At 37.0% G+C, this 119638-nt stretch overlaps 1 protein-coding gene across 1 annotated transcript; it reads right to left on the bottom strand.

Annotated features, from left to right (window-relative positions):
* Positions 1 to 32106: 32106 nt before the first annotated feature.
* SLC26A7 (solute carrier family 26 member 7) lies at positions 32107 to 97594 on the bottom strand. The gene is made up of 18 exons (XM_056484300.1): positions 97340 to 97594; positions 84779 to 84889; positions 81048 to 81220; positions 73359 to 73523; positions 65703 to 65855; positions 64566 to 64648; positions 63330 to 63477; positions 61280 to 61393; positions 57972 to 58049; positions 56412 to 56507; positions 49438 to 49544; positions 47300 to 47366; positions 43479 to 43616; positions 41608 to 41656; positions 38851 to 38951; positions 36595 to 36649; positions 36402 to 36505; positions 32107 to 34381 (listed from the first exon to the last, which is right to left on the bottom strand). Exons 1-18 carry the CDS (start codon positions 97530 to 97532, stop codon positions 34346 to 34348), a joined length of 1971 nt encoding a protein of 656 aa, XP_056340275.1. The 5' UTR covers positions 97533 to 97594; the 3' UTR covers positions 32107 to 34345.
* Between the last annotated feature and the right edge of the window lie 22044 nt (positions 97595 to 119638).

The following is a 119638-nucleotide window of genomic DNA, read 5'->3' on the forward strand; positions in this document are numbered from 1 at the left end:
TTCCACACAACCCCAAGATCACCAAAACCAGAACTCCTTGGATCTGAAAGTCCACAGAGTGCTCATTTGCTCAGATTTGGAGAGATTTTGAATAGTGCAGGTCATATTGACAGAAGCTGTGACTATCTGGACAACAGAGGATTGAGAAGGTTTTAAAGGGAACAGCCCTATATAAAGAAAGGTAACATTTCAGAAACACCTTATTTCTGCTGGAAGTCAAGCACATTTCCTCCACGCTCATCTCCAGTGAGAAATACCTTGGAATTTTTCCCCCTGAAACGCTAACTAGTCTGCTATAAGAAAAAGCCCAGTTGACTTTGAAGTGGTAAGTATGCTTAAATTTGCTGCAGGCTTCAGTACCCCTGAGGGTCCTACGGCCTGCAAATTATTTTTATTCATTTAAAATGAAATAGAAATTAAAAAAAAAAAATCAATACAGCTGAAAAAAAAGACACTGGAGAGTTTTGTAACCCCCTCACTCTCCCTGCGGTGTTTCCTCTTCAACCTAATGGGATCTCCCTTATCTTGTCTTCTGGAGAAAATTCTGCTTTCATTCAAAGCAAAGAAGAACTTGACACATGGTCTGGAAAAGGCAAAAAATATTGCTGCCATAACTGTGTCTGTTGTGAATTAGAACTGTTGGTGTGATTGTTTGCATATTCTGCCAGCAGTGTATATGGAGAAAAGCTCCAATGAAAGTGCTGTCACAGAACAACTTATTACTGCACCACAGGGTATGACTGCAGCAAAGATGCTGTGTTCCACCAGCCCCAGGAGCACTGCAGTGGAGACCATGAGCTTGTCACACAAGAGGAGTGTTTAGCTGGAAGCCTGTGCTGATATCTGTGCATCCACATCTTCCATTCTGCTACTTATATTTTAGCCCTGCTGAGGCTACTGAAGATGCATCTGCCACACTTCTGTCAGACACCCAGTTACTCTGCAAGAGTAGCACAGGCTGACTGACCCATGGGAGCATAGATTCAGTGTTTGGAGGCAATTTTCCTTGCAGTTTGTGGAAACAGGAAGCTCAAGGAACAGTATCATCCAGCCAAGCTGCATCAACAGACAAAATACTGTAACCCTGTTCAGCCTATGGTTACCTGTGTGCTATCCAGCTAAATATTCCCCAAAATATTGAAATACTTCTGGGAAATCCTTATCACCACATATTTAGTTTAGTTCCTACAAACCCTTCTTAATCTTCATACATTTCCCCCACATTTCAAGTGTATTAGCTCCTGTGGCAATGAGATGTCATTGGCATGGGAGAGCTCAGTTCATAATAACCCTTATTTAGGTGGAATTAAAGAGTCCATTTATAAAATAAAAAGTAATTTATACTATGGTTTGTCAAATAAGGAAAGTGTTTATGGGCCAGGTTTGGATCTGGTGGTGTGGGTGGGAATTCTGCTACTGCCTTGAGTTGTATCCAGTATGGTCCTTATGCTGCACACCATATGTCTTGCTAACCACCACACAATCCCTCACCCCAAACTGCTACCTCCTCTACTTTTTTGGAAGAATATCTACAAAGACAGATTCATGCAAAGTACCTTCATTGTTTATAAAGAAGACTAAAAGCATAATTATTTTTAGGAGTTCCTCAGGGATAGGGAAATCTAGACTCCAGACAGAGATGCCAGATGATCTAGTCATTGATTTCAGAAAAGATTTCTGCAGGTACTGCACTCTCTTCTGTTTCATGTCTCTGCGCCCGCCTCTCACTGACTCCTGGCTGCCATTTTAAAGAACAGTATGGAAATTATTTCAGACATGCAGAAGATGGGGTGTGATTCAGTTCGAGATCTCAGTGGGCTGCAGGGATGAAACTGGCGATTGTGAAGAGTCTTCCTACACATTTTCCATATATTTTTCATGTCATCCCACAAAACGAGTGAAAATAGAAGAGTCCATTTTACCAAAGCTGTGAGAAGAAGAGTATGGAAACCAGAAAGGTGAGTAAAATATTTCACATAAGCCATTCCAGAAAAACCAGGAAGCAGTTATCTTCCACACACAGTATTTCTTAAAACCTCTGCAACTAATACAATGCCTTCATCATGTATTGTGTGCAGTGTGCTCAGGATAGAGAAATAGTTCAGAAAGAACAAGATAACTCCCTAAGAAAGTGCAAGAAGTCTAAAAGTGGAATCAATAGCCAATGGTAATTTTGAAAACTGGATTTGGGCTTGTGTGAACAAGCAAATCAATATTACTGGAATTTTAAACAAAGTACTTTCAGAGGAGATTTGAAGTGAGCAAGGGAGGGAGTTGCCCCATGTACTGTAATTAGAAAAGACTTGGACAAAATAAAGCTGATATATTGATTTAAAAGGTAATTTTCTCATGAGACCCTTTTACACTACACTATTTTGGTTATTAAGGAACTTCTGATGATCCTGTACTGATAGAAATAATATCTTAAACAGACAGATGGAAGTGTGTGAAGAAAGGCATCAGGGTGACCATGTGAAAAGAACTTTATTCTGCAATGCTCTCAGACGGAAAGCACTGCCCAAAGCACACTGACATCTTAAAGCCTCTCTGAGCTAATTTCCAGCATCCTACTGGGACATCTATGATGGGGAACTCTGCATATGAAGGCAACCAAGGATCTTATGGAGGGATCATATTAAATCTCTAGAAGCAGCATGTGTTTGTCAAGATCCAGCTTTGTGGTTGCAAAGGGTGCTAAATTTTAGAAATTCAGTGCTAACTAGGGAAGGCTACAAGAAGTTTTAATGTCTTACATCAACTTTCGCCTGAACTCTATTCAGCTCTGCCTGACTCTGTGCAATATGGGACATATTGATATGTGTCAGTTCTGTCTGGAGGGATGTACCAAAAATATATCAATCTTGGTACATGATGAGACTGAATTGAATATTAAATTGTTATTCTACATAGGCAACACATTGCCTAGATTGACTCACACATACAAAAAGAAATGTCTGACTTAATTTCTGTGCTTTTTATGTCATTTTTGTGCATTTCTGCAATTTTAAGAAGAATCTGGTCTACTTTCACAGATGAAATTTGTTTCTTGTGAAAGAGGAACAGTGACATCCTGTGGCTCAGCTATAGTAAAAACATATATTTTATCACTGCCCTTTCTTGGATGTATTTTCTCTTTTTCTATATAACTTAGCAAGAATAGAATCTAAATTTTGGCTGTGAAAAAAAAGAAGGGAATAGATAGCACTTTACTTGAGTAATAATCTTTCTGTATATGTGGGAGTACAGGCATGAAGAAATAGAAGATATTTAATAAATGTGACATTTTAGCTTCATGTTAATCAAAATAAAGTTATTTTAAATTATAATAGTAATAAAAGAAAATAACTTAGAAAAATATTTAAAAATAGGTATGAGAAGTGGCTTTTGAAAAACAAAGTCCCATCAGGCCTAGTATTTAAGCCTTTCTTTCATAACCTTTTGGTCTTTGGAAATACTTTGAGAATCACTGTCACCAGAATGCATTTGAAGGAATAGACTTTATTCAGAATATGATGACATGTCTCCAGGTTAAGCTGAGAGCACCAGCAGATGTAATAACTAAGCAAAGCACGTTTTGCTTAGCATATACTATGCTATTTTGGTCATTATGGAACTTCTGATGATCCTATACTGATAGAAAAAGCATTTTTAGGCAGAGCTTTAACATTTTCGGGTAACATACGGAAAATTATACTAACAGAACTTTACAAAGGCCTTGCCATAGTAGCATTGTAATTTTCTGTAGGAGAAAAGAACTTCAGAACTCCTTCCCTTTGGCATAAACTTAGTGTCATATACTGGTGATATCCTGAAGAACTTAAGACTCTATTTTCTTATCAGATGTATGAATCACAAAGATTGTTTCTGCTGTCATCTTCACATCAGGTTCTTCCCAATATATTTTGCTCTATTTGCACATTTATCAGTTGTGAGGTTGTCCCTTACCTAAAATTAATTTGCTTTAAGATTGTCAGAGACAGTCAGTGGAGCTGTTGCATTACAGCTCTCTAGTTTCTGCTCTTGACTGTGTCAGCAACACAAAGAGCAAACGTTCTCCTGTCCTGAGTCCTCAGACACAAATGGCCAAGTGGATGGGTGACAGTGATGAAGAATGAAGTTGGAATAGACAACATACCTATTCAAACAGAAAGGCTGAAATGTGTTTTCTTGAGCATAAGTGATTTTCTCCAGGGCTTCAATTTCATGACTTTTTTTCCCCTTCAATGCAAGCAACCTCCAAAGGCAGGAATGTGTTTATAGGCAAGAGGACACCTTAATATGATGCTGATGTTGTGTATGACATAGATTTTCATGATGGAAGACAAGAATGCCAAGCCTTAAGCTGTAAAGAAAGCATTGTTGACAATACATTATTTCCTATCTTTCTTATCATTCAAAAGGTATGCACTCAGGCACTATTTTTTAAATATAAAGGAAAAAAAAGTAAATCCCCACATACAGCACAGAAATTGTTCACTGTAATTGCTAATTTCAGAGACAAAAGAATACACCATCTAACATTTGCATGTATTTCATTATGTTTGACTGGCATATGGTGATCCATAAGCTTGCTGCTAATATAGAGCCTGTGTTTTTTAATTAAATTGGTGGTCTTAAAAAAGGTACCTAGTCTCCTGAGTAAGGTATAATCTTTTCAATTTTGAATATTGCATGGTCTCACACCAGCACTGCAGTAGTCCTAAAATTGCTTCAGCCTCTAGAAGTTGCTTCAGAATAATTTTTAAATATAGGCTTGTAAAATTGTAGTAAAGGACAAAGCAAAACTATAAGCAGGGATTTCCCCAAAGAAAAATGAAACAAAGAACAGCGCAGGCTATAATTCAAATTGTCAATTAGATTTGACTCAGAGGAGTTTGAAAATTAAGTTTTTAATTTCTATATATTCCTTCCACTAATCTCTTTGTGAACTTTAGACTGTCAGCTGAGAAACAAAGAGAGAAAAACTAGACTCTTTTGAACCAGAGATTTAACAACTCCCCCAGGTCACAGTGCTCATTATAAAGGGAATGAAGTGCTGGTTCTTGGGCAACAGAGCAAACATCTGCATCCTGAAACAAGCCAGGTGCTCTAAATCAGGGCAAAACCAAGGCAGCCCAAGCAGCAAAATCTGAGCATGTCCTCTGTCTCTCCAGCCTGCCTGAGTCCCTGCTATGATTGTGTCTGCAGCTGCAGCGACCTCCCAACCGAATAAGCACACCTGGAAACACTGATGGGCAGCAGCTGTCTGGCACCCACAGCGAAATTCCCAGCAGGCATCAGGTGTTTGCCTGACTTTTCCTAGGGGAGCTGGATGCATGTGCACTGTGCGAGCTTTAAAATGTCATTGTTAGTTTGTGTGTCAGTGAATAACATTTAGGTCTTGAATTGAAATGACAAGGGAAAGAAACATTCTGCAAGAGGTTCTGCTATTGGCAAAAATACTCACTGCATTTTTATTGTGAATTTCCTTTCTGTAAATCTTTCAAGCGTCCCTCCTTGTGAACAATAAAATTTTAACATACAAACAGCTGAAAACTGCACACACCTATAAGCAATGCATCATCTCCTTTATATTTCCTTTCCCAGACAGTGCTTCACCAAAGTACAGAATTGATTTTCATGCATTTCTTCAAATATTTCTGAATAACAGCAGTTTACATGAACTGCTTATCTGCTCTGTTCTTCCCAGTCTGCCTTTGCTCATCCAAACCATACAGTACCTGCTTCCTGACTCCTAAAATGAAGAGAAGCTTTCAAGAGAATCACTATAGGAGATGCCTATTTACACAGGGGTTTGTTTACCTATACACTTTTTAATATCAGCTGTGCATGTGTAGGAGTATTCACATCCCTGCAGATATCCCCATGAACAAAAGCTTTCACACTTGAATGTTTGCAAGCCAAAGGCAGAGCAAATGCCACCAAAGGCTGCTTTTATGAATGGGGATCATGTGGTTTTATTTTACTCCAAAGGTTTATGCATCTGGGAGCTATGTTGCATTGCTTGAATGGTACATTTTTGCTTTGATATGATTTCATTCTCAGCTTGGTCCAGGAGTCATGTATTAAACACTTGCTTTCCTTCATTGGGTGAAAAAAAGCATTGGTTTTGCTCATGCAATACTGTGTCCCAGTCCATAAATGCACAACAGGCATTTTATAACTTCTAAAAAATCACCTTTTGGGTAAATGATATGAAAGAAAGAACATTCCCCATGTGTCTGGGTTGTCCCAGGCATGTCCTCTTTTTACCTCCATAATGAATGTTAGGATGTAGGAAGCCAAAAGCAAGCAGAACTCCTGCACTGTGTACATGTGTCATTTGCCTGGTTCCCCGGTAGTTTACAGACTGTGCAGATGACAGTGCAAACACAGTGTGCACTGGATCCATCTGACTGACAGTGTGTGCACAGCTGCACAGCACATGCAGAGGCTGGGATGCACTTCCAGTTCATATGTAGGCCACCTGGGTGGTTCATGCATACATACTTCTGGCCAGGAAACCCTTGTCACAAATACAGCAGTCCTAATCTAATCCAGGAGCAGATCTGGAAATAAGTGCCAATCACCACAATTCTTTTGCTTCCTCCCTTAGGCATGTCTTTGGCATGGCAGGATCAGAGATGAACTCGTATGATTATCTGTTTTGTAACATTGCTATTCGAGATGTTTCCCACCTTTCCCAATTTTAATTCATTATGACTTCTAAATTTATTAGCTCTATATTATATCTTAAAGGTGCCTATATGAAAGGAAATATTTAATGTATTTATTTTCTAGAGATTGTATTTGGCATTCCCAAACTCCATGTTCCTAACCATCTGAGAGACAGCAGCAGCCAGAAATCTAATTCTTTTACACAGGCAGACATGGTTCTACTCCTGCATCCAGAGCCCAGGATTAGTCACGAAGAACCAGTTAAGTACAGCATCTCCAGCAGAGTTTAGTTGTGTGCTGGCAAAGCCACTCTGAAACCCTTTGCCACACTGAAAGCCTCCTGTAAATGATTTGGCTTGTCTTTGACCATTTCACTGGATTATTTGATATAAACACTAAGCATTTGTTGCTTGCTGTTACAGTCATCTCCAATTAGTCATCCACAAATTAGTGGTCAAAGTAAACTAATGCTTTGTTGGTCTTTTCCTCTGGTTTTGTGTTCACTGATGAGAAGAACCTGTTTGTTATGGATGGATGAGGTTTTCTCAGAATTTCTGCTTTTTCTCAGGATGTCTACAGAATTGGATTGTGGTTTAATGTGACCTCAGTTCTGGATTTCTGTCCTGTAAAAGAGGTTTAGATTTGATTTAACCTTTGCCTACATTTGCACATGACTTTTGGATGAGAGTTTTTTTTTACATGGCATTTAACACCAGATTATAAAGACATCTTTCAGCCTTAGAGTCATCTAAGCAAATATATTCGGCAGAATTACATTATTCATCAGCCTTTCCAGGAAGTAAGTACCATAAAGTGTGTGGCACTGGACCTAAATTTATATCAGCTGCTCATGTTACAAATTTAATTTAAAAAAAAACTGTATATGCACATGCATAGAAACATGCAATGTTTTTCAAGAAAAATCATGCAGTTTGATGCAGCTTAATGAGCACTAAAACAGATGATATTACAGTAACATTGCTACAACTCATCCTACAAACTTAAAAGCATTGAAAAGCTAGAGCTACCAAGGCAACCTTGACTGTGATCCTAATCTCCTTAAAGTCACCTGGCTGTATTGCAATAGACTATCTGATCACTGTCTGTAAGTGAAAGGTCTGTCCTACAGACACGTGAGGTTTTCTCAGAGATGGTACATTGTGCTCTCAGCATGTGCAGCAATGGTAGGAAGTCAAGGGATAAAAGTCAAGATGTTTTCTTTCTTCTCTTGGCAGCTGAGATTTGGAAGCTTTGGTAATGTTATTTCAGAGTCAAGGGTAGATTCAAGAGCTCCAACTCACTGGATTTTCATCACTGCTAAGGCATATTGATCAACAACATGGATGTTTTCTGGAGAAGGTGGATCTCGTATGGCAGGAGGTAGGATACTTTAATGACTCTGATAGTGCTGCTGGTAAAAACATAAACAGTAAGTGTTGATAAAAGATCAGAATGATTTTATTTAAATTATCCACTCTATTTAATGTATTTTGTGCCTGAATAGCAAAGATTATTATCAGTAACACCAAGTTTTATAAGTCCTCACGAAGTTCAGCAAGGGCAGGTTCACAGTGTTGCGTCTGGGAAGGAACAACCCCATGCACTACTGTATTCTGGGAGCAGCCCTGCTAGAAATCAGTGTTGTGAAAGGGATCTGGGGCCCCAGAGGACACCAAGTTGAACATGAGGCAATAATGTGCCCTTGTGGCTAAAATGACACACGGTAGCCTGGGCTACCATTACCAACAGGTCAAGGGAGGTGATCCAGCATCTCTACTAAACAGTGGTGAAGCCACGCTTGGGAGTGCTGGTTCTGGGCTCCTCAGTAAAGCAGAGACATGGACATTCTGGAGAGAGTGCAACAAAGGGCCAAGAAGATGATTAAGCATCTGGAGCATCTCTCCTATGAGGGAAGATTGAGAGAGCTGGAACTGTTTACACAAAAGAGAAGGCTCAAGGGGGACTTTATCAATGGCTATAGGATCCTTTCAGCAGTGCCCAATGACAGGACCAATAGCAAAGGCACAAAGTGAAGCACAGGATGTTCCCTCTGAATGGCAGGAAACACTCTTTTACTGTCAGGATGACCAAGCACTAACACAGGTTGCCCAGAGAGGCTGTGAAGTCTCCCTCTTGGGAGACATCCAAAAGTTATCTAGATACAGTCCTGGACAACTGGCTCTGGGTGGCCCTGCTTGAATGGGGTGAACTGAACCACATGGCCTCCAGAGGTCCTGCCACCTTCAGCCAATCTGTGAATCTGTGATTTTGAAAAGAGATGAAAACTTTGCCGTTTTTAGTCTTCTGCCATCCATTTTAATCAAGTGGGGCTGTTGATACGAGCTGTAACCTCAGGAAGGGATGCATCGCTGGAGAACAATTTTAAGAAAGCTCAGGTCTCCACTCCCTGCAGCTCACAACCCAGCAGCTAGTCAGGCACACTCAAGGAGCACTGCAGTGTTTTCCTCACAGCTGTTTCTAGCCCTCGCGCTGCTGGCATTTCTGCTTGCTCAGAGGAAAGAGCAGCACTTCAGCGCTGTGAGCATGATGAGAGTAACCCGAGGGAATGGGACCCCAGCATAAAGAACATGCTGTTTCACTTAGACACTTTTTCAGGAAAATGAAAAAAAAACTTAAAACAACATGTATGCCATTGAAGCAGTTTCCTTTGGATTAAAAACAGAACATTAGACACATATTTAATCAGTTTTGTTGTCCCTGGGGGTGTTAATATTTGGCACTCTCCCCCTTTCAATTAAGAGCTGGTTCTCCAGTTCTTAAATAAAACTAGTCAGGAAATTTTCACAAATGCTTTCTCATATAAAGTGCATTTTCTGCAAACCTGAACTTTACTGCAAGGAAACAATAATATTTCTTGAAGTTTCTGAATCTTCACTGGGCAACACTGACTCCAAGAAAAACATTTTGGCTGGTTAAAACAGTTCAGACCAGATCAGTTAAGCCTTACCTCATGGTCACGAAAGTCAAAGAAATGTCTCATGGCAGTTTATTTCAGAAAATACATGCTCCAGGTTTTTTGTGAAAGCCTCCTTGTCTGAGTAACACCAAAGACATTCCTGAAGCTGAAACATCAGGTCCAGTTGAACTGGGTACCCCAAACCACAGAGTAAAAATAGGGATGCTACATTTGAACTAAAGTTCCTGTGAAGAATCAAAGACCCTCTGAGTCCTGAACTCAGAACGTTCAAGTAAATAAATCAAAATTAAACAATTTTATTTGAAAATGTTAAGAAATTTAATTTCAGTCAAAGGAATTGAAAGCATCTACTGAAATGCATTTTAACTAGTTCTGTAAAAATATTGATATTCATTGGTTTTGCCCTTAAAATACAAAGACAAGTGATGTCTTGGGGTTGTTGTTCTACCTTTCTGTGCGAAACAAGATGTAACAGAAACCTGGAATGATCCAGAAAGTCACCTCCCAGTTTGCTAAAGTTTAAGGTAAGAATGAGTCAACATCTCTTTCAGTTTGTTCTCCTTAATATCCCAGAGCACAGCATTTTATCCAGTGTCCACACAGTGAGTGAACTCAGTAATATATGTGACTAAAGTAAAACTTATGTGAACACAAGTCTCCCAAAAATGCATTCAGTTTTGTTAAGCAGTATTTAGGCAGTGTAGGGTTTTTTGGTATTGTGTTGCAGTGGTTTCTTGCCATTGCTGCTCAGGGCCTGTTTCATGTTTTCTTCTGACTTCATCTGGCCAGAGTTTCCAGGCATAACTCTTGCTGTGGACATATCTGTTCGATTAGAGATTACTTAAACATCCACCTTTTCACTTGAATAAACACACTGTGCTTCCAGTCTGTAACTTCTCTAGTTCTCAGATAATTTCATTTACTCTTTTTCCTAATTTTCCAGAACCTGTTTTTTCTAATTGCTCAACATCTTGTTTAAATAGCTGACTGCAGTCCCATGTGTCATGTTCCCATACTAGTCTTAAAATGCACACACAGGAGAAAAGTAACTCCTGATTTCTACTTACCACTGACCTGGTTGTACACCTGGGGATGTCATAAGTCATCTGACCTCAATATCATGCAGTAAACTGTCATGAACTTTAATGAGTTTCCATATCCCTTGTCTTGTGATCCCTGCCTTATAGCTGCAGTTGCTTTCCAATACTTTCTAACCTTACTAAGGCACTCAAACTTTATTTTATTGAGTACTACAATTCTCCCTTGACAAATTTACCACACAGGAATAAATTTAATATATTCTATGATCCAAAAAGCAATCTGAACTTTGACTTTTTCCTTCATAAAATATACAACACTCTTGAGAAAAGGATTTTTATGAAGAAGTGCTGATATGTCCATACTTTCATCCCTTTCCTTCCCCCCATTTTTTTTTGACAGAACAACACAAAAACAAAACACATAGAATACATTCAGATTAAATGGCAGTGGACATAAGTTTTCAAATTCTTCATTTTTTTCCCTTTTTTCCCCCTCTTTTTCATGCTTTCTTCCCAAGTCAAATCCCCCCTTCTGTTGTTTTTTTTTTTTTTTTTTTTTTTTTTTTTTTTGCTTTGGTCTTTTTGGTTTTTTTTTTTTTTTTTAGTTTTTTGGTTTGGTTTGGTTTGGTTTTGGTTTTGTTGTTTTTGTTAGTTTTTTAAAATTTTTTCATTTCTAGAAACTTATGTAATCTGCAGCTAGGGTCAATTCTGAAAGAAGTGGAAGAAGCAAAAAAGTCTGGAATGATTTTCCATAGGAAAAGTAGAACCTGTGTTCTACTTTCCACTTTAATGAAAGAATAAAAAGGAGTACAAAATATATAGGACCACACCAAGAGACAGACTTAAGAAGAAAAAATCTGTAAACTCAGAACTAGTCAGGCCAAAGAAACTTGTACATATCTTCTCAGAAATCACTGCACTGCAGTCAGTGAAGCTAAAGGAGTGGGATACACTGGGGTGCTGGTGTGGTCTTGCAGACTGAGGTGGGAGCAGAAGAGAGCACTGTGAATTCTGTCCAGATGGAGACAAACATGTCAGTGTCCAGAGGGGCTCAAAGACAGCAAGAGGACTTTCCCTGAACTAACCCTTGAAGAATAAATACCAGTGGCTGGACTTGCAGAGTGGCTTTCTGGGAGGGGACCTGAATCAGACAACCCCTAATTGCACCTCAGTGACCCCCAGAGCAATCTTCACTTAAGTTACTGACAGCAGAACTCTTTCCATGCACTTGCCCACCTGCTTCCAAACCTTGTTCCTTAAAGCCTGGGCTCTAGCAAACCACCATGAAAATTCCCATAGATTTCAGTAAATACAAAATTTCACCCATTGTGCATTTGTGCTGTACCACCATTTATAAAAATTCTAGGAGCGCACTCAGTAACAGATGAAAAGAATTCAGTCCCCTTCTATTGTCCTTTGTTCTGCATCTGGCAGGGATCAAAACCAGCAGCAGAGTCTCACTAGTTAGGGGGAGAACCAAACAGTGTGTGACAAAATATACACATGCAAGGCAGTGTTCTTGCATACCTCCTTTTCAGCTGAGGCAACTTGAAGTTGATAGACAGCTAAGAGTGACTCCTTAGCTTTTAGTAACCAAAGTGTTTGAAAGGCAGGCAAATAAGAGGTGATGTTCCCAAATTTTTCCATGCCATGTACACACAAGGACCTATCCCTCTTCATCTAGTGTCATCAGGAAGTGGCTCTCCAGAATTTATTAGACCAGATCTCTTGTACATCAGCTGGGAATCAAGCTTCTTTTGTTTGCACTTTTGAATTTTAAAGGAGGAGCATACTGTTTATATGTTGACTTTGTGTGTATCTGCATCTGTGTGTAAATCTATGTAGAAAAGCTTAGTGTAAAGCTTTGAATAATCATTAGAATATTAGGCAATAGAAGCAAAAAATCTACCCACTTTCTTCGCTTCACTGAAAGAAAAGTATGACAAGGAGCAAAACCCAAAGCAATACTCAACCCCAATTTTTGGATGCTGGCTCTGAACTGTCAGTGGCCATTACATCAGATAAGCCATGAGCCTAAGCCAAAATCTAAAGCATTATAAGGCCAGGAAGGTAAAAAGAATCAGGGCCAGTGCAAGCTTTAAAAGTCAGCAAAGAATTTTAAAGCCATATGCTGCTTAACAGGCACCAGGGTAGAGGGAACGTGAGACTGGAGAAATATGATCTGCAGATCAAGTCCTAGTAACAATTCTGGCAGCAGCAACATTCAAAACCATCTGCAGCCAGTTTAGCAAACAATCTGGAACACCACCAGGAACAAATTAAAATAGTCAATCCTGGAAGTCATGAAAGTCTGTATGAACAAGAGCCTGAGCAAATGAAATGGTGTTTTCATGAGAATATCTTGCAATATTCTCAAAAAACATCAAACGATTTTTTTTTGCCCTCTCTTTCATGTGAAGACAAAAAGCTGAAAGGAGAGTCATATGGGTAGGCAGAAAGAAAAATGTTTCAGCACTGGAGCTCCAAAGCAATCAAAATGCCACAGATTTCATTGGCAGCAGTATTAATACAAGTCAGGAAGAGTCCTCCTGTACACTGCAGGGCCTCAGACCCGGATATTCCACTACACTTTGCAGCACATGTTGAGTGCAGGAGCTGGGAAGCAAATGTGCTGAGAAATCCCACGGAGAGGGGTGTGGGTGAGAAAACTGGCTAGCATATGTCGTGCTCCAACATGCAGCAATTGAACTCTCACTACATGGATCTCATTGTGCAGCACCTCCCCCAGCAAGTGAAAAAAACCAGTGCATGTGTGTAAGAGGTTAGGAGTTTAGGATGCAGTGCCAGCAGGAAACGGAAAAGCGGAGACAAGTAGAAAAACAGGCAGTTGTGGAAAATGCAAGGAAACACAACGCCATTAATGCTATCCAGCAAGCATCATGAATTGTCTGGGGTGAAGAGCAAGACAGAAGGTGCTTTCACAAAGGCTCCAACACTCAACACAGCACAGCCAGGACCTCTGTTGTGGACTAGATCTCTTTGGGGGCAACTTGTGTCTGCTAAGCTTCACTGCAGGAATGAGAGGCATCCATCGCTCCTGCTGCTCTAGTGCCATGCCCCACTCTGCTCCGGCAGAGAGAGCAAAGGCCTTCCCACCTACTAACCCAGCTCACCCTCCTCCCTAACCTGGGAGAGACAGGAAGGCTTTCAGTTGTGAGTTTGTCTGGATTTTTTTGAATCAAAAGGAAAGCTGAATTTAATCCAAATCCCTGGCACTTCAGATTCTCGCTAGTTGAGCTGAATACCAGGAGCTATTGGAGAGCTCTTTTCACAGAGCAGTTTGACCCACCAGCACAGATGGAGATGCAGAACATATGATCTGGCCCAGGTTCTTGTTCAGATTCTGCAGGGTGTGAACAGGCGAGCTTCATGCAGTGTCTATTAAAAGGAACATTAGCATGGTATTAGCTTGTTTTTGAGCAGCCAGGAGGACAACATGAGAACAAAAAATTAACTTCACTTTAATCCTGCTGTGACTCTTGTTTTAGTCACTCTACTCTTAGCTTTTTTACTCCAGAATTAATAGATATTAAGGCAGAATTGTGTCCACTTTAATTGCAAGTCCTATTTTCTTTGGCTTTGACAGGCAAGGTGAGACTGAACCCTTGGTCCCACTCCTGGGGAGGGTTATGTTCAGGGGTTGCTGGCATAATAACAGAGCTGTGATGGAGCTGGCTCATTCCCAAGCCCTGCTGCTCCTTTACTTTGCCCAGGAGAAGGGTGGTTAAGCTCACAGCAAGTCAGGGCTGATCTCACACCAGGTGATTGTCTCATTGCCATTCTGATTATTTTCAATCCAGCCCTAAACCTACAGTCAGAGCAAAATAAAATAAGAGTAAAATGAACTAAAATAAAATATAAAATTATAATAAAAATGAAATTAAATTAAATGAATGAAAAAATAAAAATGAAATAAAATAAAATAAAATAAAATAAAATAAAATAAAATAAAATAAAATAAAATAAAATAAAATAAAATAATTATTTATATATAAGAAAACATTTTATGACAGTCTGGGGCAGAGAAGGGGAAGCCAAGCAGGCACCTATAAAAAACCATTGTAATTTTTGTATCGCGGCTTTACTTAGTGCAGCGGATGGCAGGCACACTCCGGACTGGTGAAGCTCACAATAAAAAACCACAGAGAGCGTCCCCTGGCTTTTTAATTGTCCTTTCTAAATCACCCACGGTATGGCTTTGGGAATTAAGTGTTTTAGCGGCTGACTCGCCCGGATGGTTTTGATGGCGGTTTTATTTCCACACGAAGGGCGCGGCGGGCCCGCGCTGTGGGGCCGGGCGGAGCGGGCCCGGCTCCCGGCGGCTCTGGGAAGGGCCCGTGCCCCACAGCGGGCAGCCGGGCCGGGGGAGCCCGGGAGCCCAGGGAGCCCGTCCCGGTACCCTCGCACACAGCCCTGGCCGTGAGAGGAGCCGAGCAGGGCCGGTGCCCGCGGCATTCCGGGGCTGGCAGCTGCCCGAGCCCCCGGGCAGGAGCGGCGCTGCTGAGGGAGAGCCCGCGGAGCCGGCAGCGGGAGCTCGTCCCGGCCGCTCCTCGGGGCCCGAACACCGACGTGGCCAATCCTGCCGAGCCAGGCGGCAAGAACAGCTGTAAAAAGAGAAGGCAAGTTCCACTGACATTCTCATCTGTGTCCCAGATTTCATTTCATGACCAAACTTCGATCCATCCCTGTACCCCACGGTAGCAAAGCTGCCAACAACACAAGCCCTTGCCAGCTGGGGTTGATACCAGAGTAGAACCAGAGAGCGAGATGTGTGCCAAGAAAATGCCTCGTAAAGCCAAAATCCCTGTCCTTGCCCTCCCCTCCTTACAGCAGAAACAAGAGGGATGCAATATTCGGGCATTGGGGTCACCAGAGATGGGAACCTAAATTGCATAATCTGCCTTACATCATGTATGATCAATAGGAAACCCCAGATTCTCCTTCAGGCCACCAGAACAGTCATTGTAATGTCTCAATTTGCCAGAAAAGACCTGCCTTTTTGTCACCTCTTAAGGGAATATAAGCACTGAGTTTAGCAGCAATGCTTCATTAGGTAGACACAGCACAAATCCCAGACCTATCATGCACCCTATTTTGCAAATTTTTTTTTTCCAAACTTAAAAATGCTTAATTCATTCTACACCTGTTTTTCTTTGAAAGTACAGGGGACTTGAAGCCAACCAAATAAACTTATGAAAATAGAGATGAGTGTAATTTCTCATGTTTTCTGTAAGGCTCTCAATTCAGCATAATATGCAACAGGCCACAGGGGAAAAATATTTTTCCACAGCTTCTAAATCCCCAGTAAATTAATTAAGTAGAAATAAAAATAAAAATGCTTAATTACTTTTACCCAATGTTATTGTGTCATCATTAGGGCAGAAAGGCCCAGAACTTTTGAAAGCTAATAAACCACAACATTTAGAGCAGATCCCATGATTTGTGAGATATAACAAGTTCTCAGGAGCAAGACATAAAATGAAATGGAAGAAAAAATGAATTTTATTGAATAAGATATCTTGCCTACAGCCTTCAGCACAAAATGGCCGACATAAAAGAAACTTGGGTTTTCTCCCTTCTTTTTAAAGAATGGTATTTTCATATACTTTTTTCATATGTTGAGAAAGGATGAACGAACTGTGGATGTTTTTAAAGAGCAAATGGATGACCAGGTAGGATTAGGCAGGGCTATACCTCAAGAAGAGATTAGAAGGGAGATATCCTCCACCTCTTAAGATACACACAGAATTCATCATTGATCTTAAAGAGATAATTGAGATTTTCATAGCCACAGGAGAGGGGAAATAGAAGTCCCAGTAGGTAATTTGTGGACAAATGAAGTCAATGCCCAAAAACACAAGCAGGTGATGGCAGCAGGAGTGTTAACAGAAACTTTTCATGGATCTTGGGTGAAATTCTGAGGCTGACTGTAAAAAAATAAGTATTCTTTATTCTTTATTATACTTTATTAGTGAAATAGTTTTATTTACCGGAAAAAAAATTGAAATAATTTAAAACTACTGTAATTGAGTACTTATAAGCCCATTGATTAAGAAACAGACTAATAATAGTATTTCAAATGGAAAATTTGGTGGAAATACCTATTATTTTCTTATTTCAAAATTGTACTAGTTTTCTGGCCCCCAGAAGGGGCAACTATGACTTGAACTTGTCCAGAGGTCTGCTATTGAAAAAGTACATTAAACCACTGTTTCTCTTGTGTACTGGCATCCATCAGTCAAGATCATTGCTTCACCATCCATCACCTGGTAAAAGAAATAATTCTGTGATTGTAATAGCATGTGACCGATATCTTCTGCTTTGAAGATAAATCTCATTTCAGTAAACATCTTGTCTGCCACCAGCAAGAGACTCTTACTGTATGAAAATGTGCTGTTTCTTTCAGGTTACCTCTTAATTAAAAGTTTATGGCTCGTCTGTTAAAAGTATGGTCAGGAAGGTGGTTGCATATGTAAAGCTAAAGCTAACTAGGTCTGTGGTAGAAATGGAAGGAAGACAGAAAAGCTGCTTCCCAGGTCCTTGGCTCCAGATGCTGCCTCCCAATTATCCTCACACTCCCATTCCCAAGAATGATTCTTCACACAGGCTATCTAAAAGGGCTTCTGATAGCTTCTGACCTGTGCCTATATCTTCCAGCCAGATACATCTTAAAAAGTGGATTTTCCACCCTAGCCTAACTTTATTTCAATCAGAATTAAAGAAAATTTTAAACAATGAAACTAATATTTCAGAAAAAAATATTTTGCAATTAATATGGAGTACTTTGTATAATGCTGTAATTGTTTTTAATGGAAAGTAGAGATGGTTTGGAATGAAGAAGTCGTTCTAGAATAAGCAACATGCTTATCAGTGTTTCTATGGATTCTTGAAATAATATTTTCAAGAAAGTTCCATTTAATTGTTTTTTCTCACATGCTCTAAAAGATTCCACTGGCAAGAGAGAAGTCCCAGCCCTTGACCAGAGTGAAACTCTGTCCAGCACAAAAATCAGTGGCAAAAAAATATATTGGCTTGGATGGGGTAAGCAGTAATCTGGAACAACTGGAATTTTCATTACTGTAGTCATTTTCCTTGTAAATACTTCTCAGGTTAATACCATAGTCTTGCTGTTTTCTTAAAAAGTCTGTTTTGTTTTAAAATGTTCCCCATAATATTGTAGAGTAGAAATATTTTAAATGGGAGTAGACTCAGTTAAGAACTAATTTTTTCCCCCATAGTTCTTCCTTTCTTGGCAGGAAATCAAATAAAGATCACAAAAAAAAAGAGGATTAGCACCATGAAATTGAAATATTTTATACAAATGGAGGTGTAGAGAGAAGCTGTGGTTCTGAAAATTTACAGGAAGCGAAAAGCTGTGTATCAAGTATCTGCACTGACCTTCCAGATAGTGAACTGGGGGTGATTCATCTTTCCATTAGACAATTCACATGATATATGTCCAATTACTTTCAAGATACAAATGGATATAAAGTTAAGGGTGCTCTACAAGATTTCAAGACAGTTTTAATTGATTTCAGTGGGAATTGCATTTATGCATCTAAGGGGAGAATTCAGCTGCTCATATTTAAAATGTAGAATCTCAACATCCTAAAAAAATGTTGCAAGAATCCGAAAAAATTGTTTCATTTTTTTCTCAAGAGAGATAAGAATGCTGCAGCTTACATGATGTACAGAAAAATCATTTGAAAAAACGGATATTCACATTAACCAGGATGTGATTTTTAAGTGCAGTGATGCAATTCAGATAAGAGGCCTGAATCTCAGATCAGAAAGAATTTCCTGAGTTTATGCTAAATTCCTTTCAAACTTCTAGAAGAAATAAAAAAGCACACTTGGGAGAACTAAGGGTTAAAGACTGCTGCTTATTTATATTTTTTTCTTTGGAGCAGTTTGGTAGGCTGATTTGTCATGCCCTCGTGCCCCTCAACAAGGAATGACCTGCTTATGTGGTAATGACCCTTTAGAGGGTGATTTCAGCCAGCTCAGAGTATTGTGGTGTCCACCAGTCCAGTAGTTAATTCAGTTTGGGATTGGGGAACCTGTGCCTCCTTCAGTCCCAGATACTCTCTTCACCTTTTCCTCAGTATGAGGAAGGGAGAAGCAGCAGCAGGGGTTTACAAAGCCACGTGTTTTCTTTGGCAGGATGGCTGCAGGTCGTGCGCAGAAGTGTGAGTGTAGGGGAGTGCTCAGCACTGAACTGTGCAAGAGCCAGCAAGATTAGCACTTCTTGGAATGTGCATTTGTGCATTTTATCCTCTGCAGATGACAAATCAATGGGCACCAGGATAGGAACTAATAGTTATTGTTTTCTACTCCTATAAGTTTCTCATTGTAATATACAATTAGTAGAATTGCTCGTTCCTGTCAGTATGGTTGGTGTCTGATGGGCATTAACTGAAACAAGTGCACCATGTTTAATTTCTGACTTGTGAAGCAGCTGTATTTCATGCTGTATTTTCTTGTAAGAAAATCCAGATAATATTTTAGAAGGAAATAGTACATTTCACCCTCTTGCATTTAGTCACTTGACTCTCTTTAGCTCACTTGTGTCTCACAAAATCTCCTTTGGGTAGTGGTAGCAGAGCTAAAAGCTCAAAGATTTATGACTTCAATTGTTTAGCTCGCTGGCAATAATGCATCATGATAGAAGCAATTGTTGGAACAGGCAGCTATGATACCATTCTTTTATGAAAAACTGTCGTTGGAGATAAGGAAGGCAAAAGAAGTCTCTTGTGAATATTATTATCCTCTGGAATTATCCCAAAAAGATTTGCAGTTTCTCTATAGACTGTGGCTAGAGTTCATTGATCCACAGACTATCATCCTGAATAGAGATTAAAAACAGATGGCCATAGATCTCAGCTTGGCTACAAATCTCAAAAGAAATGAGAGGGAGTACAGTGGTGACTGACCACAAATGAAAGCACTGAAAGGATTCTTATTTTTTTCCTTTAATTCCCTATTTCATTCCTCTGTAGTTTTATACAAAGTCTGTTGTACTTAAAACTCAAATAATATCAACACAGAGAAGGTATGCAAAGTATACTGAAGTAGATCAAAATTATATAAAGTATCCTAAAAGTACACTACAAAGTCTTTTATGTGGGGCCTTTGTTAGGTTATTGTGCTGGAGCAGTGCATTGTCAGTGAAAAGGGTCTTTGTATAAACTGACTTGAACTGATGGTAATCCATTTGCTTTAGTGGCTCAGGTCAAGTGAAGAGTAGGTATAAATTCTGTGCCCTCATGAAAGTGATAAATATACTCTACCAGTTAACACAATACAGATAGTGAACCCCCAAATATTTTAACTGTCAGATCCAAATCCTTGCTTTTATTTAACAGATGCACGTATACAGATTTGTTAATATAATAAGAAATATTAGTCTTCATGCAACCTCATAGACCGAGATTTCCCAACGTCTACTTTCACAGATTTTAATTTTTATTATTGCACAGTGCCATTGAAATTTTTCAGTAATAATTTCTCTTTTTTTATCCTTTTAATTAAATTAACAGAGAGATGAAATTCAGATATTTCTCATTAAATAAAAACTTCAGAAATCTTTAGTGCATGCTGATTGAAACAATCTATTTTGGCAATCTATCTAGTTATCGTAGTCTAATCACAATAAGATCAGTCTAGAAAAATAAAAATCATTCTATTTCAAATTGTAAAAATTCTTGAGATTCCAGTTATAATTCCAGGTATTTTGTTTGGACTTTATGTTATATTAAAATCTCCTTTACTTATAGCATGATATTCAGTGCATTTGAATAGGATAGTAAATGAAACCAATAAAATAATAATTCAATTTTTTTTTTTTTTACTTTTTTCACGGCACATTTCCTCAAAATCAATAGGTCAGGTATTTTGAGAATAACGAAAATGCAATTTTCCCAGGAAGCTCTTTCATAAAATTGTTTTCTGTTTCTCTCAGTTAGCAAGTCACAAGTGTGGTTAGTCAGTGAAATACCCATAGAGTTCATTATTCAGTTTTAGTTCTTCTAGTTATTCAGTTTAGTGGCTTTTTAAGACATTTTCAAATGCAAGTTAAGTGCAAAGAGTTTTCAGCAGACATCTCCCTAAATACCAGTAAATTACTGGAATAAATAATAATAGCCTTGTTTACATAATCAATGTTATTGTTATAAGTATCATGTATAAATAGAGCATTGTTTCTGTTCTTAGATTAAGAGCATTTTTATTTTGACTTCATTCCTGGTAATAGAGTTCAAGCACGGCTATGCATTCTTCAAAACCACTATCAAAGAAGTAGAGAAGCTTTACAGGTCTGTTGTTCAAGTGTTAGCAAAAATGATGTGCAAAATACTGACCAAAACTCACCTTTTTTCAATATTGACAGCCCATGAAATGCATGGATTAATTAATTGAGTTGCTGTTTATCATTAATGCATAATGAAAACAAAAAACCTCAACTCAGTTTAAGTTCAGCAGGAAAGTATTAAAAGGGTGTCAGCAATTCACAATCTGCCTGCGTTAGCATTTCCTGGAGTGGATAACAGCTCGGAAACACAGCACACAGAAGTTTTGGTCAAGACAGCTCCATCCTCTGAATTAAAATCTGTATCTTGTAAGCAGCTAAAACACTGAATGCAACTCAGACTGAGCTGTTGGAAGGATGTTAAGGGTTTTCAGTTGGATAGCCACTGAGGCTTTTATCTCCCATAAATTAAAATTGCTTTTCCCTGGTAAATTATAATTTCATTTACATCATTGTTATTCTCTATTTACATCAAGTTAAATTGGCTACATTCTATCAAGATATTTTCCCCAGTGAAAAACTGTTTTGCAAATAACATGAAATTGTGCTAAAATAATTTCAAGATGTTCATCCTTTTAATTAATAGTACAAAAATTCAAATAAAAACTAAATATGTTTGTTGTTACCAGTGGACAAAAAGCATATCACTTTCATGTTTCAGGTATCAAATCAGTATAACTGGCAGAATAAGGGGCTTTTTAAATCAAAAGTTTATTTTCCCTGCTCAATCCGTTCTCAAATAACAAAAATAAAGCCTTTTTCCCAGAACAAAATATAATAATTAATTTGTTCGACATACTTACCTTCTCTTTAACCAGTTCTGGTTTGGGATGCTGTTGGGTACTATCAGAATTCCCCTTTGAGGCAAGGCAGGGAATATCTCAGCACATCAAATTTTCTTAAGGTTCCATCCATAAATTCAGCTCTTTTTTGATTTTTTTTTTTTAATGGCAGATAAACTGATCTCAGGGATGCTCTGCCTTTTTTGCCATGGTAAGACCTACTTCCCCTCAAATCTCAGTTTGGAGAGGACAACACTGTTTCCTTTATTCTGGATGTGAACTCCACAAAAAAATTGCAATAAAAATTATGACAATTTCAGAAAACATTACCTCTGATAGTAGTATTCCTTATTTTCTCTTCTTTGTGATTGAATTCTGATGTAAGTTAGACTAACTAAACTTTTTAAGGACCCTAGCAGAGAAAAACTCAAATGGCTATATCAGTTTTTAAACTATAATCCAATATATATACTATAAAAGGAGGCCAAGAGACTGCCTGTTTCTAGAATACTGTATATGTGTATGTGTGGATTTCTACTTAGATGACAATAAACAGGTTCCTCAAAAACAGAGATAAGTGCTTGTATATTGAGGAAATAGAAATGTTTTGAAGGAATGTATAAAGAAATTTACTGGTATGGTTCAAACTTTTGTAAATTTGTACAAAGAATGCTAAACTGGATGTAGTAATCCTACAGCAAAATTAATTCCCTTTTCATCCTCATGAACTAACGTAGGTCTACAAGTCTGTGACTGTAAGCAAGAGCTCACCTACACTGGATGAAAAGAGTGAAAAATGGGAATGGATAATGCATTGATTTTTCTGTTGACGAAAAAGTTCAGACCTTCAACACGAAATGCTAGACAGTTTAGAGTTCAGCTACGCAGTTTTGAACTCTGTGGAGGAGCTGGACAAAAATGAAAGTCTTTCATTAAAGCAAATGTCAGCCAAGTTTGCAATGCCTCTTTGATTAGCAAAAGTGGCTTTGCATGTTATGCCTTAGAGTGCTTCCTTAAGGTCCCATTTCCCTAATTTTCTAAATGTGGCCTTATTAACTCCTCATGTACTGACTTCTTGTCTCTGGTGCAATAATGAGCACTCTTGCTCCCTGTGTTGGTTACCAGCTGCAAAACACATTCATGATTCTCAACTGCCAAAGCAAATTCTTTGTTATTCATTCTCCTTTCTTATAACTTTTTGTTTTCCATTTGATACAATAGCATAAAGGAAAAATTAAAAAACCAACAAAGAAATGAAAAAAAACCCAAACATGATCCCTTACCAGCATAGTAAGTAGTGCTGTTTTCTTAGTAAGTTTTTTTTCCCTTTTGTATTTCCATGCTCAGGCAGAACAGCTCATGAAATTTGCATGGAGATCTCATGTGGGAGTCTGAATGGTCTCCCAAGGCTCCAGACCTTTCTGATCAAGTGTCTGGCTCAGAATACCATTGGTACAGTGGTTAAGAATTATTTTGAACAAAAAAAACCTCTCTGCAATAGCCCAGACTCAAATCCTGAAGTGTTTATTATGTGAACAGTGAATGTGAACAATGAATCAAAATATCCTGCTGTTAAAATGACTGCTGTATCACCATAGTTTTGAAGATAGCCACTATTTTTCTGTAATTTACAATGTCTTACATGCTGCAATGCCCAGCAACTGTTCAGCAAAGAGCAGCAAGGAAAGTTAACTAACAGTTCCTGTCTCCAGAAATCAGATGATATTATGGATTACACTGTTGTATAAAGAGGGAAACAAAGAAGCCACATTAATTTTAGTTTTGTTGAATAGCCATCATACTGAAGGCTCAAAGAAAAAGGAAAGCCGTATGAAAACAAGTGGGAACATTGAAAAGGAATAATTAGTCACAAGATCAGAATGGAGAAAACTACAAAAGTTGTGTATTTGTGTGTGTTGTAAATAATATTATAGACTGCAAATCCGAGGATGGAATGAGATGTATTCAGAATATCTGCCTTTCTTCAGAATAGAGACATAGATGCTTAGATTAAAAAAAAAAAATGCAAAAAAATTGACAGTAGAATCAGTCTTCCTAGCAGTAAGTCATAGCTACATGTATCTTCTATGGGAATGACACAGTGGGAAATGTAAACTATCTAAACAGAGCTACCATTTCATTCTGTGGAATGCCCAGGGAGCCGGGTAGCCTTTACTTCACTCACTGACAGGTCTTTGAATTTAAACATCAGTTGGACATGCAAGTCCATTTTAAGCACCATAGTAGCTGGTTAGAACATGTCTTGTTACCCCTAACCAGTTGTGTGACCAACTTGAAGGAGAATGTTCCCTGCAGAGTCCATTGGCAGAACTAGTGTAAAATAATCCACTGAAATCTCTGTGTGCAGATGTAGGACTGGCCAGGGATAGTTGAATTCATTCTTTCTGGGACTGGGACAAATGCTGGCAAAATAGAGAGAGGTTTGAAGCAACTTTTTTTGCTTTTGCTGTGTTTTTGTAGGAGGCAGTCTAGATGTGGACTGACATGCAATAATCATGGAATTAATCCTTTTTGAACAAATGCGAAAAATGAAATAAAATAATGAGAATGAGATAATTAAAAAATTAGAAAGTAATCCACAAGGATCTTAGGGGATAGCACTTTCAATAATAGAACATTTGTTTGAAGTCTTTTAGCAAATCCTCTTTCCCCTTCTTTTGGCTTTACATCTATTTTGAGTCACAACATGGCTGGTTTACCCTTCTACCCTTCTACTGTCACTGTTTTTATCTGGAAGTGTTTTTCATCGGATAGGAGTGTCCTGTACAACAGGGAAGGAAAACATTTTTGCTCGTTCAAAACAAATCCAAAGGCTTCACTGTGGAATGAGAAAGGGTCTGATGACATTTTCTAGCAGCTAGCAAATCATGCTGTCATGCATAGGGAAAAAGCCACTAAAATATCCCCAGCTAAAATATCGCAAAATTATGTAGAGCTCAATCCTAGGGAGCCATCTGCCATGTGAAAGCTCCACTGATTTCTAAAGGCGTTCATTGCAGGCAAGTTTGCAGAACTGGACGCATAATTTGTCCCTTTTAGAAACCAGAACTGTTGGGAAGAAATCCTTGTCAAAACCACGAGTGGCAGAGGATGAAAAAGTCTGTACAATTGGGTGAAAAATCCCCACCAGAGCTTGTGTGCTGGTTGAAAATGCACCCCAGCTACAGGTAAGAAATGAGCTACTCATGAAAGGTCTGATCCTGCCGTGTATGTGCATGGAAATCTGACTGCTGTCAGGGACTTTTCTGTTCTGAAAGTGTTCAGATAAGGTTCATCCTCTGTAATTGCCTTTTTCTGTATTATTGGCCCATTAAAAACTCAAGATAAATAGTACCAACCAATAGAGACGAATTTTTGTACGCTACATATACATGAAGAGATGTGTGTATGTGTAAGTGTATAGTGTTTTAGTATTGATTTCTATTTTGTTGAGAAATAACTATTGGAAACGGTTTAGTGGGTCCTGCCTTGAGACAGGAAGACAGAGAAGCAGTTTCTCAGGACCTTCTCCCAGCTCTGTTTCTGGAAGCACTGAACCTCAAAGTGGAGGAAACAATCTGCAGAGAGGCAGAAGGAGATGTGTTTTGCAAATTGCAGCCTGATGAGCTCTTCAACAACATTAAACACCCACAGAGCATTTCTTTAACACAAATACTAAATGAAAAATCTCTTATGGCAGTAGTGAAAGTTTTGATATATATCTATAAAATAGATAAAATTCCATTAATTTCCAACTTGGGACAGACGTTATATTTGAATTTACAGACATGCCAAATGGTAATTTTGGCTTCCAATCCTTGAGATGTGGCTGATCTATTATGGGTGATAACAGCATATGCTACTTTCTGAGTCAATTTGTATTATGTCATGAGAAGTAACAGAGCTAGTAATGGAAGGCATTTTTGCATTAGCTAAAATAGCAAATGAGGTCCATAACAGAAAATAGGTGGGTTTCAGAAGATTCAATATTTGAGATGGTTGTCAAATTCAGTACTGAGTAAATAATTCAACAAAAGCAAATTCCACTTGAAAAATGAACATGGCATGTAGCTTGTACAGATTTTTTTTTTTTTTCTTTCATGATTTGTAAGAGTTACATGTCTTGACAACTTCCTTTAGCTAGTTGTGCCTGGAAGAATTGATGGAGACATCTGGCTTTTGTGTGGGTCTGTGTCCGAACTTTCATGTCCTGAGGAGGTAAGTGGCTGCTTGAGATGCTGTGGAGTGGGGTGAACAGTCGAGAAGTGGGAGCATCTGAGTGCAGTGTGATGGAGCAGATGTTTCATCCCGGCACTCCACAGCTGCCTCAAGGCTTTGTCTGGTGCCAGCCCTTTCCTAAATGAGTTTTCATAATGAATTTATCTGTTAATTGACACATAAAAATCTATGTTAATATAACATTAAGGAGCTATCTTATATTTGCAAATGCCAGGAAATTGAAGGGAAAAAAAAATAGCTTAAGCTTGACTGTGACCAAGACTTACCTGCTGTGTTCCATGAGGGAAAAATCACTGGTGCAGAAACACTTTACATACTGCAGTTAAACATCAACTGGTTTTTTTTTTTGGTCCTTTTTGACAACTGTGTGGGCAGAGGAAATACCTCCAACACATAGTAAAAGGTTTTGGCAGTTTCTCGTTACTTTAGGTATTAGAACACTGTATTTGTTTTTACCTAGTGTCCAGACTTGTGGCTCTGGTGGCACCAGAGTTGTCCACAGCTGACCAGACCAAGCAGAGATGCTTCTCATTGATATTTCCAGTGTGTCCATTGTGTTGACAGCAGAGAGCTACATATTGCTAGTTCTCATTTCGTGCGTAAGCTAGGACAGCACCTTTTACAGTAGCTCAGGTTTTGCCATATGAGTTGAGAAATCCAGAAAGAAGTTCCTTCTCAGGCTGATAAAATTCACATCTACTATTTTACCTTCAGGGTAATAACCTTGCTACTGCTGGGTGAGAGTACCTTACCACAAAACTATGCCAAAAAGAATTTAAGCCTTAACTGGGCTGCCTGGTAAAAGGAGACATCGTATTTTAGTGCCTGGGGAAGTCATAGGAGTAAGGAACTTCTGGCTACCATTCCCTCTTCCTGGGACTATGTGTGTATTTAATGTTAAGCCATCATTACGAAGACCAGACCCCAGGAACTTAGATGCCAAGTTCATGCTGTCTGCTGTCTTTGCCCTTGTCACCAGTGAATGTTGCTGCCCTCTTTTCTATGCAGCCAGATAATGTCCACAGGAAGGAGAAATCATAGAAATGTTAAGGTACCTTCCTGAGGTAAGTCCAGACTTGGGCACAATAGACTTTGGTGATCTGGAAACACTTGGTTCAGGTTCTCAGACCACCACTTGGTGCACACAGCCCAGGCAGGCAGGATGATGCCATTCTAAGCTGAGGGCCATGTTGATAAAGACAGATTCAGCAGCTGGCCAAAGCCACATGGACATCTCTCTCCTGATAAATTGTGCAGTAGTGTCTCTGCTTACGCTAAGGCTTGGTTGCCCGGTGCTCAGTGGGTCACAGTGATCCTCTGTAGTGCCTGCACATCTCTGGGGCACTGCACCTCAGTGCAGCTCTGAAGAGCACTAAGGGTACTGGAGACTCTACTGCACCACCTGGTTTGGCCTTTCCCTGCACAGACAGAGTGGAGGCAACTCGCCAAGGCACAGGGTACAGGATACTCCATAAAACTCTGCCAGTATTGCCCATAGATAACTATTGATTAACCCTAATGGACTGGTTATTCTAAAACTGTTTTCCTAACTTGGAATTAATATTTTTAACTGAAAGTGTTTCCTCTTTAACGTTTTCTTTTTGTTTGATACATCTAGTCCTGTGCTAAATTTTCTTTGATGCATGACATGAATGAAGCTGCTACTACCTCAGGTGGATCCTGGTGAAGTATCTGAATGGTGAAAGTGATGGAGAAATGATTGATGTGCTTTGAGCACAGTGTTTGCAAGGGTTGCCCATAACATGAAGGTGGCAATACTTGGGATGCACCTGTTTGTCCTTATGGCCCACCTGTCTCTGTGAGGCTGAAAAGAGGTAGATGTGAGCTTTGTAATATGCATACTTCATAGTTATATGAATGAAATACATATAAATGCTGCATTTTTTCTGAAAAAGATGTCTGACTCCAGAAAAAAACCCAAACTCTTACTGATACAAAGTACTTGAAATGCTGCTAAAACCACATTAACAGGATCAATCGCACTGTGAGGAAATTATCCTTGTGTGAGGCAAACTGCAGTTTGGAAGAAAATTGCCTTGTCTAGTGATCAAGGGCCTGCCAGTAGGAATTGGTTCAAATTTTTGTGGTCTGCCTCCCTTTCATCCAGCACCTCCATGCAGCCTGACATCCCAGCTGCACCTTTGCTCTTCAACTTTTTCATTCATGCACAATATCACTTGTTTGCTTGTCTCCTGTATAGGCTCTTCCCATATCCTACTGTCCTACTAACCCTACAGGGTTAGGGTTAGAGTTAGGGTTAGGGTAGGGGTTAGGGTTCGGGTTAGGGTCACGGTTAGGATTATGGTTAGGGGTTAGGGAACATAAAACAGTATGTCTAAATTAGTGATATATTTTGTGGGATTTAAGTGAATGTACATCTTAATTCAGCATTGTAGAGTTTTCACAAATTCCTAAGATTTTGCTGTGTTTTTAAACTGCAGCAGTATCACAATCAAAGCACAATGGGAATGAGAAACATTTATCATCAAGTCAGTCAGAGTAACAACATGAGCTGCTCTCTTGGTTCTTCTTAAATATTAACCACCTGAATGTATCCAGCACAAAAAATATCTTTATTGAAAAACACATGAGAAAAAGATTAACCAAGCATCCATTTCTCTCCTTTTGCATGCCATGCTCTCCAGAACTGCTGTGGAACCAGAGGATACCCAGGATGGAAGGAATTGCACTTCAAGTTACCTTTCAAGTTCCTGGTGAGAGCTGATCTTGGGCTTCTACATGCCCATTCTGGGAATAAAAATAATGATATTTTCTCAGTATGTCACTCCAAAGCGATATAACTTAGAGGTTTCCTTGCTATTGTGTGAGTGGAATTGGAAAGGATAGCTCTTAAAAATACCCTGTGTCATTAAAGTTAACGTTAAGAACATTTAGCTGTCTAGCATCTAGGAGATTATGGCACTGTGCATTGTTTATACTTTTTCATACCACTGTGAAATCCAAAAAATGTAGCAGTTGCATTCATTTTGGTAGAAGCAAATGCGTTCATAAATTACCAGGCTTGAAAAATTAAGCTGAAACTTACAAGGCCAAATTTTTAAAGATATGTCAATCCATTTTTCATTAATGTCATTACAGTTATTGGGAGATGGTGGGAAGGTTTGCCCATCATTTCCTCTCTACTGGGATAAGCCACAGACTGTATACAGGCAGTGCCAATTGGATATGAGGTGCGCCATCTGTAGATGCAAATGACAATTTAAAAAAGACATATTCAAATGACTGTGCATGCAGAGAGGCAATATTGGAGAAATTGGACCAAGATTTCTGTACTTCTTACAGAGGTAAAAATGTCTGTTATATGCCATGCTCCTGTAAGAGCTGTGAGGAAATAAAACTTCTGAATGTAAGGCAATTTCTCTTATTTCATTGCTAAGATTTAATAATTTTGAGGTTGAAGAAGACATCTCATAACAAAGTGGCTAGTACAGAATGTAAAAAAAAAAAAGAAATAATGAGGGTATTTTCCTCCTCCTACATCCAATTGTCTCATATTCCAGTTTATTTCAGTATAAATTTAGTCTTGCATATGCTAATACACAGAATTGTAAAAAGAAAGAAATATCTAAATGCATTATAAAACATATGGAAACATACAGATTATGTGATCTTTAGTGAAATCTATCTTAATGATGAAGGCACCATTTAGCATGCACTCTGGAACTGCACTCCTTCATTTATTTATGAGTTCCTGTAGACAAAGAAAGTATCTTCCAAAAATAGGAATACCATATTTTCAAGGCATACTGTGTATTTTATTTTTGAAACTAGTAAATGTCAAACAGTATTCATACACAGTATTGACACATTAATGTTTTCATTCAACAGTGAAGATACCTTTCCTTGTTACATTATATATTTATGACACACAGAGCTGTCAAATAAATTATGTCAAAGCAGCTACAGCCAGACCTTGTGACACTTGAATCAGAGAATCAGAGCAAATAACCTTTAAAATGAAAGACATATGACAAGAATTAGAAACATTTAATTTGCATAAATATAATGTTAACAGTCTTTTCCTTATTACATATTTTATGCCTAGTTTTCAATTGCCATTATACTCATTCTTTGACATCAGTTTGCTCTCTCCTTTTTCCCTCATTGCTTGCTTTGTTTTGGAACACCTGAAACAAATTCTATAAGAAACACATGATCAGATCACCATTTTAATATACTCTGGTTAGCAAATCTTACATATTGAGAAAAATCTTTACTCACATGATATTCTATTTAAAATGTAGAATAAGTTCCTAAAAATGGCTAAAAATTCCTAAACACATCATAAGTAAATATATCATTTCTGATAGCTTTGGATCATCTCTGCAAAAAACTATTTTGTATTAAAGTTATGCTATGAAGCGCAGAATACACCAAACGTGCTAAAGTGAAGCACTGATTTGCAAAAGCTTGGTGACTCATACATACTGAATTTTGCAAGATAAAATCTGAGCATCTAAGCATACATACAGGAATCAAAGTGAATGGTTAGATTTTCAGAATTGCTTACTAAGAGTAGTAAATTCGTTAGTTTCATTACTTGAAACCCGTTTGTAAATGAGAGACTTCCTCGAGCCTCTGCTGCCAGGTGCAGTCTCTCTGTAGTGCCTGTCACTGAGGATAGACGGAACACCACAGTTTGCTCTTATTGCTAACACTACATAAGCTCACAGATGTAACCACAGTTAATAAAACTTTGCATTATTCTGGAAAGTCCCTAGGTATGTTCAAGTAAATAAGGCTGAAGGTACAAAAGTCTGCCTCAGCAGGGCACAAATAACTAAAGCCATTTTTGTTCCTGACTGTGATTCACCTCCATTGGGATAGTGTGGCCAGGCCTGCACAGCTCTTTGCTCCAGGATGAGTTTGGCTCCATTAGTGCTTCTGGATCAGAAGAATAATTATGGTTTATTTTAATTTTGATGTTATTTTTTAATAACGACAGTTGGACTAGATGATCACTGTTGGTTTCTTTCAAATGTTTCTCTATTTAATTCCATTCCAGTGAAACTAATTGTGATGTTGTGGGTCGGGCTTCCATATATTTACATAATAATTCTTTGAGAGCCAGAGGAAAGCCAGTGGACAGTCTATATGAAAAAGCATTGAGGGAAGTGTTGAAATTGATAGCAGGAATTGCCTCCAAAACTTAATCCAGAAGGTTTAGGGTGTTTCCTTAAATCTTCACCAAAGAATTAAGCAGTTGTTTGTTGGCTGACTCTGTGAGTGGCACAAGCACTCCATCACCACAGATTTGCAGAGAGCAGCTCAGGGAGGATGTGAAGCAACTCCCATCCCCCAGCAGAGCAGCCAGGGATCTGGCAGTCCATGAGGGCTGGTGGCAATGGCATCCTGGCCATTTGAAGACAGGCAATGCACAGTCACATGTTTTAGTAAAACATCAGTAGCTCAGAAGCATGGTGGGTGGAGAAATGGAAACCTCATCAGTAGGTTTGTGATTTGCAATTTGCACTTCCAAGTCAATGGTAAAAAATAAATGACCCTCCCTCCCTCACAGCCCATAGTTCTATAGAGCAGTTCTGGTTTGACAGAGCTTAAATTCAGTACAGGTATTTTAGAAGAAATTGAAAGGTCAACTATCTTCACATATCCTTTAAATACTATTCTGCTGAGAAACACCTATCCTAAGTGATGCCTCTTGCCAGACAGGGAATATAATTAACAATGCTTACTTTCAGAAATTGGAAGTTATTTAGACTAACTATATATAGCAAATAGATTACAGAAATATAATCCCAAAGCCTAGTGCTCAGAGGTTGGAGCTAATAGGAAATAAATGTTTATCCCTTAGCCAGCCATTTAACTGGGCAAAAATTATTCCTATTGAAAGCGGTAAAAATTAGAAGCTATTTTGATAAGCACTACAAAATTGATTATTTAATGCAGAAGGTTTCTTAAAAGGCTAATACTACAAGGAATTTTAAAATTATATGTGTTGTTCCATTTACAAGATCATTCAGAATAAATGTGTAAGTCTCCTGAAAAGTGAAAGATGTTATCTTTGCTAAAGACCCTATTTTTAACAACTTCATTAATCAACTAATCTATAAATTTTCAGAAAAAAAACATTTAGCCAACAAAGAACAAATGCTGAACCTAGTAGAAAAGATACCATTTATTCGTTTATTCAGTTTGCAGTTAAGTAGAAATCTCCATTCAGCTGTGACACAAAATTGATGCCTCTACAATTAAAGTACATTGTAAATAGTTTCTAAAGTGTTAATAAATTACTAAAACTGTTTCAGGAAATTATTAATCAAATATTATAGCCTGTTACTGAGTCCAGTGATGTAATGAGCCATTTGCAATCGACTACAGCATCTGAAATTAATGTGCTTGGGACAATATACAGAATTTATTTCTCCTGCATATAATGAGTTTCTCACAGTTACTTATCAACCTTTTGCATAGTAATTACCAAAGCAATCTCAGAAGTACTTGTACAAAACATTTCTAGTCCTCTGTGGAACAAAGTAGGGAATAACTACAAGAGTCACTCATAATTGAAAGGGCAAAAAACCCCATAGCTCTCTCCCATTATCGTACTAGTGTGGAGTGACCAGGACTTGAGGAAGAGCTTATCAATGTCTTAACTATGTAGGGATGCAAAAGTCATTCCTTGAGCCACCTCATCTGCAGGCAGCAGCTTTGGGCTGGCAGAGCAAGGAAGGTCCAGACAAGCATACAGATGTAAGTGCTGCTGAAAACAGAATGCTTAGAACTATATTTTGGCTATTTGTTTCAGCTGCACAAAGCATCCTTTATACTACTCTGTAGTATAAGATTGCCATTATGGCTGTGCTATATTCATTTACCTTTAGCTTCCATAGATCTTTTAAGTTGATGAAAAAAACCAAAACCCCCTTTTGTTGACTCCTTTTTGCTCAACTGACATTTTAGTGATGGTGTTCACATAAGGGAACAAAGGCAAGAGGAGAGAAATAATACATAGAATCACAGAATGGCCTAGGTTTGAAGGCTCCCTAAAGATCATCTGATTCCAACACCCTGCCATGTGCAGAGACAACTTCCACTAGAACAAGTTGCTAAAACCTCACCTTGAACACTTCCAGAGTCAGGGCATCCATAACTTCTGTGGTCAGTCTGTTCCAGTGCCTCAGCGTTGTCACAATAAAGAATTTTTCTCCTAAGACCTAGTCTAAACCTACTCTCTCTCAGTTTGAAGCCATTCCCCCTTGTCCTATCACTATCACTCTTGAAAATAGTCTCTCTCCATGTTTCTTGTAGGCTCCCTTCAGATACTTGAAGGCCCGAATACACGGCCATATAACATGATACTGGTGTGATAGTATAATCTAATACAATTGCTGACAACCCATAAATACAAACCAAATACTTAACCTGTGAATTCCTCCATCTACTTTGTGTGCTCACACACAGTATACTGCACATCAAGATTGTGGCTGAAATGTGGCACAAACCTTATGTGTCACTGCAATCACCTGTCAGCTGCCTCAGCTGAAGATTTCAACACCAAACAAATTACAGCTCAAACTGGTACTGCAAACTGGAAAAAATGTGTCAGAGAAAAGAATAAGTTTTGGGAAAATATTACAAGTTTTTCCTCTTTAGTTTGAGCTAAAGAATACCTGTGACTTTGAAAATGTAACAAACCATTATAGCACAATACAACTAACAGAGTTAATTCAGAGGCAATTCAGTGTTTGTAGTCAACATGCATCTGCCTTCTCTGCATTTACTTGTAAGTTCTCCCATGGATCTAGGCAGCCATTAAAAAACCAAGTACAAAAAGTGGAAACATATGATAGCTGTGATATGATGCTGTTACTGCAAATGATTGTCTTGAACAGAGGAATGAGTAGGTAAAACTATTAGAAAAAGTATGCATTGATATATGCCTTCCTGCAGATACTGTATCAATTATACTCTTTTAAGAATTCATAATGTCTCTATTTCATATACAAAACTACAGATGCATATTACAACTAATGTTACAATAGAAGATACCTAAAAGAATACACCTAACTGGTAAACACTGTACCTCGTGTCTGCTTTCTAATAATTTGTATCTAAATGTATATAAAAATATTTTATAAAACCACCATAGAACAATTGCATAAAAATTCTCTGAGTGATTGCAGCTGAAAGATTTTCTCTCTGAAAGGCAGATCTGTCGTTACTGAATGTACTAAAATATATATGGTGTATACAAAAGATCATCTATGAGATCCACTGGAGAAAAAAGTGAAGGAGAGGCCATGATGTAGGTCATTTTGAATATCAGCAGATGAAACTCGCTATGCTCAATGGGTGGGCATCACACTTCACTCTGTTCACTGAACTTGCTGTAATTCTAAATTGAGAGAAACAGAAAAAAAAGTATTATAATGCTTTCCTAGAATATAATGTAAAATTGGGAGATGAAGAAGTGCTAGCTTGAAAATGCCACAAAATGCTTGAAAATGTTTTTTATTATAAAAAATTATTTCAAAAAATTATGATTAAGATTAACTGCATAAAGTAATAGGCAAGTATCAATTTATAAACATAAAAATGAGAATGACACAACATTTTCATTGGAGCATGTAAATAAGAACATCTTTGCATTTCTGAACAGTAGCAGAGATGAAAATGAACCACAAAGCCCTCCTACCTCTACCTTTCTGACAGTGGAAGACTATTTCCTGCTAAATGGAGAAGCTGAAATGTAAATCAGAACAAATCACTTTCTGTCAGTCTCCAAGTCCTTTCTTGTACTTTTTTCCATCCTATTCTGCCTATTCTGTCATGTTAACACACAAAAGTCCTACTGACCTCAGCACCTTAAAAAGGCACAGGAGGAGTACATAGACTGGTAGCTACAGTGTGGTGCTGCTATTGCAGTCACCCTGCCTTTTCACTTCTGTCTACCTTACCTTCAGGTGTTCAACACAATGGGCACAAAAATCCCTGAAGCACATACTGTGAATACTCTGAAGAAGCATTGGCAGTTTATATACACTGTTCAGAATTACATTTAAAATTTGAGGCTGCATGCAAGTCTTCCAGACTAAACTGCTAAGCCACTATGCAGAGGTTTGATTTGCCTAACAGCTCTGGTAGAAACCAGCAATAAGTTCCTTAAAAAGTGGACTTTGAGTTAACTACCCCTTTTCATTATGAACATTTGTCCTGGTCTATCCATGTCCTACTTCCATAAAATGGGAATGCTAGTACATAACTATCTTACAAGAATGTTAGGAAAGTTAATAATGTCAATAAAAAATGCAGACATTTTATAACACAACCATCATTCTAATTCATCTAATCAGACCCAGACAAAATACACAATCACCAACCCCATTATTTTTGCCCTGCAGTTACTATTTCAACAATTTTTTGTAGGGCAGCATAATGAAAAATGTTGAAAAGTGCTGAAGAGAACATGTTTTTCTGGTCAATTCAGTAGACCAACTGTGCCAACTCACCTTAATCTGGATAAATCAATGGAATGTGGTTTTGTCCATAGGCAAGTCTGATTTAATTAGTAAAATATAAAGTGAAGAAAAAAAGACAAACTACCAAACCACAGACCATGATGAGTTTAATGTCTCTTGGAAAAGGCTCTGAGCCAAGCTCCAGCCATGTTTGAATCGTAAATAAAACCATGGGTAAGCACTGTGCTTTTAATGCACGCTCACTTACACTACCATGACAGTGGAAAAGGATCACATAGTTCAAGAGGATTTACAGTCCAGGTTTACAATCTTTTTAAAAAGGAGTGCAAAAATCATTGAGCAAGTAAATAGATGCCCAAGCCTCCCTTCTCCCTCTAGCTCTCTCTTCCACCTTGTGCAATTCCCATCTTTCTACCAGTGAGCCAACAGAGCGTGGTACAGTGCAGGGCAGAGACAAGATTTCTAACTCAAAGCAAGCTGGGCATCCAGAACAGTTTCTGTCAGACCATAGTGCTGTGGTGTATGAAGCAACTTCAAGCACCCCGGGCTGAGAAACAGGAGTGTAGTTTCAGTAATGCAGAACTGGGTGTGAGTTAATTTGCCTCACTGAGAGGCGTGTTAGGTGTTTCTAGATGACACAAATCTTTCCAGTGGAGAATGAGCCCAGATTAAAGCACCACAACTCAGCGCCTCTGGATCTGCCATAGAAGATTGAGAAGTTGATGTGAAAGGAAACATAGTGATGGGAAGAGAGCTAGCAGTAAAAAAAATGGAAAACTGCATTCCTCAGGCAGAGGACAAGTTTTAGATTACAGACAGATAAAAGATTTCTACATAAAAGATTCACTGGGTAAATAAGACTTTCCCAGATTTTAACAAATTTCTATGAGCATCCAAGAAGCCCTCCAGGTTTCACCTACTGCTTATAAACCTTACCCTGTGAATCTGAATGGCATCAATTGCTGAAGAAATAGATTCAAAAAATACAGGATTTTCAGAGTCAAGATTTCCACCATACTGCATTGCTTTTATCAAGGAAGCTGCAATAAAACAAACACATGAGCACTGAAAAGGTAGTGAGGATATATAAATCATCATGTTAAAATTTTTAGTGTAAGCTGATACTTGCCTTTGCAGTGTGCTAGCACCACATCGATGTATCTGCTTTTACAGTCCATGTAAATCTATGTTTGAAAACAAGAAATTAAAAAAAAGCTGTTTTAAATACCAACAGAGAAGTGCTGCTGCAGCAGCTGTACTGCCAGCAGCCACCAGAGCGAGCCCTTCTATAATGCAAACACCACCAAGCCACATTTATTTCCTGCCACTTCTTCACAATGCTCTACAGCTCTGCTGAGAATTAAAACTGAATTTGGGTAATAATTTTGAAATTTCTGACCGTAATTTTTAGGGGTATCATTTCCAGTTCTCTTTTTTCAGTGTGTTTTCCCATGTCCTCACCATAAGCTTACTACCAGTACACACAGACAGGAATCAGACCTGGGAAACTGAGACTTTTTTCAAAAAAGCACCATAACTATCATGCTGCATTCAACAGAAAGCTGTTCTTTATTCTTTCCTTGAAAGTCTCCAACTCCCCAAAGACAAAATATTAATAAGAGAGAGAAACAAACAAACAAACAAAACCCCAACCAACCAGCCAACCAACCAAAAAAAAAAAGTGAAAATAACTCTAAAACCAGAGTAGGGCATTTTTCTGCCAAATGGGGAATATCCAAAACAGGTACTGGTTCAAAAAAATGTTTAAAGAATACATGTAAAGTAGAAAAATTCTGACAGAAGAGATTCAGTGAGAACATCGTCAGAATATTCTATTTTTAAAGTAAAGCAAAAATCTTACTCAGTTCAAAAATCCACCATCTCTGACATCAATGAAGATATTTTGGGAAGGAGTGTAACAACAAGGACATGTTGAGTGTGGTCCTCTTGGTAAGAGGAGGAGTAACTTGGTTTTGGACCAACTGTTTATCCAGAATCTGTACTACCAACCTGTGGACTTCACAGTCCATGCTAGACTTACCTCTCACAAATTTGTCAAACACTTATTTGACATAATTTTCAATTTGGAGGTCTCTAAGACGTTTTGAAAATCAATTTTTAAAAATTAATGTTGTATTGAATGCCCTGTCTTTCAAAGGGATAGCTGATAAAGAGTCATTCCCACTAACCTTTTTTTTCCTGTTTTCTTTTTCATTACATCCCTACCTATATATGTAGTTTTAACTTAAAATCTTTTAAGGCAACACTTACTTCACTGTCCAATCACTGCAGTAAATTGAGAAAATGGTTAGGGCAAGAAGAGGCTTGGGCTGAGACTCAAGTGCAAATTGTCTACCTTACTCAGAAAAAAATGCAGATGAAACCTTCTATACCCAATTAGCTCTCTACTCACTACATAACTTTTGAACTCCAGATCTGATAGAAATGTAAGAAACAGTTTTGGAACATAATTTTTTATCCACCATATGGAACTCCTTATAGATTCATAGAATTGTTTGGGTTGGAAAAGACCTTTAACTTGGCATTGCCAAGTCCACCACTAACCCATGTCTTTCCAGGCACTCTGTCCCAGCCTGTGGCACTGCCTGGGGTTGGTGTGACCCAGGTGCAGGACCCAGCACTTTGCCTTGCTGAACCTCACACAAGTGGCCTTGGGCCATTGATCCAGCCTGTCCAGACCCCTCTGCAGAGCTTCCTGCCCTCCAGCAGATCAACACTCCCACCCAATCTGGTCTCATCTGCAAACTGACTGAGGGTACACTCGATCCCCTTGTCCAAATCATCAGCAAAGATACTGCACAGGACCGGCCCCAAGGGAACACCAGTTGTGGCCAGCCACTGGGTTTAGTTCATTCACCACAGTAACCAGTGACTGCTGGGTTTGGTCATCTGGGAGCATCTTGGAACTCCTGCAATGCCTGAATCCAGTCTACAAGATATGTTGCCCACAGGAGAAAGAATGGAGATCATGTTTTGACCTCTGGCTTAGCAGACAGTAGGATATACAGATTAAACCACAGAATTAAAGCTGAAATTTTGAAGCGGCAAATTTACACATCTCTACAACTCATATGGCAGGGTTAAAAATGACCTAAACAAACTTTAAAAAAAAAAAAAGTTCCAAAACTCCTCTTCATTACATATAGATATGTACATTTTTACTGTTATCCTAAATATTTAGAAATCTTTTTAATGTAATTTTATATATAAACATGGTACAATTTAATACCAAATCTGTGTTCATCTTTTCTATGTGTGAAATGTTTATCCACTGATATAGGGGGATAGGCCAACTTGTAGTTGGCCCCAGTAACTCATATGTATAATTATAGCATATACAGAATGTTTCCAATGTCACAAATACCTGAAGAAGCACTGAGACTCCAGTGTAGTCAAAGAAATTCAGTCCACTGCAGTCTAATATCAAAAGTCGTCGCTCACTGTGACATGACTGCACCAACTCGCCTACATATTTGATAAATGAAAAGCTTTAATTAAAAGGAGAACACTCAAGAAATAGATATAAAACCGATGATAGCTCAATAAAATAAGCCCAAACTATCACAATAAAATTTTTATTATTATGTGCTGGGATATAAGGGAAGCAAATGCCATATTTTAGAAGAACAAAGAAAGAACCTTTAGGGCAATGGAAAGAAGTGATGACAGACAGAACATATTAATGGAGACATTTTAAGCAGCAATAGTGGCTCAAGAATTAAGCAACTGTTTCTTCAAATTTGAATTTTTTATTGAGTCATCTTGGCTACTTTGGAAGATTTTTCATGAGATACACAGAAAATATATCTATTTTTTCTTTTAAGTTCTGATATGACACTGATTTCCATAGTCCCTAAACACCTGCCTATGGCTTAACTTAATATTCATCCATAAGGAAGAAATATATGTAAAGTAGAGTATTTAATTTTCCTAAGGTTTTACTCTGCTGGTTTTTGCTTGGTTAATTTTTTTATACACAATGACATATTGATGCTGGAGAAGAAAATTGTGTTGGTAAGATTTGCAAAGTTCTTATTCTTTAACCTCAGGCCATCTTGTGTTTAATCTAAACATACTCTGTTCTAAATGCGTCCTGAACTAGCACATAGATAAATGATTCCTGGCTTTCATAAAGGAAAAACTAGAAAATAATGCAAATTTTATTTACATTGTTCTGTGAACAAATGTTTGTTATCATAATGTATGCAACTGAAAAAAAAAGAAAAATATGAAGGAAAGCATTTCTGTTTGTAAAGATGAATTAAGCTAAATGGCTTTGACAAAGCAGAGATGAAAATTTTAAACTATTGACAGGACTTGGAATTTCCCTATGATGTGCATTTATAATGGTGGTAATTCTCTTCTGACAGTAGTCTGAGAGCCAAAGACTTTTGGACTTGCATATCCAGACATTTACTGTTTTTTTACTGTCCAACATACATGAATAGATACTAGAAACAAAAATACTGAATTTTAAAGGTAACCTCCTGGAAATTAACTGTGATAGAAAAAGAAAGCGTTCTTGTGATTTCCGAGGCTCAGTGCTGCATCCTGAATTGCAGGTAGAGGCTGCCTGGCCTCTAAATGGGGGGACAGGTAAAGACCTGCACCCTCTTTGGATCAGGGGCACGAGCAAGAGCAGCTGTTTCATTTGGTGCTGATACAGACACTATTCCCCAAATGGGGAAAGGAAAGATTCTGACAAAGACATACATTTCCATGCTTTCCTGGACAACTGCCATAAGGCTTAAGGACTGTGTCCTCCTGCACCTCTCCTTGAAAATTTAAGCTTGGCATTTTGCTTTTCTATTTAAAGGGATTTTTCTTCTTTCCGTGTTCGTTGTTTTAAAGAAGAAAAGAAGAAAAACCCCATGAAGAATCACCACAGACTGGTTGGTACAAGTAACTGCAGCATTTAAGTCCTCAAGGCAGGACTTAAGTTTTCAGAGATGAGGTCTTGTGCTTTCTGTCACTTTGGTAATATGAGAAACCAGTTCATCTTCAGATGACTGAAATATGTACTAGTAAGATCTTCTCAAACATAGTATTTTACAATATAGTCAATAAAATACAATATAATCTTCAATAACCATTTTCATAGGTTACTATGCTACAGCAAAGCACTCTGTCACCTCCAAGGTAACTAAACACTGTAGTACCTTAAAAATGTCCTGAGTCTAGTTAACAAGCACAAACATTCAGACAACAGCCTCCAAATCAGATTTTCTACTGCGGCCTTAATGCCTATAAGTGTTTTAAATAAACACTGTTTTAATTCTATCCACAATGAAGTCATCTGTATAAAGTATCCACTGCAAAAGGTTGCTGCAGTTCTCCCATGGGAATGTACGTGCTCTGGTTTGATTTAAGTGTTACAAAATGTGGAAAGAGTGGAGTTTCCAGCTTAATCCTTAATTGAAAGAAAACCTCTAGGGTACCTTATTATATGTTGTATTGATATAATGCATAATATTGGTGGTTATCACATCACTAACAATTCAGTTTACATTTTCTGAGATTTTCTCCTCTGTGGCTTTAAAGATCACAAAGATTTAGCATGGTTCTAATCTTACTTTTACTTTTTCATACTAGTATTCAACTCTGTGCATGCAAAAAAGCCCAAGACCAGATCTTAGCAAAACAGTCTCTTCAGCCTAGTCTGAAGATCAGTCCAGGCAACAATACGGGAAGTGTTTCCCCCACTATGTTTCTGTCTCTTTACACACACTCATTCCAGTGCAATAAGCAGGGACACAGAATCAGAGAATGGTTTGGTTTGGAAGGGACCTTAAATCATCTTGGTTCCAAACCCTGTGTGATGGGCAATGAGACTTCCACTAGAACCTTTTATTCCTGTAGAGAAGGCATTTTAAAGGGATTCCCTGCTTGTGAAAATTTCAAAAGTCAGTCAAAAACAGAATGAAAAACAGGACTTATTAGGCCAAGGTTAACGTAGTTTAACACTTTTTAGCACTCATGGTTCATTGAATGTTTGGTCTAACTGAAAATATTTATTTCCACAAAACTTGTATGCACCTAGAAATATATAAAAAAATGTGGAGCTATTTTGCACATGTACATCAATCTTGGTTTTAACACCTTTTGCAGATAATAAACTCACCATGGCAACTTCCATTGGAAAATGAACTGAGCAATGTGTTCTGCTCACACTGAAATAAAAGCAAAGAATGATTAACACACCAAGGAAAACCAGTCCATTGCACAGTAATGAGAGAAAAATCAGTGCAATACATAAGAATTCTCTTACTCAGGATCAAAGTTAGCTCATTTCCTCCAAAATCCTATGCAACAGGCTATTGGATATATGATATATAATATTTTCTGGTATAACTTTAGAAGAATACTGAGATACATACTCAAACTGATATTTTGCATTTCTTTTTACCTGTCTCAAACTCTGTCAAGTTTGGGTTCACTAGAAAGCGTATTTTTATGTACATATCTATATGCATATTATATAGCATTTTTTTTAGGAAGTGGGGAGTGGCTAAGAAGTAGTCAAAAGATGGGAAAGATATTCTTGACAAGAAAAATTCTTGGCAGTGATTTTATAATATTAACTTTTGATTAATTTTCTACTTGCTTCAATCTCATCTGCTATACAAATATTAAGAACATTTTTGACATGTAAATTTATTAAAGAATTACATTTATCTGGATAATTTTTAATAGTTATTTCAATATGTAAGCTCTCACTAGAAACATGAGTTAAAACCAGAATCAGAGCACAAACAAAATTGAAACTGCATTTTTTTTCAAACCCATTATGTGCTACAGAAAGACATATTATTCTTTTTCATTAGAAAAAAAAATTTAAGAAAGAGCACAGTATTTCAGGCAGCTGTACTGCTGAGTACCTTACAGAAGACACAAAGGATAAAATCTCCTTTATAACTAAAGTATAAATTAACTTATTAAATTAACTTATTATATTGACTCAAATTAATTCTATCCAAATCCTAAGTAATTTCTTTCTGTTTGGAAGCTTTTTATCATACTAATCCAAATCAGCTAGCCTAGCAAAACCGGGGAAAAAAAGCAGCACATTTTCTGAGCTGAATTTCCACCCATCTGAGTGCATATGGGTAGCACAACTCTTTGTCAAGGGACTGCAGAGGTGGTAGGCACATGTTGCTGTATTAACAACCCATCTAAGACACAGCTGGGATTTTCTCAGCACAAGTTGCCATACTGGATGAAATTGTCTACAGTAAGCCTTGTATGATATTGAAATGTCTTCATGGTACTGGTAGAAAAATGATAATTTATCTTTTCCCTTTTAGGAAGTTTGGCAGGAAGTTTCAGTAGTTATGTGCAGATGAACCTGGAAAATACTGTACTTACAGGGGTATTCTCCAAAAACGTGATATACCTAATTCATGTACTGTTTATTTTTCTAATACAATCAATGAGAAAGAGGAAAAAGAAACAAAAATGTAGAGAAAAATAGTAGCCAGTTTCTTCCTAATTATCCCAAAATTATTTATAGTTAGAAATGAAGTGTCCATCTCTCATGGACATATCTCCAGAAAAACAAAACAAAACAAAACAAAACAAAACAAAAAAAAAAAAAAAAAAAAACCAAAAAAAAAAAAAAAAAAACCAAAAACCCAACAACAAATCACATTTTATTCAAACATATTTGTAGTTACTCATTCTCTTTCTAAAATCCCAACCTTATATCAGTGGGGTTATGTAAATTCTAGAAATTATGGAGTTTTTTGTCAGTGCTTTAATGTCTCTTAAAGGATCACATGCAGAAAAAAAAGAGATATTATTTTCAGGTAATAATACCAAACTAGTCGATATTGAATCTGATTAGGATTAGCTTTATTCTAAATTATTAATTTCTAATATTACTTTTTTATACCTGTTTCAGCATGTGGTTGCATTCTCTAAGAAATGCAAGGAAAGCAAACACAGTTTCCAACCCAGTCCCGATGATTACTAGAATTGTGAAGCACATCCCACCTTGTTTACAGTATCACCTACCTGGCTGCTCATGCCATCCTTCTGGATTATCTTTAACAGGTCAGAGTGAAATTTTCTGGCATTCAAAAAGACTAATGGGCTGTTGACCGAAACTATTTTTACCTGTTTTAGTGATTCCTGGGGAATGAAATAAAGATAATGCTGAAAAGTTCATCTTGGATTTGGAGAAAAAACCCCAGACCCATTTCTTTAAAAAACCTGAAAATACCTGTAAATTAACCTAGAGGAGCTTTGGATTGTGAGAGTGATTTAACAGATAATTCTGTTGATCAGCCTTCACACATAACTGAAGTAAGAATGGAAACACACATAATATATGATGAAAATTTCCTATAATATTATTTAGCATGAAAAAAAGCACACATACTATGAGGCATAATACTAAGAGCTATTAGCTAACAATTATAATAGCACTATTTCAGTTGGTATGATCCCCAAATATAGGCAAGATAACACTTGCAGACAAGGAATATATTTTATTAGACAAACACATCTTGAAAAAAGTACACCAGGATTTAGGGCAGACACTCACTGCAGGTGGTTTGGGGAAAGCTGGCAATCTTCATCTTGGTCATCTGAAGATGACCTTAGTACAGAGATAGTTCTACATGAAAATACTAAGTGGATCCAGATCAACCTTGAGCAGCACATATAAAGTTTTACTAGCACATTTCTACAACCAATACAATAGTGTACATGAGAAATCTTTGTCACTCTTGAGTCTGTCTCTGCACTTCACTACAAGCTACAACCAGCTTACCAGTGCCTTCAGTCAGACTGTATGGCTTAAAACATAAATGTTACACAGCAGAAAAATTTTGGAAGGACACCAGATAATGTTCAGAAACCTCCAGGTACAAGTGGGAGGCATTTTGCAGAAAACAAGTGCTATTTCTCTCAATCTCAAGGTGTATTTGTAAAACACCATCAAAAGCCAGTAAGAAAGTTAATATTTATATATAAATACGTTGGACAGCAGTGAGACATGCTTAAAGACTGGTTTTGTAGGAGGTAGAATTATGTTAATTCTACTGAACTCCCAATTTTTCCACAGGTTGTGTGACAATGGAAGTCGAAGTCAAGCATTTGAAATCAAAAATCAGAATCAAGCAAGAGAATATAGGTCAAAAAAGACTCTCTAACAAAATTCATGTAACAAGGTCACAGACAAACACAAGTATCTGTAACTGACACAGACCATTTTTTAAGTAGTTAAAAATTGTTTGGGATTGCATTGAAGATATGCAGTTTTCCCAAAAGACTTTCAAGCAAAATAGGAATGGAAATCTTCACCACAACCCACATAATCCATCTCTTTATTGCAGACTACTGTTCAGACTTCTGGGAATGAGATGATCTCTCAGACACCACCACAGTGACCATGAAATAAAGGAAACATTTCAAACATCCCAAGCCGAGGCAAAGAACACCAGACTATGTGCAGGGACTTAGTGCAATTTACTGATGAATGTGATTGCAGTAAATACCATACCACCACCATGTCACAGTCAGACAAGTGGCAAAGCTCAACTGGCAGTTAAAATGTCTCAGTTTGTATGGAATAGAACTCTAAAATGATGGCTAAGCAGAAGATGGTATATGCTTGAATGGAGAAATGATCTGACATCCCACAGATTCCCACAAAAATGGTGCTGTACACAGCCTGGCGTGGAGACACTTCAGTGCCAATGGCAAAGTAGAAGATAAAAACTAAGAAAAGAAGGAAGACTGATGTGCAAAGATCAAATCTTCCATAAGTATAAAGTATAAAACTTGAAAGGCTCAAGTCATGAGGCCAGATCAAACAGATGGCAGACTTAGGTATACATTTTGTCCAGAATGGACAAAGTCAACTCTGCCTAAATTTGACCAGCCAGTTATTCCTGGCTCTGGTTTGATTCTTTGTTAACAAGAACTGTTCAGGGGAAAATGAACTTCCTCTTTGCTGTGTCCTTGCTAGGAAAGCAGGAAATGTCTCTCACGTGTCTGTCCCTGCCACCACTTAGGGGGCCCCGGGCGATTGCCCTGCACCCTCTGCTCGGGTACGAGCTCAGTGCCAGTGAACGCCTCGGATGAAATGTGTTTCACATAAGCTCCTAAATACCCTTTGATTTTTTCCACATTAAAGTGTCTTTTCTCTTATTGATGAAATAACCCCTATAAATCCACAGACCTTAATGGCAGGGTAGATCATTAAGCTTGCATATTTTCATGTTTAAAAGTCCTGTTGTTTATGTATAATCTGTTATTTACCAGGGAAGCTTGGAGCAGTCTAACATTCATACATTAAAAATTACCCTAAATGCCTGCTGCAACTCAGTGACTCTAAATTCAATTAAAGGCATATTTTTCTTCTTTGTTTTGTGTAATAAGCTCTTGAGCAATTTGCTTCTTTAACATAATGTTATTTTCCCCACTGTCTGCAGACACTAGTTTGTCATGACTGGGTTACTGGCATTAATCTTACTGAATTAAGGGGGAAAAAAGCAGGGGAGCAGTAAACCTAAAAAAAAAAAAAAAAAAAGAAAAAAGTGTAGGCATTTGTACAAAAGTGCTTCATGAATCGATTTGAAAAATAGCAGGCAAGTCAAATTTTGATTACTCATCTCTGAAAAAGTTATTCCAACATTTTTATTAAGAATGAAAAGTGATATAATAATTGATGGCTGGTCCAGCCTCAACAACAGTGTTTTTAATTCACATTTCAGAGTCCTCCCCATTCTTATGTACCTTTCACATTCCAATGTTTCTCAGCATGCCAAAACAGTAAATGCCCTTGAGCTCTTAGAAGTTCAGATTTTTAGCCCAAGATAGTTCTGATGGAAGACACTTGCCAGGAATAATAAATTCTTTAAAGAAGATCTGCTTAATGGTGAAGCAGTAACTGCTGAGTGTGTAGTTTACTGATACATAAGACCCTCTATCAGCACTAGGAAAGGAAAAAGGACACAGGAGAAACTTCTACAGGAGAGGGCAGGATGTACCAGTGATGGGGCTCTGTGCTGAAAGGACACATGGTTCTACTTCTCTCTTGGCTGCTGACCTACCATTTCATCTTGGAGGAGGGAGTTCACCTCTCTGGGTCATTACCCTTCTCTTCTTACCATAGACTTGAACAAAAAGCTTTGACAATAATTGCTATGAAAATAACCAAAAGAATCTGACTGGTTGGTTTAAGTCTGTAAGAAGCCAAATTTTAAAGGCACATTCTTTGGGAGAGATTCTTCCATTCATTTCTCACATGCATAGGGTGATGAGATTCATGAAACTGTCTGTGACAATTTTGTGGTGCTCTTTGCCCAGGCTCGTGGTGTCCTCTGGGACAATCTGACCACGAGGGGTTGGTGATAGAAATGTTTTCATGATGAAAATGTTTTCATGAGGATGATGAAAACACCGAAGGACTTTCAGGAAAAGTCATAATAATACAGAGACTGCTATTGTCTGCTCAGATGGCCCTTACCTTTCTGGCAAGATACTTCCTTAAATTTAGGAATTAAGAAACTTTGAGAAAGAGCAATTCATAACTAAAAATTACAGATAAACTAAGACAGATAAATCTAAAAGGACTTGCCTAACTTCACTTTTCAGACAAGCAGCAGAACCATGAAAGTATTCCAGTTTCTGATGGACAACTAGTTTTGTTATAATTATATTATCCTGGCTTTAGATTTCAAGTGGTCATATCATAAAAGCATTGCCTTGACTCCCCGATTACAATCTGGTAACTAACTAGAGAAAAGACACAAATCTGAATTAGTGAAACACACACACAAACAAAGTTAAAAAAAATAACTTACACAATTATCTTCTGCTTTGTATTTATATTCCACCTCTTTCATATTTTTCAAATTCAGTGTCTTTGCTCTGTAATCAATATATAGAGAAAAATCTGTACAGCAAATCATTAGTAGTCTTGAGCAGAAACAAAAAAAACACACATCTTAAACTACAGCATAGCAGTTTAAAGGTCTGACAATGCAATCTGTGAGTATTTTTGTGATTACACACCTTATCTTTTTTGATAATCATCCTCTTAAAGGGTAAAAAGCTCATTTTAGAATTATGAGATCAGTTTGGAAATATGAATAATTAAATTATCTTATAAAGAAAATCTTCATTTTCATTTGCTGGTCAGAGAACTACTTTCAAGTCAAGGTAGCTCATATATAATTGATAGCTTCAAAAATAAAGAAGTTTAATTACTGCAAAATCGTATTGTAAGGAAAAGGGAAACAAATATGTAGAATAGCTGTGGTCATGAAAACAAAGATATTTTATTTGTCATTGAAATTGACCCATCTTTATATGATGAAGCAGAATGTTGCACTCTAGCTGTCAAAATGGGAGACTTATTCGAAAGGGTCAGTATTGCTATGCTCTGTACACAATGAAAAGGGAAGTTTGCCTTGGAAAGGGAGCACAGCATTGGATCTTCTGATTCAACATGGCATTTATAGGAACACATTTAACTGCAGAAGACTGTGGAACTATCTATCCTCTGAGACAGATGCATCAGTATACAAGGAGTATTTGCAGGTATTGGGGCCGCATAAATGAGCCTTGCAAACATCAGCTGTTCTCTCATCTTTGCATAAATGAAGCTGTAGCTGCTGCTGGTTTTTATACATTCTGATACATAGCATGTAGCACACCCAGTACTCTGGCATCTGAACAGAAACTTTACAATAAATAATCTATGGTATTTTCTTTGCTTCACTTCTGCTAACACTTTTGCTCATGACTGCATGGCTTACTACGTGTTAACCCCATCTGTGCCATACCAGTTGTAAGGCTGCTACCTCGTTCAGTGCCTTTAGATGGTATGGACAGTCATGTGCAGCTTCACTGAAGAACACTGGGAGGAGTCTTATTTACATTACTAAATCCAGGTTCAGACTGAGGAATCCACTAGATAAGGCTCCTTTTTGTTAGATATCCACCCCTTTCTGCTGTTGGAGAACCTCTAACATCCAGCCTCAGGAAAAAAACAACATGAAAACTTACCTTTTGCTTTACTACCAGAATTTAGCAGAATTTTAGTTTGCTGAATAGCACAATGTTATCACAAAAGCACTGGTTGATTCAAGCAGAAGCTATCTGCCATAATTTTTAACTGCCTTGAAATTTTGAACTGTTTCCTTGCTGTTTCTCCTACATATTCTATGAGAATAGAGCTGTGCACAAATGTCTAACACCATTAACTTTAACAAGCATTTAATCGAGCTGTCTATATTGTGCTTAATTTCAGTGGGATTCAATGTTCATGCAAACAACTGCATGCAAGCAGCAAGTCATTTCCAGGACTTGTGAGCTGTGAATTAATTCTGTAGCACAAATCAATCATGAGCCTCAGCTATATTTCCCTTTACTCATGATGCAAAGTAGCAAGTGTAATATATTTAAAAAAAAAAAAAAAACTACTTCTGATTGTTCTAGCCTATTTGTCCTGACTTTTCGAAGTCATACACAGAACTTACACTTTTTGTTAGACTTTAGAATACTTGTACAGTTATGTTTCATTAACCTATGTTCAACTTAGTGCCTAGGAGTTCATAAAGGCTTTTAATTACTACAGCTTGCCAGACATACCTTTTCCTTAAGGAGCAAATAAATATCTAATGGAAAAAAATATTATTAATCTTCCTGTTGGCTTTATGCTACCTTCACATAATGAATCCTACAGATGTGTAATAATAAGAAAAATCACAAAATAATGCCATTTTATAAAATGCTTTAGAGATTCCTTAGTCCACGGTAAATGGACAGATGTGACTTTTCTTTTTGAATTGTCTTATCTTGCAATTTTCTGCAACTGAAAAACTGAAGTTTAGTTGTTAAATTTAGTATCCCATATGTCTATGTTGACTGTGAAGCAATATGCAGAACGAATACATAATGAAGTGCTCATAGAACATTTCAATTAATTGTTTCTTACCTGGGAAAGCGGAAAATGACGATTACTATAGTGCAGACAACGCCATACAGCAGTCCCACATTAGCAGCAAAGCATATTGTAAACACATAGGTACTAACCCATATGCTCTTTAAGGAGGGGAGCAAAAAGAAGTGGTTAGTTTCAAATTTTATAGCAATGTGCACTTTATGAATCTATAGAAATAAAGGTTTTTAAAACCAAGGTAGTTTCTCAGATTTGAACATTTGGATTTTTGAACTAGCAAATTCTAAAGACTGAATTAGCAATTAAAGTAATGCCTCCCCATGGGACACAACTCATCCCAGTGCTCACAGAGGTTCCTTCCAGGGTTACTTAAAATAGCATTTGTACTTGTGCTAACAGCTTAAGTCAGAATAAACTCAGTTGTTTTGGAAAACTTGTATTTTATTTTTCACATTGCAAATTCTTGTCATCTTCTTCACTGCATAGATTTTAAATCCTCCTTTCCTTTCACATAATGAGGGGCCCTAATGAGGTCACATACAGAGAGCTTTTCTTCCACTAATCATATAAGTGGGAATTATAATTTGCAAGGAGGCTGATTAAAAGTGGTGTTTATCAGAGTACAGTACAGACAAAACCAACCCTATAACAAATAAAAATTACTGGGGAATTAATTCCTTCCAATTCCAAATACTTCCTCAACTTTCAATATTTGATTATTAAAACTTTGGATTCATTTGAAATACAAATTTAAAAAATACTCAGAAGCATATCTGAAACTAAAGCCACTTTATAAAGAAATTTAAAAAATCTTTTAAAAACTTTCACATTTCAATTTTTCCTTAATTATTTTCTTGCCAGAAGCAATCACTTTTCTTTCCATGCTACAATGATGTGTACAGCTAAGAGACATGCAGATTTTACAAACAAAATAAAAGTACAAATTACTCGATTTCTTGTAAGAACCTAATTGTTATAATAAAGCACATCTTTCTTTCCTTGGGGAAGCTTTAAGCAAAGACTGCAATCTCATCTCTATATAAAAGGTGTTAAAAGAAATGGGAAGTATTTTCACTTCTCTGGATATATTGATCCCCACAGGTGCCCATTTCAAGAATTACAGTGCTGCTTGTTCATATTTGCAGAGTAACAGATCACATTACTATGGCACAATCAGTATTGAGATTATCCTTTCTGATACTTTCACTTAACTCACAAAAGGCAGAGACAATAGGATACTTTCAGCCCAACCACGGAATTTTGCTTGAGCAGATTTCAGAACTGTTATTTTATGAATTATAAAATGCAAGTCATACCATACTAACTTGTGCTTCACAGAGAACAGAATGTTACTGTGACACTGTCAAGAAACCTTTTGCTCCCTCATCTTCAAGATTCCTAACTACAGCAAAAGACTTTTCAGTTTCTTCAACGGGAGGGCTGCTAGGTAAGGAGGTAGTTCTTCCTGTGAAACTGTCCTTAATCACTAGTTGTATTTTAACATGACATCTTATATGAATTGTTATTTAATATATTTGCAAAGACCACTTTTATGAGCACCAGCTATTGATTAATGGAAAAGAAAGTAACATTAATATTTATAAATCCAATATACATTTATAAAGAAACTCACCTGGACACATCCATTGCTAGCCAAAAGGCTAACAGAACTATTAAAAACCTGAAAATCAGTGGGATCAAGAATTAGGCTATCTAAATAAGGCTGAGCCCTGACAACACCTGAATCCACTCCAGTGCAATCCAGTTCAGCTGCAGACCTGAACCTCATCACTTCTAAATCACTGTTGCAGACCTGCAAAATTCTTATGTCTCAGAAGAAAACAGAAAGCATAAAAATGCAATACAAAGTCTGCACAGAAGAATGCCAAAGATGTTTAACTACTGCTGACTACTGAGAAAGCTAGTCAAGTGCCTCTCCAGCAGCCTGGTATCTTACATCTTAATTGTAATCAGACACCATCATTGTTGTAGAGGCTGAGCCAAAATAATCATACTCTCATTTCAATCACTCTTTCAGTGCTTTTTATTGGCCTGGAATCAGTTCTTCTTTAATTAGGGTAGCATCAAACTTGGAGAAAGGTGTTGATCTGATAGATTTTTTTTTTTTTTTTTTTTAATTCATGGGTTATTTCAAAGTTCAACAAAGAAGTCATAAAAATATCAAAGTTTTTCTTGGCAGCGTACTTCAATATGGTTATTGCATACTCCAGGACAGATAGAATCTAATCACTCTTCAAATCTTAGCAATAGTGTGTTATAGACACATATTAATGTGAAAAATCTAAACAAAATCCACCTTTAAAGTACAACATGTTCTAGTTTAAAGAAAAATTCTAAAGGTGGAGAAAAGAAACAAGCAGAAGAAATAGATTTATGTCAACTCCTGTATATCAGAAAGTATCAGAAGCACTGAGAGGTACAGTGACTGTGTATAGCAGTTGCCTCTGTCAATTTTCCCTCTTTCCATTTCATAGGGTCTAATCATCCACCGTTGAGGACTGTCTGAAATTGGCACTTCCAGGAAAAAATCATATAAATAAGTTGCAGAATACTTTCTGAACCTAGGGCTAAACAATGCAGTGCTAAGGTGTGGTGATAATAAATATTTCTGTACCAGTTTGAAATCAGATTATGTATTTGCCTGTTTCATTGTGTCAGTACACAATGGATGATGATCAGCTGTTGCCTGAAAGGGTAGGGTTCCTCACATGTAACTATCTGCAACACAGCTGTCTAGTTCCTTACCACAATTGATGGATTTGGTTATCAGAATGAAGAAAATTTAGGATGCAGTTAATCTAACTCCTACCTGGTTATGCTGTTGCTTAATGGAGGAAGAGATGGACATGACTTAACTGACCAGTTCTGTGTATTCTGTGATGTGAGGTGTGATGAGTTGCTCAAATTGAGGCCCTCCAGCATATAGCCAAAAAGAAGAATTCCATTAAAGTTCTGCTCATTCAGGAACTGTCTCAGCAGAAGGTGCTGGAGTCCTGGAGGAGGCTTTGGCTCTAAGGACTCAGTGCATGGCCATGCTGTCACATCCTCCTGCAGACAAATGACCAATGTGTGCATCCATCCTCAGCACACTCATCATCAAAACTTGGCATTCAAGTGAAGTCCACCACAGGCATAGAGCAGGAACTGCCTAATGCACTAAGGGACATGGTTTAGGGGTAGATTTGGCAGTGTTGGGTTAACAGTTGGACTAGGTGGTTTTTAAAGGTCTTTTCCAACCTAAATGATCCTATAATAATAAAATGGTATGGTAGTTCTTTGATATAATTTTTCACAGCTATTCCATACACAATAGTTGAGATAGTATTTGTTTGCAAACAGCCCTGGAAACAGAGGGACTGATAGAAATAATTCTCTTTAAAAATAATTTATATGGTAATCATGCTTTCAATGGATTAAACATTTACAAATTCCTTCCCACCCCACTGAGACCAACTACAGCACAAGTAATGTAAATCACACTGGCATATTCACTAATGCAGGAAAAATAGAAAATCTCTCTAGGATGCCATAAGATAGAGTCATTGATGTAAAATTATTCTCACAAAAGAGATGGTTTCCTACTTTGTGGAAAATTGTTTATATAGCAGAGTCCTGAGAGCTCTCAGAGCCCTCTCGTGAATCAGGACCTGTGTGTGATGAACAAATTTGAAAGGCCATCTTCCTCCTGAGTATATCTGAAGAAGTTCTAAAAATCCCCAAGAAAATGCACTAATGAGCTCCAAATTTCACAGAAGACTCTTTCTAGGCCTTCTCCTCTAAATATTTTGACAAAATAGATTGACAAGGTGTTGGATGTGCATCTCAGACATTCACAATGGCAAGATATGGGAGGATACTTGTCAAAAATGAGATCCTCATTCTTGGATTTACTTTAATTGCTGAATTAGTAGCATTCCTTATGTCTTTAATATTAATATATGTGAATAGAATTACAATTCATGCATCTATAACTGCCTCTCATCACAACACCATGTTGGGACTGTATAATTTTTGCCATAAATTCTTGCTATTCTTCCTGCTTTAAAAGTTAGACATGCAACCTAGCTTTGTCTCAGCTGTCATCATTTTCTGGTCAAGACATATATGCAAGTTTAAAACATTTTTTTCTCTTTAAATGCCAGAATATTTCATTGCTGAATTTATCAAATCCTTGCTATATTATTAACTCATGAAAATGATCTTTATTCTGTTATAATTTTTCATTTAGAACATCACCTTCTGAAATATTTTCCCCCATCTTTGGTTACTTTCAAGTCCAACAGTTAACAGCAAAGAGAACATTTTTCTTCAGCAGTCCATTGCCAGGCAGTAGTTTTTTCTACTTAATAGGCAGCTTGTCTGTGATTCTGGGCCTTAAAAATCAAGAGTTCACAAGAACTTCACTGGCCTTTTTAGTAATACTAGGAAAGTATCACTAGTATCACCAGCACTGTCAAGCTGGAGAATGAAAACAGCAAGTTAATCAAGTTGGCCTGCATAAGAAATTAGGCTTACAAAAAGGACAAGAAAATCATCTTTTCATCTGAGGACTTGAGAAGTGAGATATATTTACAGACAAGGCCAGATTAGCTTCCTGACTGTTCTCAGAAAAAGCAGAAAAATAGATCAAGACAAATCACTCTCAGTTAATAATACAATACATAAAGTGGAATAGGCAATTATTAATCTGAGATTGCTGAAGTCATCCAGTCAAGTTGTAGGGATTGACAGAAGACCTTAACTGAAGCATGAGACATTTGAAGTTCATATGGGTGCTATGAATGGCAGGAAAGAGACCTCTGGAATAAGGACAGTGGAGTAGCAGCTGAGAAGCAATCAAATGTGATTTGAGAGGCAGGATGTAAATCTTAAAGAAAAAGCCACCCATGGCTGAAAGAAGAGATTTCATAGAAACACAGAATATACCCTAATGGAGGGAACCAGTGAATTTCCTCAACTCCAACCCCTGAACAATATCTTACCTTCTATATTTAAAAGGATTATGTTTATAGAGATCTAACCAACAAATAAATATTATTCATCCCACTTGTGTTTAATGAGATGTTTAAAGAAGTGTGAAGGAACAAGGTAACAAACTCGGTAATATTCCATTTCCATGCACTATCATTTTCTAGACCTGTAACCAAAAAAAACCTGACTTCAATGCTACATGACACACACCCTTCAAAGAATCAGTTCCAGAAAGGACAACTGCTAATTATTTCCAAATGTTTTGTTAGGGTTTCTATCATCAAAACACTTTGGATAACCTGGGTGATGGAATGATTCATTTCCAGTGTTCTGTCAATTACTGGGGTGATTCCTTTCAGGCCAAAATAACACCAGTGTAGTTACACAAATCATTGGAATTGGTGGGGCTCCTCAGAGCAGGCAGCAATGCAAGATCAATGTTTACAGCCCTACTTTAAACTATGGTATTTAAGGCAAGATGATTTATCCTGCCAAGCCAAGGACTGATGGTAAAACTACTTGAAGATAAATCATTGCTCAAGAATATTTAGTCAAAAAGATGAACCCAGCAAACTCCCCCGTTCTATGACCTCTCTTAGAAATGATGACAGATGTCAGAGATGTAATAACTAACTACTCACACAACCTTTTCTGCCAAAACCAGAAAAGCAAAAATCAATCAGGTTAGACTATCTGTGAAGACGTGTCAAATCTAGTCAGATTCCAGAATATGCTGCTGGAAAATGTAACTACTTATTATCTCAGTGAACTGAAGGAGAAGATATATCTCTATCCCATAACTACCAATGGTTTTAAGTCCCAAAAATAATTCTTGATCCACATCATCCATCATTTCTGTTACTGGCAATATGGGTTAAGCTGAAGATCAAATACAAAACAAGAGATACAAAATATTTTCAGAATTTTACTGTTTGAGGAAGAAAAGATTTAAGGAAAGATAGAGCTTTTCTTTTGGATAATTCAAAAGAAATTAAAAAAAAAAAGTTTTCTGAACCTCTAGTTTTCTGCAACTATGTGTGAAAAATCTCACAGTCAAACTTGATATTGTTTACTTAGCTCTGTTTCCCATACTAAAATCACACTCTATTAAAAAAAAGTTTTATTTTGTCTAGAATAAACATTACCTGACCATTACTGCTGTAGAATACTAAGTCACTGGTGGATTAAAAAAAGTCCAATATTAACTCAAATTACCTGTATTTCCCACCACAGAAAAGGACTATGTGGCCAAAATACCTTTCTGAATATTGTTAACTCGAACATACAGGATGTCAGCATGCATGCATTTATGTAAATGCATAGAAATTCTGATTCCACTAATTGGCCATTACACCCAAAATCTCCCACAGGAGAGAAATCCAGGGGTCTTCTTACACCTGGATTCATCTTTACCATTTGCTAGGAATTCTGTGCAAATTCTGTCAGGATATTTAGAATTTGCATTAAACTAGATTTTCATACTATGTCTCTTTTCACCTATCTACTTTTTCTGATGTATTCCTCCTCATAGTGCAGAATCTTTCACTATGTTCAAACCATAGATACTCTGCAAAATCTCAAAGAGTCAATACAATTTATCTACAGCATCCCTCAATATATATATTTTTGCATCACTGTTGTTTCCAGTTGACCTATGAGGTCATTCCCTATTTCCAGAGGATGATGATACCAAAATCTCTTCAATAATGCTACAGTAGCAGAAGCATGTTAAACAGATAGAAAAGACATAAATATTAGACACATATTTGCTCATATTAGCTTGATCTGTCTGTATACACATCTCTAGCATTAGGTTTGATTCTTTATAATTTGTTAAAATGCTATTTTTTAATACAACTGATAATTCAGGTGCTATTATTCTGAACTGATATTGCACAAAAAGTACTGCTAATAATATCTTGCATTTATTTCTTTTAGGGCCACAGAACTATTAAAGTAGTTAACAGATATTTGCCAAATGGTGTCAGGAAAACCTCCTTAGATTTAGTTTTACTTACCCAATCTATTTTATCCACATTCCAATATTTTTTTAAGTCACGGAACTGCATTAGCATCCCCTTCAAGCCCACAACAATAATGCTTGCTAACACACACTGCAGAGACATAAACACAAAGGCCATTTGCAGAGTTGTTAGTGAAAACAAATACTGTTTCTTTAATTTAGCAGTCAATACCATAATTAAATTATAAAAAAACCTGGTAGGTGTTTAGAAAATGGGATAAGCACAGGTATCCTTGTGACAGATGCTAATAGCAACAACCCCTATCCCCTTTTCTTTTGTGAAGGTAATCTACAGGCTACCTAATTGTGAGAAAAATGGCAGAAACCTCAGGACTAGCAAAGACTCTTCCATGCACCACCAGACCAAATACATCCTGCCACAGTCTGAAGGACTCAAAAGAAAATCATCACTCAAATTCTATCCAGTGAAGAATTATAACTCCCCTTCCTCTTTCCCTTCCCCTAGAGAAGGCCTCTAGGGTAAAAGTCCATTAATTTTGAAGCAAAAACATTTATTTTTTTTGTTCTTTGACTCAGGAAGGAGGAGGAGATGGATGAAGAAATCATCTAGAGCCAAAAAGAATGGAGTACAAACCGGTAGACTTACAGTGCATAGACAGGCTGAAAAACATATTAGAAGAGAAATAAATTACCAAGAAAGCAAAAACCAAAAAGTTTTTTTAAAATATGGGGGGGAAAGCCTATAGGAAACTGGTCAAAATTTACCCATAATCCATATAAAAACAAATTAAAGTAGGGAAGAAGTATAGCATAAAAACCAGGACATATTGTGCACCCTTCTTCAAGTGTCCTTACTTTGCATGTATACTATAAAAGGATCTGTGTTTGAAAAGTGAGAACTTTCATGACACCATGTAAACAATAGCACAAAGCAATTTTAAAACATAGTTGAGTTAAAACTTCATGCACATACATGACAGAATTGTGGATAATTTTGGAGCTGTATTTAGCAGCTTTGACATGCCTCTAGTTAAAATTAGCTATTAATTTGTAATACCAAAAGCTAGATACAGCTTATGTGAAAAGATGCCACACTGCTTTGAGGAGTCTTAGCATAGATGCATTCTATGACAGAGATATAAGTTTACTTGATAATCTTTCTGTAATTAAGCTTATATCACTATCTAAAATAATTTGTTTCAAATTTATTTGAAAAGCAAAGTTATATATCATATGCATATCTGAAGAAATATCATTAATCTTCATTAATTTCTACCACACTATATCAATTTACAAATCCACAGCAACCTGGGTGTATATTTTCCATAAGCTGCATGCAAAAAGTAAGTAGAAGAGAAATTCACTTCTGTATGCTTACATGATACCCTGTATATGTAGCTATATATTACTAAAATCTATGTCATATGCTGTCAACTCTCTATTTTATGATTTCAAAATTTTTCATGCCCGTGCTGTTTTTTCAGCCACTGAAATTAAATAGAGCTGTTTTAGAGATTGCACTGTCTTTCCCTGAAAGAAATTGTCATTAGAAAATGTTTGACATCTTAATCTTTACAAAGGATAAGTACCATACCATAGGAAGCCAGTACAACAGAGGTCCAATTGTGTAGATCACCACTAGAATTACTACACAAGAGATAAGGCAAGCCACCTGAAACAATAAATAGGAATTGCAGATCATTCAGTCTAACAACAAAGAAACAACAAAATAAATTGTGAAAAGGATAAACTATAAAATACTTTAGACAAAGTCAAAAATTAGATGTTGAAGGTGTTAGCTATTAATGTATCTGTGGATCATATGGATATAATTTCAATTTTAATCTCTGATTATTACTTTTAACTACAGTGATAACATAGTGAGAGATCTCAACATCTGTGCTTGACCCTGCTGCCAGCACACTGACACACATCAGAGCATCACTTACACACTTGGGTCTTAAATGGAACATGTGTGTGCAATATCTCATCCCAGAAGTTCTCAGCACCCACTGTCATTCTGCAACTTATTTATAGCCATGTTGTACTAAATAACAGACCTGTCATAACACTAAGCAAGAATTATGTATTCTATCATTTTTTCCACAAGAGAAGTCTTCTAACTTCTTTTGTTGGGATTTACACTAAAAGAAAACTACTGTTAAACCAGAAACCACTAACAATTTCATGTTAATATCAGTATTTATTTAAGAAAATGCAGGTACCATTTAAAAATATAGTAAAGAGTAATGCAAGCAATATAAAGTATATAATAATTAATTAATTAATTAATTTATAATAAAATATAACGTAATATAAATGCAGAAAAATAAATGGTCTAATAATTATATATTTCTTCCCAGTATTTATTGTATTAATCTGATGGAAAACTACAGTAAAATTTTATTGTCCTATTGTGCTCTGAGTGCTCACTGACTACTTCTGCTCTTATAAATACACAGTTCAGATTCACAGAAGGTTTTTGATGATAAGTAGACAGATGCTCACTTTATTTTTATATTGATAATATGTTTCTTTACTAAAATAATTAGGTTTCATTTTAAGAGACAAGTTGTTAAAAACAAAACCAGACAAGTTGTTAAAACACTAGAAAATTAAAGTCATGGTGTATTTAAAAATACCCTCAAGAAGGATAGACAGAGTGTTTACATAAAAAGGGACAGAAAATCTGCTGGTAAAGTCACAAGGAACTTTTCCCTCTTTCTGCCTTCATGAAGAAAAATAAAAAAGTGTTGATTCTATTTGAAGGACACTTTTAGTCCATGATAGAGTTCCTCACTTCTGTTTTCTCCATAGAAAATATATCACTGAGGAGCAAGTGACAAAACTGCAATCCAGGTATAGCCAATTAAGGGGAAAAAGGCTGCTCTGTGCCCCTGAAAGGCTCTTTGGATTTCTTTCATGCCCTATGCCAAACTGACTTCCCTCTGTGTTAAAGAGAGGCTTCTTTGTGCCTATGACCTGACCAATATTTATAAGTGATTATCTTCTCATCTCCTCATTCTGCCTGGACAGACACAAAGGAGAGCACTAAGCTGATGTGTTGCTTTCCAGGAAGGCAGGGGAGAGATTGTTATGGATATTAAAATACTCTCATAGTGCTAACTCATAGCCCTACTCTTAAATTTTAGACACAGGCACTGCTATACTGTGAAACCAATGATAAACCAAGCAGATTTCAAATTATAGTGGTTTCTTTTTCCATTTCATGTATTGAATAACCTTTTATGAGGGTCTTTCCCTATATATACCAGAACCAACATGCTCAAATACCCCATATGCCTTCAGGTTATAGGTGTGCAGGTTTCCTCAAATCTTCAGTGTAACAGCCAGTACAACTGTAAATTGTTAATAGATTACAGAAAAGAATGTCTGTGAGGATGACAGCACATTGTATGACATCAAATACAACTAAAATATATGAAATAACTAATAGTTAAATGGTAGCTAAAATATTTGCATATAAATACTTTTCAAGATTATTCTTTGTTAGATTATTCCTTATGATTGAGTTCAGAATACTCTGCAGGCTAATTAGCAAGTATTTAACATGTAGAGTATTGAAGGAAAGCCCTGTATAATTCCTTAACCTTGTGGCATCTGCATGAGAAATAATTGCAAGGCATGGTTGAGGAGAAACACTACCTATGGATTGTATTTAGTCTTGTACCTCATGAACCTTTTCCTTGCAGCTAATTTCCCGTACACAGGCAAGAGAAACAGCTATAAAATGAAAATAGAATCATTGAATTATAGGACTGTTAAGGTTAGAAGAAAGCTTTATGGTCATCAAATCCAACTGTCAGCCCAGCACCACCAAACCATGTCCTCAAGTGCCATATTCACACAATTTTTGAAAACTTCCCGGGATGGTGGCTCTGCCATTACTCTGGGCAGTCTGTTCAAATGCTTTACAACCCTTACTGTGAAAAAAAAATAAAAAAAAAAATCCTGATATCTGATCTTAACCTTCCCTGGATCAGCTTGTTAGTGTTTCCTGTTATCCTGTCACTTGTTACCTGGGAGAAGAGCAAAGAACTCCAAAGGATGTGACAATGACATGGCAGGGTGCTACTGAAGGGCACTTGAGTTTGAGAGGAAGAGGCAATACTGGGGGATGCCCCAGGTGTTTGCCACCTCTCTTGACAACAAGCACAATTTGGACAGATGACAGGCTACAGGGTCACAGTTGTCATTCTCAGCAATTACAGTCCCTTCTTTCCTGAGCTGCTGTAATAACAGCTTGTGGGTCTAGTTTCCTGCAGTAGGAAATAGCAACAAACGTCCTCAAAAATCTAAATGTCATCTCTGTGGGCTCAGTGTACCCTGAGGGATAGGACAAGTACACCATGTCACAAGGCAGGAGCTGGGAGATTGTGGTTTAACACACAGCTCTAAAGATTACTTTCATTTTATTTTGGAAATCAGATAGAAGATAAATTAAATCAGAAAAATGAAATGTGATTTTTTTTTTTCCCCTAAAACTTCAGTTTAGACTGTACCATTAAATCCATTAAACACCATTAGAGGGCACTTTCGTTACAATGCTGACAATTCACATAAGCTGAAAGGGCTTTTATGTAGTTTCCTGCAGTCTGAAAACACAGCTCCTAACTTCTGTGCTGCCACAGACTTTACACTTCATATTGAATGAAAGAGGTAAAAAAAAAAAAAAAATCATAAATGGAACCATTATCTTTCCTAGGAAGTCATCACTGATCAGATGTAATTTCATGCAGATTGTTAAAAATTACAGGGCAGAGTCATTCCCAGGATAGAAGAAAAGGGAGACAAGGGAAATCCAACGGATAAATTAGTACAAATTGCAGTGAGCAGTACCACAGCTTTAAATCTCTGACATACTTCACTCTAAGCCCTTACCTGTGTTTTGGCACCTGTGCTGTATAACAGTGCCGTCCTTCCCATGGCTGCAGCACTTGGGATGCAAAAGAAAAATGATGGAATCACGTTGCTGAGGCCATGAGCCAAAAATTCCTGCAAAGTTGTCAAATAGAAGATGTTTTTTCCTATTGTTCTGTCATTTCAATGTGTCTTGCCAACAAAGGAGTCCCCTATGTAAATATTAGCAATGATAAAGGATGGACACATTTTTGAGGGGAAAAAATCCCCCAGGTACATGACAGAGGGTTTCCCAACAGTATAGATCTTCTCACCACTCAGAACTAGTTTGAATGATAGAGCTGTTGAACCAGATTCATCAAAAGTAGGATGGACATTCTGTTCACAGAATAAATGCTATTGTAAATTGTTCAACAAAGATATTTACATCCCCATGTCTGCTTTTAACTGGCCAGAGCCCCAAGTCCTGGTGTCTGGAAACTGTCCAATCATTTCTGGTTAATGGCTCAGTGGAAAAAGACAGCCACTGATTTCTCTTCCTTTAGAGCATGTTTTAGTGAAGGTGAAGTGTGGTAGCCATACTATATTCATGCTGCCTTTCATCACAAATGTATTTGGTGCTTGTTCACAGTCAAAATGCAGACATGTCTGAACAAAGATTTGTAGAAGTGGAGAAGCCACCTTGTATGTGCAGCCTAAGAAGGAGGAAAATGGTAGATGTAGGAAAATGGTGCTGTATCCAGCCAGTAAACCAGCACACAAGTTTGTCTTCACAGCACAGAACAGCACCCCCTTAAAATTTACCCCTTACAGCCTCACACACCGCCATGCCAAGCACTGTGCCTGGCCCCTGAAGGCAGTACAGCCACACCACCTCACTGCTCTCCTCCCACAGAGACTTTGCTCTTTTGCTCCCTTATTTAATGCAGACATACACAGAGTTTCCAAGACTTCAGTAATGAAGCTGGGTAAGCTATAAGACTTCCAAAGGTGCAGAAAGACACACAGGTTGCTGTGTTCCATGGAGTGCCTTGAGACAAAGCAGCATGTCACCCTGGAGTCTGGCCTGCACTGAGCTCAAAGCATTCTCCCTCTGCTCCACAGAAACATGGCTCTGAAGCATCAATAGAAATTCATGGCCCAGTGTAATCCAACTGATAAACATTTTAGAGACCTGAACAGACAAGACTGTCCCCACTGTGTTTTCCAATGACATAAGGGTTGTGAAGGACAGGACCTGGTGTAGCAAGACCAACCTGTCTAGATAGGGTGTTCAAAAAGACCTCCAGCTGCAAAACAACTGTTCTTCATTCAAACCTGTGTCATTTATCCCAAGCCACATAACATAAAGGTGGAGGCAACATTTACAGCCCACAGTACTAGTGCCAGTTATCTGAAATTGAGCCTTTCTTACCACAGTGCTTAAATTAGCATCTCCATGGATTTCCAGCTGGCTTGGAGTTACCCCCCCACCATGACAAGCAATGTGGTAGTGTAGAGATGGCCCACTGTTATTTAAGCATGTCTCCTGCAAAGTGAAACTCGGAACAGAAAGCTCCTATGGCTGTAAATTTGGCAGCACTCTCTGAACTCATCCAGCTTCTTAGACACAAATAAACCATTATTTCAGATAAGACTTCTACTTTGCATAAGTATGAGTAATTTCTTAGTATAACATGAGATAAGTCCTGGGGCTATAAGTACTTTCTTTTGTTTTAGAAGTGCTTTGTTTCATTAATTGGTGGCTGATTTAACATCATAGCTTGTCTATAAGAGCTCAGCTGCCAAAGGAGAAGCTATCTCATCTTAAAGCATAATACCCAAATGCTGCACTGAATGTAGCATTACAAGATTATCCTGAAGGATGAACTTCCCCAAAAGGAGCAGTTCAATCAATGAAGGCATTCTGCAGAGATAATTTGGACAAAATTTGTGAGTTACTGTAAACACTAGAAGGTGTCAAGATGCTACATGGAACATAACTTTTCCTCCTGGGCATTCCTCTGCAATACTTTCCCCAAATGGTGAGGTGATTTCAAGGCTCAGTGACACTAAGGAGAGAGAGCTTTACCTGGTTGTCATCCACATTGTATTTAAACTTTTTAGCAGAGCCTTGAGCAAGGGCTAGTGAGGCAACATAACCAACCAGTGCCACTCCAAAAGCTTCAGTGACTACTTCAGGCAGGACATTCATGGGTGGTGCTTTTGGTGATGGCAACCTATAAAAAATAAAGACAGTCATTTTTGCAAAACTTGATATATAATCACTACATACCTACAATTTATGTGAATACCAGAGAAACAATCTCTGCAGGAACAGCTAATTTTTGTATTACTTGTAAGGTGACTTCATTTCAATATTTTAAATTAATACTATTTCAGTCTGCTGGGAACAGCAGAAGAGAATTTGTAGAAGATGAAAGAGTTTCAGATCGAGTATGCAACTTGAAAACTTCAATTTGAGAAATTATAAAGAAATGTTGATGAATTAACACTTAGCTCTGTTTTGGTCTCAGATTCATAGCATGCTCTAAATACTTAAAAACCATATTCTTTCTCAAAATGTCCCTTATTTTATTTCTTTCAGTGCAAGCTGCCACACGTGTTCATGCTGTCTTGGACTTGTACTTTGTGGAATTTAGGGAAACCCTGCTATATCCAAGCAGGAAATTACACAACAGCTGCGCTCTTCCATACCAACCTGTAGAGTTTGAACATTTTGTCTGACAACTAATCTAATTTCTCTTTCTAGCTAATTATATAGATTTTTTTTTTTTTTTGCCTTCTTTTCAAGGTCATGGAGGAAAGTGTATCATTAACTATAGTAAAAATGTTCTTTTCTAGATTAAGCATAATTAAATCTTTCACATTTTCTAAGAAATCACATTTTCTAAAATTACTGTGTGGGTGGAGAGGAATGAAGTGTAGCAATCTACAAATCTTATCTCACTGGAAATCCCTTCTGCTACAATAACCCAAGGCAACTCTCAAAAAACCAGGTTGCAATAATCTTGTACAGAGTGTCCTGCCCTCCTGTCATACATCATCAAGTACTTAGTACCTACTTTTTATTCCACAAAGCAAGAACTAGCTATGAAAATGTACAAGAATGCATTTCTGTGATGATATCTATGCACATATAACTTGTTAACATGGGATTGAATTGTGAGAGAGTATCTGAGGAGACAGGAAACAAACAAAATAGATTTTTTCCATTTTGTATTTCAGGAACTGCTTTGACCTTTTCAGAGACTGTTCTCAGAAATAAAAATATTTAAAAGCCACAAGTTAATAAAACCCACATTACCCTTTAGGAATATTTCCCACAACTTCTATCCTGTAGACATATTCCATATCAGCACAGTAGCAAGCAATGGATGTAGCAATTATCTATTGATTCAAAGAGAAAAAGATGTTATTATTTCTGTTGTTTCTGACATGGTCCCTATTATTGCCATACCTAAGCACATAAGCACGTGGCACTTTTCATGCATTTATCCTTAGATCCATACAGTAAATCATCAGTCATCAGGAAAGTTATGATATTTTTTTTTTCAGATGTGGAAAAGAGTCAAAAGAAACTAAGATTTGGACACAATAATGCCATAATAAAGTGAGACTAAAGTGCAGTTTGTACTTTAGGTTCAAACTCTTTTCAGGTATTTCAAATGAGATGAACACACAAATCCCAATAGAACAGACTTCCAGTCTACAATCCTTAGTTTGCTGGTACATTTTATCCAGTATTTTTAAAATACTGGACCAGGACCACACTACCTCCTTTTCCCAGCATTTTGCCCTTGTAAATATTTTCTTTCCAGTAACAGAAGAGCAATTCAATAATATACCCTGAAAACCAGCTGTCCTTCTTACTTCTTATTTTCTTTTAGAGGTCCAGAGAAAAACAGAAACTTTCTGATGCTGATCTGCTGCTGATCATTTGACTACAGCTTAATCCTTAAGGCAGGGTTTGTAATGCAATTGCTAATTTCAACTTAGTCTATACTATGTTAAAGGAAAACTGTTAGTAAAATGACAGAAAGCAATAGCATAACTATTTAACTTCGTCATAGATAAATAACAAGAAACATCTAAGGCACAACTACCCAGCACAAGAGTTGCCTGGAGTTACAATGTGCCAGTTACTTTTTTATTTTCTTTTCCAAACTTCTTAGACTTTGACTAGGCTTTGTGTCCTTGTGATTATGTAAAAAGTAGCAAACATATGAAAAATATTATACAAATTGGGAGCTTATGTAATTTCTTTCTTAATTATCAAGCCAAACTATTTCCTGTTCTTACAATTAACTTACAGCCATGAAGCTGTCTGTTTAATAAGTGGCAGGTGTGGGTGTGGGTAACTATAGACAGGACAGTAAACTTCAGCAGATTGAGCCACTGAAAGCTTTGTAAGAAAAAGCCTGATACACAATTTTGTACTTACCAAAAGTAGATCGATGGGAAGGACAACTTTAATGTTTCTGTGAAATTTCTCATTCAGTTCTTTTACTAGAACAAGTACCACAATGCTCAGCAAGGAGAGAAGTAATGCCTCCAACTGAACTGTCCTGATATTCTCAAACACATAGGCATAAATCTACAGTGAACAGCAAATAACAATCACAGATCAAAAAGTATATTCTGGGTCACATGCCATGGCACCTTCTCACAACTTCAGACAAATAATGAGAGCTGAATCAATACTGCAGGAGCTGAGTCATTGGACAAGTTTTTGTCCTGTATTTTAGATTTTACAAGGAAGAAAATCACCAATCCTATGGAGTTTTGAAAACTCACAAAAATTTGCAGTGACTATTTTTATATATTAATTTACAAATTTCTATTGGTAGAAGCAGGCTAAAAAATTCCAATTAATGTGATATGTTTCCTTTTCTTATTCAGTCTCATTAAGCTCAGTGTGATAAATGAGTGTTGCATAAAAATGCTGAGAAAAGTTTCTTGCACAAAGGTTTATTTGTAGTGCCACAGCATATAAAGTCCACCAACACTAGTAGTAAAAGTTATTTCTGAGGAAAAAAAAAATTAAAATACAGAAAAGAGGGGGAAAGAGAAGGAGAGGAAAAAGAAACAGGAAAGAAAAATGCAGTAGAGGCTGGATGGGAAGAGTTACAACAAGAATATTCCAAGATGAGCATCCTCTTCAGGGCATCCTCTGCAATCTGTGGGTCATTTTCCCAGAGTAAAGTTTTTCCAGAGTAATTTCAGGAGGGCATCCCCAGTCTCCCCGTTGGCTGCTCTTGCCCCTGACCCAGTGCTCCATGCAGCATGGTCTGCCCAGGTCCAGCTGCTGCACACACTAAAGAGTTGCCAAGCTTGCATACATATGTTGCTGGTTATTTAAATAACTTAAGTTATCTGCTTAGCCCTGTTTGTTTCCTTTTCTGCTGACTGCAGGGTTGAGAGGGAAAGAGGACACCAGGCAAGAGCTATGGAGCTGTGAATGGGAATACTTCAGCTTTTCAGCAGTTAGTATGTGCTGCAATAACCTGGAAAACAGGTTAGAAAAATGTAGTTCAGTCTGTGATGAACAAAGGAAATATGGTGAGGAATTATGAGGAGCAGGAATAGATGACCAACAGTGAGGAGCAACAGGGGTCTTTGATGATAAATACAAGGTTATAAGTAACAGACTCAGAAGAATTCAGTTGCCTTTGCACAGATGACACAGTGACCTGTAATTTTTGCTCTACGCTGAATTTGTTCAGCAAATAAGGCATAAATCAGTATGGTACTAGATTAACAGAAAGTAATGAAAAAAAAAAAAAGTGTACTGAAACAGTTAGAAGGGTGAATAAAGTTAGAGAGAACATCTATCCTGGTAAATAAAGAAATCAGGAGATCTTATCACAACTTATTTTCAGGCCTCATGAAGAAAAGCAAGTCTGTTGCCTGAAAGAAAAGCCAGACATAAAAATGGATACAATACACATCCTTACTAAAGCTGTAAGGGAAAAAAAAATAAGATAGGCTTAGTCCCTTGAGTTTTCTGCATTTAAATTCTATTGTGGACCCTGAAATATAAACCATGGAGAGAACAGAAGTTAAGATTAGGATCATCACAAGTAACTTTTTTTTTAAAATCCAGCATAAAGGATAATAAAATCAAGCAAGTGAAGCTTGAAATAATAATAGTAACATTAAAAAAAAGAAGTGTTTTCTCTGGCAGTGACTAAGACCACTAAAATAAATCAAAAGTGAGACTTGTAGTTTTATCAAAATAAAGAATAATAATTTTCTGCTCCAGAGAACTTATTCTCAAGTACAGATATAATGCTAACAAGTTTTGACAGTTTGGAGGTTAAATTTATATTAATTTATATTAATTTTATATTAATTTATATTTGGAGGTTATATTCATATTGTTCAGGTAAATGTACTAGAAAAATTATCTTAGGAAAGAACTCTGTTCCAGCAGAAAGGTAATCAATGTGAGGCTAAAATTTATTTCTACTGTTCTGATTCTGTCACTCATTGAAGGGGGATGCTCATATTGAAGAATGAGTAAATCAAAATAACTTCTTGATTTTTTTTCTCTCTGAGAATACTTTTATAATCTAGAAAGAGAAAAAAACCCAACCTAAACATAGTTCAGAAAAGTAAAACTCCTCATAAAGAGGAAATTTAGCCCTTGGAGTTTTGATTAAGGATGCACAATATAACCCAGCACAAACATTTCTCAGAAACCCAGAAAATATTTTAAAATCAACTTGTTAGGTAATATGATCTAGATATGTATGTCTGAAATCTGAAGAAATGGCAATTAAACCACAGTCTTTAACCACATATTGGCCCACTGTAATCAGAAAATATGTGGACTGTATCTTAAGTGACTTGGGACTAGATCTGTACCCATAATTTTCCAAGAATGCAATTTCAAGAGGGCACAGGACTTGGCTCAGTGCCCAAACAGAAGCTGTGACTAATTAAGACAAAAGGAGGCAATCTGGAGAGCTGTGCCCACAAACTCACCAAAGACTGAGCTAGATCTAAGGTGAAGTGGCAAGAAAAGGGAAAAAATGGGTTGATTCCTACTTGCTGAAGTCAGAGAGATGGGATTTGTTCTGAAATGAATTCTGGCTATTAAAGTGTCAGTGTTAGCTATCTCTGTTCAGGGCATCAAATCTAACTTTCCTAGACAAAGTGAGACAAAGGACTGAGTGAATAAGTAAAACTTAAGTGAAGAAATATACACAAGCTTCAACAATTTTTGTCTTTCAAACTGAGTAATAAAGACATTTTTATTTAATTTTAAAAATACATAGCTAAATCTTGTAAACCTTTGCCATAGGTTTTTCAGACTTTGCAAGAAAATCTTTGTATGAACTGCCTAGTACATCTTTTGGTGTTTCTTTGAAGTTGTACCTTTCTGTATGTAGTATACATCAGCCAATAAATGAAAAATATTGGGATTACCAACATTTTGTAGCTCATTCAATATCAGTAGCCCAAACAACCCTATTCCCAAAGTGTCTGTAGTTCACTAAAGCAATTCTGGCAGTAATATGTTAATATTAAATTAATTACTGCATTAGACTAAAGAGCTTCCACTGACTAGTTGGTTCCTGGGTAATCATTTTCTGAAAATGTAAAAACACTCAATTCATGGTCTGACCAGTGAAACAAGGAGACCCTTTCACAAGAAAGAACAGGCATGTGGCTCTTAACAGGAATGTGATTAACATACAGCATAGACATCTCTTTAAACTGTACATTTTACATGGTATCCTGTCCAGTCAGTTTCTGTACTCATCAAGGTCAAACCATAAATCCTAAATCTAAATACATAAAGGTCAAGCTTGCAATAGCATTGGCATCTGATTCAAAAGAAGTATTTACAATTGTTTTAATCTAAAATGTAAAGTTCAGCATTTCACATGTTTAGATGATGCACTTACAGATATTATTTGGAAATGAGGCAGCAGAATTTAGCTTGATACTGCAGTGTACAAAGCAATCTTTGTCATTATATAATTCAAAATATTTTTAAAATCAGCATTAATATATAAATTGAGCTGTTTGCCTCTTGTGGTTTTAGTTTCATTGCTAGTTTTCTGTAAAGATTCTTAATAGAACCTATGTGACAATATTATGAGCAACCTGGACTTTTTGGTAATCAATGCAAATTTGGACCTAAGTGAAACAAGTAATATTTGAGCTTTGCACAAATATATATACAGACAGTGAATGTGTGTTTTCTCATGGGAAATCATCAGTTTTGAGGTGATATTGAACATTGTAATGGTTTATATTCTAGAAAGGGTGTGTATTTCGATGTATTAATAAAATGCTCTGAGTTCTTTTTTTCTTAATGTCTACATGAAACCCCAAAAAATTAGCTCTAAAATGTGTATAGAGGCTGAAGAAAACAAAGGAATTAAAGGAACATGTTATTTAACACAATACATTTTAAGAATGGACAACTTAATTTCATTTTCAAAAATATTTCATTCTGATGTTTGTAAAATGTGTCACACTGGAGGGAAAATGTACAGAGAAATACTGTAAGCTGTATAGGTAACTGGAAAAAAAGGAGTGAAAAGAAAGAACTGATAGCAGAACATGAAGGTTTGGGGTTTTTTTCAGAATTGCAGCAAAACCACACAAGGATTTTGTAACAGACTTGCAACACAGCCACAAAAGACCCCATTTTGCAAGGCAAGTTTCTTTCATAGAGGTTCATTTTGCAGTGTTGTATTTTCTCAGAAGCATGTGGAAAGAGAAATATATCTATACACAAATAAGGGGCAAATACAAGTATGTTCTTCCTTTTTCAGATGCTGAGTAAAACTTGAAAATCTTGTTTTCCCTTGCCAAGTTAGATCTCACATGCATTATTCCCTCACTGCTTTTCTTCTTCACCTTCACTTTTCCATTTACAAAATACCAGCTGATGCTGCATTGTGCAGCTCAACTGATAAGTGACAAACTATGTACAGGGAAAACAAAATTTAATAAGTTACATAACCTATGTGTAAACACAAAAAAACCCCATAGGCTCAAGGCCAGTGTACTAGATTTGTTCTCCATATGCAAAGTTCCTTTCTATGTATTTAACCATGATCTCACATGCTATAAAGAATTCATTTCACTGGCTTGCTATACTTGCAACTCTCCTATCACACTTTATTAAACATTCTTATTCTTGCTTTGCCAACCCAAAGGCTGCCTGAGGCAAAGCAATTGGTTTTGTGAGTGGGAGGTGTTTTGGAGTGGACAAAGAAAAGAAAATGTAACCAAAAGTACCAGTCTTTGGATTTTGAGAATTTGAAGTAAAGAACATGTCCAGAGAGACATGCCAAAGTTGCATTTCTTTGGCATGTCTACATGTCTCTCTAGATACATGTGCAAATTACCTTGTATCTAATTAATATAATTTTCACATAAAACTACAACCACAGAAGAAAATTATTGTTAAAGTCTAGCTCTGGTGCTTTTGACTGAGATACTGGAGATTCTTAAGGTAATTCATAAGTCTGAACATACACCAGAAATATTTTAAAATACTTATATAAAAAAATTTCCCCTTTTTTATTATTCTTTCAAGTTGCACAGAGTAGATTTTTTTTGTCATTTATTTTCACACAATTTACAGAGCAATTCAGAACCTTAAAAAAAATCAGGAAAATTTTTCTCTGGAATATGTTCAAAGGGGTTTGATTTCAAAAGGGAAGAAAAAGGCAAAGAACTTGTTTCAAATGCATTAAAAATACAAGGGATAAGGGAATAGATTTCTTTCAGAGCATTTGAATGACTCATTTATGATATCATCAGCACACCAAGGTGGAAATACTTCTTCATATCACTGCTGTTCTTTATTATGGCTCATAATGTATATTTTGATTATGCCTTGGCTGCAGTACTTAGCACCAGTCATCTCTACAAGATGACAATATTCCTATATGTAAGTATAGTTTCCATGGAAACACCGTGAAAAAGAGGCCATTCACATTTTATATTAAGAACCATTTATGAAAAGGTTTTTAAATAATGAAAAAAATTAGGAACAATTTTTAATACTCTAAAAAGCCAACTGACCACTCATAAAAATAGCTGTGACACTTTTAGGGATCTACAAGATAAATGGATAAATTATTTGTGTTTACAACATGCTCCTAATTTTCATTAATAAATTGGTCCTTTAAAAAACTTAACCAGTTAATTATCCATTAGAAAAGCTATCAAATTTATAAAATACTATGAAAAAAAACATTCTAAAAAGCAACATCTTCTAATCAAGATTTCACATCAACAAATTTTCCAAATGAAAGGAAAAAATAAAGCACATAGTAGGGGCACAAAAACATAGTCAGTGCTTTTAAAAATTTTTTCCTAATTTAGTGACTGACTAGATGAAGTCTCAGTATCAGTGCAATGTGAATATCACCTCAGCAAGTAGATACAGTTTTATTATGAGCAAAATATCATTTTGACAGGTACTGTTGTAACACTCATAATGCCAAGAGATTATGCTCACAGCACTGAAACTCAGGCTTGCTGCAATAAGTAACCATCAAGAATATGCTTGTGACTTTTGTGTAATAAGATTATACAGCTTTGCTCTTTAAGATTTCAGTCAAAAATATGTCCTTTCCAAGGGCTGTGACTGTACCAGGTGCTTTCACATGATACAGGTGGGAAAACACAGTAGCAGCAATACCCACTGTGGGCCAAGGTGGGGAACAAAGGGTGATCAGTCATCCCTGGCAGCCCTGGGACATTCCCTGCCTGAGCTGGAGCCCGACTAGAACAGCACCATTGTCACCGAAGTTTTGGAAACAGTTTCCAAATGTTTTGGAAACTCCTGTAGCTGCCAACCTGGGTTATGGCCAGGGTGGAAACCAACTGATGATTGAAGCAAATCTGCTTGTGTCCCTTACACAAGAGTCCTAAGTGAGGCTTTCTGAGCCCTTGGGGCCACAGTGGGCAGTGCCAGCACCTCCCTCTGGGGTGTGGGACACCTCTCAGAGCTCATGAGCCCTTAAGTGTGTGATTCTCAAAAGGCCATCACTTAGGGTGAAGCCTGGGCTGATGCACACACACACAAACTCCTCGGGGTGCAGCCCCTGCCTGCTGAGAAACACTCAGGCATCTGCCATGAGTACATCCCTGATGCCAAGGGGAGTTTTTGATAAGCACCTTTACACTCACAGACAGACATGTATACATCTGTGCCTGTGTGCATGTGAAATTATTATGTGTGAATGTTGCTATCATGAAACTGTAATTGAATAACTGCTATGCTTATTAAAAAATCCCATTTAATAACTTCATAAATGTTAAATTACTTAATGATTAAATTCTGTTAAACCATTTTGCACACCTTATTTTTTGTATCCATATCCTTTGCACCCTAATCCCTTTTCATCCTCAGTCTCCATGTAATCCATTCCAAATTGATACTACAATTTTCCTATGAATGCTTCATCCTTGGAGTGAGTGAACCTTGCCACTGAACTCTGTTAAAGTCACAATTTCCTAAGTTCATATTAAGCTCATACCTGTTTTTTGCCAATACTTCTGATGGTGATGCTTTAAGAAGCCTAACCACTCATTTGCAACAAAACTGCATGAAATGCTTTTTATAAAAATTACCTTAAAGCTGTCCACTTGCTGTGTTTATTACAAAGTAGTAGCATGTCATAAAATAATAAATAACATATCTAGAGTAATTTTTGCATAGTCAATGCACAAATCATGGGTCATTTTCCTTTTACCACAATGATGGTCAGATTCATTCAGCAGCATATGAAGAAAATATGCTTAAATTTATATTTTTATTCCTTCTACTTGCTGACCAAGAGAGAAACTACCCTCCCTGTATGAGTGTATGATGACTCAGGATAATAAATGGAATTATTGATGCCCTAACAAACATATTTTAAATGAATTATTGTACCCATTCCTGCTAGTTCTCTATCAGGTTTTCCAAATCTCTTCTTACAGTTAAAGCAGGATGAAGATTCATCTTTAATTCTTTCACACACGTGCATAACAAATTCCATACTCCTACAAAGAGACAAATAGTGCATATAATAAAATGTTAGCTAATGAAGTAACCCATCTCTTTCACTGAACTCACATGAAAAAATGCCAGTGGTCCTGACATATATGGCACTTTCATTCCCAGCAGATACTTCACTTGTGAAGTCACAACGTGTGTAGCTGCTCCTGTTGTCATCGCGCTTATCACGGGCTCTGTCAGCAGGAAAGTGGCACTGCCCAGCTGCAGCATAAACATCACTACCTGGAAGGCAAACACAGGAGGATCAGCAGTTACTACATCATACAATATGTTAAAATGAAATGCAGCTTCTTGGTGATAGGACAATGTGTCAGAGTCCTTTTAATAATTTATAAGGTAAGTGAGCTAAAGATACAAAGCAAAAATCCTTTGGAAGACAAATATAGTTGAGAATGGAACCCACTGAAGTTCTGTGGGTTTACCTGCACTATTTTACTCACCAGTTTACCAGACTCTAACACTGGTTTAGTAACAAAAGCAGACTCAGAGAAACTCTAAATATTCTCTCCTGCTCAAATAGATGAGCACAATAAACACCATAAAAAACATCAACTCAATTCTGCAACAAGAAGTATAGCAACTCAAAAAGTGAGGCTACTTCTGTTACTTTTTCCTGTTCACTGCTATCCAGCCTAAATGGGCCAAGAGCCATATCTTGGTCCAGCTTTCTGGTTGCCATAATGTCACTATCAGGATTCCCAACATTAGTCATTTCAACAGACACCAAATTTGTGAGGTGCTCTAGAGACTCTTGTGGTGAGACCTCTAATCCAGGAATTTAAACTACAGCAGGAACTACAACTGTTGGAGGTATTGATGTGTTCAACTGTTTGCTGCCCTTCTCCTGGACTTGGAACATTCTTTCTCTCCAAAGTATGAGATTTGGCAACTCTTAATTCTTTGAACAAAGTTGTTACGTGACTACAGCTGCTACTGTGGTTTACATAACACTTAAAGCTTTTCTGAACCACATTAAGTTGCACTGACATTATCTCCCCTCAGAATGAGTTTTGCAGTTTCTTACCTCAATGGTCTTTTGCATTTGCTGTTCTTCTGCCTGAAAAGTTACATGCTCTTGGTGCAGAGTTATTTGTCATAATGCTTTCTAAGAGGTTCATTTTGTGCTTACCATACTAAATACCATCATTTTGGGATATATTCAGTCTCCCTTACCTTTTTTTTCTTTTCTTTTTTTTTGTTTTCCTGAAGCTAAAACTGTAATTTTCAGATGTTATCGTTCTTTATGCCTAAACACCATTCATGTTCTCACCAAAAAGCTCACTTGTATGCAGTGAACTTTGGGCATAGTACCACAAAAGAAACAAAAATATCAAAATAAGTAGGTTTTAATTTACCATAAAACCTCTAGTGAGCAATATCCTCTTCCATTTGAGAGAATAAATCTGAGATTTTTTTTTCTACTTCCCACTAATAGCATGTAAATTGCTCTTTACTATGAGCAATTGGAACATTGATTGCCATTCAAGATTGGACTCCAATAATGATAATTACTATATACCCTCAGTGAGTAGTAATTTAGTTATTCAGGCCTAAAACTGATAATTACTAATTTCAGATAGTTTGTTTAGCTGTTTGTTCTGACAGTGTGCTAATATATTTTAAACATTGTTCACGGTAGCAAAGTTCAAGAAGAATTAAATTCTTCCTTCCCTAGTGAATTTTTGTTTGTTTTCTAAGATTGGTTTCTATTGTCTGAATATGAAATTTCTAACTGTGTAATAGCTTAGTTTCCAGGAAATTTGATATTTATTTAGCCATGGAATCAAAACCACAGAGACAATTCTGTGTACTATATAATATCACAGAGAAATATTAGTTACTATTAGCATTTCAGAGAAAGTTGTTATTGTGAGTTACAGCAAAATGATTGCTGAGCTTAGAAACTTCAGCACCACTCTCAGATCTAATTTTTGGATTTTACTTTTTTTTTTTTTTAATCTTCAGCATTTTAAGAGGATGCTTCACAGGTACTAGCTAAAACACATTTCAAACACAGTTTTTGTTGCTTGCATGTAACTGTAGGCTATGTAAAATACATGCAAACCATGAGTATGGTTTCAATTAGACAATTCCTGTAGCCACTCAGTTAAACAAGCAACAGCCTGCACTTGCTCCCCTCTCCTTACTGCAGAAGGTAGCTCAGGACTTCATGAGTATTTCCTACTCTTCATTCACATGATATTTAAATAAATTTGATGTGCACCCATATGTCTTCCATGGAGAAGATCTGAAAATGAAGCAACCAGAACAGGAAACATTCTGGGTGGAGGGTGTAAATTTCAGCATAAACTGGTATGAGAAGCTCATGTTGTCCTTGCAACATGAGTAATGTACAGAAACTGCTTGGATCATGAGGAGGAAAAAAAGTTTTGAAACAAGCCTCCCCAAATCTAGTTGCATGAGAGTTTTCTTGACAGATAAAATTATTAGCATTCACACAGGCCCAGACTGACTTTACAATTCTCCCTCCATGCTGGGCTACAGCCATTTAAGCTTGGCTGCCACTGCATTTTGAATAAACACCATTTGAAATTTAGCTAAGGCTGACACCACTCCATTGCATTAGATTGCATTATGTCATAAAATCTTTCACCCAGTAACACTGAACAAACTGTAGAAAGTTCAATATTCTTAAAGAAATGTCTAACAATCTGCTTTATCTTGGCTGCTGGTTGTGATGCTCATTTTTTCAGGTCTTCCACTATATTTTCTGGTATATTTTATGATTTTTTTTCATTCCTGATGCAGACAAAGTACAGAGAAAAGTGACAGTAAAGTTCTAGAACAGAAAAAAAATTTTTTTTTTCTTTTTATTATTTGTCATAATATTGAGATTTTCTTGAACTGTAAAAGAAACTTTTCACATATTTTAGAACTGTATCCATAATTTTTAAGTTTTAAGAATTTAGTACCTAGAGGATAAAAGCAGCTTTCAAGGAAAGAATATACACAGTATAAAAATAGTGTGAAAGGCACTTGTCTATTGTTTATTTGTGTGGCATTTTCAGTACATAATACCATGTAAAAAGGCTCATTAAGAAGTAACTTTCTTGAGATGAATTTTACTTTTTCCAGGTATACATTCTTGAATAAATTTGTGTAAATGAAATTGAGGCCTTTCAGAGAAAATAATATAAGATAAAGTGAGGGAAAACAGCAGCCTTGAGTTAATGCACAATAAAGGAGAAAAGATCATGGAAACAAGGTATAGCATGAAGTGATTAGACAAAAGTGATGGAAGATGTGATTTAAAAAAAAAAATAGAAAAAAAAAAGTAAATTTCAAATTGGAAAAAAAGACAATACAAAGGGAACCTTTTCTTGCAGCTGTCTTTACTGCTCCATAATTTTACTGTGACAAATACAAGAGAATGGGAATTCAGCCAGGAGAAAAAAAATGAGCAATTGCAAAAAGCAAAGCCCTTTATGTTCATTAATTCAGAACCTTTGGTTCTTGTCCACTTTCAATACTTCCTTCCCATGACAACATGCTCACTTTATTATTATTATTAAAATTCCATTCAACATGTAGTTAATTTAACTTCATGGCCAGTAAAATTTTTTATCACTTAACAGCTCTTTGGAAATCACTAATGTCAAACTTTCTGTCCCCGGAAATCGAAAGACTGATATCGTGTTACCTGCTGCACAGATTCAGCTTTGGAGAAAGAATTTTAAACCCCTCATAACCCCACTGTACTGGAGGGGTTTTCACTATTACAGGCAAGGTCTGATCATCTGCAGCATGGGCTGGGTCAGTGAGGGCAGACATGGGGAACATCCCTTGGAGGGAGACAGTGAGGACTGTGAGCCTCTCATTTAGCATCATTAGCTCTCATTTCATCAGTTATCTCAAAATCTAGGGCTGCAAAAGGGAAGGCATCTATTGGCCCTCTGGAGACAGCAGTCAGACACTGCTCAGCACTGAGTTGCCAGTTTAAAACTCTCCATGCTCTGTTTCAATAGGCATCCAAGTGGAAGATCCCTGGCTTTTGGTCTTCTGAGCTGCAGCTCTCACATTCATCCTGGGTGTCTTGAGAGGGTCTGGTGGCTTCTGATGGTGTGCAGAGTGAACCTTCCCCATTCCAGGACCTGAAAATGTCTTTTTTGTGGTCTTTCTGTACTAACACATAGCATGCTCTACCATAATTGTGGGACCCAGAACTCCCATCCAGCCTACTTGTAGTTTCCAAAATACAGAATATGAGCCTGCAATAAGGTATTTCCACTATAAAAGGAAAATGAACTTTATTTCCTGATTATCACTGTGTAATAGGCTCATGTTTTTACCTCATGCAGAGCTATGTGTAACAGAATAGTACAGCATCATTTTTCCCTTAGGGTAATAGAGATTTGGACAAGAATATTGCCTTACAAAAACAGCCTTCTTATTCAAATGTGCTCCTTTTTCATTAAGCAAATTGATAATAGACTCTGTAAATTTGTTTGCCTGAAAACTAGAAACATTTTTATTTCCAACACTATATATCAGCAACTAATTACATGTTAGATTTTAAAATACAGTAGATGAAAAACTTACTAATAAAAATGTTACAAGACTGGAATGCAACAAGCAGCTATTTCTCCTTTACAGGAGAGTAGCCCAACTGAAGTCTAGAACATGGTGGCCTTAAGAGAACTAAGGTTTTTTTCCCTAGGGTATTTTTTTCCTCAGTTTGATCTACAAGGAACTTTCCTCTATTTATTCAGCAAATCTTAATCTTGAATTTCGATATAGTATGCTGGGATTGTTTTAGAGACTTATATTTATGCAAGCATTCTTTCACATATAATATATTAATAGGGGAAAAAAATCCTACTCAAAAGCTCTTTTGAGGATTTTTTTTGTGTTATAAAGGCAGCATCCAATTCTAATTACAAAATTACTTCATAGGTGTCTCTTATGTTGCATCATTTTCTCTCCCCATCAATACCTCTGAGGTATTTAATATCAGGGGAAAATTCTATTAATTTGATTTGTTTTCCATGCCCTGTTTATCTTTATAGAGAAGCAGCTACACAAACATTAAAAAAAATCTTTATTATGCCTTCCATTCTGCTTTTAAAAATGAAATAATGAATGCATTATATTAAATGGTTTTGGTAATTACAGTTTCTATTTTATATTTATTTATTTTCTATTTTAATAGTATTTTATCTTCATCAGAACACCTTTTAAGATAAATATCTTTCCTCTTTTATGAACACTTCCTCAAACATTAAATTTCAAAAGTAGTTTAGAACTCTGAAATTTATTTCTTTGAGAAAAATTTAAGCAGATAAGCACCAAATTTCAATTGTTATAAACTCTACCTCTCCTTATGTTATGTTCAGAAAACAGTTCTAATTTATTTCATGTCTAGATGGTACTGAAATTCACAGAGCCTGCTCAAAGTTTGCCTCATACACAAATGCACAGTTGTGGTCTGCACTAAATACAAACTAGGCAACAGCAGTTCATCTCAAAAATATCTCCCCCCCACCTTCCCTCCATTACTCACTATTTTATATGTTTTCCCTTTTATTTTAACATTATTTGCCAATTAGAATACTTAGCCAGGCTACTGGAAAAATAGCATCAAATTACTTTTTAGGCCAAGGGTGCTCAGCCCTTTACCTACTCTTCCCAAGAAGGAAACCACTGTTCTGGCAAGGACTTTTCATCCTTCATCTGGAGGCTGCCCAAGGTATGGATAAGTCACAGCATCTGTTGATTTTGTGCAATTAGTGTTTGATTAGAGAACTGCATTTTGACTGTTTTTCAGAAAAATAAAAGTCTTCTAGATAACATAACCCAGGTCTGCTCCCTTCCCAGGGAAGTACCATCCCAAATACCAACTACATGGAAGATACAACTCCTTTTTGTATTTCAGGATGTCTTCAGTGAAAAGCTGTTGCCTCAGAATGCATCACACAATTCTCCTTGTCTCAGAACATACATTAACTCCAGGCTGGTAGTTAATTTTTAATCTAATCTGATAAATAGAAGATGACTGACTTAGCTCTCCATTAAGAGCAAGATGTGCCCTGTCACCTTATCTGGGGTTTGCAGCACCTGTTAGTCAGGAGACTGGAATCTTGATGAGAACCACAGATCCCCACCCACACTGAACAGCACTGGGAAGATGGCAGAGTTTAATCTCAGCCTTGATCAGGACTTTCACCTGCATACCACAGTATTAGTAGCTTCAAGGCACTTCTTTAGGAGATAACTTTACTCTGGTCTCCAGCCATTAAACTCACATAAAGGACTAGTGGGAGCAGAAGCACCAGCTGTGTTAGTAAGGTTCCTATACAATGACATTATTGACCTGGGAGAGGAGCCCATGCACGGGCACAGCTCCCTGCCAGACCTGCTCTGCAGATGCAGAGAGGATTCACCAGTTCTCATTCCAGTCAGGATTAAACAGGACATAGGCTGAGATAAATCTGCCAATGCATTGAAGGCATTTGAAAAAGCAGAACTTTTCAGGATGAAAGAATAAGTGAGAGGTCTAGAGGACTCACACACCTAATAGGATTCTGCAGCCACCAAGCAAAAGAATTTCTGCATTGGATTTTGAAGTTACATCAAATGAATGCAGGTACCAACTTCCCACATGAGGTATTTTGGCCTCTCTGGGGATGATGTAGGAGATTTCCAAGCTGTGAGCACAGAACTCCTGCATGAAGAGCTCCATTCATGCTCTGCTGTTGCAAGCAGCCTGCATTAGATGCAGTGCTGTGCTGTACGTGCATTGGGACAGCACATGCAGGCACAGCCAGGCACAACCTGCATCAGCTCTGCTTTCTTGTGCTGTCTGGAGGCTGTCCCTCATGCTCCTACCCCAGGTCATAATCCAATAAAAGAATCCTCATCATAAACCAGTGAAAGAATAATAAAAATGAAACAAAAATAGCAATGCTCCTTGATATTTCCTGCTGACTAGCATAAGTATATGCCCTGGTTCCTGCCAAGCATGTGGGATAATGCAGATCCCATTCTGGGCTCCTTTGCTCATCCTCTGCACAGGAGAGGGATCCAAAGCACCAAGTGGAGGGGTCTGGATTTCTTTCAGGAGCCCAGGTATCTTGGAGGTGTTGCAATGTCTCATGCTGGAACATTACTTCTATTTGAATATTTACAAGGAAAGAGGGAAGCCTTTATTGAAGATCTAAGCAACTGGCAATGGATAAAGAAACTTGGCCCTTTTAGCCAGAATAAGAAAAAAGAAGAGATTTAAAAGACCTCTGATCATTTAAATAAACTTTAGAGAATCATTTGAAGACATCTGTTTTACTATTTCACTTTAATGATGGGTGTGTGAACTCAAAAGAGAATTTAAAGTTTTCCCTACTGTTTTTAATCAGTGGATATTGTATAGTCTTGTTTTCCAAGCCAAGGGCAACAGAAAGCCTCAGGAATATGTCAGTGCTTACCAGGAGCTGATTCATATTTGTCTCTGAAGGAGAAGGAAAGGGACACCAACTGTGAGTATTATAGTAGAGCTGACTGAATGTGGTTTTGCTTCATATTGTAAAACACTGGGAGCATGTATACAGATAATTACTACATCTCAGCAAAGGAGTAGCAAATTCTTAAAGCACATTAATTGCATCATTTATGACCACTGTAGCAGATGTTTTCATCAGTTTTTCTCAGAGAAGAATAAAAAGTATTACAAATGTTGTAGCTGTCACAAAGGCAGTACATCAGTAGCATAGAGAAAATGGGATCACCACCAACCTGAATGATTCCTCCTAGAAAGGAAACTGCTGCTGCAACTCCAATCCTCTGCATTTCAAATTCTGACAAACCCAAAATTCCTGAATTATTGTTTGCAGTGAAATTAGCTCTGACTGAAGGAACAAGACGCTCAACTGCATTGGCAGATATTAAGGAAGTTAAAGCAAAAGTTCCTGTAAAAAAAGCCACACATTAATCACCAATAATTGGATATCTGTCTGTACTCATCACTCATGGTCTCTTTTTCAAAACAGCCATTATGAGTAAAAGTGCCATTTTGTACATTCCTGTCAACAGAAGAACAATTTTTAAGGCAATTTTTCTATGTGACTCACAATTCTTCCCATAAAATACCATTTATACAGGCAAATTAAATGTAAATCTTTTTTTTTTCAGCACATTCATTAAGACAGGTTTACAAAAGAGATTCAAATACAACAATTTACAATGATTTCAAGTTATCAGAAATGCTTTTAACTCACCCTGGATGCGATCAAGCAGCTATTTGTCTGAGAATCCCAAGTGTTCACCATTCAGATTTCCAGGGCAATTAATTCACACTATATGTATAGTACCTAGCCCATTAAATACTACCCAGCACTCTAATAAATGGAGGCAAATTATGAGAAAAACATGTATTTGCTGAGAGAGGTAAAGCACATTTAATGACACAAAGATAAATGAGGATGACAATTCAACACTGAAAGAAGCAAACATGCAGAGCTATTAGAGCATAAGAATATCTTGCTCTGCCAGAGCAGTGCCCCATCTCACCCAGCACTCTGCCTCCAGCTGTGGCAGCCAGAGGGTTTCCCAGGGAAAGCACACAAGCCTGGCCAGTTTCTGTGGGCCATTGCCCACTGCCAGCATCCATAGCTGCTGTGTTAGAGAAGTCCTTCCTTAGCTGCCTTTTGTGATTTTGTGTGTGGACTAGCATTCATGGATTTGTCAGAGGTTTGTCTGAACCTGCTTGTAATTTCTCCTTCCAAAACGTCCTCTGAGAGCAGGTTGTGGAAGTTCAGCATCTGCTGTACTGTTTTCTTTATTCTGTACTTTAAAACTCTTTTAAAGCCATTTCTCTCTGAACTTGCCTTTTTTTCTACTGCTGCAGGACCTGGTGAACACAGTCCTGTCCTCAGAGCAAAGCTCACAGCATGAACTCCTCAGGAACCACCAGGGATACCACCAGCCTGAAAAAGGACCATGAGGTCCAGCCTTTTGCTTCATATCTTTCAACCTGCTAATGATTAATAAAAGGACTTTTCTTCTATCACAAGGACAGTTCTGGTGTGGAACCTTATCAGCAGCTGTTTGACCATTCTGATATCTTATATTCAAAGTATATCCCTTCTCCATGCACTTGTTGACATTCATACAGTAGCCTAGAAGGTAATGAAGTAGGATTTTCCTTTACAGAAGTCACATTAACTCCTCTCCAACAGGGTCTAATTATACTTTTTTTTTCTTCTCCCGCATCCCTGGAAGTGTTCAAGTCCAGGTTGGATGGAACTCTGAGCAACTTGACCTAGTGGAAGGTGTCCCTGACCATGGCAGAGGGGCTGGAACTAGAAGATCTTTAAGGTTCCTTCCAAACCTGGCCATTGTATGGCTGTAAGATGTTCACATGAAATTAAATTTGAATACAGTTTACCTGAAATTCTATCTTAAATCAGAGACTTGCATGTGCTATTTATGGCAGATAAAGCTGTCTCAGAGGACGGCTCAAAATCAATTATGTTAATAGAAGTCAAGAAAAAGGTGTATGTGTTTGTTGCTCAGGTGACAGATCTTTTGAACTAGATCAGCTATCTCAAATAAGAGGCATTTCAAATAAATTAAAGTTAACAGCACAGAGCCATTGATGGATTTTCCATTTGATATTAACATGACTGCCTTCACTAACAAAGGACACTTTTACAACCTGTGTACATATGGAGAGCATCACAGACCTTACAGAAAATTCTGGTAAGTGAAGAGATTGTCTCCAATGTCCATAAGGAATTATGGAACATTTGAGGCAGGTAGTACAGCTCCTACATTCTCAGCTACACACCAGGATGCCTTAACTGGGGCTGGGGAAAGAAGTGCATGAGATCTTCCTTCTGAAAAGATCAACAATGTATGTCACTCAAATTTATTAACTTTAAAAAATCCATATGTGAAATAAAACTTTTGTTGACTTTTTTTTTTTTTTTTTTTTGGGTTGAGATTAAATTTTGAAATAGAATCATGAATGGAGAGTTTCCACACCAAGGACCATGCAGAATCTGCAGACATGAACAACAAGTCATTCCCTGAATGGTATTCCCTCTCAAGGATAAAACATCAGCTTGTACTTACCTATTTTACCATCTGTTTTCATTACTAGTACTTATGTCAGTCAGATGCTTACTCATCTTTCCTACATATGATGGATTCTTGTCTTCTTAGTAATCTTATGCCAACAAACTTCTGACAATACACTTCTAAATTTTTTAGTTTTGAAGCAGCTTTTTAATATAGGCTAAATTTTTAATCTATCTGTATTCAAGAGTAAGATTTATTTTCCAGATTCTAAATTTCCACCTTTATTTGGAATGCTTCCCTTTTAACATGAGTTGAGTACAGTCCCTTACTCATTTTACATTAGGACATTAACACATCCACAGATCTGTTTTGGACATCAAAAGGCTCAAATACTTTCTGCACATCGAGGGAAAACAAACTTTCAGCTTTCCTTTTCTCTAAGACAATTTATAGCTGTTCAGAATTTTATTTTTTTATAATGTGAATATTTTTGATCAAAAGGGCACTCAAAATGTGTTGCTAACTTCTTAGTAGAACATTGCATACACTGAGAGTTCATTTTAAGTGCAATTACCCAGAACATCTTTTCTCCTTTCAGGAGATTTTCTCCTCTTCCAGGAAGAGATATCTCCTCCCAGTTTAAATGTTCTGACAGCTACAGGGGCTGCATCCCTTTACCCAGCCATGCTGTGTGATGCTATTCATCCTTCCTGCAAACTTCAGGGACCATCAAGTGCCCACTTCTGCACAGCAAAGAACTTGTGGTTCAATGTGATGAGCATTATTTCCAGCTGCCCTCTGTAATTTTATTTCTTTGGGCTCACAAGCAGAGCATTCATCAACCTTTTAGGAGCACAAAGCCATTCAATTCTTCAGCTACTGAGGGTAAACAAGTAACTCATAACTACCAGAGTAGCCAGGCAGCATCTTCCACTATCTACCCAACTTCTCTGCAAGGACAAGAGTCCTTGTACACAATAGCAGGTGTTGGGTTCAGAAGGTCGTTTTTGTTTTTCTTTTCCCAAGAAATGAAGGATTTGCATTTTAGACAGGTGAGAATTAAAGTGTTTTTTCTATGGTTTAAGAGGCAGTCAGACCTTTTTCATTTCCATTTACGTACATCTTGTTGGCAGAGCCCTTTACTAAACTCTTAGCCTGAAGCAGATTTCTAAAGCAGAGTTAAAATACAAAAGCTCTTACTAACTTACATTTACAAAGGAAGTGTCAGTGCAATATTTAATTATAATGGCAGGAGTAATTCCAATATATTCTTAATGAGGCTCTTTAAAGTATTTAAACTGACAAAAAAATAGTTGTAAAGAGTAGCACAAAAACATCTTATTTCTGTTTAATCATAAATAATTTTCCTTCTATTGACCTTTAAACAAGAATAAATTTCAGTACCTGGTTCCTTATTTTTGAAAATGACTTTATCAGACACTTACCTGTTGCAACATGACGTCCCATTCCAAATATGGCATAAATAATGACAGGGAAGAAAGATCCATATAACCCAAAAACTGGATGGACTGAAGACAGAACAGCAAAGGCCAGCCCTATAGAAAGTTAAAGAGAGTTGCTTCACTGTATGAAGTTCTATTTGCTTTGTTGTTTTCTATTTTTATGAGAAAATGTCTACAATTTTATTAAGAGCAGGGAAAATCTCACCTTCATTTATTAAAAGCTAGAGTGTGAGTGAACTACTGTACAAGAAGGATCAGAAATAACTGTGGAAGGTTTTTCATTTCATCATCAAAATGCTCATATCCTTCCATGTTTCCAAGCTGTCTCCACCAGTGGTTCCAAGCCCCTTTTAATAGCCAGGGCTCTCAGGAGGAGGCAGCATTGTTTCACCACACCCTCACAAACAGGATTTGAGACTGCCAGGTCTCCAGGCAGTGGGATGGGTATTTCCTACAAATAATTCAAAACCTGTAATTTTGGTTTGGATGGAGCCCATTCAGTCTGCTTCCTTCTAATTTCTTGAACAAAAAAAATATTCCAGAGTACATCCTCTTTAGGTGCCTGGGGTTTTTAAGCCTTTAGATATTAACATTTCTTTCATCATGTAAAGCTGTCAGTTCAGAAACAGAAAGTATTTGACTTTCATGTTGAGGTGGAGAACTGAATTGGTTCAGGTTTGAATTTATAGACTTACTAATTGCCCTCATTGCTTAGCTATAGAGCACAGCATCCCTCCTTTCCTTAGAAAGTCTTGGACAGGAACTCATCTTTCAGATGAAATTCAGATGAAAGAATTTCAGAGAAATTCTTGCAAAGAAAATCCTCCAAGAAAATGAAACCCGTAGGATTAATTGTTCTCTCCGAGCTTTCCTAACTGCTCCAGAAATCATTCTTTACCTGAAATGTTGTTGTTATGGGGCTTTGATAATATGGACAGTGCCAAAGAGTGTGTTTATGGGCTTTCAGAAGCAATTCTGAATATTTTTATTCAAAATATCCTTCTTAAATTTCTATTTAAGTCTGTGACAAAGTGCACATTGGAGGGGGGAGAAGCAAGAAAATGCAAAAAGATCAGAAGTGTAAAGTTCTCAGTGAAGCAATTAATATGTTCTTAGAAAACCTCACAGTGAAGATTTTGCTGAGATGAATCCTACATTTTTATCCACATTGTGTTCAGCAAAGTAGCACTATCAACTATGACTTGGAGAATAGATATTTTAAAATGTGTTTAAACTTCTTTTAAACAGGATTTGGTTGTTCTTCAGCCTTATAATTAGTGCATTTACTGATTCTACTGTAATTTCCACATTTTTCTCCTAGCACAGCATTACCATAAACCAGAAAGCTCTTTGCAACTTCCATATTCACATGGTCAATAGAAGTAAAAGAAGATTCTGACCCAAGAGCAACACAAAAGGGTGTGCCTGATGAGAATAAAAACAGCACAGGAAAGAACTACATGAACTATCCAGATAAAATTGAGCATGGAGGAAGGGGTGGAAATAGACAATAGGAGAAGGAAGTTTTTAAAGCTTGTTTAACACTGGAAAGCTCCTCCATTATAACCATTTAATGAAAAAAAAAAAAAACAAAAACAAAAGGAAATAAAAAATTTGGAATTAATTTACTAGTTGAATACTACTCACACAGATATTCCAGCCTTGCAACAAAGCTTTATGCTAGGCTAATTTATTTTACTCTCCAAAAATTAAAGGAATCAGAAAAATAGGTATAATTTCAGTCTCATTTTAATTATAATAACATATTGAAATGAATTGACCTGTCTGTGTGGACAAGGGAAATACAAACTTCAGTACTGAAAGCTGAGCCAGATATGTACTTTAGAAGGTTTTTGGGAAGAACCTGTTAATCCTGGTTATAAATCCACATGATCTACTGCTAGATATCACTTGTTTACAGGAAGATAATCTGAACTTAAATTCAGCCCTTGTTTTTCTCCATTTCATGCCTAGACTTTTCACATTATTTTGTATTAAGTTTCTGAAAGCAGTGTGCCATTTTTTTAATGGTGAGGTCATGGCAACCAGGACAGAGCTAAAATTACCTGTGACTTGAGTCCTGGCTCTGTTTGTTAGGTTTTTTACTCCCATTACTAAATTATGTCACTTACTGAAGTGTGTGAGAACAGAGAAGCATTATAAAATAGAATCAGTAAAGACTTCAGGTTTTCTGATTAGGCATAAAAGGTTCTAAAGGTTCAAATACTTTTTAAGATGTAATAATCAGTAGCATATTAAGCTTATTTCATTAATTTTCATATTAAACTTCACTGCAGTGAATTCTGTTTGCTCAAGAACTTTCCTGTCAAAGGACAGCAAACACTTTTTTTTTTTTTTTTTTCCATTCTAAGGAATAATACTTAGAAGAAATAGATCATAAAGTAAGAATCTCACATAATCATCACTGGTAATATAGAGAAGCCCCCATGGCAGTGACATTAATATTTTCATATAAGAATATAAATTCCATGAAAAGAAGTGCAAACAAATATTGAACAGTAAGTTCGGAGAGAGTACATTAATATTGTTTGTTTTAACTACCTCCTTATCACAAGATAACATTGTGGAACACACTTTCACTGGAAACCATGAGCTGTGACTAGCACCAGGAGTTTAACAACCCTCTGGCACACCATGCTGAAAAGCAAGAGATGTTCAGCACTGGTGCTCAGTGTCAAATGCAAGTAAGTGCAAAATAACAAAGAAAGAAAAAGATAGAGAAACAAGGCCATCTCCTACCACAGGAGAAAAATCTCAGTTTAAGTTGGAAGCTTCTGCTAATCAGATTAGTGCCAAAACTACTGCAATAAAAAAATATTTTCCATAGGAAGAGCTATGAATCACCAGGGTACAGTCAACTGGTTAACAATTTTCTGCATCTGGAAACATGCTCGTGATACATACATCTGTTCTGAGGAAAACTCCTCCATGTCTTTTGGAAATACGAGGTGCAAACCAGAAATTAATTGAAGAAGCAGGAAAAATCTTAAGCCTATAATTAGTTTAAGGAGTATAATTTAGTATTTACTGTAAAAAACTATATATTTTTAAAGTTTTTCTTATAGAGGGTAGATTCAAATAACTTGTAATAGTAACCTTTCAATCTTAAGTGTGACTATACCAAGATGGTCAGACCCCAGGTTTATTGAACCCTAAATGACACTAATTCATCTTATCCCAGTCAAACATGCTATCTGCAGTTGTGGTCACTCTCTGATGCTTCAGAAAAATACAATTTCTCCATTTGTTCACAAAGCTATATTATGTAATAAGAAAGGTATTTTCTGAGGATGCCCTAAAATGTAGAATTGACACATTGACACAAGTCTCCTATCAATACTTCTTGGAGAACTAACAAATCAGATAACCAATGACTCATATCCCAGGCTTTAATTTCTATCTCCAAGATAGCTAAATGCTAAAGAAAAAAAACAATATTATTTTTTCCACCACAGGAAAAAAAATTAATATTATATTTTATAACAGTTTTTCTACACAAACCTACAGTTCTGGAGGGTTCTTTGACAACAGCTTCATAAAAGCTCTTTACACAAAATTTTCCTTTGGAAATAATATCATTAACCTCCAAAAACTGGGAAGCTCAGTGTCAGCTCCCTCAATGCACATTTACCTCATGCTTGCAAGACCTCTGGCCCCATTTGCTGGGGCTGCACAAGTGGGTTGTTCCTCCTTTCTTGCTATTTTAATGACAAAGTACCAAGAGCTTAAAATCATTCCTTGGTTCTTTTGCCATTCACAGCCTGAGGCAAATGAAGAATGTAAAAACAAAATGGAATGACAGATCCTCAAAAATGAATCTTTCAGAGACCACACAATGTTGGTTTGGCAGCCCCCCTCTTTTTTGAAGGGTCCTTCAGTGCATTCCTTCCCCTGTCTCCTTCAGCCTGGTGAGAGTCAAGCACCTCAGCTCTGTTGGCCATAGTACCTGAATTCACAGTATTTATTTCAATGATTCTGAAATCAGCTCTTCCAATGTACAAACTGTTCTATTCTACCACTTTACAGATCTCCAGATACTGGCATTTGTATCTCAATGTTCAAAAGGAAAATATGCAAGCATTATGGTACAAGAAACAAGTGGATGGCATGACCTGCTTATGGTTTGACTATTCAAGACAGCTTGACACTTCTATATGTAGTAGGGTTTAGACACATACAAAATAGAACATTAAAAAAAATCTAGTGTTTTCCTTTATTTTAATAGAGCTCCTAAAAAAAAAAAAAAAAAGCTATCATTCTTGACAGACAATCTGAGATGAAACATTAAGACCCCTTTAGGATGTTTGACACAATGTCTGAACACCACAAAGATTTTATAAACTGCTTCACGGTGAGTTCCATGGGATATTATCCACTAGTCAGCCATAATACCTGAAGAATTTGGTCACCTTCAGAATTGAAGCATTTTGAAAGTGCATTACAGGTAAATTTCTCTGCATTTCAGTAAGAGTAAACAGAGAATGATGCTTTCAGAAGTTTCTGGCAAGAAGGCAACCCTGAGGTAATCTTTTGAGAAGCATCAATGCTGTAGAGAAACAAAAACCTGTAATGAGTGATTATGGGCCTTAATCCAAATGAGCTGGATTTTCTGAAATCCTTGAAAAGGCCATTTTGGCAAATTAGTGGCCAAGGATCTGAACACTAGCAGTTTTGTGATGTGGAGGATTATACGTGGTGTCATTTCTTGCTGGAAGAATCAACATTTCCTGGGTTTCCCAGTCTCTGTCCATGGTGCTCAGGCACCCCAAGGCACAGGGATCCACACAGCCCATCTGCTCACACAGTGCACATACCTGAGTGCACCTGGACAGGAGCCCCAGGGGAGTCAGGGGTCATCCAGAAGCTGAATCCACATTTCTAGCAGTCTGTTAGACAAGTCTGTATTAGCACATGTGCAACTTGGAAGAATTTTTGTAGACATTAGAAAAAAAAATATTGCATGCACAGCAGCCTAAGTGTTTTGCTCCTCCACTGGAAAGTTGTAAAGTGTGAAACATTGTCCCACATTTACTCACTAACATGTTAAATTTCATATTCAGCTTACATCATTATTCTTTGAATGGAAGAACTATAACAGAGTTCAACTGGACACTCTCTTCCACAAATCATGAACTACATGGATTCTCCAACACATCCTGTAGGAGTTTTCTGGCTCTGTTTCCAAATGTGCCTATTCAATTTCATCTACACATGTTATTTGTAAGCCAGATGTATATTTACAAGGCAGCTTTACCCCTTAATAAAATTATTAGCTCCATTTAGTCAGCTCAGAGTATATTTATGTCTACATTTATGATCAGAGCATGAAATAAACCCCTGGTAACTATCACCCTTGAGAAGACACAGCTGGGGTTCCTCCATGAAAAGCTGAGAAAAAAAAAAATTATATAAGTTTTTGGCATCATGCCTTCCAAAACACTGGGCACCAGTTCTGGAATGCAGGAAAGCAGTATAGTTAATTTTTTTTAAATGTCAGAGTCTCCAGCCAGTGTTAAGGAATTAGTTGTTCAGCAATAAATCCAGCTCCAGATTAAATTAACTTTAATTAAAACATACAAACCACACCAAGACTCAGTGAGTTATTATTGGGCTTGAAGAATGAAAAAGAAAAGAAGTTGGCAGAAATAACAATACTGATTTCATCAGATGCCATCTACATATTTAACTTTTAGAGGAAATATGTCTCAAGGGCCCTCCACCCTCCAAAAAAACAGCCCACCAAAAACTGCTTGAGCCAAAGCATTTCTTGTTCATGATAGGTCATAGGAAAGGCAGCAAATGTATAATACTATATATAAATTCTATATGAGCTAGCTGCCTACAAAAAATAAATTTTTTTAAAACTACAAACACTGACATCATTGCAATCTGGTAAGTTTGAAAGTCCAAATCTAATACTCTCATGCTTCCAATAGGCAGTTATTGAGTACATGCAATGTAGCACACAGAAAAATATTTATTTCAAAAGAAACAGAATAATGTTTATGATTCCACAAACTTAGCAAGAAAAGACTGAATCACAATTACAGTGGCAGTGTTTTCATGTTGAAACTCCCACACATTTGTCTTAACTTTTCCACATATATACAGAAGTTCAAAATGTCACCTTTTTTTTTTTTTTTTTTTTTTTTTTTTGAGCAGTAGCTCAAAGGAGAGCATAAAATTGAAAGGGAGCATAAAATTGTGAAGGCTCTCCTTGTGGTCTGCTCCCCCTTATGACAGCCAAACACAATTGTTTGTAATTTAGCACATCCATGAATGGAATTATGTGATAAGGAGATCCATCTTCTGAACCCAATATTTAAATACATTATTTTTAGAACTACTTCCAATTTTAAATCTAAACTTATTCATGTCACTTTATTTTCACTTCTCCATGTGCTGCAACTATCTTTTAATTTAAAAGCCTTTCCAGATAAGGAACAAACTTTCTCATGTTTTAATTAACCTGTCTGAGCCATTTAAGTTTTCCCCCAAATATAATCTTTGTTTTTCTGCTGCTTCTCCTAGCCTTTTCTTCTGCTGAGATCATCTTCCATGAGCAGAGGCAACCAAAATGACACACTGTATTTGTGATAATGGATCAACAGACAGCACTGCCAGTGGTCATCAGTTTCTTTGCACCTCCTAACTCACACAGCAGCCTTTTTTTTTTTTTTTTTCCAAATAGGCTAATTATTTCCCAACACATCATTATAACCACTTGTACCTGAGAGCAGCAGCAGATTTGTCTTTAGAATCCATGCATGAATCTGAAGCAAAACCCACCAGCTGTCCTAGAGCCTTGCTTCAGTATTGCATAGCTGAATCAAGCACTCTGGTGTCCTTTATTGCTCTGGATGCACATGTTTTTTCATTATTATTATTATTATTATTACTATTACTATTATTATTATTATTACTAAAGAAAAATACAACTCTATGGCTTGGATCTGGTCCAGTCCCTCATCTGCAATACAGACTTGTAACTGGGTCCAACACTATACTCGCTATCAATCATATAATTCCAAATTTGACATGATCATCTAGGGTACATGTTACCAGATATGCAATGACACTTACCTAACTTTTCAGAATCCTGAGATGGCAATTACCCCTCTCAGCCTTCAATGTGAATGTGTTTCCTTTTCTCAATTTGATATCAGTTAAATATCCATGTTCTTAACCATTTTCCACATGGCAAAGGAACATCCTTCAGGAAACTCAGTCAAAGTTCCAATTTTGCTGAGGCTTCCATTCAGACCAAATCCTTCAGCAGAAGGTACTGTGCCTTTGTTTTGTACTCATGCATTTAAAGGCTGAAAAAGCACTTGTAGGTCTGGGGGTTTTTGGAAGGGTTTAACTTGGATTGTTAGACATTCATATCAGTAGCAAACTACTGAAACTTGAATTCTTTGCACCATAAACTCTCAATGTAATATTGCATAAGTCATTTCTCTGTGTCAAGCAAAAGCATTTTTGTGTGTCTAACTTCCCTACCCATACACTTTTCTATTACTGCACAGTGTAAGTAGCTCTAAATTGTTATAATGAAAAGTGCAGGGTATAAATATTATCATCACCCAGAAAATTACCCCCAAAAAAGAATTTAAGTCATATATTTCTATAAGCAGGAGTATGCCTGGTCATTAATAGCTTCAAGATAAGGTTTATAATTACCAAAACTTTTCCAAGAGAGGTCTTGGGAAAAGCCTGAGAGAAGGGTTGACATTGTGTGAAGTTAGGTACCTACATTAGGCATTTACATCCAGAAAGAGTAAGGCAACTTCAGGTGTTATGCAGAGCACTTAATTTTCACAGCATGTCATGACCAAAATACTTCAGACATATCTGTGTTCCCTACCTGTATAGAGATCATAAATAAGTTTCATACACTAAAATATATATTCAAGCAGACTAACTTGGGTAATAATTCCTCTGGCAACGAACTCAGATGCATGACAGAGGATCTGTTTTATAAACAGTTTCTGACAAAATTTGATTTATTTCTGTTACATTCAGGGACATCCAGAAAAGCTTACTGATGAGTCATGCTACTAGCTACATGACTTCTGTATGCCAGCCTTTAAAAGCAAACAGCAAAACAAGCAAACAAACAAAAAAACAAACCACATTCTAAATAGCTAAGTACTGAGGTATGACTACCAACAAATATACACTGCAAAATTTAAATCCTGAGGCAAAAAGCTGTTTGTTTGAAAAGACAAGACTGAATGAAGTGGATTAATGGTAGATGGATCAAGAGCTTGATAATGAATAAATAATGTCAGGAAAGATCACCCTATGAAAGGCCTTAAAAGTAAAGATTAATAATTTTCTTGGTGCAATAAAAGTTACCACTGTGAGAATAAACCAAGCAGCTGCATTCTGAAGAGATATGATGGGACTATAGCAGGTATTCAGAAGGCTACAGAAAAAACATGATGACAGTTTTATGAGATTTAGCTACGTGGAAAGACTGCATCATAATGCATCTTAATTTTATCATGTAAGAAAACCAAGAAAAATTCAGACTCAGGCTGATCAAAATATTCTTCTTATGTGTGGGGTGACCATGTCACACAAAAAAACCCCACATATAATTTTATTATTACAGGTCAACAGAAAAGAAAACAGTCAGACCTTAACCATGAACTGTTAAACATGAACTGTTTATTATACACAATTCCATGGATATAATGGTTAAGACACCCAAACTTTGATGTCTGCCTCATCAGTGTTTTACACCTGAGCCCATCCTCTGTTACACTCAGAGGAAATCTTATTAATATTATTGATCCACCTTAACACAGCAGAAGGTTGGATTTAGTGAGGTGAATTATGCCTGGGGTGGGTTGATTCCAGCCAGCAGTTAAGTTCCCAGCCAGCCACTCACTCCTCCTCAAAGGATGCAGGAGAGAATCAGAAAAGCAGAAGTGAGGAAACTTGTCAGTAAGACAGACAACTTAATAAGTGAATGAAAGAAAAGAAAAAAGTGATGAAAACACAGTCATTCACCACCTCTCACAAGCATAGAATCACAGAATAAACTGAGTTGGAAGGGATCTAAAAAGATCATCAAGGCCAACTCCTGGCCCTGCCCAGGACACCCCAAGAGTCACACCATGTGCCTGAGAGCATTATCCAAACACTTGAACTCTGCCAGGCTGGTGCTGGGACCACTTCCCTGGGGAGCTGTTCCAGTGCCCAAACACCCTCTGGGTGAAGAACCTTTTCCTGATATCCATCCTCAGCCCTCCCGACTCCGTTTCCTCCAGTCCTGTCGCTGGTCACCAGAGAAGAGATCAGCCCTGTCCCTCCAACTCCCCTCATCAGCATGTTGGTTTCCCCTCAATCTCCTCTTCTCCAGGCTGAACCTCTGCTGCTCCTCATTTAGCTTCCCCTCAAGGCCCTTCAATCTCCTTGTTACCATCCTTTGGGTACTCTCTAATAACTTAATGTTCATTAACTCTTAAATCTTCATTAACCAGTGAAGAACTGAGCTTGCTGAGAACTACTTACCTGCACAGCAGACCCTTTGTTTTATTAAGCATGATTTTGTTTAGGAAAAGAAAAAGGTTAGGCACTTATGAGACATTTCACAGATCTAGAAATTGAATTTGTTTGCAAGGATGAGAGATACAGAATTAAATGGAAAGAAGACTCTTTGCAGAATGACTTGATGGAATATTAATAAGTTTTAAAAGAAAAGGGAAGAGAGCAATGAATGCTAATTCATTAGAATTAGGGATTTTGTTTGTTATTTAGAGACATCTTGCTCTGGTCTATCAATAACAGAATTTTGAGAAATTTTGAGAAAATTATGTAGTGATTACCAAAGCGTAAAAGCTCAAATTTCTTAACTTCCTATTACAGTATATAGCAAACTTCAAGACTGCATCATTTTAGATTCAAGCTTATTTTTTCAACCTTAGGTATCCAATTAAGAATAAAGATTCTATGTTAACATTATTAAATTAAATTTTGAAATAATATTAAATAGCTAGAATTGATGAAGCCTGACTTCCTTTACTGGTTTTGACTTGTGCCTGACTGACTTTACAGTCTGAGACTGTGCAAGTCCAGCTGGACCTTTGCACCAATTGGTGTATTTGAAAGGGCTTTTTTTGTTAGAACATTCTTTCTCCCATACTCTGTAGAACTAGATAAAGGACTCTAAAACTGGAGGATACATACAGAGACAATCCAAGTACTTGAGACAAGTATTGTCTCAATAGGTAAAGAGCATTGAATTTTGGGACTCCTGAATTAATATTTATTTATTACTTTTAGCAGACAATGAACACTTCCAGAATGACTGCTTGGTTTCAGCAATGACTCTTTCATCACAGATCATGATAATCCCATGCCTTTACTTTCCATCTCACTACACCCCTCAGTCTCCTCTTTCTCAGCCCAGTTTTGTTGCTTTCACTATGACACAGTAAGGACAGTGAATTCCATCTTTTCTTCCTTACTACACAAAGAGAAACTAGCAATTTTATCTAAAATTTAGATTAGAAGCTGGAACAAAAACACACTACACTAGGTCAGAGCAGTTGCCAACCTGAATAGTCTGAATATGACCAATGCCAGATGAGTAACAAATCCCACAGAAGGCAATTGTGAAAACACAGCTCAGTTGGAAGGCCTTTCTTAATTATTCTCAAGCTACTGGACTGCTCTCTACCCTGGAGTTTGCAGTTTTCATCAGTCAGAAAACTGTTGCATACAAATACAACACTACATTTTTCCAAATATTTTCATAACTCAGGCTTATTTCCTTATACTTGAATTTGTTTAAACCTGTTGCTGAGGTTGACACTACGCTCAGCAAGTCAATTATCACCTTTTTTCCCTACTATTATTAGCATTTCCATCTTGCATTGCATTACAAAATTTCTTGGTTTGTCTTGTGGTGGAAGAAAACAGTCGCAACAGGACCTCTCTAAATCTGGAGTTTTTTTGCTTTGTACTATATAAAAAATAGAACTTCTTTTCATGTCCAAGCCTTCATGTGAAAATATTAGGATAGTTCTGGTAACTGGAATGCTTACAACACTAGGGAAAGAGCTTATATTTGCATTCAAATTAAAGCACCACAAACATGATGAAATGCTTTTGTCTCTATTTCATCCCCTAAAATCATCCAAAACCTTGAGAAGCAGCAAGCAGAGAAAGAAAAAACAGATCAAGAGTTTCAAAGTATTTATTTTTAAACAGCATAAAATAAGGATAAAATTGTTTCTAGAGTACTTAAAAAATAATCTAGAAAACACAAACCTGTATTTTCTGTCTTCACTGGGTCTTCTTAAATTTATCTGTTACAGTAAACAACTTCTTGGTACAAGAGTCAAACATGAAAATCCTGGCTAAAACTACCAATGCTGCAGAAATGCTGTTTAACATAGCATTTTTGAATTTGAGCATGAATTTCAACATACTGCTATTAGCAGCATTCTAATTACAATTGTTGTATACACACATACCAGTGAAATTAGATACTTTTCAGAGTTATGGTATTAAGGTTCTTAAATCGTGCCAATGCAGATGTTCCTAATTGTTTTAGAAGCACAAATACTTACACAAATCACTTGTTTCCAGTTCCAGCATAATTCAATTAAAGGAGTGTTTGTAATGTAACAACATGAATGATAGTTAACCATACTTAATGTGGAAGACTGTTAGGAAACAATAGATGTCATTCACATGAAGGAAGAAGTTAAAGTCCATCTGAGATAAGAGGGTCTGATTTGTCTGAGACCAATATAAGATATTGTCCTAAGAAGGTGACACTATCAAAGACACATCAAAAACTGACAAAAGCATTTATTTCCTTGTAGCAATCATTTTACTAAGCTGGAACTTAAAATTTCTGCAGGTCATTGTGCAGGGTTTGGGAAGCTTTTCCTTTTCCTTCCTTTTTTTCTTTTTTTAAGCTGTAAAATGGAGTATAGCTCCACCCCTACTTTGTATTGCCTCTTGAAAAGAGGTGTGGTAGGTAATGCAATACATCATTAAATCAGCATACAAGCTATGGGTGCCACAGATCCTCTCCCTGGATAATGTCTCTGGCAGCAACACTTATTGTGCACAGAAAGTTGTGAATTTTTCCTGCTGTGTTTTGGAATTTTACAGGTAATAGTATCATGCATATGTTTCTTCCAAAATAATATATCTTACAGTGTGATTATCAATTAGATATAGTCTGTTTTCCATGTGAAACAGAGAAAAAGGTGGTCATTTAACAGATAAAAAATGTATATAACTATATCCTGTATGAAGGGTTACTGCTCTCTCACTTTCCATATTAAATGTTTGAAAAATTGTCAGAGGTATAGGATAAATAGTAAAGCTCCACAGAAATTAACTAGAATATCACAATGCATTTCTCTCCACATTTGCACATCCACTCTATAAATGAGTTAAGACTGTATATTTTTCCTTGTAATTTTATTTATATTCAATCAACATTAGATATGACCAAACTTAAAATATTAATCTGAAATGAGTTAACTGTACCTTGAGTCACCTGTTGGATGGCTAGCATCATCCCAGAAACAGTATCAGGCAGCAAATTCTCCTTCCAGTTGTAGACAGGCACCCATTTCAAGATAGGCAGCCTTCTCATACACCAGGCTTTGATATCTTCAAAGCTAACAGCCTGGATCTTCCTCCAGACTGTGCTTCTTTTCCTTTTTGCCCCTGTCATCATTCCTACCCCACAAAAACAGTGCCTCTGTCAGGAGAGCACACAGCTGAGGAATCAGCCTGATCTCTGTCAGTCTCCAGTTTTCTTCTGAGATTTTTCAGTTCCAAACTACAGAGGAAAAAAAAAAATGAACAGAAGCACTTAAGATTTCTGCAGCTGTTCTGTAACTATACTCAACTTATTAAGTGCTTCAATCATATAAACAGCTACATTAAATGCAAGAACCGTCTACAACAAAGATCACATTTTCTGCTGTTTGCAAAAATTTGGTCTAGTCTCACGTTAGTTTGTGATTCTTTCCAGTAACTTCCCGCTTTATATCCCTGTAATGCTTGTGCTTTTGGCCTCATTCCAGTGGCAAAATGAGGTATTACTGGGTGTGTGTGTGATATAGGCTGGGCTATGCTAATCTGAGCAAGAAGTGCCCAGCAGAGCAGGAATCTCCCTGCCAAGCCCACGGCAGCAGCCCTGTCTCTCCTGGGGGAGCTTTTCTGGCTGCAGGCAGAGCACATTAAGACCTCAGCAAAGCCCGTGCTAGAAGACTTGTCTTACTCCATCAGCATTTTGTCTTCTAAATGACAGCAAAGAACTTATTTATGTAGCAAATGCAGGACATCGGGTAGCAGTAAGTCCTACTGGAAGCAAACACAGACTCTCTCTGGAGGCTGAAACCTCAGGAGTGACAGCTCAGAGTGCAGTGAGGGACTCCGAGGTATTGGCTGCACACGGGCAGTGCCAAAAATTCCTGTGACAATCATTCTTGTCCAAAGCCAGTCCTTTCTGCTCTTGGCTGTCCCCTCAGCAAAGGCTCTCTCAGCACAGACAGTAACATTTGTTCTTGCAATAATGTCATGCACCTTGTGTACGATACAAAGTGCTCAGACACAAAGTGATAAGGGCATGGAAGGGCTTTAAATGTTTGGGCTTTTAAATGCCTTGACAGATATGGAGCAAGGACACAGCAAGCTTTCCTCTTTGTTTTCTGTATCTCTGGATGGCAAAGAAATTTAAGTTGAAACGCAAGATTCATCATATGGGTGAAGTGTCTTCCCAATCACTGTTCTGTAGTAAGCAATAAAAATAAATATTTTTTAAATTTTCCATCTACTGAGTGACATTCAGCTATGTCCACAACTGTGCCCCAAACCACTTAACTATTCCTGGCATACCTATTGTTTGGCCTGCCCACCCATTAACAACATGCACTTTTTAAAGACAGGTAATCTTCTGTTCTTTAGAATAAACCTCTAAGCATCAATTCTTTTTTTCTTTTCTTTTTGTGGTTGGTGTTTTTGTTTTTCTCTGTCTTTTTTTTTTAATTTAAAAATGCAGTTCAGGGACTTCATAATTGAGGCATTTATGTCTGCCAAGTGTTTCACAACACAAATCTTTTCCTTCTTTCAATAGTCAGAAGTGGACAGGAATCCTCACAGCTACAGTGAGAGCTACTCAGCAGTCAGGTGCTGCTTCACTTTGATGAAATGTTCAGTACCTCTAACAGTATTTACCATGAAATAAAAATAAAACCACATTTCTACACATAAATATGTGTGTGAAAAGCATACCCAAATATAGGTATTTGTGTAAAAGAGCCTAGCCTCTTTTTCTTTTTTTAATTATTGTTTGCTAGAAGCTCTGAATATTCTGAATCAAGCAAAAAAACTGCATTAGGAAACCAAAGAACCACCACTAAACACACAAGAATATATTCTCCATTCCTCAGAGTTCTTGCACCAAAATGGTGATGATGTTTGAAAAAGTCTGTAATTGAGATTTCCCACCTCCTAATTCTATTCAGTTAAACTGGACAAGTTCTCATCAATCCCAGATCAGTATCTGAACACTAGGATTTCCATTATCAATGGACTTTTGTCCCCCAACAACAACAAGGGATGGTATCTCTCTGTGGGTGTGTGCATGCATGAGTGTAAACATCCCACAGCTGTTGTGGGATTTTTATGGAAATTATTATTTTGATAGATAAAAAACTTCACTATCCATAAATCTGAAGTTGATAACATCATCACTATTGAAATACATTCTTCACTGTAACTCTGAAATTAATAAATACTCTTAGTTAGCTATGACACAAAGAAACATTTCAGTTACAAACCCCCAAAGAAATCAACATTTTTAAGGGAAAACTGGTGCATAAGTATGGATAACAAGCCTATACCTCACTACACAATATTACAAAATTTGAATCTTAAAGAAATATAAAAACTCCTCCACTTTGTTAAAACACTTCAGTATCCTAATGGAAACAGGTTATATCACACACAAAATGTTTAAACTTTTTCCCATTAGCTGGTTTTCATTAGTTATAAATCTTTAATCTATACACTCCTAGACTATGCAGAATTCTCATTGGTTGAACTGTATCATAATGTACCTGAGCTATTAGGACTATGAGGCACTCTCCTGCTCTGAAAGAAGTGAATAAAACTTCATTTTCTGCAACACCAAAGGATAAGTGTGAGAAATCTTCAGTTTTGTACATTGTATTCTCACACACATTTGTAATATTAGATGGATCACAATTAACTTTCTTGATAATCTCATATAAGTAAAACCTGTCTTCAAGTGATTACATAGTTATTTGTTTGTTCTGGAAATGCATAAAAATAAAATTCCAGCAGAATATTTATGTACAATGCTAAAAAGATAATTACCATAAGTCAAAAATTAGAATACAGGTAGTATATAGAAGGAGATATTTATTGCGTCATAGATCAGATATGATGGGCTTTTAAAACCTGATTTACAACAGGTTCCAAAAATTAATGGGGTAACCTCTGTGGGTGCAGTCTGTATTTTCATCAGCTCTTCTAACATTACATATATGGGAAATTTATATACATGGTGGATTTGTGAAGGAGATTTGATTCTCTAGCTCTGGCCTTTAATCAAAGAATTAAAAATAAATAAATAAAAATCTAACACATTGCTCCAACTTAGACCTCAAAAGGAAACAATTCTGGCAAACTCTGACAAACAAACCCTAAACCCCATTTCATATGGAAGCAGATTTTGTAGGAAATCTTTTGATTCTTGCATGAGAACTGCTTTTAGACTTCACATAAACTGGCAGGAAAGATCAAAAACTGTACTTATGTTTACATATGCTCATAGAACTTAAATGAAGATATCACACCTAAAACAGGCATAGATAGAAATAATGGAACATATTGTGGAGTCTCCCTCACTGGAGATATTCAAGAACCATCTGGACACAATCCTGTCCATGTGCTCTGGGATGGCCCTGCTATCATTAATCCAAAGCTACATGCACCTTTCTGGCTGGCCACTGGCAAAAACATATATATGATTTAGATCTTAATATGTAATGAATACATAATGTTTGAGATTTCCTCACCTTTTTATTCTGTGCAGAAACTAATTCCTGTTCATCCTTGTTCTCTATCCTGACCAAAAATTTTTGCAAGCTCAGTTTTGGTACTGCTCTGTTTCTGTCAAATAAGTATGGCTGAAGGATTAAGGTGATACTAAATGAAAGAGTTATGAAAATGTGTCTTTAGGAACTATGGATAAAATTCCTTGACAAATTATTCCTATGAAAAATTTTAACTATTTTGACAAAGCACGACTGGATAGGAATGACAGTCAAATCTTTAAAAGGGAGTGATAGGAACTAATTTAGAGAAACTGAATTGTGCCATTTATATATTGCAGAATACAGCACATGGGAATATAATAGAAGCTACTGTAATTATAATAGAGTGCTGACAAATCCAATAACATAAAAACAGTGACTGAAATCCACACTGTTCAAAACAACATTCCTGAGTTTTGAGAATTTGTGAAAAAGTAGGTTATCAGCCACATGTATTACATAAAGCTGGGTTAAACCACAACAGGCAGAGAAGCATATGTGTAAGTATGCAAATCATTTATTACTGATATTTAAATAACTTTAACTTCCCCCTCTCAAATTCTGCTGCATCAAAGCCAGACAAAATTCACAAACTCCAAAGCTTGCCAATTTACCTCCCACAGTTGGATGCAATGCATTTTCAGTAATAATTAACTTCAAAAGTACTGATTTCAGTCACCAATTACTTGAATGTGTACCTAAGCTGACAAAGATATGATTCTAACCCTTCCTGAAACACATAAAGCTATAATCTCCATCCCTCAACATACAGAATATTTACGAGACTATGGGGACAGTAACATCGAGGCAACACAGAAGCCAGATCTGGCTCAAAGGGCTTGGGCTCTACTTACTCATCTTCTCTTTAAATGGGCTTCTCAGCACTTTTAAGGATGCTGTGCTTGGCAAAACTCGGTGAAGCAACACTGACATCGAGTGGCTCCACTTGGTATTTTACTTTGGCTATTGCAGGATGCAGGAGCAATGTTCCAATGGGATTTGAACTGGATAATATTAACTACACAGTTCATTAACACAGTTAGTTGAAAATCAGATATCTGTAGCATCAAAATAGTTTACTACATTTAAAATGTGTTAACTGGTCAGAAATTTAAGACAGGTGGTCAGCTGAGCAAGGTACTGAACCATGGGAGCACAGTCTGCTCTGAGCACATCTAATGAATGGCAAAGAGAGTGTAGAACAGGCAAAAAAATAATTTCATAATGCAACCATCCTCTTAAACTCAGTTCCTGATGAGATCCTTACAGCTGTCTGCTAATAAATTGCCATACAGATGTTAATGGAATTTTTTTAAAAATATTACAAGCAAGTTATATTAGATAATTTTAGCATATCTAAAAGACAATAAGAAATGTAGTAGTGTCCACTTCTTATGGAAAATATCTGTAAAGAAAATGTGATTTTTCATTTCCTTTTAAGGTTGTTTCTAGCAGCTGTTTGAAGGCTACCTTCAAATTAGTAAAAATTGCTCTTTAAATTGCTCTTTGTCACAGAATGGACTAGAAACATATTCAAGAACTCTTATATTTGAGAACACATCTTGACAGCCAAAATGCATAAATTTGTATACACAGACACTGGCATTTAACATAAATATTTTGTGGTAACCCCTTACTCTTGACACAGATTTGTCTGTGCAAGAGAAATGCTGTTTAAGGTTTCAACATCTAAAATGCATGTTGAAAAAATATTTCAATCACAATCATGGGTTTCTTAACCAAATGTTACAACAGAGAGTAAACCATATTTTCTGATTATTGAGTGCACAAACCAGCCTATAAGCCACACAAATAAAGGAGAACTTTTCAACTTAGGAAACCAAAAAATTCAAACTCAAGTGACCCCTTCTCCTGCAGAGAAGGGTGGGTGGGTGCTCAGCAGCCTGTGGAACAGAGTAACCACACCACAGAATCAGATCTCCCCTGGTGTCAGTTCTACCAGCCAGGGGACCTGACACTGAGAGACACAGCAGGAGCCAATGAACCTACAGGAAGACCCCAGATTATTGCACACTGAAGGTAAGGTGGTAAATGCCCCAGGGATTCCTTTATTCAGGCTCCACTTCTAGGCACAAGCTGTTATTCTGTCGTTGCACCATGATCAAATTATTTTAAGGATCCAGAGGTCTGAGACTGGGGTCGAGCCATTTAGAAAACCTGTGTGGAGTATGTGAGTGGGGAGTGTGTAGGGAATCCTGGGTGAAGGGGCTTGGTCCCAGCTCAGGTGCTGGGACTGTGACTGCTTGAGTGACTCCTGGGTGGTCAGACAGGAAAGTTTCCTTAACCTCTCCCATGACAGGGTTCTGTTTTCCCTGGAATTCAGGTGCAACAGTCTTGGGAGTCAGACAAAAGGCAGATAGGTCCAAAATGTAGCTATGTCCAAAAAGTGCAACCTGTCAAGTTACCTTTTACTTGAATGAACATAATGTCATCAAACCACAGAATATTTAGGTGCTCACTGATTATGGATTGTCTCATGAGAGAACGATTTGGGAACTAGTATCATGAAACAAGCATTCTGAAGGGCTTTATCTCCAGGTATCCTTGGAAACACAGAACATAATTTAAGAGGGGAGGGACAGCTGAAGACCATCTCATCCAAACACTTTCTCAAAGAATGGATAACCTCAAAGCCAGATCGAGTTGCTCAGGACCTTGCTCAGGAAGGACAAACTGTTCTTGTGCTTAACCCCCTCACTGCACTCCTCTCTATTGAGGGTTATGTCATCTTATGGCAGTGGAATGGATACTAAATCACAGGTTATCCCAAAATATATAGCCTTTCTTCAATAGTATGTTTTTTGTTCTGGCAATCTAAAGAGAGAAGGTGTCACTACCTGAGTAAACAGAAATACCTTGCTCCAGACCCTTCATTAGATGAATTCCCTTCTTTTACATCCTGTGATAAAATATCACACTCTTCTCTCCCTATGCAAAAACTTCTAAGAGCCTAATTTCTACCCTCTTTTACAACAAAATGTGGCATTTTTAAGTATTTTAGTCACACATCAGTCAGTGAAAGCATTAATCAGAAAAATCTGCAATTTTAGAGTGTCCATATACTTCACTCATTAAATTAATTTCATCCTGCTGAAACAGATACTTAATTACCTCACTGAGGAAACTAAGTTAACAGTGTATTTATAAAGCAGTATATTAATCCAGATCTGCAGGCTGTCATAATATAAATCACAGTGGTAACAGATTTTACAATACATGACAGAAAGTACAGCCATTCAAAAAGGAAAGCCTATGAAGTGTAATAATTGAAATTTAGTATTTAAGTAGCTAATATCTTCCTGCCCTCAGAGACAGAAAACTGACAGAATTCTGGGATCACAGCTGAGCAAATTCCATGCAGCCTGTGGGAAAGCTAAAACCATTTTTGAAAATAAGTAATCTAAAAGCATTAACATATCCACAGAGTCTTCTCTTACCTCATTGTAATTTAAAATACCTGAAAATATATTTATGAGACTACTACCTGGTAGTCTGCACACTTAACAGAAACTTTCACATGAAGAATGAACAGTGGATACTGAATAAAAAAAGAGGTTACTCTTCAAACTTGAGACCAAAACTATCATAATGATTTTTTTCCCCAAAGTTCTTGTTTGCCAAACTTACTATATAATCATCAGTATACAGGAAATCCATTCTGCCAAATGAAAGAGTAGACAAAAAGATCTGTACTAATAATAATTCTAATTGTAACATCAGCTTTTACTAGTTCCAGAAATAAGCATGAAGATATATAGAGACATAAGAACATTAATTTTCTAAATTACTTCACTACTACAAAACAGTAACCCCAAGAAAGTCACACAGCAAACAGCTGCACTGAGCCTATCTTGCTTACTTCAATAAAAATTCTCCTTACCTGGAACTTAGTGACTAGACACACACAAAATACTTCGGTTTGAAAGTATGAATTTTAAACTTCCCCATACATTCACCCATAGGTTATAAAAATATAATAATTCCAAATTTCAAAAGTATATAAATAATTCAAGCTAAATCTCCCAGTATACTTGCCAAGTGCCCTGAAATCAGGAATGTTGCTACTCCTTCAGCAATTTCTTCCAAAGCAAAAGAACAAAAACAACCCACTGGTACACTGGTGCTGGACAGTTGAGAACACCATGACTCACATGCCAGGTGCTTAAGAATCCATTAAAATGTACTTAAAAAAAAAAAAAAAAAAAAAAAAATTGCTCATTCGTATATGCCATCTAGATGAGTCCATATATTTTATTCAAAATGCCTATTACATAGCTCCATAGTCCCCAAATCCCAAACCACAGCCCATTTAATTTGCATAAAATTACAGAATTGAGAAGAAAACCCAACCAAATGCTGCTACTTGTCCATGCTATGCAAGCATGTACTATTTTATACAATTAATTATTTAGAAAAGTAATTCCATGTATGGTCATGCTTGCATGCCCTTGACTCTATGATTTGGACAATGTGTCCTAATTGTTACTGATCTATATTTACAGAAAAAAAAAAAATCTCTTCTAGGTGACCTTGAAAATGTCTTTGTAGCTCTGCCTCACATGCTAATTAGGATATACTCTTTTTCTCTTTTGATGTGATTGCTGATGACCTCATTGATGAAGTAGTTTTGTGCTTTCTTAATTATCAGCTTTATTTAGATTAGACAATTTAACGATAGGTAATAGTAAATTAAGTACTTTCAGTAAACATCTCAAGGTTTTGAACATGATCCTGGGGCTCTAAGGCAATTACTAAATCACAAAACATCTTGTTTTTCCTGGTAATATGAGCATGGCACCAACTGGAGGGTGGAGGACAGCTGATAAAGATGGCACAAACCATTCTGTGCTGTCTGAGGGAGCAGGGATGCTCATCAGGGAAAGGGAATTGTGCCACTGCTACTGACCAACTGTTGCAGAACTTTACCTTTTCCCAAATAATCGATATTTGTCGTAGATAGCTCCAAACCTTATTAAGTTACCACTCTCCCTTGCCATGGAGAGGGAGTACAGACAACTAAGGTAATTTTATGCCACTTTTCTCCCCTACATACTTCAAAACCTCTATTTTGAAGATATATTTCCAAAACAGAAATAGAGTGATTGATGCAACGTTTTCAAATACTTTTGGAAAAGTAAACAGGAAGACAGTGCTTTTCATTTTACATGCATTGAAATTTTACGTAGAAACTATAAAAATCTTTATCTTTTTCTCAACCTCATTTTGTCTAATCCCATAAACAATGGAAACACAAAATCTGCATGTTACTGAATTAAAAAGGAATAAAATCAAAGAGATTAAATTCTCATAGCTGTCATGGAAAGATTCCTCGTGACCCCAGTGATTGCTTAATTGACTGTGGAGTGCTTTGTCAAGTAAAAATGCACTTGAGCATATGGCTGGATAGTTTGCTGAGTCGGGTGCTTAGCAGTTGCTTTTGTTTAGTTCCTGATCTTTGCAAATGACAAAACAATTTCTTTTATTTCCCCTCATATTTCCTTTTCATTTGCTACTTCTAAAATTTAGACTTTTTCGCACTTGTGTTGCCTTTGTCTTCTCTTATGCTGATCTACAAATTATTTTCCACCTCTTATGCAAGATTTCTTTGTTCTGGCTCCCATACTCTATACAGGCATTTCCCTTCCACCCTGTTAAAACCTGTCCCCATGTGCTCAAATGCACTGATGCAATTATTCACTGGGGGTTTCTTAATCACTGATCAGTTTCACACTTTCCCAGTGTAGAATTACTTCCCTCAAATGAATCATTCATTCAGAAATGTGCAATATTTTTAGGTTAGACATTGGGCAGAACAGTACTTAAAATAAGGCTTGTAGAGCACAGATTTGTTGTTTCAAACTATAATTACTTTGAGTTAATTTTGCCACAGCTGAAATTGTAATAGGATTTCACTGGAGAGAGGGGAAACTTCCTTCAAGATACAGTAATTTTAAAAAACCCATCTTGCTTCAAAACACACCTCAGGACACTTTCTACAGAAAACTTGGTTACCAGAATGAGAGGAAGAAACTTTGATTAACTCAGAGAGACTTTTCAGGCCTTTCCAGATTTCAAAGAATCTGGCATGCTTACTTATGCATTTTGAATGAGAAACAAGACTAATTTCACCTGTCTGTACTGACAGACATTTGTCATGTACAACTATCATTTTGGTGTCCATGGGCAGAGGAGCTCTGTGCATGATCCTCTCTTGCATTTCAGATGTTCTCTGAATGGAAGAAGGAATTGTTACTCAGCAGCTCATGAGAAGATAAAGATGTCTCATGAGCATCCTTTACACAAACTGTAAAGAACTACAAAGGAGTAATGAGAACCTACACTGGAGCCCAAAATTTGGGCAGCTGTTAGAGACAGCACTCACTTTGCTGCACCATGATTCTATTTTCCAACTCTTCTTTGACCTTCTGCTGCCTCAAGCTAGAACCCAGTGGCTGATAAATGAGGCCCCTCTCTGCCAGTATAAAAATATCTATCACTATGATGTTGCCTTATTCATTTGTACATGCATTTGTAAATTGTGTTATTTTAAAAGTCAACAACTTAAACCAATGTCAATAGAATATCAAACAGGAAATACTGTGAAACTTCATGCTGTAATGAAACTGCTATCAAAATAGAAAGCAGAACAAATATTTCATTGTAAATTAGAATTTGTACAATATTTATTTAACAATAAAACCTGGACAAAACAATTTTGTACATATATTACAGATAATTTTTAATGTTCTACAGAATAATCTATGTGCATTTATTTTCCCAAGGTTTCTAAATGATTAACCTGTATGTGTGGATGTCCTTCTACACAGACAAGACATTGTGTCAGTGCTCATGTGAATGTTTGCTCTGTATAAATTTCAGTAATATGTTTTTCTCGTTGTCATAGATGGATTTTGATTTACCCCATACCCAATGGAAAAGCATAATATTACATAAATTACATTACATTACATTACATAAATTAGTTGAATGTAAAAAATAAGACCTTCATAGGATCTCTTTACATATTTTAATAATTGGCTTTTATATCATGTTTAATGCTGTATCTTAGACTAGACAGCCATGAAAATAGTCTGATCTTCTTGTATTTGGGAGTACAATCTGATTGCACATAAAATGTTGATTTCTAAAGACCTTTTAAAGGTAAAGCACAAATAAAGTCCCCTGACCAGCTCTGGTTTTGTTGGTTTTGTCACTTCCATATATTTGGGCACCTACTACAGACTCCTTAATGTCATTCTTAATGGGATGGGGATATGAATTTAGTATGTCATTTTTACATTTTTATTCTACATAAAAACCAAAATAGAATTAAGTGTTCTTTAAACACCCTTTTACTAAAATGTTCAGATTCAGGAAGGTGAGAGAATATTTAGACCATAGCCAAGATACCCCTCAGTTTGTACAGCAGTATAAAAGTTCATCTCTCATCCAGTTTCATTGTTCAAAACAAAACAATCAAGACCAAAGTACCCATAGGCTCCATCACAGAGCCAAAGTCTCCAGAAATGTCTGCATTCCAGAAATCCTTTATTCTAAGCACAAAAAAAATCCACATAAGGAAAATAATCCACACCTCCTTATGGAACTGTGACTTACTTATCCTTAAAGTTATCTACTACAGAAGTAGTAGACATACAAGAATTACTGCAGAATAAGTAAATTTGGATCAGTTGAAGAAACTTACTGAGCAGATCCTTAAATTCAAGCACATTGAGACTCCCACTGAAATTACTAATTACATACTTAGGAATAGCTTTCCTGAATCAGTTTTGTCTTTGTAACAACATGTTTCTTTCAAAAGGATGAGAAATAGCAAGTCTCTCTAATTTTAGAGGAGAGAGAAATCACATAAATGATCAGATTCTTAGCATAAAAGAAAGCAACAATAATCTTGATTCCAAATGAAATAACCCACAGGAATAAAAACATGGACAGAATATAGATATGACATTTCTAAAGATAAAATAATTCATGCTTTCTCACTATTTTCCATGAGGTGTAAGAGATTCTTAAAGTTTACTGTTGCTCCAGAAAAAAAAAACAAAGTGAAACCCTAAAAACATTCCAAACCTAGTATTTTGTTTTCATTTTGAAGAATGTATTTGTTTCTAAATCAAGGCACCCATACATCACATTTGAAAAGCCAATTTCAAAACAAAGAAAGGAAGGAAAAATGCTGAAACATATTAGAAGTAACACATCCAAACATTTTCTGCTACTTTAAAATTTGAACTCAGTCTCCAAATGAAAAAATGTTAATCACAATATCAAATTAAAACACATGAAAAAAAACAGTCAAAAAACAATCATATATCAATTATTTATGGTTTACCCAATAAAACTCTGAATAGTGTTTAAGCAATGTCATCTGCTTGATCTATCTGTTGCTGGAGTTTAAACAGCCAAAACCACCACCATTAGAGTTACAAGGAATAATTATGTATATGAATAGATTACTGCTTTGGAATTCATTTTCTCTCCATCTGGTGTACATTTTATTTTGACCGCAAATGAGGTACTATCCTAGGAAACTAATTAACAATTATTGTAAACAATACCAAAGAGAGCAATCTGATTGATCTAGTGAGTGCATTCCCTGCTTTCTCCATGGCACAGCAACAGCATCTGATCCATGACTACCCTGGGTAGGAGCACAGCGTTTTCTCTACACTAGCAGGTGCACATTTCAGCTTACTTTCATTTTCTTCTGAAAATTAGAGGCGCTACACATTTTTTTCTGGAGAAACACCAGTACAACACCAACATTTCAAAATTACTTTCCACAAATCTATACACCAAGTACTGCTGAATTTTTTTTTTGCCAGATGTTCTGTACAGTCTTTCTAAATGGCTTTGAAGGCACAAAACTTCCTAGGGCACAATTTACATTCACATTTTGTCTTCAAGATTAATATTTAAATGTAGAGATCTTTAGGACAGGGCCATTGTTATCTGTCATGTCATATGCAACCCTGAGCAAGGAGTGGATAGTAATGTTGCTGAACAAAACATAAGTTTTCTGAAATCAAAAAAACAACTTAGATTATTTTTAATTTAGGAAGAAGAAATTAATTTACTATTTACTTATTACTTATGCTGCAGAGTAAATATTTTAACTAGGATTGAACTTCACAGAAAATATCCACATTGATAAGTAACTGAGGGCCAGAAAATGAACTTGTGCATCAAACCTCTCAGTGTCCACACTGCTTCATTTTTCGCTTACTCCCTGCATCTTTTGGGCTGCAAACTGAGCAAAGTTTGGAGGAGGTCTCAATTCAAAAAACCAGAGCCAAAAGTCAGTATGGATAAGGTTACAACAGTTCTGCCTTTTTCTGCATACTCAGCCCTTCAGTGCTGTCCCAGAAGTTTTTCCAATCCCACAAACCCCTGAAAATCCTCATGCTGCACTCCTAAACACTTATACATACCTTCACTTCCATTCTGTACAAACGTTGCCTTCCTGAACTGGACAAACTGCCCTCAGCTTGGCTCAGAAACTTTAAAATAAGAGGAGCACATGAAGGATAAAGGTTGTTTCTTCGAGCCATGCACACCAAGCAGGGTCCAGCAGAGAGCCTGGCACTGGGCTGCAGCAGCCTTCTGCCTTCTGCCTTCTGCCTTCTGCCTTCTGCCTTCTGCCTTCTGCCTTCTGCCTTCTGCCTTCTGCCTTCTGCCTTCTGCCTGCTTTCCCCTGCAAGGTCCTGCTGTGTGATGCATCCAGCAGATTAGTAATGTCTCACTTCACAAGTCAAGACACTGTTAATATTACTCTCTATTCAACATTCAGTACAACACCTTCAGAAACCAAATGAGATTCCTATCCATAGCTAACACACTGTTGTGGCTTAGGAATGGTTCTCCCCACTTAGTGCCCCCCCAGGATTCTCCCAAACCAGACACTGCTTGATGGCTTACGTTCCCTCCTTCCCTTCCCCCTTTCTAGTTCAGGGATGGAGCTGGGAATTGGAGGCATAAAAGGTGAAAACCATGGATTAGGATAAGAACAATTTACTGGAAACCACAATGAGATAAGAAAACTATCAGTAACTGCAACAATATGAATAACAAAAGGTATAAGATAAAGAACCTATTTACACAGAAAAACACAACAAATGCTATCTAACTCTTCCTCACCATTCCATGCCTCTTTCCACTGCAAAAGAATGTCCTTCATCTTGGAAAAAAAGAGAGCATCCCTTTCCCCCACCTCTGGCAATGACATAAGGTGGTATCAAGTAACATTATGGTCTTGGCCATTCCACCTCCTGCTGCTCTGGGCCAAAACCAGGACACATGCCAAGAGATTTAAATTGCCTGAGCAGGGAGTTATGCTAGATGATCTCAGGAGATCCCTTCCAACCATGACAATTCCATGACCCTCAAGCTCCACGAAATGGATGACTTGCCATTAAGAACAAGGTAAGCACTATACAGATGCTGTAAACAGATCCTCAAGCTTCTCACTCTTTTTTCACAATGTCATCTGTGTCTACAGAATGGAAACATAAGCAACATCCATCTGGAAAGTTATTTAAGCTGTTGTGAAATCCAGATGTTTTACTGTTGGCTGGGAGTAGCTCCATGTTCAAATGGCTCTTTAGAGATTTAGGTTTCTGAGGTGTTGACCATCTTCAATCTGCCTTTCCATCGCCTACACTGGGACCCAAAATGCATTCATATTTGTTGTCTTTAAAATACTTTATAAAACTATAAATTATAAAGCAAAATAAAGCCTGTAGTTAAGCAACTGTATAAGAATCCAATCAAATATTCAGTCCTTCAGTACTGTTAATTGTCTCATCTACAATCATCCAGAAACAGAATAATTACAGTTTTAAAGTCCAAATATTTTGTCCCCTTTAAAATTAATTTTCTTCCATAGATATTTATGCTCATGCTGAACAGGTCCAGGATTTCCTGTTTCTCAGTACTGCACATCCAAACACTTCCTAGAGATTTGCAATTCCATCCCAATTTCTCATCCCACATCTTTGTGTAATGCAATTCTCTTTCCTGTTGTGCAATTCATCATATTTCAGACAAAACATTTAACCTCTGTGGCCTTATCTACCACAGCAAATTGGTGGCCTGTATAATGAGCACAAAGATGCACCTGTGTTCCACTGACAGCATAGAAATTTAATGCACAACACCTCATAAAAATTAGCTTTGCATAGGAGCATATCCTTTACAACTCAGTCATAAACAAAATCTAGAAGTAACCAGAAACAGCTTATTAAATCAGGCCTCTTATTTGAAGAAATTTGTGTTTTCCTGTGTTCACTGGCATAAAGAACATAAGTGATGGTGACCTTAAGCAACTGCACAACCATGACCAAAGAACCAACCATGTTCTGTTTGAAATCTTGGACAAAGATATTGCTCCAAGCTGTTACAATATGATAAACAACAATGACAAAAAACTTAAAAACATATGGATTTTCTTTCCCTCTAAATCTTAGATTTGAACTTTTTTTTTTCTTTTTTTCTTTTTTTTTTTTTTTTTTTTTGTGAAATTGCTCATCTGATTTTCATTATGCAGTACTTAAAAATATTTATGAAGCTTACAAGCCCATCTCGCACAATGATGCTACAAAAACTGCCCTGAGGGCCAAATTGAAAAGAAGGATATTGTTAGACAATAAAATATAATTATCTCCTTTTATGCTAAAGTGCTTGAAAATATCCCAATAGGTATAAATTCTTATGTTGTATCTAAAGAGTAATCATCTTAAATAGAAAAGGAGGAAAGGTAGATGAATACATTATCTTATTACAAAGATTCCCAGTTCCCATCATCACCCAGCTGATTTCTCTCAGATTACAAAAGACTGCAAGAAACACACCTAAACAAAAATGTTCTCTCCCAAGTAGTACAGACATAAGTGTATTCAGACACACCCCCTCAAACAGCAAAGTTCTCCTGTTTGTTGTTTTGCATTCATGATTTATCAGAAGAATGTCAAGGCTGGAGCTCTTAGTTTAAAAACTAATACATTCCAATATAGTTCTCCAAATGAAAAAAAAACATGTTTATTTACTGTTATGAAATATCTGAAATATCTTTTTTGTTTGAACACATCCACAGCAGGATCAATTATGGTTAAAAGAAGTGAATTTCATGTTGTCTTTTAGTATTTAAATAATTTATAATAGCATATATTAAGCAGTGAAAAACCTACTTGCTAGCTTTGTCTAGCTTAATTATCCTTAGCTGCTTTTCACTGACTTCATTCTGTCTAACTGGGTGAGGTAATTTTAGCTTGCATGGTATAAATCATTGGCAAGATTAACAATACATATTAAGATGATGTATGTTTTATTGCTGCTCAGCTAAACATGTCAGCTAAAGTAATTATGAGTATAAAGCTCCATTTATTTTTCCATAATGGGACCCTTTAAGTCACCCACATTTGGAATGAGGCATATCCACCTCAGTCTCTTTCAAGAGCAGTTTTAAACTGCATTACATCATTTCATATGGGGTTGAAAGTTCATTACCCAACACACAAATCTTTTACTCCCAAAACTCTGTAACTTTAAGAGGATCTCGGGAAAAATTAGGGCTATCAGCACTTCAGAAATAAATAAAAATGCAAATGTGTCTTGAGGACTGGATGGCTGAGGGAGATGGCCAAGGAATTTAGGACATTCCATTTCCAAGTCACTCTTTTCATTACATAATCTATGAGTTATAACAGAGAGTTTCTGCTGCAAACTATTTGATATTAACTCCCTGGCCTGAGACCAGATACTCATGGATGAAATCCAGATTCTGAAAAAAATAATCATATGGGTGGAGCTCTTACTGGCAGTCACAGGAAGAATTGCACATGCAAAGAAATTATTATTTACTCTGAGATGGAGAAGTCATTTCAAAAGAGGTGAAAGGCCTATGAAATTAGCAATTTCTGTGTAATAACTTGAGTAGTTTACATCCAACTAGCAAAGTATTTGATGCCACATAACAAAGTGTTTCAGAAACACTCCATGCTCATTGGGACTGGTGTTCCATGATGTAGAAAGGCTCAGGGAGAATTACAAAAGTTCAAGGCCTCTGCTGAGAGGGATAGCTAATGCTGTGTGACAAAGTTCATTAGTAATGTCCAGTCCAGTCTTGTAAGACCTTTATTAAAGAGGTGAAAGAAATAGAAACTGCTTTAATGAGATGTGGAGCTGCTGCTAAACTGGAGGGAGGTGTGATCATGAAAAGATCCTTGGAAATGGAAAATTGCAAACAAAAAATGACAAACTGAAATTCAAGCAGAAAATGAAGGGTGAGCTGCTCCCCATCTGCCCAAACATGGTAAGCAGATTTCTTTGCCAAGGAATGTGCTCACAACCACCAGGGTACACAGCTGAAAGCTCTGGGAGTCTCAAGAGACAACTAATATCCAATTATTCAGTAACTCAAACAGTCCTTAGCAGAAGCAGATTAGAATCTCTCTAACTCTTCAGTTATTTTCCAATAAAATGATTTATCTGAAAAGCACTAAGCATGATAGCTCATATAAGAAAGTTAGAGTTAACAATAAGGATGGAATGAAAGACTTGCCCAAAGAAACAAATATCAGGTGAGTTAATTCTACTGAATACAGCACATCAGTATTGTAAATAGGCTGAATAAGCAGAAATATTTTTAAAGCTGTTCTAGTCTGTCAGCTGGCTCTATCAATCAAAGCGATCAGAAAATCCCAAGCAAACATCTCCCTCACTATGACTAGGAGACTGAGCCTGAAGAAACTGGAAAACTCCGCTCAAACTGGGGAAACCTTCAGATAAAAAAAAAATTCTAAAGTGGCCCCTTTGACTGGCCTGGACACAGAAGCAAGGCACCTGTAGCCTGAAGCAAACACACAGATCATGCATTTCTCTTCTGACTCTATCTATAGAGTTCTCAGAGTTCTCCCTTCCCTTTTTCAACATGAAAGATGATGCTTGTAAAATAAAAGACAGAATAATTTGCTCTATTTGAAACTAGTGCTGCTGTGAGCTGGATGTCAGTCTGGAGAACCACCAGAGCTCCCCTTAAAACTAAAATATTATATGAATATCATGCTTCATGTTTACTCATTTGTTTTACACTGCATTTAGAAAAATATCATCAAATTTTGATATTTTGTAAACCGACTGTTGGAAGGCACTTGAACAGTTTTAAAACATGCAACTGTTTTCCCAGCTTTGAGACCAATATTCCCACCCCACATCCACCACCTTGCTTTTTGATTTCTGCTGTTATAAAAACAGGTGACTATATTCAAGAGATAAAAAGTTATTCAATACATATCTTTAATCTTGGTGTATAGTTCTTCAAACACTGGGTTAAACCATCCTTGAAGCCATTAATTGAATGAAGAGAATGTCATGTGCATTGTGTGCCAGTAATAGTTGGTTAAACTATCCTTGAAGCCATTAACTGAGTGAACAGAATGTCATGTGCATTGTGTGCCAGTGATGCATTCAGGCCTGACATCAGAACTTTAACTACTGCATTACTTTAGAAAATAAATTGAAGAAAGTACCAAATATGTAGAACTTATGTTTTATGTCTATGTATTTTTTGTATGTCCATGAGCACACAAGCAACATGCAGAATCTTAATTTCAAAATTTAAAATATGAGTTGCTTGATATAGTTATGGAATATCTATTCCCTCATTTCAATACTTCAAAAGGAAATGTTTGTGAGATATACTATATGCGAAATTAGAAGTGAAGTCACTTTTATAATTTTTAAGGCTTTTCAGTTAAAATTTACTAAGAGTTTACTCCGAACAATATATAATTTATATGTACAGTGCTTTAATAAGTAAACATAAGCCTTATACCTTTACCAGTTCTCTTCTTGGCCTATTTCCTTATATTCTAATATAATAGTCAGTAGTTCTCATCTATTTTTATAGTGTGCAGTACAGGATTGGATTACTTTCCCCCTTATTAAAATGCATATTTGATTTCAGTCCTTGAAATGATCATAGAATCATAGAATGATTTGGGTTGGAAGAGACTTTAAAGTTTACTTTGTTTCAGCCCCCCTGCCACAGGCAGGGACATCTTTCACCAGACCAGGTTGCTCAGAGCTCCATCCAGCCTGGCCTTGAACACTGCCAGGGATAGGGCTAAGTGAAATTTTTTTTTTATGTCTTCTGACTGCAAACTGTTCCACACCAATGCATTTGAAATTTATAAAGACTATTTCAAAGTAATTCAAGTAACATTTTTAATGAGTTTTGGAAAGGCCACTCTGTGAAGGTAATAATAGCTTAGTTTATGCATCAGACAAACTTTGATTGCATATGCATCATTGTGTACCATACATTCTGTGAAATAAGACTAGCAGAAATCCTCTGCTGAGACTTGCTTTCTTATGTTGTACAATAACTTGTCTTGTGTTTTCTTCTTCAAATGCATAAATAAGTCTTGCAGAGAAAAGATATAGAATTTCAGACACAGGATTTACTGAGATTTCATAATCAAATGTATTTACAAAGCAAAAATTTTCAAATTGAGTCTGCTTTGCATTATTTTTAGATTAAGGCTCTGGAGTTAGCCAGGGAGCTCAAACTGTGCAAAACACCCATACTATTAGTAAACTTAATAAAAATAGGAAATATGTTTGTTGGTGTGTAACAGGACCTACCACAAGCTCACTTAGGCCACGCCTCTGATCCTGACCCATGAGCTATGAACAGACCCATCACCTGTCCCACAGATGAGCACTAAGCTAACCCTCTCCTTCTCACCCTCTGATCCTCTCCTTTCTGAAGATTCTGTATCCATACAAGCTATTTCACATTTATTTTTATTTCCAGTGATGCCTGTGGCAAGAGTAGTAGACAGAAGGCACAAGTAGGACAGAGCGAATACGTGGATAATTATGATAGCATCAAAAATGTTTCATGAAAAATAACAGAATTTCCAAAATGGTGTAACTAGGAAAAAAACCCCATTATCATAGTTTTTGTAATGTATCCTTCCACAAGAGGGGAAATATCACTTGTTAGAATGGAGAAAGCTCTTTTAGAAGTGACAGCATGTACTCAGGTTTTACAGATTCTATCACAGGTGTGACATCCAGCTTCTTCTATATTTAAAACAAAAATTTTACTTGATTGTTGCAAATAAAATGTACAATCTAAAATGTAAAGGTTTAGAAGATCAGCAGAATTTTCCTTAATGGCCTCTTTTTTGTTTTTTACTGAACAGCACTTTTTCAACTTGGATTTAAAGCATTCTTTAAATTCAAATATTCTCCAGCCCCTTGCACCCTGTAGCTTTTCCTCAGAAATCTCCAAATTGACTCTAATTCTTCTGTTGTTTGCAAAAGTTGTGATAAAATTTTCAGAAGCAGATGGATAACACATGCAAGCAGCAGATCAAGCAGACAGCACATGCTAAAACAGAATCAGCAACATTAAGCACAGTATGTCTAATACTGATAAATATACCAGAGATCAAAATAAAGTTTTTAAAATTCATTGACGTAAACTGCGGTTCCACCAACCAGTGAAGAAGACACAATGCAGCTGCCAGTCACCCACAGAACACTCTCAGGGAGCTCACCAACCTCTGGATGTTGGAGGCTGATGATTAATATGGTGAAGGGTTGAAAAGCACTGAAGTGTAATTGGCACTCACAGCTGTTTGCCTGGGGCTCCAGTCACTTCCCCCCAGCCAGGGCTCAACGTGCAGCACACCCAGCCACCAGCATCCAGAATATCCCTCAACACTGAGTAATTTTGTGCATTTCATATGGGCATTCCCAATTCACAACTACTTTCCTCGTTCTGTTTCTGGGTTTTTTTGTGCTCCAACATTCTGCAAATAGCTAAAAGAAAAATGGTTTTTCATTAGATGTCACTCACTCTTTCCTCACTCGATGAAGCCTTATTATGATTTAATGACAAATTATTGCATATTTATACTATTGAGGTTTTATTCATATTTTGATTTTAGAGGATATATGTGTATATGTATATTTATGTGGAAGAATTATTAGTTTAAAATCTCAACATCCTTAGGTTGTTTAAAAGAATATTCATATACCTTCCAGAATGCAATTGCCAAAGTGCATCCTTATGATTTATGTAATAATTTCAAATAAGAGATCTTGCTCAAATGTTTTCATACACTATCCTTCAAAAGAAAAGAAAAAAAAAAAAGAACAATAAAAAAATAAAACAGCATAACTCACATCTGGAAGGTTTTCGTATCTGGACAAACACAGCACCATCAGATTCTTAACATGTCTAACTCCTTCATAAATCATGACAAAAAATTTGCAGAATTGATAAAGTTGAGGGAGCCTGTGCAGAAAATATAGCTCCTAGGAATATTTTTTAATCTACTTGCTATATAAATTTATGCACTCCTATTTTTCTAACTTGCAGAGTATAAAGCTTTTCATCACTTAACACCTTGATGTATTTATTTAATCTTCAACACAGACTACATCAGTTTATTCTGAATTTTACTAAATGTGTATGAATAATTCTTTTATGTTTTTAACATACAGAGGCAATTGCTAAGTTGGATTTAGTTGTATTCAAAAGTACATCTATCACATGCCTCTAGTGATCAATCATAACCCATCTGTTGCTTTTATTAGTTGCTCAAAACAAAGGAATAAATGGGTTAGCTTTCTCACTGGAGGCAAGGAAAGTACAAAAAAAGCCTTCTGTTTCAGATCCTATTTTTAAGCCTACTTAACTTCTTATAGATTAAGTAATAAACACAGGCTGCTTGTCATTCATAAATACATCCCAGGAAATCCCCTAGGAGAGGGAGAGAGGCAGGGTGTGTTTCAAGAACTAAAAATATAAAGTTGTACTTGCAACAATTCCATGGCCTATGACAGATGGCAGACCAAAGCAGCCAGATGATGCAGATGGGATTTTCTGATGCCCACTCTCAGCAAAGCTTTCAGGCCATCTCCAGGGCCTTCATCATTGGCTCCTTTGGCAGGAAGGTGGCTGCTCCTGATGCCTCAGGTGCCACTGACCCAGCACACCTCTGCAGGGTGAGCAGGGCTGTCCTGAACACAGCTGTTCGTGTGCACTGTGATCACCTGCACTGCCCAGGAAAGGGACACTGCCTGTCCTCACTCAGCCACTGTCACATCACTGAATCCATAAGGCAACCAGCGCTGCTGAGGGAGGAACTGGGTAAAATCCACAGCCCAAACTGCCAGAGGGAGTGCTCCTCCCAACCCCATCCACTCTACTGCCACTTCTGCATTTAGCTCCAGTAATTCATAACAACATTACACTCAAGCATAACTCAGCCCAGGGGAAGCCACCATCCCACAAGCAGTGGATGTACCCAGTCACACTGCTGCCAGCACACCTTACTCCTTGAGTCACAGTAGGAACAGAGGGGATGTGCTCTGCATACACTCAAAATTTCAGCACTGTTGTTTTGGTTTTTTTCCTGGAGCCTATCACAGCCCCTGCTGAATTGCCTGTGAAAAACAGGAGAAGAACAGAGCATGGGGAAGCGGCAAAAAGTGATCCTACTGACAATTTTGCATCAAAGCGAGTGGTTGTGAAACAAATTCCCTCTTCACTGTATCTTACAGAATCACTAGGGTTGGAAGGGACTTCTGGAGATCATCCAGTCCAACCACCCCACCAAGGCAGGGTCACCCAGAGCAGGTTACACAGGAACCAGGT

Source organism: Oenanthe melanoleuca, chromosome 2 (genome assembly GCF_029582105.1).
Source record: "Oenanthe melanoleuca isolate GR-GAL-2019-014 chromosome 2, OMel1.0, whole genome shotgun sequence".
Lineage (NCBI taxonomy): Eukaryota > Metazoa > Chordata > Aves > Passeriformes > Muscicapidae > Oenanthe > Oenanthe melanoleuca.

Bases quoted from the DNA above. Each gene is read 5' to 3' on its own strand.
- SLC26A7 (XM_056484300.1), bottom strand. From the start codon at position 97,532: ATGATGACAGGGGCAAAAAGGAAAAGAAGCACAGTCTGGAGGAAGATC. The intron at 84,890-97,339 runs GTACAGTTAACT...AACTTTCTATAG, and splicing joins CATCCAACAGGTGACTCAAG to GGCTGGCCTTTGCTGTTCTG. The intron at 64,649-65,702 runs GTAAGTACAAAA...TTGAATCAATAG, and splicing joins TTCCCATCGATCTACTTTTG to ATAATTGCTACATCCATTGC.